The 144179-nt window shown below is 43.8% G+C and overlaps 2 protein-coding genes across 3 annotated transcripts; one reads left to right on the top strand and one right to left on the bottom strand.

Annotated features, from left to right (window-relative positions):
* The first annotated feature begins 24160 nt into the window (after nt 1-24160).
* MXI1 (MAX interactor 1, dimerization protein) lies at nt 24161-121652 on the top strand. Of its 2 annotated transcripts, none has more exons than XM_066622464.1 (6): nt 24161-24398; nt 40310-40442; nt 63866-63895; nt 105382-105496; nt 108422-108593; nt 114122-121652. In XM_066622464.1, the coding sequence occupies exons 1-6, from the start codon at nt 24161-24163 to the stop codon at nt 114283-114285; spliced, it is 852 nt and encodes a 283-aa protein (XP_066478561.1). In that variant the 3' UTR covers nt 114286-121652. The 2 variants fall into 2 exon arrangements, with proteins under 2 accessions (XP_066478561.1, XP_066478562.1); XM_066622465.1 differs by lacking the exon at nt 24161-24398 and adding an exon at nt 39386-39800.
* A 2674-nt stretch (nt 121653-124326) lies between these two features.
* SMNDC1 (survival motor neuron domain containing 1) lies at nt 124327-141230 on the bottom strand. Its single transcript, XM_066622466.1, has 6 exons — nt 141088-141230; nt 136265-136384; nt 131507-131649; nt 128494-128655; nt 126505-126658; nt 124327-124793 (listed from the first exon to the last, which is right to left on the bottom strand). The coding sequence occupies exons 2-6, from the start codon at nt 136382-136384 to the stop codon at nt 124656-124658; spliced, it is 717 nt and encodes a 238-aa protein (XP_066478563.1). The 5' UTR covers nt 141088-141230; the 3' UTR covers nt 124327-124655.
* Nucleotides 141231-144179: the final 2949 nt, after the last annotated feature.

Here is a 144179-nt window from a genome sequence, read left to right as displayed (position 1 = left end):
GTTCTGCCCATCGTTATGGCGGGCAGCAGTAGAGCAACACACTTGGCTGAGTGTGTTGCTCCACCATTTGTCTTCCAAGGGGGTGGAAGAAGGAGGAACAGCCTGCATGAGACTCTCAAGAGTTCTTTGTCATTCTCTCTCTGGTCTGTTGGGTTTCTTGGAGGGACCTTCTGGACATGGAGAATGCTTAGAAACAAGGTCGTGCTCACCCACTCACTCATTTGCCCAAATGGCAACAAACCAGCCAGATAAACAAGGGATGGGATGGAACAGGAGTGGGGTGTGTGGATCACCTGGAAGAATGTTGCTGGGGACGAAGATTCTGGCCGCAGGGGACTGTGCGAATGTGTCTCATGCATGCAAAGAGCCTCCCCCCCACCCCAATACTTCACAACCTGGCATTACCTCTGCTCTTGCTCCTCGCTCCCCTTCTGGCTTTTCAAAGAGCAAAGGACAAGAAATAGAGCAGAAGTCAGTGTGGTCTCCTTCTGATCTGACTGTACCCTCCCACCTTGTGAAAACTCAAGGAGCAGGGGGAACAGTAGTAGCACCTGACGCATAGTCAGGTAAGGAGGGGCATTGGGGTAGAGGTGTGATGAGGCAAGCATGGTGCTCCCCCACTGATCTTCGACCTCTGCCAATCAGTCTCACCACCTCGTTCAAAATCAGTGACTTCCTCAGAACCAAGCAATCTACATGTACATGATAGCCTTCACTAAAGCTCATAGGTATTACCCCTGCTAATTGGGTAAGAGGCACTTTTTCAAGTGGGTGCTCCTTTTTTTAGCAGGGAGAGAGTAACTGGCCCACCTCACCCCAGCACTGTCTGTTCTAGTGGCTGTCTGCTGGTATTCATTTGCCTCTTTTTAGATTGTGAGCCCTTTTGGGACAGGGAGCCATTAGTTTTTTTATTTTTCTCTGTAAACCGCTTTGTGAACTTCTAGTTGAAAAGCGGTATATAAATACTGTTAATAATAATAATAATAATAATAATAGGTATATGCTGGGTTTTTTGGTCATAACAAAATAAAAACACGTAACGCCACTTTTTGCACTTCTCATTTTTGTAAAAAAAAAATCAGCAAAATCTGCAAAAAAAGAAGAAAAAAAAGCATTCTCAAACTCCTCTACATATTCTCTACATACGCATGTGCCTGCATCTCTTGACACTATACAACAGGGGAGTCAAACATAAGGCCCAGGGGCCGGATGCAGCCAGCGGAAGCTTTTTATCCGGCCCTCAGGCTCTCAGCTGCTGAGCCATGCTGGGGTGTTACTGCTGAAAGGGCAGCCCACTTGAAATTTGAGCTCTCCCAAATCTTGAATATGATCAAGATATGTATGTTTTCTCTTCTGTTATTGGCAACTGATGAGTTCTCGAGTGAGAAAAAATGCTTATTTTTGGTCATGAACTGTTTAATGACATCACTTCCTGCCTAATGACATCATTTTCGGCCCTCAGCAGGGATCATGAATGCTATTCGGCCTTCTGTATGAAATGAGTTTGACGCCCCTGCTATACAACCAATATCACTCACCTAGTACATTTTGAAAGTGATTATAATTTATAAAAATACACCCTTGGAATAAAAAAACACATAACACCACTTTCTGCACTTCTAACTATGGAAAACATCAAAATTAAAAAAAAAAATTCACCCACTTCTACTCATAGGGCAAGTGCGGGGGGGGGAGGAGTCTGGGGTGCTTGAAACCCTGGCCTGAATAAAGCCTGGGTGCCCAGTTAATTGCAGTGTACCCCAATGTTTGAGCAGAGCTATATAGGTCAGGTGGGGGGGTCTGCCAGGTTGAGTGCTCTGCCCCCCGCCAGCATCTATTACTCTGGCACAGAGGTAATTTTGTCACATAATAACTTGGTTCAATGTCTTTCTGCTTGTGCAAGAGCATTTTGGCTACTGGAAGACTCCTCAGGATGCCACCCTATGTTAGAGGCTATGTTGTGAGCTATGTTGTGTTCTGGTAAAAGACTGGCCTGTAGAACAACAGATCATATTCTGCAGACCTATAAATCTCTGGACAGAGTTAATCTTTAAAGCAGTGTTCTCAAAACTGTTTCAGGTCGTGACCCCAATAAATAAATAAATAATGAGACTGGAGACCCACCACTAATCCCGCCCACTCCCAGAACCTGATCTGCCCCATCTCCAACCACCCCTGCCCCCGCCTACCCCATTTCCCCTACCTCTTCACAACAACCCTGTAAGGTAGCAGCCTAAGCACTGCTGGCCTTAGGAGCTGTGGGGAAAGACAGTAAGAAGAGGCTGTGCAGGATTATATCAAGAACTCACTTTTGATAAGGCAGCACCGTGTCTGGATTGGATCCAAACCCACTCTTGCCCCAGCTGCCGGTTCTTCTGCTGGTTCTTCTACACCAGATAGGAGAATGACTTGACTGCCTTAAATCAAGTCGAACCGTATCTCCCATTAGGTGCTAGAGATCAACCTGTATTTTGCCACCCTCAAAAGTGTCATGTGTTTAAATGGTGAAGGAACTTTGTAGGGTAGTGTGCTAGAAAACATGCCAAGCTTTACAATGACCCAATAATGGTAGAAGCTACTGAGACAGGGTGGATCTAGTGTCAGCGTTTGCCCCAGGGCCCACAGCAGCCTGACCTGGTCACCGCTACTGCCTCAAGCAACCCACTCTGAAGTAGACCCAATGACATGAATGCAGTTAAGTAAGGATCTAACCGCCCAATCCTATCCACACTGTGCTGGGAGTAAGCCCCATTGACTCTAATGGGACTTACTTCTGAGTAGACATGCATAGGATTGGACTGTAAGTTATTTGTTTATTAAAAGGACTTCTATCCCTTTTTCCATCCCCAGTGTGGGGTACTCAAGATGTCTCACAAGTATCCTGTGTTTCTCTTGATTCTCTTGTAGCAACAGGTGCTAACATCTTTGAATGTTTCTCTTAAGACTGGATGTCCTGGCTAATCTGGTAGGTTTGGTTTAAAAAATACAGTCTAGGAGAGGAAGCTATCCTGGACATACCAGCAAACAACACCCATAGTTCAGGACAGTGGTCTAATCACAGTTCTCCATCTTCTGTGGTTTGTTAAACTTTATTCTACTCTCCATTGTTTGCACTGACACTTGCTGAAGTATAAAAAGAAAATCCTCTTTGTAGCTTTTGTAGCTTTCTATCTTGGTAAGCCTCAATTTCCTGTATTTCTAACAAAGAGGGAAGCAAGGACACTGCCCCCCCCCTCTCACTCTCTTTGTTTTTTGTTGCGTTTTCCCTCCCTCCTCTGTTAATCTAGGCCTTGTTCACAAATTCTGATTCATGCAATGTGCAGCATTTCCTCTTGATAGTTGATTGGGAATATGGGACACTCATAAATTAAGAAATGAATGACCGCTGATCATGCTCTGTAATGGAGCCCAAAGGAAAAAGAGAAACCTCTCACCCTAAAGGTGGGATTTTTCATAACTAGGTATATCACAAATCTATAAAACAGTCTTTTAGCACCTTAAAGACTAACCAATTTTATTTCAGCATAAACTTTTGTAAACTATGGTCCACTTCAACAAATGCATGAAGTGAAATCCTCAGTGTATAGGTATATGTACACATGTGGGGTTGGAAAAAATCTTGCAAAAGTGGAATCATAGGGTTATGGGATGGAGGAACTCCATGAAGTGAACTCCAGCACTAACCTCCTACTTCTTAACATGTGCTTTAAAATCAGCCACCTGTGACTTGAAATTTCTTGACCAAGAACTAAATTGGGACACGGTGAGTAAAGATTACTGGGATTTTGTATAACATAGGCTCTTTAGGAATCGTAGTAGAAATATTTTAGTACAGCTTTATACTGAGTAAACACCCCAGCATCTAGGATCACACTTAATTCTGAATGTTTAAAATATACCTCAGTAGCCTTCAAGTACCCAACCATTGTGTGCAGAGTGATTCTGGGGAGACCCACTCAGTACTTTTTCCTGTTGCAAGGGGTTCCTAATTTGGATTGGAAGATTTTTGTCCACATAGGAGTGGTGAAATCATAGCCAGGACCAGCATAGCGACCTGAGGTGGAAGAAGAGAACAGCCATTTCAGATGGCATGATATTTTTGAAAGCGCATGGAGCTCTTTGATCTTTCTAAATATTCCCTTTGTTATACTATACAGTAGTTCCTGAGTGTTTCAAAGGATGGTCCCTTCTCTGTATTCCTCACAGTGTTGCTCTGTCATCACAAAGCAGTGTGGAGCCTAAACACAGTTCAGATAACCAACAGTCCTACAAACATCTGGCGAAAAGGCACTGCTCATGATGTTCCTTATTTCTGAGTGCTAAAGAAGTTGAGTGTAGCCCTGGGGCTTTGTTGTACTGTATCTCCTTCCAGCCATGTTGCTTTAGTTGCTCAAAGGCACATCTGAAATCCCCATGTTTAACAACTAGGAAAATTTTGTTTTAGCTATTGTGTGAACAATGAGCTCCAGTGATGATAGTTTCTTTGACTGTAACACTTTTAATCTTCAGAGACTGCATGTCTACTGTCTTGATCCCTGAGTTATTCCAACTTTTTATTATCTGAACACAGAGACATAAGAAGGGCCCTGGTCAATCAGACTGTGGGTTCCTCTAGCCCAGTATTGCAAAAGAGACCTTCCAAATACCTTCAGGAAGCAGGGGTGACAATACAAGTGGGGCAAAGTTGAGCATATGCCCAAGGAGCCACACTCATGCAAGAGCCTGCCTGGGATGGATCCAACCCTTCAGAGTGGAGAAGTTGCTGCATGACTCATATAAAGAAAATATATTGTTGTAAGGCAACTCTATGTTTTCGTGTCTCAATACGTGAAGTGCATGTAGAGATCGGAACATACAGAGCTGCCACATGAGTCTGTATTTTCTTTGTATTACCCATGCAGCAGCTCCTTGTCCTGTCCTTTCCACCAGGCACCAGCCAATGGCAATAATGCAGGGTTTTCAAATAAAGTAGTGGGTTTGTTGGAAAAGGATGGTGTCCCGTTGCCTGCACACTTGTGGAAGGATCCCAGATCTGGAACAACCTAGTGCCAGCCCAGCTGGAAAGCCTTAAAGTAGGCACTATAGTTCCACTGTCTCCAGCATCTGGTGTCTGATACTCACAGGTCAATCTTATTCCCCACCATCAGCACCAATGCAGCTGTGCCTAAATGGCACACTGCATTCTATGGTGGTGGTGGTGGGGTGACTTGAAGGCAAATGGGAGGTAATATAATTTTTACGTTGCTCCTGATAAGCCCTGAGGCTGCCTATTTGTCTCCTTGGACACACACCACCTGTTTTGATGGCATGTGCTTGAGGAGGGAAAAGGGGTAAGGAGATTTTCGAAATAGGGTATAAGATTTGGCATGTAGCATTGTAACGCGCTCTATGTGGGATTGCCCTTGAAGACGGTTCGGAAACTGCAACTAGTGCAGAATGCGGCAGCCCGTTTGGTTACTGGAGGTAGGCGGTTCGACCCTGTCAGTCTGCTTCTCCAGCCGCTGCATTGGCTGCCCATTCGTTTCCGGGCTCAATTCAAGGTGCTGGTTTTGACCTTTAAAGCCCTATACTGCTCTGGGCCAGGGTATCTTATAGATCGCCTACTCCTGTACAATCCGGCTCGTCCACTTAGGTCATCAGAGAAGGCCTTTTTACAAGTGCCACCACCTAGGGAGGTACGTGGGGCGGCGGCAAGAAATAGGGCCTTCTCAGAGGTGGCACCAACGCTATGGAACTCCCTTCCCCTTGACTTAAGAATGGCTCCCTCTCTTGAGACTTTTCGGCAAGGCCGAAAGGCAAGGCCGAAAGGTTTAAACAAGCCTTCTGAGTTCTCAGCCTTTTTAACATCTTTTATATTTTTTACAGGCCTGATTCTTTTATGATTTGCTGCTGCTATTTTTTATCTGACTATTTTTTATCTGACTGCTGTTTTTATGATATGTGTTAATATGTTTTTATTTGTTTTAAATTATGTTTTTAATGTGTTTTAACCTGTTGTGAGCTGCCTGGAGTCCCTTTGGGGAGAAAGGCGGGGTAAAAATAAAGTTGTTGTTGTTGTTGTTGTTGTTGTTGTTATTGCTGCTAGATCCACCCTCTCCTGCCTTCTCCCTGATCCCAGTTCCTCTGTCTCCCTGCCCAGAAATTCCCCTTTTCCTCCCACCACCTGACCCCAATGCCAACTCACTGGCATGGAGAGAACATGGCATAGAGCGACTGTCAGCCATTGCACTGGCAGCCTTGTTGCACAAACCAGGGAATGTCCCTTCCTCTGACAGAACACATGTTCTACTGACAGAATGGGGGATAGAATTGGGCTGTCAGGGAAGTAATGGTTCTGGACATGCCTAGCAGCTGCTGATAGACCTATTATCCTGCATGAATTTATTTATTCATTTTTTATATCCCAAGGTGACTTACAATCTAACAAAATCAATAAAACAGCAATAAACCATAATGAAAACAAATCCATTAAACAAATTCCATTCAGTTGAATCGAATAGTTAAACAATTAATCAGTTAAACAAATCAAATGATAAAATGTTGAGGAACAGTACAACAAAACCATAGTAAAGAACAGAAAAAGAACTCTGCCACTTCAGAGCAACCACATTCAGGTCCTGCACAACAGAGAACTGGCAGCCCAACCCTGTTTCTTAGGGTCTGGAGGAAAAGTGGAGCTAAAATGGCTACTGCTGTATCCTGCGGACACTGGGAAGCTGACAAAGGTATCCTCGGGGAAGGGGACTTTCACCCCCTTCCCCTGAGGAAAGCCCCTACCTCTGCAATGATCTTCCTCAAGTCTGGACAGCTAATTTGCTGCACAGACCTGAGGAGCAGAGATGTACCAGGGGGCAAATGTACCAGGTGCCAGGCTTGGGGGGTGACATTGCAGCCTGCTCCCCCGCCACCAATTTTTTTGCTGCAAGAGCACATCCACTATTGGCATGGTTCTGTGCCAATCTGAGGGCCACCCTCTTCTCCTCCCCTTACTTTCTTTACGGCATGTTTACGATACCTAGCACCTGCGCTAAGCTACAGTATTGGCACTACAGGGCCATAGAACTGGTCCCTAAATCTTGCAAAGTTATGCTGGAACCAAAGTTTGAATGTGTCTAATTTTTTGCTCTTTTTTATGGTAAACATTTTAGGCTTGTAGCCATCCCTACATCTTGTGGCAATGAATTCCACAAATTAATTATACATTGCATAAGAAAGTATGTTGCAGTATTATCACTGAGAGTATGGTTTTATTTTCCATTTAACCTCAATGCCAGAAGATGGCAACTAGACACAATGCAGGTATAGAGATGAAATGGCATTAGTTATAGTAATTAGCAAAAGTCCCAAACCAGATGACAATAAAATCCATAAATATTGTTTTTCATTACACAGGAATAAGGACGTTCTAAATACCGTACTTCTTCTCCCTGACAAAGTGTTGTGCCATCTACACTGGGTCAATTTTCATTCCCATTGGGGTTCTCATTGGAAAGATGTCCTACAAAACCAGTATAAAATAGAACTATAGTGGAAATGGCCATCGATATCCCTTAATTGAGCTTGCCTCACCCAGATCAACATGGCTGTGTAACAAACATTAGATATTGTGGGTGAAAGGCTGATAGTGCTTGTATACACACTTGTAATTATACAGTGTGGTTTCAATTAGTATTTAGGGATGGCATTTCCATAATAAAAAGCTGGAGAAGTTGGGCTCAGTCTGTGTTGTTAGCTCCCAAGGTGTTTTTTTTGTGACAAAAGTCCTTTCAAAGCACTTTGATGTTGGATGGCACTCTTGATTGTGACACTCATTTTCTCTGGCTATCAGCAGTGAGTCTGAGATCAGCCCACTCCACTGCCTCCTGTTTCGAGAGTGACACTGTTTCCAAGAACTAGATTCTTCCTCTTGTCCTTTCATTTCTGTTTCTAAAGACTGCGCTTGTCAACCAATAAGTGCTTACCTGCTATAGAATTGCAGAGTCTGCAAACAGTTGATGACTTCAATGTCCTCAGCAACTTTTGAAGAAAATAGTTGAAAAATAGATGCCAAGGTCCCCAACCTGGGGGTTCCAACTGCCTATTTCTTGTACGCTCTCAAGGATTTCCTCTACCTCTGGATCAGCTGAAAGCTATGGCTGCAAACTGTGTGCTGTTCTGTAAAGTGCTGCTGACTGACAGCCAATCCTGAGCTCCTAAGGCACAACTGTGACACTCAGCACTGGGTCAGCGCTGGTGCTGGCTCAGCGCCAGTCCACGCTGAGCCCAGCGCCAGCCGGAAGCCTGCCACATGCCACCTGGAGCAAGGGAAAAGTTCCCAGCAGCAGAGAGGCTTGTTGGGGCAGGGGGGAAGCATTCTGGGCAGGGGGAGAGTGGGGCAGGGGAAGGTAGTGGGGAGGGAGGAGGTAAGACCAGCAGAGCTCTGCTCTGTTGGATCCAGAACCCTGTGTCAGGCCTTCCTGCCCAACACAGGGCCTCTCAACTCTGCGCTAGCAAAATAGTTGGCACAGACTTGAGCAGCCCCACTGCAGGGCCTGTGCCCTTCCCCAGGGAAAAGGGACAAATGTCCCTTTCTCCCAGAGGAGACACTGGCAGCTGCCCGGCATGCATAGGATGCGGCAGCAGACATTTTGGCACTACTTCTCCTCTGGACACTGGGCAGCTCAGGACTGGGCTGTAAGAGTGACAGGCAGCCAGTGATCAGATGTCAAGAGCTACATAGGAAAGGGAAGAATCTCAATAAGCTTTGAGAGTCTACTGGAAGCCAATGAGGTGAGGAGGCCCATGCCTGTAGGAAGTAGAAGGCTGGACCACCTTCAGATTTTGAACACATCAGATACACAGTGCTGTTGTAACTGATGCTATTCATCAATATAATATGTGTTATCCATGGGTGGGAAAATTCCTGATGTTCAGGAGACACATGCAAAAGACACCACTGCTGTGCAATTATCTGTATCCCATAATCTGTTGAATCTTCTCCTGTATACACTTTTGGCTGAAGAGAGAAAAATATGCTATGAATATGCCTCCTTCCCTCCCCCTGCCATTGAGAATTCCCAGTGCAGTTATATCCACTGATTAAACTATAAAGTGGAAGTTAGTGTGGTGTGAGAGCCAGTATGGCCTAAGGGCTAAAGTAGTGGACATAAACTGAGAAGACCAAGACTTCATGTAGCCAAGAGCTCATGGATTGACCTTGGGTCAGCCACCATTTCTCAGTCTCATATTATTGTAAGGAGGATAAAATGGGGGGGGGGTGTTTGAGGGGAGAGACCTATCATATACACTGCCCTATGGAAGGAGGACAGGACAGGAATGAAAATAATAACCCATAGCAATTTATTTAAAAGAAGTAGCTGTGGATGCTGCAAAAGAGGTGGTATTTTATTTTGTATTACTCAGCAGTTCAGTGGAAATGCCTGTAAAATCTCACTACGACCTAAAGGAGGAAATGCCAAAAACAGGAATGCTGGCTCATGATGTACCCCCCCCCCCCAAAAAAAAGAACAGTTGCAATTAAGCAAAGAATATATTGCAAGGACTGCCTGGATTGTTAGATTGCAAGAAGGAAAATGCTCTCCATGAATGTCTAATATTTTATGGAATACAAAATCATAACCAAACTGGGATGGGCCCAATAATTCCATTTCCTTCAGTTGGACGGCTGACATGAGCAAAGTGACAGGAAAGGCCAGGTATTTGTTCGATTTCCTTTGGTTTTTTAATAACTATGGCAATGAATGCCCAACATCTCAAGAATCATCTTCACTCTGCGTGCATAAGCATTACATTCTTTGCAATAAGAAGAATCTAAATAGGTTGCCCCTAAAGATGTATATATGTGCATGCCTGTGTGTGTATGTTATATAAACACAATGTTGTCTCCCTACACTGAGAAATGTCGAATGACCTTCTCTCTATCCTCCAACCTAAGCTGCTTTTCCAGACAGTGGATCAATCATTGTATTCCTAGGAGTGGTGTAAAGTTCACATTTTAGCAGATAGACTACTGCAGCCTGGGTTTGGTCTAGTTCACCAGAGACCCAAACCCTGGACACTCAAAACACCATTACATCAACCTAAACAAAGGTCTGGTTCCATCTGCTGTGTAAAGAGACACCAAACCTTTCATTTCCCGTGTGCCTTTAAAAGAAACCCTGGAATTCATGATATAGCTCTTTGTAATCCATAAGCATCTTAAGGGGGAATACTCATCCTTAAAACAGTGTGGTCCAATCAAATATAAATGTCACTAAACTGGTTTAAGTGCAAACAAGCTGACTAGCTACATTGAATTGTCAATCTCAGCTTTAATGTGCAAAACATTTTGCAATCCTGCTGTCATTCAACCTTTCACTGGTCTTTGCAATTTTTTTTTTCAGATGAGAAGCTGTGCCTGAGTGAGAGAAAGCAACCTGCAGAAAACCAGTCCAATGAGTCCACAGCTGAGGTGCTAATTGGAACCTGCCTCAAGTCCTACTGCAGCCCTCTTGTCTACTACATGTTTTGGCTTCCTATTAAATGTTAACCTTTCCTTTGTAACAGAGAACAAAGAATAATCATTATTGTTTTCATAATGTGTGCTTTGGAGCCACTGCAAGGATTGTGGGCTCAGCAGAGGAATTGAATCGATGGCCACAAGAGCTAAGGAAGAAGTTAATATTTGAACTGCATAACTAGGTTCTGGTCAAATCATTGTTGATGAGTTGATTGGCTGTTTTTTCCTTTGGTTTATTTATTTAGGTCCCATTTTTCATCCAAGCAGTATTTATAATTTAAGTAATCAAGAGGGCATGATACGATACGTTAGATGCACTATAATAGGTAGAGTTGTTTATGGGCATCCAGCAACAGGCAGAAGCATAACTAGAAGGTCTGGCACTGGGGCAGTGATGTCACAACATCATGTGACACTGTGTCGTCACTTCTGGGTTTTCCCCAGAGGAGGTGGTGCTGGTGGGTTTGCACCCCTTGTTCTTTCTCCTGTTTTCAATTCAACAAGAGCTCAATAAAGCTAAGGTTAAAACATTTGTTCAGCAGGGAATTAGACACGCAGGGCTCAATCCTAACCCCTTAGTGCTTTCCAGCACTGACATAAGGGCAATGCAGCTCTGAGGTAAGGGAACAAACATTCCCTTACTTTGAGGAGGCCTCCATGAGTGACGCCCAACTGCAGGATGCTGCAGACATCCCATTGGCACTGCTATGCCAGTGCTGGAAAGTACTGACATAAGGGGTTAGGATTACACCCTCAGTCACATTTAAGTGAATAGAATGTAAAACTTCTGGTTAGACTGACCAATTGCTTACTTAAAAATGTTGTGTCTCGTCCCTCCCGTACCTTTCCGTCAAATGATATCAAAGGTGGTGCACAGTAAACAAAATTAAAATCTAAAAACAATTTAAAAACAATCTAAAGGCAGCAACGTACAGAAATACAGAATGAAAAGCCACATATATGGCTTATATAGATACAAATCAAATGGTGTCTGGAATTATCTCTCTCCTTAAAATTAGTTAAACGAAACAGCTTCTACCCTAAAATGTGTGGTAAAAATCCCAAAGGGTAAATTTATAAGAAATCACCCATTTCCCATTTTGACAGCGGTTTGACCTCCGCCTGCAGTGTTCAGGCTCCACAAAGTGTATTTCCACATTCTCAAGGGTGGGGTGCACTTCTTGTTCTTCGTGTATTTGGGAATGAGTCATCGTGACAGAGGATGAACTACCCATCACTCCCTGAAAAGAATTTTCCTTCATACAAAGGACTGAGGTCAGTCTGTGATGGAGAGGGAAACCAGGAGATTGGAAGATAGGACATGAAAGTAAACTTTGGTTTCCACAGCTGCCTACTGGCAGCTTGGTCCTGCAAATGCACTTTATGGAGCAAACAGTGGCTGACACCCCCCTCCCCCCCACAGCAATTAAAGCAGAGTCTTCAGCTTACTGCAAGAGGCATTCAGCATTCAGCCCTTGCAAAGCTCTTAGGCCAAGAATGGCTTAAACAAATATTCATAAGTGTGCCCAATTTAGCTTATGAGTCCAGGTCCATCTAATTTTGTTGATTTGTATAGCCCTGAATTCACATGCAATATCCATTTTAATCCTTATATTACACAGAGCTGGGACACCTGTGAAGTGAAGGTGGTTGCCTCAGGAAGTGCACTGGTGGAGGGGGGCCACCTGGCTCTATATGTTTACCTGACTTTGTGACTCCTCCTCTGCCCATCCCTAGATTTGGAAAGGAAGAGGAGTGGGAAAGAAAGTGTGGACAAAAGGACTATGGTGGGCTCTAGCTCACCACGCTCCTCCACACTTTCCCTTCCACTGTTCTTTGCCTCCTTTCTGAATTTAGCAATGAGTTTGAGGAGCAGCTGACTGGCACATCTCCAGAGAAGGGGCACATCCTCCTATCAGTAGATGTTGTCTGACCATCTGTTAGGCTGTACCACATATTGTTCCTCAAGCTCTTGCTGTACTCCTGTTCTTGCATCTACTTCCTCTCCTTTGTACCTTTTCATGTTCTGGTCCTCTGTTTCTCCCCCCCCCCCCCCCAGCCTTGCCTGAACTCTCTGGAATTTAACCTCACTCAGACCTTTGCTTTCCTTTGCAAGAGGTTGGAGGGATGAAGTTGCTAGAATTATCTGGTATACCTTTCTGATTACAGCATATGTAACTGAGGTTCTCCTGAGACTGCTGGAGTTGATTTTACTGGCTGCTGTGACTTTAAGCTTGAGTGATGGATTAAGGCCAGTGATGACAGATTTCATGTTTTTCCAGAACTCCAAGCTCAGTGACAAAAAAAAAATGGGAAGAAATTGCTTCTGGAACTCCTTCATAGTTTAGCAGTTCTCAGATTTTGTCAACTTTTAGCATTTGACCCTGGTTAAACTTGACTTCTCTTTTTTCTTTTGTTTCTCCTCCATCCCATTTTCTTTTTGTATGGTTCTTTCTTTGTCTAGTTTAGACTGTAGCAGGATTCTTTTTCCTTTAAGCATGTAAGAGTGTTGACTCCCAAATACTAAACAAATAAAAACAAAAGGAATAATTAGGGCAACTTGCTTCTAAAATATGTGCAAAAATTAAATCATCTAATGACAATTTTTAATAACCACATTTAAAAAAAACCAAATGCAGTTGTGAACCACATGATGTTATCATTTTAATATGACTTGTGCTGTACAGACTAAAGTGCATGCCTTTAATGGAGTACCAATCTACTTACCACCTTCTTAAATTTAGGTAGCTCTTTCATAAGGGGCAGCTAAGAACTTTGCAAGACAGGTGAAATTTGAAAAAGGATTTAACTGGATTGCTTCTCCAAAGAAAAAAGGTCCTTCAAAGTTGGCAAGAAAGCACACTGTTGTTTTTTTATGACAGGTTTGGAAATAGCCTGCATTTGTCATTTGTGATTTGGGTAAATCTACATACTTCACTGAATGAAAATACAAAACTTTTCCAAAAGAACATAGGAAGAGTGCTGCAGGATCAGATCCATGAGCTACTGTATTGACAGCCCAATTCTAACTCATTTTCCAGTGCCAGTGCAGCTCCCGGGTAAGGAAAGAAATGTTCCCTTACCTTGAGGAGGCCTCCATGACTGCTCCCCCATCACAGAATACAGCACATGCCCTGTTGGCATGGCTGTATTGGCACTGGAAATTGGTTAGGATTGGACTGTTAGGGCGCAATCCTAACCCTTTATGTCAGTGCTTTCCAGCAGTGCATCCTGCAGTTGGGTGTCACTCACGGAGCCTCCTCAAAGTAAGAGAATGTTTGTTCTGTTACCTCAGAGCTGCATTGCCCTTATGTCAGTGCTGGAAAGTGGGTTAGGAATGCGCCCTTAGTCTTGCATCCTGTTTCCAGTCAATGGTGGCCTGGCAGATCCTTTCAGGAGGCCTACATGGAGGGCATGAAGGAAATCAACCTCTTCTATTACACATCTACAGCATCTTGTATTCAGAAGTACAGGTGGAACCTTGGTATCCACAGGGGATCCGTTCTTGGACTCCCACAGATACCGAAAATTGCGGATAAGCGAATTCATGATTTTCTGCCCTTTATACCCTCTGAAGGGGAACGGAGCTATGCTCTAGTCCCCATTACAGGGTTTTCTGAAGCCTGCAGAGGCAGCGCACATCTAGCCACAGCCTCTGCAGGCTTCAGAATGCCCAGAGAGGTGAAAAACACAACTGCCATTTTCCCAAGGGAACAGGAATTGACATATTTATGCATTTTAAGGCATTCTGAAGCCCAGGGAAGCCTCTGGGGGCTTTTTTCGCCTCTATGGACCATTCTGAAGCCTGCAGAGGGTCCAGGTGGGTCCCGAGGTGGGTCTCTCCAGGTGGGTCCCAAGGTTATAGGTGGAGACCAGGTGGGTCTTGAGGTTCCAGTTGAGTTCAGATGGGGCCCAAGTCTGGCTCAACACGGGTCCAAGGGATCCGTGCTGGCCTAGATCTGTGGATACAGGATCCATGGATATGGCGGCCCCACTTATACACTATTTCTGATCTCTGAACGTCTATTTAGCTTTAGTGACTAAGGGTGCAATCCTAACCCACTTTCCAGCACTGACATAAGAGTAATGCAACTTCAAGGTAAGGGAACAAACATTGCCTTACCTTGAAGAGGCCCCCATGACTTCCCCCCAACTGAAGGATACTCCACACGTCCCATTGGCACAGCTATGCCAGTGCTGGAAAGTTGGTTAGGATTGCGCCCTAAGTATTATTGATAATGTATACAGTAATACTTTGGCTTTCATCTACTTGACTTTCATCCCTTTGCTGTTTCAGCCATTTGTAATTATAACCACATTTCAAATTTTGTCCACATGCTTTCCTCTTTTGTCTGGCTTCACCCAACCTTCCATAATGTTTGTTGATCTTTTGTTTTCTTCTATTTTTCTTCTATTTTTTATTTAGGTTTCACATGCATTCTCATGTGTTATATAGTTATTTACTGACAACTTTTTCTGGCCAAATAAATTTGCAAGTGAAATAAGACAATGCTCTGACATTCATCCATTTTTACTTTCATCCATTTTCTGGTTCATTTCTAACCAGATGAAAGTACAAGGTGTTGCTGTACTGAGCAAATTTGTTTCACTCTTTTTAAAAACCAACTAATCTAGTCAGACCACTCAGGTTTGAGGAGGCTTTCAGCAAAGTGGCATCGTGGACCCCATACATGGGTACCATTCCACAAGGTTCAGGGGGAGCATATCTTACAGTTGTCCGAGGGGGGTGGTAGTGTGTTTTTTAATTTGGATGCAACACTGCCTGCAGGGCTCTGGAGGGCGGTGTACAGTCCAGTCACCTGAGACCATCTACCTGGCCTCAGTGGCTCTTGCAGGTGGTGTGGTCTTTAACACTAACTAGTTCCTTCCTCCCCTCCTTCTCACACACCTGTCTTCAGAGAAGGAGGATGTTCTCTGCCAGGGTTCCTGCCCTGCCAGGCCATCCTCACCAGACTTCCACATTATCTGTTCCAAAGTTGTGGGGCCTCTGATCACAATCAGAAGTGTATACAACTATGAACTGTGAGTAAAATATTTCTTAGGACACTTTAATCAAGCCTCTGCTCCTGTGTATGTTTTATCGATATCAACTAGCCCAGGTGGTGGGATATCTTACCATAGGAAGGGGGTGATTGCTTCCCTTCTCCCAATATTTTTTTTTCTTTTGCCATAGTTAGTGAAAGCTATGAAGCTCCTCAGCCAAGCCCCCTTTCTCTCTCACCTATCTCCTCACTTCAGGAGGAGCATTTCTCTCCCATCTGTCCTGTTTGCAAATGGGAATTATAGAATCACAGAGTTGGAAGGACTCATAAATTCATCTAGTTTTAGTCCTAGGAAGGAAGAGAAGGCACTGATGGATGCATCAGGGTCCTGCCTTCCAGAAAGGCATGCTGTCATTCCCCAACTAGCCTTCATGCAGTAGTGGCAACAGAACAACTCTTGCAATCAGGATGTGGTGAAGCCCATGGCCATCACCACATGCTTTGGCAATGAATGCCACTATTTGACTATGCATTGTATGAAATGCATTAAGGACCCAATCCCAAGGGCATGCTCCATCAGTGGAACATCCTCTCCATTGATGCTGTAGATACAGAAACAATGCACACAGTGGGACTGCCAGCACGAATGGTTGCCATTCATGCCATGCATGCACACCGCTGGAGCATCTACCCACCACTAGAGAAGGGATATTGGTTCCAGTGGTGGGTAGTGCAGTGAGAGAGAGAGAGAGTGAGAGAGTAATGAGCATTTTGGGGGAAGGAGGTGGATCCAGCGGCAGTCACGTGCATTGGATTCTATCCCCCATCTTTGGCCTGCCCGGCTGTATCTCTGGCATAGGCCCAAAGCCATCAAGGGGCCTACATAGAGGTAAAGGAAAAACATTTCCCTTACAGGTTCTCTCACACGGTTCCTGATTGGCCCTCTGCCTGACCATAGCATGCAGTGTGTACCTCCATGCTACAGTGTAACTGGAGATAGGATTGGGCTGTGAGTTCCCTACTTAAGGGCAGGTGAGATTGCAGGTGTCTATACTTAAGTCAAAAATTATTCAAGTTGAAACATGCAGTTCTTGCCAGCCTGGCACTATTGTGCCTGTGTGAAAGCACTGAAGGATGTGCTGTGCCCACATGAAACTGCCAACTTAGGGCCCAATCCTATCCAATATTCCAGTGCCGGTGTAGCCGTACCAATGGGGTGTGCATTGCATCCTGTGGTGGAGAGGCAGTCACAGAGTCCTCCTCAAGATATGGGAACATTTGTTCCCTTACCTAGGGGCTGCATTGTGGCTATTCCGATGCTGGAAAGTTGGATAGGATTGGGTCCTTAGATATCTGTGACTTGAGGAGCCAATGTAATCCATTCAATTTTTTGGAACCTACGTCCAGCCTGTTTCATTGGGTGACCCCCAAGTTGTAGTATTATGAGAGAGGGGAAAAAATCACTGTCCACTCTCTGCATATCATAATTTTATCTGCTCTGTCTCCCCTTTAATTACCCCTGATGACTTTCATCACAGTGAAGGTGCTCCAGCCCTCAATCATCCTGGCTGTTCTTTTCTGGCCCTTTTGGACTGCTTTTGGATATGGGGCAATTGGAACTGTACACTGTGTTCCAAGGTCATCTATTGCACCCTAGATTTATACAAAGCCATTAAGTGGCTGGCAGTTTTATTTTCAGTCCCCTCCCTAATAACAGGCTAGCTGGGTGTAAAGATGAATAAGCAAGATAAAATATAAGTGAATGGTTACCTCGCAGTTTCTGGACTATAATGAGGTTACTTCAGCTTTCACTCCTGTTCACTTCTCACACTCCATCTAGCAAGACGCATGGTGTATTCGCGTGCATGATGTAATTGCTTGCAGCCAAATGATATGAGAACTGCCCAGGCCTTTAGACATGTGCTTATCTGTATAATGAATTAGTATCTTTAACAAATAGCACTTGGTTCTTCATGACTTTCCTTGGGAATTCAGTCTGGGATGTTTTTGTTGTTTCATTTAGAATGGCCGCAGAAAGTCAGGAGGGGCACATTTGAGTCTGGTGACTGACTGTTCCAGGATCTGAAAGGCCCAGTTGGAGATTATGGAGCAGTAACAGGTAGGTTCTGTCTTCTTGTACCTGGTGTATGTTTCCTCTCATAATACATGTGCACGCATGAACACACACTCACTACAGCATGACCCTGAAATGAAGCTTATCAATAGAAGCGCATGGCAAGATTTGAAGGTGTGATTCTCACAATACTGGCTAGTTTTGCTGTTTCGAACACTTCGTTCTGTACTATTAATCCATCAAAACTGTCTGGGGTTAGAACAAAGACTGCACTTTCTATATTACAGCACTCCCCTAGAAACATACTCCCGTGCAGCCCGGGCTGAGTCCACTGATCTTGATGGGCCACCTTCTTTAATCTGATGGAAAACCAGGTGCAGTGATATTTCCATTAGTTAGGAACTGAAGTGAGCCTGTAAAACATGGAGAACTTTGCAGCCGAATGCATAGAACGTTACTGTAATAGATCCACTGCCCCAGGCCTCTTACTTGGCTTGTGACAAAGGCCCGATGCTTGTGTAATAGCGCAAATTGAATTGTTTTTGTGGAATTTGTTCATCATAATCAAGAAAAGATATATAATAATATATATAATATACAGTATTTATATACCGCCTTTCTTGGTCTTTATTCAAGACTTTATTCAAGGCGGTTTACATAGGCAGGCTTATTAAATCCACGCAGGGATTTTTACAAATTGAAAGAAGGTTCTTTCTTTCAAGAACCACTACATTCAAGGTGTTACACTCCGATCTGGTTTAACATTCTGGCCTCCATCCTCCCACGCTCCGAGCAGATGGAATAGCTCAGCTGCAGCTTGCCAGCTGCTTCAAGGTCGCACGGTGCCGGTGGCCTCGAACTGGCGACCTTGTGGATGTTAATCTTCAGGCAAATGGAGGCTCTACCCTCTAGACCAGACCTCCTGCCCACTGGTTGAGCTAAAGATACATTCATGTAATCTTCAGATCACCTCTTTCTCTGTGTACTTGTATGTACATGAACAAATATACATGTACAAGCAGCCACATGCATATATTTTTCAACTGTACCAAAACATGTGTTTTTAACTTCATTTTCACTTGTCAAAAATACCCCATTGTTTCAGGTTATGCTAGCTGACCCTTCCGAAATATTTGTGTCAGTTGTATCACTCACTAAGCAGTAATTTAGTGCCTGTAGACATGCTCTGTAGCGTATGGTATCTTGTTGGCTATGTTGTTCCATGTAGTTTGGCACAGAGACACAAAGGCTTTGTACAACATCAGCCCATTTGTTCTGAGGTGTCTAATTGGCTCTGTAGGTTGACACAGGCTCTGTAGGTTCCCCTGAGGGCTGGGGATAAGAACAGGCCCTCAGTTTGGCTGTACTTGTAGTAAGAGGTGACTGAACAGCCACCAGGTAGATGGGACTCGTTAGCCTGGGAAGGCAGCTCATCTGAGAGAAGGAAAACTCTGATCCCAAACCTCCACTGCCTTGTGGCTACATCCAGTTATGGAAAAGGCTTCAGGAGTCAACCTCGAGGCAAAATCCAGAGCCGGAGTCCCTGAGGCAGTTCATGGCTGAACACAGTCACATTCTGGCAACTCCTGCGACATCGCTGAAACCAACCGTATTGGCTTCTGCCTTTCCATTGGACCATTTCAGTGATGTGGAGAGGGGGGATTTGCTGCATGGATAACAGTCTATCCTCCATATCTACTTTACCCAGGCTTCGCACACTGGAGAGGACACTCTGTTCCAGAACACTATTCAGAGTGCGATACCATAGTCTTCCGAGACTGAAGGATGCCAACAAGAAGGTTGACACAGTGTTTCTTACAAAAGTCATGATGAGAGATGGGCAGATATAGTAGATCTCCCATCCCTTCACCAAAACCTGAGCCATTCTTTGTACCCTCAATTGTACCGATGTTGAGTATAAAAAGGATGTAGAACTATTTGGAAATTTCATGTAGTTTCAGGACACTCTGAGGTATTATCAGGAGATCCTGGTATGCGCCCAAATCTCCTGTAATCTAGGCATTATGGATGTGGAATCAATACAATTACCTGACAGGGAAATCTAACATATTTGTAATCTAAATATGATGGGCCATGATTACATTCCTGTCCTGGGATGCCAGATGGGAAAGAGAAGTTACCTCAGGAGAAAACACCAAAGACAAGCATCCCACTGACAGATAGTTGCATATACCTGTGACTAGAGAAAGTGCTACCACTAGTTGCTAAGATGACAGTGATATATTATGTCACATAATTTATGGGGTATTATACATTTGCACCTGCAGTGGAAAATATGGAACCATCCCTGCATGCCTAGAAAAACCCAAGGGATTTCCACATAAAGGATGGTAAAGGAAGGAGTATTTGCCATGAGCATATGCCATGCATATTCAGCAATTTCTGTGGACAGCAACACTGAAGCAGCCATGCCAGCAGGGCGTGCGCTGCATCCTGCAGTGGGGGGGGGGGTGCAGTCACAGAGGCCTTCTCAAGGTAAGGGAACATTTATTCCCTTAACTCAGGACTGCATTGCAGCTGCATCTCTGCTGGAAGGTTGGTTAGGATTGGGCCCTCAAAGGACGGAGAGATCACCAGTCCCCTTAAGGACTTTTTCAAGCAAGCTGGATTGGTCCAGAGCTAAGTTCAGGATGTGAGTCTGGCAGCAACAAGGCCCTTTGCAAGTAATAACAAGTGCTGATGTTGGAAAGACAGACAGTGACAGAGGTCCCTGCCAGGGAGCAAGGATGAACAGAGCGCCTAGGCAGCAAAATAGGATTGAGTCCTCCCCATTTGTCTACTTGGCCTTCTGATGAAAACCCAGAAGAAACAAGTAAACTGCAGGCTCCCACTATAGCTCAGTTCACTTCTGTGCACTTTGCAGTCATTCCGCCACATGAAAGGCAGTTTTGCCACATGCTCTTGATATGGAAAGCAGGAAAATCAAAGTGTGTTTATGTTAATCACTTTCTACAAAAATGAAGTCACCAATGGTAACACCAAAAATCTGGCCGATGGGTGGCATCTCTCCAAAATTCTCTCTTTTAAGTGGCAATTAAAAGGCTGTGGTCTCTATGATTGGCATTTTAATGTAAGCGTTGTACTGGGCATGCTCGTTTTCAAGAAAAGATAACAAAACAGTGAGCTTTACGTGTATACTTCTAGAAACAAGAAATGTAAATCTAAACATGATCTTAGCTGGACTGTGTGTGTTCCATGCTTGGAGAACTACTTTTTCTGCCACACATTTCACAACAGCTGCTTTGAAACCAAGAATGTGCTATTCACTGTGGTATACCCCAAAGTGACATATTCTTCAGAGGCTGATTCAAGTTTGCATAAAAATCTCCTGAACTCCATCTTTTAATTTTACAAACTGCAGGTTGTGGGGAGGGGGGGGAACTGTCAACATATCCCCAGTATTTCCTGTGCCCTTCTTTTGCTTACCAGCTAGCTTGATGGAAACTCCAAAATAATTCAGAAGCTTATTTACATTCCAACCATACTGAACCACTTTACCACCAGAACACACATTCCAGCAGCATAGTGTGCTTTATGGCAGTCGAAAAACACAACCTGCCATTCTGCACAGCTGGGCCACTACCACAGTGAGTGGTGGCCAGGCAACAGTGGCCTCCCTAGAACCTCCAGCACTCATAAGGTGGGGGGGGGGGCAGGCTGTGGGAGGGGAGGGGGAGTGAGTGGGAAAAGTTGGGCACCCTCTGGGGAGGGATAGATCCGGCAACAATGGCACACCCCAGATCTTATCCCCCTTTTGAAACTTCCCTCCCCTTTTCTTTCCTATGACATACCCCACCAAAATAGGGGGTGTGTGACCAAGAAGACCCATTGGCGATTGGACAGCCTACTAGGAGGTAAGTGCAAAATATTTTCACTTACCTCCCACAGGCTGTCCAGTCACCCCACACACACACTGGTGGTAGAGGATACGATTGGGATGTTAATTATATCATGTCTATACCATTTGGTCATTTGATCCCTTGTTACTGTTTGGTTGGTCCCATAAAGGCATTACCCTACTTTGAACTGAGGCTTTATAAGTAGGGCTCCCAATAGTCATATAAAGAGGCTTTGGATTGGGAAGAGTCCTACTGGGAAAGACACTTTCATACTCTGCTGAACTCCTTGTCTCTTTCCTTCATCCCTAGTTACCACATTCATGTTTCTCCCCATAACTCCTAATGCTTGTTCCAGGGCCAGTCCATTTGTGAGGCTGAGTGAGGCAGCTGCATCAGGTGGTGAACTGGCAGTCACCTGTCATTGTCCATCTCTGCTGCTGCTTCTGCTGTCCACAGCCATTTTGTGAACTTTTCTTTTGAGCCTGTACTGTGCCTGAGGCTCATCAACTGAAATTCATACTTACTCTCTTTAATTTTGAATAATAAGTGGTGCCCTGCAGCAGAACCCTCTTCTCCTGCCTAGTGGATGAAGGCAATAACTCTAACACCAAAAGAAAGCACCACAGTATTACTCCATTGTGTGAAAAGGTCCCTAATCCCAGCCCTCATTCCAGAAAGCAGTAGCATGATATCCAGTCCATGTGTCATGGCTGAGACAAGAATGATGTTAGTGTTCCTTCTTTCTGCACCGAGAACTTGCAGTCTGTCACATGAGAGAGAAGATCATGGTCTGCAAGGTGCAGGGACTTTGTGAGAATTTATGGTAAACTGACTAGTATCAAGGCAACATTCATAGAACTTCATCAACTCAACTGGAGCCCTAAGTGTAAACATGATAAAACAGACATGACTATCCCATAAACTTGTGTTAAATGCTGCCTGTGAAGCCGTTGAAACACTATTGAAACTGAGTAATTATAAAGATTTATATGAATAATGTATTACTAAATGTTCTGGTTACATGTATGAATATATCTATGGAGAACAGATAGAATCCACTTTTTATGTATGATGGTGTAAAGCCACAAGATCTTGAATGTCTCCACAGGCTCGATGATTCGTTTGTACTAAAAATTATGTAATGTTACATGCTAGTGTATGGATGTGGGGCTAGGCCTTCTGATGCCTCAGATGGATGGAGCAGCCCTATATCTATGTTTGGCCTGTTATATTCATCAGAGCCCTTGCACCCACAGCAAATAGCTGGACTTGGACAGCTGTCTGCAATAAATAAATGTAAATAAATCCCTCCCCAAAAGCTTGTGCCAGATCCACGAATATAGATGTCAGGTTGTAGCTTTAATCAGAAGGACGTTTTCTCACATTTTGTGTGTGCATCATAAATTGCTACTTCTTAAGCTAAACTAGACCCAGTGATGTAGAAGGCTTAAATAGCCTCATGCTCTTAGTTCAGTCTTTAGGGAATGTTTGTCCAGATGGCCTAATCAAGGAAGGAGGAGGAAGGAAAGGTAATCTCTAAGCCCCAAGTCAAAGTCCAGAATATCAGGTATGTTACTAGTCACTGTGTGACAGATCTGGTTTTCTCCCTCCCCAAAGTGTAAGCTCTGTTGTCCACAGCTTTGGCCTTGTAGACTTCAGAAATGGACTCCTATGTCCCCTGTCATGATACAGCTTTTGGTGATACTTTCCACACAACATGCCCATATGGCTGATAGAAATGGCATAGTTGGAGGTTGATTGCAGTTGTGGTCCTTGCTTACACAGGTAGCCCACTGACTAAACTGACTAAACTGAATGGCATTGTCAGGGAACAGTTTAAGACCACCTTGGGCTGCATCACACATTAATGCCTTTCCTACACAGAACACCCTTCTTTGTTGGAAAAAAAAGTGTGAAACCTGCATGTGAAACAGAACATGAAATGTATTTTTGCTATGTCTACTCTAGCTGGGAAGCTACAGCCAATGTCATGTGTACATTGGGTTTCTGGCTTTTCCTACCATAGGATCCGCTTGCCACTTTTTGGAATTTGAGAGGAAAATATATGATGATACCAGCTTAGCCAATACCGTACAAAGGCACTGAGGAACTGTTCCCCCCCCCCAAATAATTGATTTTCTTTTGTCCTGTTTTGACTTCACACCTGACTGTTCATTTAAAAAACAAACTAAAAATAAAATGTTAGCATCTAGCCTGCCATTTCCATGCATCATTTGGTTTATCCCCTTAATCCTGATTCCCAATTAGAAAAAAAAACAAACACTTTAAGTAGGTGCATTTGTCCACATTCTCACATGTATTTTTCCTTTTCTCCACAGGGACCTGTCTATTTTGCCTGTGGATCCCCTGCAAATTACAATATTTTCTGATGGCATAAAAATAATAATTATGATCATTAGTAATAGATAGAATAGGCGTTGATGTAGGTGGGGAGGGCCCTTCTTGTAAACAAAGAGCTCTGACAACTGAGAAAGAAAGAAGTCCCCATTTTCTATTCCCCATTTGTTTTTGTGTGTTTTGCAAAGAAACCTGACGAGCGCTAGGACCTGCCCGGAGTCTTTGAATCAAGAGGTCCCTTGATTCATTCAATCTCTCCGAGACATACACACACACGCACACACACACAAACTGCAACAAGAGGAGAGAAACAGAAAGTCGGCCAAAAGGGCTTTTAAAAATTTCAAAGTTTCCATCTGCAGCAGCGATGGGGAAACGTGGCAGGCCGAGGAAGGAACTGAGATGCGAAGAGGATGCTGTGGAGCCTGCTGGAGGGCAGCAGCCAGTCCTGCCCGTGGCAGATAATATGTCCAGGTGCCCGTTCAGTGACATTTTCAACACCAGCAGCGAGGACTCCATGGAGAAGATCAACACTTTCCTGCAGAACGTGCAGATCTTGCTGGAGGCAGCCAGCTACCTGGAGCAAATCGAGAAGGAGAACAAAAGTAAGTGGAGTTTGGGTTTTGTTGGGCTCCTTCTTCTCCTGCTCCTTCCAACAAGCAAGCAAACAAACAAATCAAGCACATACACACACACAAAATAATGCACAGCCAGGCGTGTGCCATGACAACCGAAAAGGAAGAGAGTGTTGGGTGAAGATGCAACAAGACTGAAAGGGGAAACTGAGGCGGCCTGATCAGACTAAACTGGGGGTCAGTTTCAGCCTGGCCACCACATCCTGGGTTCAGAGAGGAGATGTGTGTGTGTGTGTCTCCGTCTCCCCCCCCCCACCTTTTTTGTTGTTTGTTTTGAATACAGCAAGAGATCTCGGTAGGAAAACGATCCAATCAGGAAATCGTTGGGGTTTTTTTTTGTTCTGTTTTGTTTTGTTTGGTATGCTTTAAAAAAAAAATCGCCTTGGATAAAGTGACCCAGCACAATGTCGTCATGTTAGAGCTGCATTTTGATGACATGCTTTTGGAGAAACCCCATGTTCTCCCCCCCCCCCATTAAAAAAAAAGCTTTAAAAAATAATAAAAATAAACCTGGATCAAACTAAAATAAAGGATCGGTTTTGGGATGGAGGAGGAAGAGGGGGCCATGGAAACTTTGGGAAAGCGAAAAGACTTCCAAGCTTGGGGAAATATAGCTTGTTTATATTTTTTCCAACTCTTCCTGCCCTCCCCCCCATAAGCCCCAGTGAGAGTCCCTCCTCCCTAAAGCAAGCCGAGGAATGAGTGAAAGGAACAAAAAGGGGGGGGGATAAAAAAAATCTGTATCAATCTGTAGGGAGATTTCCCCTCGGTGGGAAAAGGATTTACCCCACACCCTTCCCCCTCCCTGCTGATGTTGCGAAAATAAAAATCCGGAGAGACTCGCTGGGTTGCAACGTCTTGGAGGAGCAGCTCCTGGAACAATAACAGGCGGCAGGGCAGAATTTTTTTGCAACCAGGCGAGCTGGTGTTGTTGCGTGGAAGCTGAAGCACAATGAAGGTCAGCAGGAAGAGGAGGAAGGGAATAAATAGGGAGATGCATCCCTGCAGTGGGGAAACCCTGAACTGGGTTTAAGTTAATGATGTGTCTGTCTCAGGCTCTCCTTGGGTGTGATGTTTTGGCTGGTGGGGGGAAGTAGGCCTTCCAGTGACAGGGCTCCCCCACCCCCCCTTGCCAGTGTAAATTTCCACTGCGGTCCAACTGGCTGAGTCTTTGTTGATCTCTCCTTGTCTTGCTCTCTCTCGCTCTCTTTAATAAATAAGTGGATCTATGTGTGTATTGTTTGTTTCCGGGAGGCTAGTGTAGGAAGGAGCCTGCACAAAGCCTGCCCTCCCATCACACATGTCAGTGTTGGGCCTGTCATCAATGAAACTGTTTCCTTGTGAAGCCAGTTCCTCCTTGAGTTGCCCAACCGGACTTGGAAGGTTGAGATGCAGCAGCAGCAGGGCCCAGATCGCTGAGCACCACCAGTGGTGGGAGATGAGCTCAGCGCATGGACTGAGCATGGGAGGGAGAGGGAGAGAGGGAGCGGTGCGTGCGTGTCTGTGTTATCCTCTCCCCCTTCCTTTTCTCGCTCTTTCCCCGGGAAGTCACGTAGGCAAAAGAGCCAACTAAGTAGCCGGGTAGCCCGCTTGGTGTTGGGAGGGGCGTCTCTAGCTCTCAGCAACTTAGCCAGAGAGTGGGACAGGACAGCTTAGAGCCATCCCCTCTTCATTAGTGCAGGTGATCTGTGTACACAAGTGGGTGAACCCGGGGTCAGCTGAGCTTGGTTGCTCCCCACCCAAAAAAAAAACAGGTGTGCACCCAAGTACCTATTTCCTGCAAGATAATTTTAAAGCGGATCCCTTCGATCCTTGGGTTGTTTGGGGATATATTTTTTGCCCCACCTCCTGCAGGCTCCTTTTTCTTACTTACTGCTGCATAGGAAAAAAAAAAGATGTAGCCCAATGCAAGAAGGGGGGAAGGCGGTTACGTATGGCCGTCGTGATGGGCTGCTGGAGCGCCTGCTGTCAAACCAAACAAAACCCACTGGCCTACGCAGTGCCTGATTATTAAGTCTTTGGGGGGTATTACTCCGAGCCATAGTGCGTGCAGGGATTGTAGGTGCTGCTGCTGCTGCTGACCATGGATGAACTATGGCCCCAAGTGAAGCTTTCAGGGCGACCATCAATTTGTTGTTAAACAATGCTGTCAGTGACCGGTATCTTTTTATACTTGGGCATCATCAGAAAGGAATCTGGGCACCCCACCGCCCTCCCCATTCACTTATAGAATCCTTATTTTTCCAAATGGGCAAGGGGACTCCCAACAGAAAGGCCTGTAGAAACCTGTAACTCGATACAAACAGGGTCATTAATCTTCAGTTTGATCATTAAGGGCCTGATCCCTATCCAACTTTGTGGCTCTGATGCAGCCATGCTAAAGGGGTATATGCTGCATCCTGTGATGGGGGAGGGGGGGAACAGCCACAAGGAATGCTTGTTCCTTTACTTTGGGGCTGCATTACGTGCTGGAAAGTTGGACCGGATCGAACCCCAAGTATCATTAGCTGCTACCTGAGGGCCCAAGCCTATCCAACTTTCCAGTGCTGGTGCAATGCAGCCCTGAAAGGGAACACACATTCCCTGACCTGGAGGAGGCCTGCTCAGCTGCCCCCCACCACAGGATGCAGTGCATACCTCATTGGCAGGGCTGCACCAGCGCTGGAAAGCTGGATATGATTGGGCCATTTGCATAAGGAGGCCAGAGTTGGATGGGCTTTAGAAAGCAAGGTAGGGACTATTCCTGGCTCCTGGATGGAGCAACTCTGCAGCCTGGCCTGGCGTTGCAATGGCTAATCGTGGAGGGAGGGGTGGGGACGTGAGTTCCTCCTTCTGGTGGAGCAGGAAGCCCTCCCGGTTTCTTGGCGGTTTCTTGGCGACCTGGCCCCTCCACCTTGCAAGGATGGGGAGTTGCTGCAGCATCCCACTGGGAAGGCGAGACGCTGAAACCTTTCCTCCGACTCTCCCGGTGAGTCGGGACCCACCCGTGCAGTGCAGGCTTGTGCAGCGCTGCGTCCACGCACAGCCCCCTGCAAAGTTCCCTTCAGGCCACCGCGTCCACGAGCGCTGCCTCGCGCGCACTCCGAGCAGCCCGGCTGGCGGAGACGGTGGAATCCGCTTCAGCTCCTCCCCGCCGGAGAGCCACATGGTTTCCACATGGAGACAAACTCCTCTCCGCGCATTGGCCCTGCTCTCCTTCGGAGGGCGCGGCTCCGGACCGCTCTCCGCCAATCGGGCGGCCCTCGGTCCCCATGATGTCACGCGTTGCTGAGCCTGGGGATCAGTGGGAGGGGCCTGCGAGCCCGGCGAGTGTCCTTCTTGGGAGTTGTGGTGGGATGATGTCATGGTCTCCGCTTAAAGCCGCAGGGCTCCGGCTCGCTCTCCCCGGTTCAGGGATTGCCAGGACGAGACTAGTGCAGGCGCAGGGACTCAGCCCTAGCAGTCCTTCCCTGTTTGTGCATGGCAGCAATCCTGGCCAGATTAAGAGCCCAAGCCTAGGCTTATCTATTCAGAAGTAAATCCCATTGTAGTCAATGGCGCTCACTCCCAGGAAAGTGTGCAAGCCTATGCTTGTGCTACTCAGAAGTAAATCCCATTGTAGTCAGTGGAGCTTACTCCCAGGAAAGTGTGCATAGGATTGTGCTCATAGGCTGCAATCTTATGCACACTTTCCTGGAAGTAAGCTCCCTGGAGTGAGCTTATCTACTCAGAAGTAAGTCCCATTGTAATCAATGGGGCTTGTTTCCAGGAAAGTGCATAGGATTGCAGCCTGGGAGCACAATCCTATGCTTGTCTACCCAGAAGTAAATCCCATTGTAGTCAGTGGAGCTTGTTCCCAGGAAAGTGTGGCTAAGATTGAAGCCTAAGTGCCCAATGCTACGCATGTCTACTCTGAAGTAAATCCCATTGTAGTCAATGGGGCTTACTCCCAGGATAGTGTGCATAGGATTGCAGCCTAAATCACTTGCAAAGCATTCCCTCTTCTGAGCAGGTTTGGAGAGCCTCGGACCGTCCAGAAGAGATTCAGTTCTGGGGTCAGTGTTGATGCAGAGCAAGGGAGAGATCCAGAGGCTGATCCTGCGCTCAGCAGCTGTAGAAGTTCCTGATGTTGGAAAGAGGGATCTTCTCTGCTCTGTATTGACTTTCCCCCAAGGAGGATTTGCGTCCTTCGAGATCTCAAAGCGAATCCTGCTCGAAGAAAGGAGAGGCTGAAGTTTTCCAGGATGTTTGCAGCACTTTAGCTGCTTCCCATTTGGTGGCATCGCAAAGACTTGCGAATGCAGCCCTGCCAGCACATTACCGTAAACCTTCGTGGGGAGGGGCGGCCTGATTCGCAGCCTCCTCTTGTTTACTAGCCGCAGAGTTGCAGTTTGCCCTTTTCCCATCCGTATGGATCGGGAAAGACAACCATGCAAGACCAATGGTTGTTTAAACGAGAGTGACTCTGCTCCTGTTTGCAAAATCGGATTATGTTGCAACTAATCGTTTCTTTGTAACATATCCAGGGAGAAAACAAAGCTTGCAAGTCTGCTAGAAAGTCAAAAGGGTGGTGGGGGAAACGTGCACTATGGACTTCGCAAAATAAACAGCTGGATAAATAAAGAAAAGGAGAAATGAATGAGAAAGAAATCCTTACTTGTAAAATAGACTGATGATTACCATTAGTGTGGCTATCCTGCTGCTGTTTGTTTTTTAAGTCCACATAGCTTGAAAAGAGTGGCATTACCTTAAAAATGGAACTTTTAGGACAATGTACCTAGGAACAGTTTTTTTTAAATCGATTAAATGCTTATCATTCTTGCTCTTCTGGTGTCTGTTTATCACTCAGCCCAGTGGCATGTGTATTTTCTGGTTCCCATACACCATATGTCATTGTCTTTACACTGCAGGCAACTGCTTGAGTGCAATCTTGGCATTAATTTTACAAAGCCTACCTACACCCTTGGTATAATGAACAATAACAGCCACCAGCATAGTGGCATACATGCAATTTGCAGATATTTTAATATTAAAAATGTGTGCACATTAAGCACTAGACCTCAGTTGCACCACAGCTCCATTCATGTTGATTCCAAACATGTGCAAGTGGGTTGTGTTCTGTAGATCAAAATGGGAGCATGGCAACCTAGTTGGCGGCAGGAGGGGATATTTTGCAAACAAAGAAAATGGCATTGTTGAAAGAGGCCTGAGCATTAGTGGCTACAGAAGACGTGTATGAAAGTATATTCTTGGGCTCGTTATGGGACAACTGCTCAAAAAGACTAAAGACTATTATTTATCAGTGCCTGCCCCTTACATTCTTTGCTAGTCAGGTCACCAACATATCAGTGCAGTACTGTCTTTTCACCCTCTTAGAAATGTATGGAAGTAATAAATACATCTATACTCTGAATAATAGTTATTTCTTAAAAAATATATTATTGGAGACACTGCAATGGTAGTGATGATGTACTACAACCATTGTTTGAGCTGTGGGATCTGCATAGTTGATTAAAAGTGGGACCACATTAGGATGTCATGCCTCATGCTTATTTTATCCTCCCCAAAGTCCATTTGAATTTTGCAGCAGGAGTATTATGCTTCAAAGTAATGACACTGACACCTCTGTAATATCAAGTGTATGGGCAGAAATTTAAAGGATCCCGGAAGTGAAGCATCTGCTGTTGCCCTAGATGCAAGCCACCAGACCTTTAGGTTATGTATTATGTCATACAAAATTTCTTTCATGTGCATCCTTACTAACAGTGGAATAGCTGTGGAAGGTAAATAGCCCACCATAACCCTCTAGGAATATGTGCATAGAATAAACTTGTTAAGCTATGCACATAAACCCCATAAGGAACACAGAGAAATCAAACAAATGAATTCAAATCACAATATTCTTTAGGAAATTGATCTCCAACAGCTTAAAAAGAGAGCTTTTTTTTTTTTTTGCTTTTTTTTTGCTACTTTCCAGATGTCATCAGATCAAGGCTTATTTAGCCCATTTGATATATTATGGTCTCACATAGTGGCAGTCCTCACTGCAGATTCAAAATCTGCTTTCCACATGGTTTTGCCTACTTGACTGGAAACTCTCCAGAGTGGTGGCAACTGGAATGCACACTATTAGATTTATCCATAGGTAGTGTGGCTTGATGGGGAGCTCAGCCATTGACAGTAATTCTCAGCAACCTTTACTTGAAGGTCATAACATATTAACTGGCTCTGAGTAAGGGTTCCAAAGAGTGGGATCCTCTGGAGATAGCTCAGTCACTTACACTTTGAAGATGACATCTTAAAGCAATCTTTGGCCATTTTTCCTCTCCAGGAAAGCACACTGTATGGATCCCAACCACCTAGTCAGGATTCATTTGGCTACAGTAGAGGCAGAATATGACATTAAAGAAAAACATAGTGTTGCATGCAAAGGTTTCCTTCCTTCGGAGAAAGACTTCTTCTATCAGAGGAAGAAAACCTTTTGATGTCATCCACAGGGAATAAAGCTGAGTTTCCATGGCTGTTAACAATGTTAATGCAGCTTATATGTTATTTAGAGCAGGGATGGGCAAAAAATAAATTGGAACCTATTGGTAGAACCCCTGAATATTTTTCTGTATATTAGCCAAGATTTCTGACACATAATAGTTCAACAATGCCTAGTAAAACTGCAAGTTAAAAAACAAAATCTCTGCCATTGCTGGTTTGTACTGTTTACCTCTCAGCCTCAGTATTCCTCACCTTTAAAATAGGAGAATTAATTGATTGCCTTTGACTAGGACTTTGTGCTGTCCTGCTGATCAGTTTTAGAGTTTTGCATTAAACTTTCTCATTTTGTACCTTCATATTCAGGTTCAGTGTGTGGTTCAGATGATTACTGGGCTGGGGCACCTTCCTTATGAGGAAAGGCTACGGCGTTTGGGCCTCTTCAGCCTAGAAAAGAGACGCCTGAGGGGGGACATGATTGAGACATACAAAATTATGCAGGGGATGGACAGAGTGGATAGAGAGATGCTCTTTACACTCTCACATAACACCAGAACCAGGGGACATCCACTCATATTGAGTGTTGGGAGAGTTAGAACAGACAAAAGAAAGTATTTCTTTACTCAGTGTGTGGTTGGTCTGTGGATCTCCTTGCCACAGGATGTAGTGATGGCATCTGGCCAGGATGCCTTTAAAAGGGGATTGGACAAGTTTCTGGAGGAAAAATCCATTACGGGTTACAAGCCATGATGTGTATGTGCAACCTCCTGATTTTAGAAATGGGCTATGTCAGAATGCCAGATGCAAGGGAGGGCACCAGGATGAGGTCTCTTGTTATCTGGTGTGCTCCCTGGGTCATTTGGTGGGCCGCTGTGAGATACAGGAATCTGGACTAGATGGACCTATGGCCTGATCCACTAAGGCTGTTCTTATGTTCTTACGTTCTTATGGTTCGTAAGGTGCAGCAAGTAACTGGCTCCACCTCTTCAGTCACCTCATGACAACTACTGTGCAATTGGCTATGGATGATACACATATGTAAATACAGATTGTGCAAAAAAAAAAACTGCAAAAGATTTGTGGGTGAGAGATCACAAACCTGGTAAGCAAGGTTGACATCACTGGTCCCTCCTATATGTGAGCACATATTCACATAAGAAGCTGCTCAGTACTGAGTTGGTTCATCTAACTCAGTAAGCATTGACACTGATTTAGCTTGACTGTCTAGTGTTGCAGGTTCCTTTCCAGCCCTACTTGGAGATGCAGACAACTGCACCTGGGGCCTTCTACCTGCAAAGCAGGTGTTCTACCACTGAGCTATGGCCCCTAATCTGGCAGCAATCAAATAACAGATAAGATGGTGTATCTGTTTCTTTGCCAAGCATTTGAACATTTAATATATATAGAGAGAAAAATACTAATTCTTTTAGGCTTGTTTGTACTTAGTCTTGTGCATAGACTGATTGAATGCTAGTATCTACATGATGTGGAAGGAAAGTCAGCAGTATCATTAAAGTATTCATTTTTGCACACACACTTCCATGGTTGGATAAGTCTAAAACATAATTAAAAATGTTGCTTGAGTCTTCAAGCCACAGATTAAAACACGTTGTAGGATCTAGTCCCATTCACCCATTCTATTCACTTTTAGTTGTTGGTCCCTGGTTGCATATATAGGATCTGGCAAGAGACACAGGGCGCAATTGTAACCCACTTTCCAGCATCGACATAAAGGCAATGCACCTCTGAGGTAAGGAAACAAACATTCCCCTACCTTGAAGAGGCCTCTGTGAGTGTCCCCACAAACTGCAGAATGCAGTACATGTCCCATTGACACAGCTATGCCAGTACTGGAAATTGGGTTAGGATTTGGGCAACAGTCTCACAGTGTTCAAATAAGGTAGCACAAAAGACTGCAGTTTTAGTTCATTTGCATGAGTGATTTTCAATCTTTTTCACCTCAAGGCACACTGACAAGGTACTGAAATTGTCAAGGCACACCATCAGCTTTTTGACAATTGAGAAGGCACATAATGCTGTTGGTGGTAAGCACACATCCCTCAATGGTCCTACTGATAAATGACTCTCCCCCCCCCCCCGTACTCTTGCAGCGCACCTGCAGACAGTGGTTGAAAATGGCTGCACATGATGTTCTTATTTTAATATATCATTGCTACAATATTGAAAACCTCACCTGTTATTCCACCTTCTTTCCTTTCATTACACAGATTTGTAGTGAAAGAAAAACAACAACAACCTGACCTCTGCATAGCCAAAAGGCTCAGAAAGAAACCAGATGGCAAATAAAAGCAATCTCAAATGTATTATTTTAAATCTCATGGTATATAAGCTTCTCTTGCAATTCAGATGAGAATGAGATTTGACTTGCTTTTCTGAACATCAGGAGTTGGCAAACCTTATTAAGAAGCCAGATAAGTGAAGGGCTTTGAGTGAGACCACAGGAATGCGTCTGACATAGAGGAAGAAGGGCAGACAGAAAAGGAGGGACAACATGATTCTGCCACCAGAATCCAGATGTTATGTTTCGCTTGTATCATTGCAACAAACACAAAATAAACTTAGGGCCCAGTCCTGAGCTGGGCCAGCACCAGCGCTGACCTCCAGCTCTGCTCTGCTCTTCTGGATTCTGAACTCCATGTTGACAGCCTAATCCTATCCCCACTTTCCTGGGAGTAAGCCCCATTGACTCTAATGGGACTTACTTCTGAGTAGACATGCAGAGGATTGGGCTGTGAACCTTCTGGCAAATTGGCCGGTGCAGACTTGAGAAGCCCCATTGTAGGGTGTGGGGCTTTCATCAGGGGAAGGGGATGAAAGTCCCCTTCTCCTGAGACCTTTGGTGGCTGCCACAGCACCACAGAATACAGCCGCAGCTGCTTTGGCACCACTGCACCAGATTGTGGTGCCACCTTTAAGGTTGAGCTGTTAATGCCTGAAAAGATGCTAACTATTCTTCTTTCACCACTTTGCTTTTCAATGTGCCCCCAGAAAAATTCTGTTTTGTTCATGTTTCTTTTACTCATGGGAAATGCTAGCAAATACATCTGAAAGGTTTTTCAAATTTTTAATACACTTTCAACATAATTTCCATTTCTGCTTCCCCATACAGATGTGGAAATTGACAGGTTCAAAAAGTGTAGTTGCTCTTCTTCCTTTATTTATAGTCTCAGTAGATTGTCAAATACATTCCTGGATCATTGAGGAACAAATGTATGGGTGAAGCATCCCAATGAAAACCCACTGTAACTTAACTCCCATGCTAAAATAATGTCTGAACAGTTGGTTTAACATGACTTGCAATAAGCAGAGACTACTATTGTCTCATTAGGAAAGCACATGATTTTTGGCATGATTTTCTCTAAAGACTTCCATAGAAATACACATTAAAAAGAATGTTAAATTGGCAGTACAGGTCCAGCCTATTTATACACAGATTTTTTTATACACGGATTTGACTCAACACGAATGGCCCCTGCAAATGAGAAGGAATGTGCTGATCCCAGAAGAAGGGGAAAATGCACCCCTTTAAAATCAGTTTCAAAATCTGAACAGTCCTTTAACAACAGAGAGAGGGGGGGAGCTGGCTGACAATCCATCAGTCCTTCTCTCTCCAGGCGACCTCTCCCTTCCCCCTGAGCAGTGAAAGAAAGGTGATTGCTTTGCATTGGTGAAGGGAGGAGCTGAGTGAAGCTTTTAAGCTCTTGGAGGAGGACAATTGATGGCTTGTCTTCTTAATGACTCTTATCTTAGAGTCAAAAGGCCAGCAAGGCTGTTTTTAAATCACTGGAGCAAAGAAACTTTGTTTTTTAAATTGATTTGCTATAGTGCATTTTTTGCCATCCATGTGAGTGCTTGGAAAGGAACCCATGCGAATAATTAGTCTCAACCTGTACTTATCCACATGGATTGTTACAAAGAATCTGCAAGCAAGATACTGAGTTCTTACCATCTTCAGTTCATGGATTGCCCCAGAAAAATCCTTGTGCACAGCCAATTACAGCATATCATTTTTCTTACGTTTACCATTATTAGCAAAGCCATAATAAAATGTAAGCAGACATTCTTTTGAATAGTGAAAAGGGAGGACACAACCCACTGGTATCAAAGGTGCCAAAGGGCAGCCCAATCCTCAGCTTCCCAGTGCTCACTGGAACAGTGGCACCAAAGCGGCTACTGCTGTATCCGGTAGTGCTGGGAAGCAGCCAGAGGTCTCCTCATGGAAAGGAGACTTTCGTCCCCTTCCCCCAGGGCATGCCCCAAGCCCTGCAGTGAATGGGGCTTCTCAAGTCTGCTGCACCAGCTATTTTGCCAGTACAGGCTTGAGAGACTCAGTGTTGGGTCTTTCAGCCAGACAAGGAGTTCAGGATCCGCTGGAGCTCCACTCCACAGGTCCCACCCCCATCCTGCCCGTGTTCCTCTCCCCACCCTTGTCCCACCCTCCCCCTGCCCCCAGAGGCAGCACTGCTGCCTGGCATGGGCTTAGCGCTGGTGCTCCTTACTTGCTGGGTGTCATAAATAAAACCCAGCACCAGCACTAGGGTTGAGCACCAGCACTGGTTAAATTCAGGATTGGGCCCTGAGAGAGGACTGTGGTTCAGTAGTAGAGCATGTACCGAAGATCCCTTGTTTATTCTGCAGATTCTTCAGGTAGAGTTGGGAATTATTCCTTTCTGAAATCCTGGGGAGTCATTGCCAGAGGGTGTAGAAAATACTGAGCCAGATGAGCCAATGGCCTGACTCAGTATAAGGAGCTCAGGCAGGAGTACTATGCAGACACATGCACAATGTACGTAGGCTCTTATGATCTGTATACAGGAAAAGGGAGCATAGAGATAATGCAGTTGGAGGCCACTATACTGTACTGACAAATGAAAGATTCCTTTAACATGCCTTCCAACATATGGAGGTCAGGAATGCGGAGGGGGCAGGGTCAGCTGACCTGACCTGACCCCCCCCCCCCCCACAATAGATAATATCATCTGTACAGAGCTAGGGTGGCTCACATAAAGCTCTCAGATTAGTTGGTCTCTAGCTAGTCAGTGCTCTGGACCAAGTCCTCTTAGTCTCAGCATTAGAACTCTCTGGATTAAATATGGCCTGATCCCCCCACAATAGATAATATCATCTGCACAGAGCTAGGATGGCTCACATAAAGCTCTCAGATTAGGTGATCTCTAGCTAGTCAGTGCTCTGGACCAGGTCCTCTTAGTCTCAGCATTAAAACTCTCTGGACTAAAAGAAAATCCAAAATAGAGATATATTTGGCACATAACTTAGATCTTGCTGCCTTCAATTCCTGCTGGAATAAAGCCAATAAAATGGGGTCAGGTTGTTTTAGTTGATCCAAGTAACATTTCTATAGGTAAGTTAAAAGCAAAATAAATAAATAAAATAAATCATATATTTCATAAAGAGCTTTATGAAATACAAAATAATAAATATTTATATTATTATTTATTGTTCTATGTGTGTGTGCTTTTTGGCAACAACAAAAATGTTCACAAAGTGAACAAATAAATGAAATGAAAAACAGCAAAATAAATGAAAAACTAGAACCTATTCCAGAGGGTTTCATAACCTTCAAGATAGGTACAAAAGAGACACCAGCAAACAACCACCAGGAAAGGGGATGCTCTCCCTCTGCCTAATAAGGGAACCACAACCCTCAATTCACAAAATTATCCAGTTTGACTTATATTTACCTTCTAGCTCATTTCCTACCTCAAATTAATAGCTGGATTTGTTGAACACTATTATGTGATTTTTTTTTAAACTTCTGCTTTCTGATTACAAGGGATATAGGCATTTTAATAGTGCTAGGGGTAAAAACTGCTGGCTTTTTTAATTTCAAAAGAGAACAGGCTTACTTCTCTGTCCCTATAGTTTTGGTACAAAACCTGAGCTCTTCCTGTATCAAGTCTGACCCAATGTAATGCGCCTTCTCTTAAGCTATGAAAAACATCAGAGTTTGGTTTTTCATCATGTCTGGCAACATCTAACCAAGCTTGCTTCTGTTTTGGCTTAATATCTAGATGGATTAAGAGTTCTGTTGAACTCAAAAGTTTGCTCATTTCTTTTTCGGCATTGGTTCTAATAAATGCAATTGTTTTTTTGGACAATATTTCATACACCTTATGTTAAAACTACAAAGTTCTGCTTGATTTGTAACCTCTAAGGTTGTTTTTCCAAAGCTTAGTTAACTTGAGGTTTATCAACTGTTGGAAAGATTTGTTCAATTAGGTAAGTTCTTGCAAAATTGATGTGGTTTAGTGTTGCAAATTGCCAGTGATCTTCTGCACTACTTAAAAACTTAATAATGCTTTTAGATGATACTGATCAGCAGGAAGAAACACTAAGGGAATACATATGGAAAAACTGGCAGGAAGATACATTAGCCCTTATGGAGCTTTCCACACAAACAGGTATTGTTAGGTAGAGTCTAGGCAGGGGGGATGTGGCCCCAGAAGTTCTTTATCCAGCCCTTGGGTTTTCCCAGCACCACCATCAGTTGCTCTCAGCTGCTGAGCTGTGCTAAGGTGCTACACAAATAGGGCAGCATTATATTTAGACTCCCCCATATCTTGAAAATATTATCAAGGTTTGCATATTTTCTCTTCTGTCATTTGCAGTTCCTAAGGGAGAAAAAAGTGCTTATTTCTGGTCATTAAGCTTATTTCTGGCTCAATGACATCACTTCCGGTCCTCAACAGGCATCATGAATGCTATTTGGCCCTCTATATGAAATGAGTTTGACACCCCTGGTCTAGGCTGAGATATTCCTAGTCTGAAGGAAGTCCTAACCCCTTTTGTCAGTGTTTTCCAGCACTGAAGGGCAATGCAGCTCTGAGTTACGGAAACAAACATTCCCTTACTTTGAGGCCTCTGTGAGTACCACCGAACTGCAGGATGCAGCACATGTCCCATTGGAACCACTATGGCAGTGCTGGAAAGCACTGACATAAGGGGTTAGGATTGCACCCTAAAACAGTTATTTTCAACCAGTGTGCTGTGGCACGTTCGTGTGCCGTGAGTGGTCTGCAGGTGTGCCACAGGAGTTTGGGGTGGGTCATTTGTTAGCAGGTCTATTGGGGGATGTGAACCCATCTACCAGCAGAGTGGTGTGCCTTGTCAGTTGACGAAAAAACTGATGGCGTGCCTTGACAATTTTAGCACCTTGTCAGTGTGCCATGAGGTGAAAAAGGCTGAAAACCACTGGTCTAGAAGGTGAAACTTGACTGTGTTAATGTATTGTGTATACTGTACATCTAACCACATGCTTTAAACAAACCTAGGTTAGATTAACAACAGGGATCCCATTCAGACAAATTTCTAGAACTTGTGTACTGTTACATAGAAAACTTTTTCTTTTTCAGCCTAGTTCTAATGTTTGGGGGGGGGGGAGTCTCATTGTTCCCAACATTTCAAGTTTTCTGAAATAAATGCTGAATAAAATGTTTTTTAGTATAGTAATAAAAGCAGGCAGGATATTTATTGCTCCCCCAGCTCATCTGAACTGCAATTCTGTGCACACTTAGACAATCCTAGACACGTCTTCTCAGAAGTTCCATTCTAGTCAATGTGGCTTACACCCAGGAAAGTGCGGATAGGATTGCAGCCTGAGAGCCCAATCCTATGCATGTGTACTCAGAAGTCAGTCCCATTCTAGTCAATGGGGCTTACTCCCAGGAAGGTGTGGATAGGACTGCAGCCTTCCATGGAAACAGTCCCTCTGAAATCATTGGAACTTTCTACTGAGAAGGCGAGATAGGATGTGGCTGTCAGTTGTGTTGATACTTGTAAGGAAGGGCAGGGGAAGCCCAAGTCAGGACCCAGGAAAGCAGCCTGCTGCAGCACAGGAGCATCCACCTGACACGCTGCAACCTGCATGAGGATGCCTGACACGCAGGCAAGCTATGCTATTCACTCCCCCAGAGGCACCCACTAGAATGAAAGGAACGCAGCTACCCCCTCCTGCGTCCAGTCACAGAACGGCACGCGCTATGCTAGCCCCAGACTTCCCACAATGCACCTGTACGGCCCCTTCTCACGTGCACGCGCGTGGCACTCAACAAAGCAGGGCAGCCAGCGGCGAACTACGCTTCCCAGGAGGCATCGGGGCAGAGTCTCACGTGTGTGCCTGTGTCCCCTCCCCCCTCCCATGATTTCTAAGCAGAGGTAAACAAACTGAAAGGCAGTAGAGACCTACAGGATCTGCTGCAGGAGGCGGAGAGAGCGGCTGGAGCCCAGGGAGAGGGCTTGGACCATGGATGCTGGGGCAGCCTGGAGGTGGAGAGGGGAGGTGTAGGTCCCCCAGGGAGGGGGCAGGATGCAGGACTAGGGGGCGAGAGTGAGGAGAGGCTGGATGCCGGGGCTCAGTACCTAGGGGTCGGGTGTGGAGTGAGACCAGTGGCTGTGCTCCAGGTTGGGGGGGGGGGAAGAGAACCAGGGCTGGGGGGCTTGGAGCAGGATCAGTGCTCAAGGCTACCAAGAGGATGAGGGGCAGGGAGCAGGTCAGTGGCAGGCTCTAGGGGGAGGATTCAGGGGCAGGAGCTGCAGGGGCTGGCAAGATTTCCCCACATTTTTCTGCCTCCTTGGTTAACTTTCTGGAGGCAGCAGAAAGAAACCCCCCCCCCAAATTTTTCCTACTTTGTTTCCACTTGCCCTGAGAGAAAGTGGACACACACGCATCTGGGGGGCTGTCACTTTTGGGGGCACAGAAGGAAGGCCAACTGCAAGGGAGGGGGGACACGTGTTCAGGAGAAGTGCCTCTGGGTGCTCAGAGGGCAGCAGGAGGCCTCGCCTACCCAGGGGCTATGGAACGGGTGGAGATGATCAACATCCAGCGCCTTCTGGAGGCAGCTGAATACCTGGAGCGCAGAGAGAGAGGTAACTGGGTTGAGGAAAGGAAAGGGTGGGCATTGTAGTGACACCTCCCCACAGAAAGATGGGAACAAGTGGCTTTTGGGGAAGGGACGTGATGTTTGGGTGAAGCGAGGGGAGTGGGGTGAGGAGCTTTGCATGCCATCAAGAAGCATAAGGGGATGGAGAGATATGGGATGGAGAGATTCACTTATGGAATGGTGGATTCACACTGAGTGGCCAAGGCACTCTCTGGTGTTCTGGGCTGTGGTCTGGGATCCTTTGGTGCAGAATTGCATGCAGAATTTGCCTTCTTTCCTAAGTTGGGGTCACCCTCTGACAGGTGGCTTGTTTTGAGTCTATGTGTCCTACCTGAGTTCATGTCTCTGCTCTTTTTGTTCTTTGAAGTCATGATTTGAAGTCAAGAGCACTCCCAAAGGGTTATTTTGGAGCTTCCTTCTGAAGCCTACATGTCCTTGGAACCTACAGTTTTATTTCCTATTGACTGAGGCTTCTTTTCCCTTTTGCTGGTGCAGAGTGTGAACATGGTTATGCCTCGACCTTCCCCTCCATGCCGAGCCTTGGACTGCAAGACCCAAAGCCACCGCAGAGGCTCAGCCGGGCTAGGAAGCATAGCAGTGGAGGTAGCAGTACAGGCACTGCTAACAGGTATGCTCTGTTGGGGGGGGGGTGCAAAGGAGCTTGCCAGCTTGACTGGAAGAGAGTGATCCAAGAACTTCCTGCACCAGTCTGGCACACTGTATTTTACTTGGAACGCCTGCTGGAAATTCAGTTTCCCTTCCCTTACAGTCGCACTTCCTCTCAGTCCTTGTGCCTTTTAATAGAAGATTTTCCCAAGATGCTGTTGTGGTTGCTGTCTCTTTAAATCTCAGAAAACTAGCTTGCTAGTTGGATGTGCAATGCCTTGTTTTCTGTAGGTTGTACTAGGGTCCTTTATGTAACTTTCATTCCCACTAAAGGCTTTTTCCTAGAAAGAGCATTTCCTAGGGTGAAATTAGTTTTGAGTAGTGGCTGCTCCTACCACAGGTTTATTCTGTGGTGCATACTCTGAAATAAGCATGCTTGGGATTTGATCCTAAGCATTTTCAGTTGGAGAGCAATACAGATCCAGGATACTGGAGCAAACCATCTTAGCTCAAATGCCACTCCAAAAATTAGGTGCATGCTTCTTGCTGTATCTTACTGTGTGTAGCTTCTGTGTGGCACTTTTAATGAATGTATTGTTTTAGCAAGGGATGGCTTAGATGCCGTTTCCCTAGGAAAGCTAGCTACTACTGTGTGGATCGACTTCTTCATAGATCGATATTTGTGTAATGCAAAACCCTGCTTTATTTTCTTCTGGTGGTTTGTTAATTAATTAATAAATATTAAGCATTAATTGGCAAGTTATGCAGTTTTGTTGCAATATTAAGTTTGTTGCCATCCCCAAAAACCCTTGATCCTATTTCTATAGACAATATTTTGTTGTCTCTCACCGTGCCTTATGTGAAAAGTGAAACTTTTAATTTGATTTTAGCTGTAATAACATCTTATCATTTCATAACATTTGGAACATCTTATCCAACGGTATTGTAGAGAAAAGGGCAGTGGATTATTTTGTGATTTATTTTTTTTGCTGAGTTTCACAGATACCTTCAGAGTTGGCCAAATCTAATATAATACTGCAGTCAGTGTTCCTGTTTAGATGGCATTTTAATAGATAGCATGTCAGACTAAAGAACTGAACATACAGATTTGCCTAAAAATAGTTCTGCCTTTGTGTTAAAAAAAAAAAGAGTCATAGGAATTTAATCAGCTTTTGACATTAAAAAAAAAAAAGACAACTGGTAAGACTGGATGGGGCAGGAGCTAGGCCTGAACCTGAATATTATGGACCAGGAGTATACAAAGAAACACACAGAAGGAATGGGGGTGTTGGTGGGTAGAAGGAATAGAAATTTTTAAAAGAAATGTATGCTATAAACCAGGAGTAAAGGGATGGATGAGCTGAGGTGATTGATGGGGGGCATAGGATTTTCTCTACGTCAGCCTTCACTTAGAGTCTAGGAGCCAGAAGAGGCATGGAAGTGCTGTATTTCCAGTGTTATTTTATTTTATTTTCTGTGGCATTTCTTCTGCTGCCTTGGGGATGTGTGCATCTCTTCCTGGTGCTGGCTTTACTGGCAAAACCCTATCCAGTTCTATTTGGAAGAGCACCTAAATGACCCTGAGCATGTTGTACATTAAGAGGTGAGCAAGGCTGCACTTAAAATAAACATTTTTGGTGGATTTTTTTGTGACCTGCACTTGTATTTTCTGAGTGATAGTATAAAACACATTAGGAATGTTTTGTTGGAGCAAGTGGGCTTTTTGACCTGGTTTAGTTATTGCACTCCTTCCCCTGCTTGGGAGCAAGTCTGACCACTGACACCAGTTAGATACTTATTCCACTGTACCATCTTTTCTATAGAATTCACTGCTTTTTCGTTCATTTTCTCTTTTCTGCCTCTTTGCTGATCATTGCCTACAATCTAGTGGCAACACATTTTGTGACTTCCAACCCTTTGAACTTCACCTATGAACCTCTTAAGTGGAAGAACTGTAGGTGGGACAGCAAAAAATTGGGTGTGATCTTGTTGTTGGCACTAGCCTCTTCTTTGACTTGCTGCTAGTACACCTGCCCAGGTCAGGAGATGAAGTGCCATATTTTCAGAATCCCTTGGTATTGCATACTTGTGATATGCACATAGATAAGGGGATGAACTCTCCCCTGCCTTGCCATCCTATTCTTCAGATCCTTTTCTCCCCAGCATGCTTCTGATATGAGAAGTGTACCAGGCTGGGACAAACATGCCTGAAGGAAACGGAGAGCAAAGGCAGGGTTCAGCTCCTCTCCTCCATGCTCTCATTTTGTTGTAGAACTTAGATTCTCCAGTCCTTGATCAGATTCTGTTTGGCCCTCAGTCTTCCCTTTATAGCTTCATGCAGAACTGTGTTCATGTGATGTGTACTTCACCATTCTTATGCCAAGCTAATGTACTAGTTGGCAGGACGCAGAGCAAGTTTGTTGCAATAAAAAAGCTGCAGGATTCCATTGGATAGAGATGATATTTGTAATCTCACAGAGTGCCTTCGGCACAAGGCTGAAGTTGTTGTTAAGTCACTAAGCTCTGCGTAAAGCTCCCAGAGAAACATTTTTGTCTGGTCTTTTTTTTTTATCATTTTGGGATATCTGTCTTGGGGAGGGGGGAATCTTGTTGTCTTCTGTCCAATTGAGGGACACATGCCATCCATCAAACCTCATTATTTACAGCAGCAGCATTCAGAATTGGGCACACATTTATGTATTTTAATGTCATTTCCTCTATTGGAGATCATTTGACTGGAGTTTTGCTGTAATTGTGGTTTTTCGTTTTTGGTTTCCTTTTCCCTTGATTTTAACTCATTTTTATTGACTTTTACTCAGTTGACTGCGTACTTGCTTTTAATTTGTCTTGTAGTGACCTATGTTTTTAAGCAAATACATTTGAAATTAATTCTATGGGGATGCTTAAATTGCATGCTGTTGCCCCTGTAGTGGAAGCAGATTATGAGGATTCTTTGTATAGCCTGACCAGCAACTTGGAGAAGAGAACCTGATTCCTTCTGCATCAGGTATGCTGATATCTCTGATGGCTGCATCTACAGCTAGATGCCAAAGGGCTTCCAGATGTTGTGGGCTACATCTGGAAATATATTTAATATATTATTGTCTTATTCCAGACATTGTCTCTATTTTCACACCTATTCATTAGCGACAGGAATATTGGGGTTGGATTTTCTCCTTCCAAATAGATGCCATTTTGTCTCAAAAGGATTGGTTTACATCACCTGCTTGCTTAGCAGTTGCTTGTTTAGTCTTATGGACTGATGGTTTGCTCCACCAAGTACTCCTAATTGTTCCAGTAGAACCTGTGTGGGAGTTTGGTGGATTGTACCCTCAGTGGGACATCAGTAGCCAAAGCAATACTGCATGAGCAGGAAATCAAGAACACCACATGGGTGCGAGCTGATACTTTTCCAGAGTATAATCAGGTTAATGAAGTTAAAATGGACAGTTGTGTAAACCAGCAGTCTAACCAGGTTCATACAAGGATATGGCTAACGGGGTCAGAGCATTGGGGATGTTGGTAGGCAGTTAGTAGTCAGGAGGTTTCACATTCATGGCTGTCTTATGCAGGCAATTGAAATTAAACAATGCAAAGTGAGTTGTGTGCCGCAACGAGCTTCTGTTGCCTTGTGCAGCTCTGCTGGAATGTTTGTTTTGAGCCATTTGTAGGAGTGTAGCCATTTCTCTCTTTATGAGAGAGAGAGAGAGAGTAGAAGGCAACTGTATTTTGACCTATAAGCATGATATTCATGCTCACACAGTACAGTTTTCATTTTTATTGAAGCAAGTTTCTATCTATCACGGTTGCAAGAAAAGTATGTTTGAGGCTTGGAAAGCAAAATGAGACTTGGATAGGATTTAACATTGCCAGGGGATGTAGGTCACATGTTCCACTGTCTCCTATTTTCATGACTCCTTTGTTGCCTCTACTTCCCTGTGAGAGCCATGCATCCAAATGTTTCATGTCTATCAAATTCTTCTGAACTGTACAGAATTTACAAAATTACTGTAAATCGGAGTGAAATGTAGGGGTTTCCTTTTGGCCCCTTTTTCCTTTCCAAAACAGCAACTTTTAAATCAGAAATCGTCATGATTACTTGGCACAGTGCTAGTTTTAAATGACCCATCCTGCAAACCATGAAACCTTTTGTAAATTCTAGACCCAGTCAGAAGTCCATGTTGGTCAAATTGGGTGCTGCCAAATCCAATGGTTTAAATGTGTAGCTTTGCAAACTGCCACAACCTATGGACATTTTCTTAAGTACATACTGTGGACTGAGGGAGGAATGTGCAGTGATAAAGTTATACAAATAAAATGACTTCCTTATGGTTGCTATTGCTATGAGGACATACAAATGCATGTATACAGCCTGATCCTAGGACAGTTTACTTGCAAGTAAATCTAATTGATTTCATAAGAACATAAGAACAGCCCCACTGGATCAGGCCATAGGCCCATCTAGTCCAGCTTCCTGTATCTCACAGCGGCCCACCAAATGCCCCAGGGAGCACACCAGATAACAAGAGACCTCATCCTGGTGCCCTCCCTTGCATCTGGCATTCTGACATAACCCATTTCTAAAATCAGGAGGTTGCGCATATACATCATGGCTTGTACCCCATAATGGATTTTTTCCTCCAGAAACTTGTCCAATCCTCTTTTAAAGGCGTCCAGGCCAGACGCCAGCACCACATCCTGTGGCAAGGAGTTCCACAGACCGACCACACGCTGAGTAAAGAAATATTTTCTTTTGTCTGTCCTAACCCGCCCAACACTCAGTTTGAGTGGATGTCCCCTGGTTCTGGTGTTATGTGAGAGTGTAAAGAGCATCTCCCTATCTGCTCTGTCCATCCCTTGCATAATTTTGTATGTCTCAATCATGTCCCCTCTCAGGCGTCTCTTTTCTAGGCTGAAGAGGCCCAAACGCCGTAGCCTTTCCTCATAAGGAAGGTGCCCCAGCCCCGAAATCATCTTAGTCGCTCTCTTTTGCACCTTTTCCATTTCCACTATGTTTTTTTGAGATGCGGCGACCAGAACTGGACACAATACTCCAGGTGTGGCCTTACCATAGATTTGTACAATGGCATTATAATACTAGCTGTTTTGTTCTCAATACCCTTCCTAATGATCCCAAGCATAGAATTGGCCTTCTTCACTGCCGCCGCACATTGGGTCGACACTTTCATCGACCTGTCCACCACCACCCCAAGATCTCTCTCCTGATCTGTCACAGACAGCTCAGAACCCATCAGCCTAAATGTGAAGTTTTGATTTTTTGCCCCAATGTGCATGACTTTACACTTACTGACATGGAAGCGCATCTGCCATTTTGCTGCCCATTTTGCCAGTCTGGAGAGATACTTCTGGAGCTCCTCACAATCACTTCTGGTCTTCACCACTCGGAAAAGTTTGGTGTCGTCTGCAAACTTAGCCACTTCACTGCTCAACCCTGTCTCCGGATCATTTATGAAGAGGTTGAAAAGCACCGGTCCCAGGACAGATCCTTGGGGCACACCGCTTTTCACCTCTCTCCATTGTGAAAATTGCCCATTGACACCCACTCTCTGCTTCCTGGCCTCCAACCAGTTCTCAATCCACGAGAGGACCTGTCCTCTAATTCCCTGACTGTGAAGTTTTTTCAGTAGCCTTTGGTGAGGCACCGTGTCAAACGCCTTCTGAAAGTCCAGATATATAATGTCCACGGGTTCTCCCACATCCACATGCCTGTTGACCGTTTCAAAGAATTCTATAATGTTCGTGAGGCAAGACTTACCCTTATAGAAGCCATGCTGACTCTCCCTCAGCAAGACCTGTTGTCTGTGTGTTTTGAGATCCTATCTTTGATGAGGCATTCCACCATCTTACCCGGTATGGATGTTAGGCTGACCGGCCTATAGTTTCCCGGGTCCCCCCTCTTTCCCTTTTTAAAAATAGGCGTGACATTTGCTATCCTCCAATCCTCTGGCACCATGGCCGTTCATTCCAGTTCTCTCACCTTTGCTCGTAGACTTCGGGCATTCGCATAAAAGCATTTGTACACAGAATGCCCCAGGATGGGCTGCTTAGGGTTAGGATGCCCCTCAGCTCCTGTCGGCCTTCCCCCAGGGATCAGTTTAAAAGCTGCTCTGCCACCTTTTTAATGTTATGCACCAGCAGTCTGGTTCCATTCTGGTTCAAGTGGAGCCCGTCCCTCTTGTACAGGCCCCGCTTGTCCCAAAACGTTCCCCAGTGCCTAACGAATCTAAACCCCTCCTCCCTACACCACCGTCTCATCCACACATTGAGACCCCTGATCTCCGCCTGCCTAGCTGGCCCTGCACGTGGAACAGGTAGCACTTCAGAGAACGCTACCTTTGAGGTACTGGCTTCAGCTTCCTGCCTAAAAGGCTAAATTTGGCCTCCAGGACCTCCCAGCTACACTTGCCCACGTCGTTGGTGCCGACATGCACCACAACCGCTACCTCTCCCCCAGCACTGTCTACCAGCCTGTCTAGACGAGAAGTGATGTCTGCCACCTTCGCACCAGGCAGGCAAGTCGCCATGCGGTCCTCACATCTGTCGCAAACCCCCCTCTCTATGTTTCTAATAATCGAATCCCCCACTACAAGAAGCCCCTGACCCCCCTCCCGCCGAGGAGTATCCTGAGTGCGTTCGGAGTATCCCGAGTGCGTTTCAGTGGGCTTTCTCCTGCATAAGTGTGTAGGATCAAAAATTGTGTTGGTTGATTCTGTTTGTGTTTATTTTGGGCATTTATATCTCTTATTTGGTCCAAAGGATTTACAAGGCGGCTTACAAAATCAATCAAAAGACAATAAAAATGCCATAAAACCAGTAATGTCAACAGAGCCAGCAACGAACTCCAGCAAATAAAATGGTGGCAACAGCACATTTTATCATTCTTTTAAAAATCTAGATTTTGGCTTGCTGTTGAAAACTTGCAAAGTGTGGGCACCAGGCAGGCCTTAGACCTGACTCACAAACAAGGTCCTCAGTCTGCAGTTGTTCCTAAGAATCAGCCACTGAAGCTTCTTGTGTAAAGGTTTGCACTGTTTCTCTGATAAGATATTTTTGTCTGTACAGTGGATTGAGGGCCCAATCCTATCCAACTTTTGAGTACTAGTGCAACTGCAATGCAGCCCTGAGGGAAGGGAACAAAACTGACTAGAAGGGGTCAATTATAGAAAATAATACTTTTTGACTCTAAGAATTTTTACAATAGGAGAAAAAAATATTTGTAGCTATGGGACTGTTTTCTGTTAAGCTCTCAAAGAGAGGCAGCACTGCACAGCACTCACTTCATCTAAAGGTGGAATGTAGTGGATGGGTGTGGGCATGGGGGAGTAGAGGGAAGACCATATACAGTTGTGATGCCAGTGGGCTCAGCAAGTCAGTTATAATGGGTTGGTGGACTGGATGTGGCTCATGGGCCGTAATTTGGGGACCCCTGCTCAAATTGTTCCAAAGTGAATTCATGACAGGTTTTTAATCATGGAAAGCTCCTTCCAGAATGTTTAGGTTTGTTTGTTGTCATGGATTTGTTTGCCCAAAAGCAACTACATTTTCAGTATAACAGCCAATCTTAAGTATTTTTCTCTTCTGTCACTTTTCTTTCTTCTTACACATACCTCTTCATATATTCAGATATTTCAGTTCAGGCATGAACTGTGTTATAACTTCTGATCTTTTATTTGTCTTCTGCTTCCCAATTATGGTGGTGGAGCTAACACTGAAGTTATTGCCAAGTGCCCCCCTTCTTCCCCCCCTCCATGATCTTATTTAGATGCCTTTTAGAACATTTCAGAGCAACCAGTGTTCTGATCTGAACCTCCTGGCATAACTGCTCTACCTCTACTTTGAGCTATCTGGACTTGCTAGGCAGTATTAGTTACCTGAGCGTGATTCATTTCTGCCAAAAAGGATTCCTTCCTCCAGTTAGCTCAGGGTGGCACACATGGTTGTACCTCCCTTCACGTTTGTCTTCACCACAAACCTTTTATCCTTGTGACAAACTTCAGGTTAGACAGAGATGGTGACTGTACCAAGGTCCCCCAATGAGCTTTGTAGCTGAGTGGGAATTTGAACCTGATCCTTCCCCAGCCCTGTTCCAATGTTTTAACTACTACACCATGCTGTCTCTTCAACAAAGTAAGCATATGATATGATTGCACTCTCTCTATTGTTGTAACTTTTCCAGGGTACAGGGAGCAGGAGAAAGGGTCATGAGACATCCTATACATATCCAATTGGGCACAGGATGATTATTTCCTATCCTCACTCCCCTGGCAGGTCATTTTTCTGACTTCTTACGGACACACCATGTAGACATCACACTAGCAATTGTATTGGTCCTCTCTCTGGCTCTCATAACTTGGTTTTTCATTTGCACACAATGCTGTCCAGTTCAATCTATCCATAATCTATCACACACTGCTCTGTAGCCCAGGATCAGGAAGCCTTATGAAGCTTGATAACTGAGTGGGTCAAAAGCCAAAGACATTCAGTTGACTGATTTGCTACCACATTTAGAAGCCTAACAATGGTCTACCAGATGGTGCAAGACTAGTATACTAACCAAAACAGTCCAGAGATATGGTTAGAAGATTGCTTTGAGATGACAGTTGGTACAGTGGAAAGGGTCAGAGAGGAATAATAGGGCAACTGAGCTAGAGATAAGCTATGAAAAACAAGGCAGCAAAATGAATCATAGAGGGGGCTTTCAAGGGTATCTAGTCCAATCCTCTGCTTGAAATAGGAAAACCCGGTTTAGTGCATCTCCCACAGGTGTCTGTCAAGCTCCTATTTGACGAGGTCCAGTGAGGGAGAACCTATCACTTCCCTCAATCTGTTGCTGAACCACTCTAACCATTAAGGTATTCCTTCTGATATTCAGCCAAAATCTTTCCTCCTGCTGCTTAAGCCCATTAGACATAGTCTCAAATTCTTGCCCTCTTCCATGTGTCAGGTTTGTATGTGCAACCTCCTGATTTTAGAAATGGGCTATGTCAGATGCAAGGGAGGGCACCAGAATGAGGTCTCTTGTTATCTGGTATGCTCCCTGGGGCATTTGGTGGGCCGCTGTGAGATACAGGAAGCTGGACTAGATGGACCTATGGCCTGATCCAGTGGGGCTGTTCTTATGTATTAGAAGAGGGCTATCATGTTTCACCTCAGCTTTCTCTTCTCCAGGCTACAATACTGAGTTCTTTTAACCTTTCCTAACAGGATTTTTTTTCTATACTCTGATCATCTTTGTTACTCTTCTCTGAACCTGTTTAAATTTAGTGGCATCCTTCTTAAAGTGTGGTGCCTAGAACTGGGTGCAGTATTCTAGATGAGGTCTGACCAGTACCGTGTAAAGCAAAACCACAACATCTTGTGAATTGGAAACTATGGCTCTGTTAATGCAACCTATAGTTGTGTTGGCCACCTTTGCAACTGCATCACACTACTGGCTTGCATTCCATTCCGTTACTTTCCATTTATGATTCACTGCAATACCCAGATTTTGCTGTATTTCTGCTGTACCCAGAAATACCCACTGCAATACCCAGTACTTTCACAAGTACTACTGCTCAGCCAAGTATCTCCCATTCTATACCTTTGACTTTGTTTTGTTTTGACTAAGTTTGGAACTGTGATCGCCTTATGTCTTCCCTTTTGTTTTTTGCCCTTTTTCTGTGTTTGTGAGCACTTTTAACTCCCCAGAAACTTTAGCAGCTTTAAACATCTTGCAAGCAGTCTTTGTCCTTTACTTGGAAAATCCATTATTCCTCAAACATGTACTGTCTGTGGATTTGGCTTATCTTCTGGTCTGGAATGGCTACCCCCCCTCTAGGACTGGCATATGCTTCGCGATTGGATAGCCACACCTGTCCATTTATGTCAGGAGGATGATGGAGTGACCAGGTGGGTGCCACTCGTCCAGTCAAGTGACTTGATGCCATTAACAAAAGCAAAGTTATATTTCCCAGCCCACCGGAGGTGTTGGTTTTTCTCTGCCAGTTGTGTAAGTGACCCATTTGTTGAGAGCTCAGAAAGGGCAATGATTGGGGACTCCTTGAGCAATGTTAGTACTTAAGTTAGGGACCGTCTTGCTAGATTGCAATTGGGGATCTTTCATTGCTTTGTCTGTTAAGTGTCTCCAGCCACCATGCAAAGTTCCTGAAACTCTACTTTGTGCTTTCCAGCCAAGCTCAGGCATTTTCCATCCCCTCCCCCCATTTGTGCTTTTACTGCCCACCTTTTCCCATTCCCTTTCTTTTTGGACTTCTAACTAGTTACACTTTGACTCTTAGTCTGCCTAGTCCATGTTCACCAATAATTTAATGGGTTGGCATCTCTCTTCGTTCTGCAGAAACTAATGTGGGTTTGATTTTAATAAGAACCCATGGGATTCAGTGCTGTCCTGGGAGGAGTTTTCTCCTCTGGTCCTCCTCTGCCTGGTCTTTGTTCCACTGCTGGTTTAGTCAAGGGAGGGTGGGGAGTAGGAAGGCGTTCATGAATGCTAAACACTGGAAATTAGGACCCTTAGTCAGCTGGACTTCTCCTAGGCACCCCCTTTCCTGACAGGAACCTTTCATTAAAAAAAAAAAAATCACAGGTATCAAATGACAGATATTTGGCTTGGCACTACTATTTATGAAAGTGATTTTGGTGTTGCAGTGGATCACATGAGATGGTTAGAATAGAGCTTTGGGATGACAAAATAAATGGAGGTATGGAAAGGGTCAGGGAGGGGCAATAGGTCAAGCAAGCTGGAGACAGGCTTGTGAAAAGCAAGTACAATAGATGTTCTGCAGCAATTGACTGACAGCTTTCAGGTTGTTAGATGATTTATGGACACTCTGCATGTATCCATAAGCATGTGTTTGAAGAGGACACAGGACACATGGTAATCCAGGGTCATCTGGTTAGATTAGGGGTGTCAAACATAAGGCTGTGAATATGGCCCCTGGAAGCTGTATTTTTTTTTTTTTTTGGCCCTTGTTATGATTGGGCTCTCCTGGCACCACTGTCAGCTTCTGAGCTGTGAAGTGATGTCTTGGCAAAAGCAGCGCTGCTGAAAGGGTGGCCTGTGCAATAATTGGGCCATATCTTGAAAATATTATCAAGGTTTGCATATTTTCTCTTCTGTCATTTGCAGTTAATGAATTCCTCAGAGAGACCAGGTGCTTATTTCTGGTCATCATCTGCTTAATGATGTCACTTCCTGCTTAATTGCATCTCTTCAGTGAAAGCTATTCAAGTTTGGCACGCCTGGGGTAGATAGTTTTCTGGTGTACTGCGTCAAGTATGCAACATCAAGTCCTCCCATTATTTGGTGGAGTAGCTTGATCTGTTGAGTACAGGTTTTGCCTGAGAGCATTCAGTTTTGACCTTCTTTGTCACACACCCTTTGAGAAAGGAGAAGTCTAAACTTTAGTCATTAAAAAGAAAAAAAAATGTTAGGTGGGAATGACCCATAAGATTATATACCATCAGTTCTCTTTATATATGAATCAGTTATTTGCGAATTCACTTATCTATGAGGGGCAAAATTGCCACCTATCCCTCGTTATCTGCGAATACTGTGCTGGTGCACTTGAAGCAGGGGGGCTCAAGCAGGCAGGCGGTGTGAGAGGTTGCGGGAAGAGGAGGAGAAGAGACAGTGGCCTCATGAGCAGAAGGCAACGCTGGTGCTGTGGAGGGGGAGAGGAAGGGAGGCCTATACAGTATATGGGGAGGCTTGGTGGTAATCGCATCCAGCCAATTATACTCATTTTTTTTAAAGTTATCTGGATTGCGTCAATTTTCCATATCAAACCAGCATTGGTATTGGCCAGTGGAAAATCATCAGACACATTTATGTCTGCTTCTAGACTTGTCCCACCGTCTTGGGGACTCCAGCTGAATCTGGTGATGTTGAAAGGTCTCTGGAAGGCTACCAGAGGGCTACTCTGGGACTGGGGGCAATCCAGGGAAGGAGCCAAGAGACAGGTGGAGGTGAAGCAATACCCTCCCCACTGCTGAATTCCGAGGCCTCATTGTTGGGCAAGCAACCATAAGCAAGTCGAAGGATAGCCACCATGGAGAAATCGTCATTGCTGCAGCCTTCAATGCATTGAGTGATATCCTGCATGGAGAAGGAAGCATCAGATGTTGGAGGTGCTGATGAGCCTTCGCTATCACCCAGCCCCATAGACTTCAAGTTAAAATTCAGGTTCATGAAGTTCATAGAGTTCCCTGGAGTCCCCTGGAACCTAACCTCATTTTCCCCATAGGCTCAATAATTCAGTATCTGCTAATTTGATATCCAGTGGGTTTTTCTAGGAATCTAACCGTAGAGCAGCGGTCTCCAACCCTGGCCCAGGGGCCACATGTGGCCCTCCAGAGCAGTGGTTCTCACACATTTAGCACCAGGACCCACTTTTTATCTGTCAGAATCTGTCAGGACCCACCAGAAGTGATGTCATGACTGGAAGTGACATCATTAAGCAGGAAAATTTTTAACAATCCTAGGATGCAATCTTTCCCACACTTACCCATGAGTAAGTCCCATCATTGTTAAAATAAAATTTATAGTAGCTTGTTAAAAGTACAGGTCTGTCACATTTCCCCAAATGCAGTCACATACCATGCTAGCATCAAGTCTAATATAATAAAAATACAATATTGAAATGAATGGGGACCCACCTGAAATTGTCCCACAACCCACCTAGTGGGTCCCAACCCACAGTTTGAGAAACACTGCTCCAGAGGATTTGATCTGGCCAGTGGCACGTGGTGGGGAAGCTTAGCCGCTCTGGCCCACTTCATCCTGCTGATAGCTGGGTACATAGAGCCTTGCACAGAGAGATGCTTTCACTGAAGAGACTTCTGTGAAGATCGCCCCAGAAGGCTCTGTGCCTGTGAGGAAAGAGCTGGTGGGTGTAAGGAGAGAGGCGAACAGCAAGAGTAATGTCTGCCTGATTCTTAGCTCCCCAAATTATAACACACTCTTTGGAAATGTGAGAAGAGTTCCAGATACATTAAATACCTTGATCAGACTGAGGGCCAATCAGTTCCATATATCCAACATTTACAAAAAGCATGTTCTCTTTATAAATATATTAATTTCTCCCAATTTATTATTCAGTTGTTTCCCAACTCTCTATCCCTGCAACACATTAATTATCTCCCCAATACCTCCAAATAATTTCTCCTTCAAAAAATGTTTTATTTTCTGCCATCTTCCTCCTTTCACAAATTTATTCTCTCAAAATTAACTTCCCTTTTCAAAATCCACTTCCCCCCTCTTCCTGTGCGACTCAATTTTGCCTCTGCTCGTCCCAATACCTTTTTCAAAATCCATTCCTTGCCCCCTCGCTCATGATATTACACTGAAGGCTTTTTCTTTTATTCTAACAAAATCCACCCTGTTGTGTTGTCTACTGTCATGTTTGTTTTTCTTTTGTCCTCATTGTTTTGCTGGGTTGATTGTTTCTGTCTCTCTTTTGCTTAAGTGTTTAGTTTGATATTATTTAGATGTTTTTAATTTTTGTTTTGAATTGCTTTGGAGCCAGTGTGAGGAGAGGCAGGATACAAGTCTTCTAAATAAATAATCTGATCTACTGTGTTGGGCCAGGATCTTCTCCACTTAAACATCCATAGATTAATTCCGGATCACCCATACAGCAGTATGCTACAGGTGAACTTAAAGATAGCTGTGGAAGAAAGGAAGCTTAAGTAAAGTTCAGGTGGAGTGGCCCTTCAGGGCTTCTAAGCTTGCATTCTTCTCCTTCAGTCATTGATGAAGCAAACTGTCATGCCTTGCTAACTGTGCATCTTTATAAATCTCTTGTATATGGTACCCTTCCCCTGTTTGTTTTCTAGCCTTCTCATTTAGGAACTGCCCCCTCCGCCCTAGTTCAGTGCCTGCCTTTCCCCTGCCATCATTGTGTCCTCACCCTTAGCCACGCAGTAGCTAATGCCTCCCTCCTTCCCTCACTTTTGGACCTTCGTTATAGATGAGATGGCGGTGGAATTGGCAGGCACATATGTGGAAGGAATCTCACATGCTTTGGGTGGTTGGAGTAATGTGCCGAGGGATTGCAAGGTAAAGTAAGGTGATGTGATGTTGGTAGCCACAAGCAAATTTATAACTGCTGTGGGTTTAAAGGAAAGTTGGCATAACTGAACATTGAGTGCAAGTCTAAAGAAACAGCGTTGCTGTATTTTCTAAGCTAGCAAATGAATATAGCCAGGTCTAATTTAGTTACTGCACCTTGCTTTGTATGTTGATCAAACTGCCACATTTCATAAGAATTTTCTTCCATTCTTGTGGACCAAATTCACCTGCAGTATACTTGTTTTTCTTGTTGAAACCAACATTTATTGATTACATTTTTATCTAGTCCTTCCTCCAGTGAGCGCAGAGAAGCATTCATAGTCATCCTGCCTCCCTTTTTCTAATCTACAACAACCCTGTGAAGTAGGTTAGGCTGACAATGTGTAATAGACCAAAGATTACATGGAAACACCATGTCTGTGGCAAGGACTTGATCTTAGGAAGAAGAGGTTTTTTTGTGGTGTGTGTTGATTTAAATTTAAAAATATATGTGCGGCAGCACCAATTCTGGATGGTTTATACACATTTAAATGTCTGGGTTTCCCTGCAGCCAACACAGAATTCAGACTCAACATTGACCCAATCCTTTTTCCAGTCACCATAATTGTTTCTGGTCTGGTCTAGAGGGTAGAGCCTCCATTTGCCTGAAGATAACATCTGAAGCTCGACCTTGAAGCAGCTGACAAGCTGAGCCAAGTTATTCCATCTGTTCTGAGCGTGGGAGGATGGAGGCCAGAATGCGAAACCAGATCAAGAAAGTAACACCTGAATGTTGTGTTTCTTGTAAGATAGAACATTCTTTCAAATTGTAAAAATCCCTACGGGGATTTAATAAGCCTGCCTATGTAAACCGCCTTGAATAAAGTCTTGAAAAAGACCAAGAAAGGCAGTATAAAAATACCTGTGTTGTTGTTGTTGTTGTTGTTGTTGTTGTTATATAATGCAGGAAAACCTCTCCATTTTAAGTGGGCAAGTACCAGTTTCAGTTGAGGACTTTGCCATTTAAACCTAGGTGTCCTTGATACTCGCATGTAAATTGATTCTTAGTGTGCAGCTGCATTTGTGTGTCTGTGGATTATGTTTGCTGCACACAAATGTGCAACCATTCTTTGCAATTTGTTCTGGTTCATTGCATGTTGGTTGGATGCTTCTAGGTAACAGAGGCTCAGTATCTGTACTACAGAGCAATGCAGTCATTGGCATGATTGCTGTTCCACCATCTGTATGAGAAACACTGCAGGGCCAGCAAGAGACTGTACTGGTGCCCTGTTCCTGCTTTCAGAAATTAAAAATGCGCCTTCTGACCTGCCCTTTCTATTGCATCAGAGCTGAGACAACTGAACCCATTTCTGCCCAGCCTAGAGGTATACACATTTGATCCCTGTTGGGCAACGTTATGCAATGTTGGGCAGAAATGGCTTAAGAGGAATGTAGGCCTCTTTAACACTTTGGCAGACCTGATGATCTTCTGTGTACAGAATACAGCCCACAGATATATGGATGGTATCCAGCAACAAGCAAGTGCAAATAGGTGGAGACTGAGAGTGTTTAATTATGAATGCCAGATGTGTAGAATACAGAATACCTGTTCTGCTCAAACTCTTATTCCAGATCCCTGTGGCGAAGGAGAGACTTGTAGTAAGCAATGGTTTCTGACAGAACTGGGCTGCTCATTTCTGCATGTATGTAGTTCCTCCTGTTGGCCAAGAAAATAGGAGTGGTGTGTATACTGTGGAAATATATCTTGGCTCCTTTTGCTGGTTTCTAATCCAAATGAAAGCCAGCTTGAAAGCACTCAGATTTCAGCTGCTGCTTAGTTTAGCCAGATGAATATTAGGGTTGTGCAGTGAGGTTACTTGTAGCTTTAGAATAACAGAGAGATCAAATTTAGGGGCTACTTCTAAACCAGAGGCCTCTGGCAAGCTGTTGAAATTGTGTGTTGGTTGGAATCCACCTTTCGGAGAAGTCACTGGTTCAACCTGTATGGTGTAGTGGCTGGGGAGTGAAGCTTAGGCTAAAGAGACCCTGGGTACAAATTCTCGCTCGACCTCAAAGCTTACTGGGTGACTTTGGGCCAATCATACTCTTTCAGCCTCCATGGGTATTCAGGAAATTGCTTTATAAGCTGCCTCGGAAAGCATAGTTTCTCTCTATGCTGTTCCTGTAAGCTTATACTGAAGTTAGGCCAATGATCCATCCAACTCAATACTGTAAACATTCTGTCAACAACAGTGGCTCTCCAGGTTTTTAGGCAGGAGGATCTTTCTTAGCCCTACATGAAAGTGCCAGGGGTTGAATCTGGGCCTACATGACTGGGAGGCATTTGTTCTTCTCCTGGGCCATGACCCTTCCTCAAGCCTGCTTTCCCTCTCGGTGGTGTTGTGAGGGTAAGGAAGGGTGACACCATGCTCTCACTTCTTGGAGGAAGGATGGAATCACCATTATGACTGTTTTAAAATAGGGTCAGCCCAGCACCTCTTGATGCATGAGTTGGCATGCCAAACGGTGCCCCCATTACCTGATGATGTCCCAGCCTCTGCTCCTCCCACTCTCCAGTGTTCTAGCTCAGCACTCCCTTCTTTTCCACATTTCTCTTTTCTTTTTCCAGTCCAGGGAGTGGAAGGAGGAGCAGTGGAGGCAAGTAGGTGGTGGTTACCCTCCACCAGACTGGTGCTTGAAGTGCCTGCTTCAGTTGTCCTCATAGATGGGCTGGCTCTGCCTTAAAATGACCTCCTTTGAAAGACTTGTAGTTGTAAACAGTACAGCTCTCCATGATGTCTGCAGACAATCTGATATTCCCATTGGGCAAAATTGCTCTTGCTGATCATAGAAAGCCAGCTGGGGTGACGCCTATGGTTATCATCTACCAGAGGTGAACTTCATGTTCTACTTAGTAAGTGATAACTGCTGTTGCTAGGTTTCTAGGAAAGGGTTAGCAGTATGATTTGGCCTTGAACTTCCTGCCACCCATACTGCAAGCAAAGTTTCTGTTTCTGCAAACTTATATCATTTATTGCTTCTGTGTGTGCTCAAAATATGATCATGCAACATGACCTAAGCCTATATTTTTTCTAACCTTGCCCAGGTTTCAACCTACCTCACTGCTTACTCTTCTACGCTCGCTTTCATTTTAACAGCAGGCTTCCCACAGTGTCGGCTGACAACACAACAATTTTGCTAAAGCTGACTGATCTAGATCTGATCAGTGTCTGGATAGAGAACTGCCCGGGAAATGCTGTATGTGCCATCTTGAGTTCCATTAATGAAAAGCAAAATAGGAATGTAATATGTTAAAATTAGGCTTGGACAAAGAGTAGTATATGAATGTAGATTTTTAAATCGAATAACTGCACAACGATGAAGTTTCTTGTATCTTCCAATGGAAAACGAGATCATAAAAAGCAAGTTATCTAAGCAAAATGTCACTAAGGCATTGACCACTGTCGCCAAACTGAATCGGATATGGCCTAAGCCAAAGCTGGGCAGAGGCCCCCCAGGCCACAGTTGCCACCTGAGCATCGAGGGACAGCTGTGGATCTAGGAGGACTCCCAGGCTGCGAACATTCTCTTTCAGAGGGAGTGCTATCCCATCCAGAGCAAGTTGTGGATTCTAGTACTTGCATAGCAGCCTTCCAGATCAGGAGGACCTCTGTCTTGCCTGGAATTAATCAGTTTTCAATCCAGTTCCATCATTTGAGTATTTGTGCAATGGGCTGACATCTTTATTTACTCCCAGTAAGCTGGATCTGTATTAATACTAAAGCATTATTCTATATTATATTAACAACAGTTTGAGCATTTTCACCAGGCACCGTTAAGAGAACCACAGCTGTCCATGCCAGTGTTCCTCCTTTGAGGGGGCTACTCCAGTGAATATTAAATACTTGTAAAGAGATCCCTTTGATTTATAACAAATTGCCAGTATCGCTTTCTGCTCCACCATACATGACTTTTTGTGCCTCTATTGGGGTTAACTTTGGAAATTCAAGAGTTGGTATTTCTAAAGATTGTTTTTTTTCATTCCTAGAAACAATATATTTTATTTAAACAAAGAAACTGAGTTAAGCAGATTTATTATTTACATTGCCTTGCTTTTGCTGAGAACTTGAGGCAGCTTAATAGTTCAATGATGTGTTCTTAGCAAAGGTCTGGGCTGAAAGAATCCAGAGAGCGGTTTCACAAACCAGGTGACGTATTGGCTCTCGGACTCTGGTGATGTATTACAGCCATTGTGTTGCCTCCTTGCTATGCAGCAGGTGATATTGGCCTGCGTATCTGTCTGTTCGATGTTCTGGGGTGGAATGCACCAGGCACTGGGTTTCCTGAATTCAGGGAGACTGGTTCAGCAGCTGCACTTTGTGCCTTATGCCCCTTTCTTGGCACTTTTTGAGTTTAGGGCTGGGAGTGTGCCTTGTAGACGGTTTCTGTTGTTCTCTTGGTTGGGTTTTATGGTTTATGAAAAGCACATGGGAGCGGGAGCTAGGAGGAAAAGCTTCCTAAGCATTCAGATTTGTTGCCTGTAGTTTTCTGCACGCTATTTTGTATGCAGAGGTTTAAAACTTCCTCTCTTTTCTGTATGAATTGTTTATAAACCAAGGAAGAAGCCTCCATCTTTTAATATCCAAATCTTAAAAAGTGTGCTTCTTTGTCCAAGCTGTGCATACAGGAGAAAAGCCACAGAGGGCTTGGTGTGACCTTTTTTTGTCTCTTCCTCTACCTGACCATTCTATGACTGTGATGGGATGGATCATGCCCCTAATTTTTACAAATATTTGTAAATAAGACCTGTGGGTTTTATCCTAAGTTTGTTATGACTTTGTCCTAATCTTCTCCAACTTTCCAGTGCTGATGCAGCTGTGTCAGTGGGGTATGAGCTGAATCCTGCATTAGGGGGGCAGGCATGGTTTGTTCCCTTACCTTGGGGCTGCATTGCAGCTGCATTGGCACTGGAAAGTTGGATAGAACTGAGTCCTTAGCCTGCAATCCTATGTATGCTTACCTGGAATTAAGCCCTACTGAACATAATAGGACTTATATTTGAGTAAACATAGGATTGTGCTTAGTCATGACTAGCTAGTCAACTAAACATACTGGCATTGTATATTTAGTTATACAATGCTATATCCTTAACTTGTAAACAAATTATTTATGGTATTATCAGTGGGATTCCTACTGATCTCCCATCTGCGAGATCTGATGGAGATCTACGATGGGATGGGATGAGATCTACGAGATCACATCTCGTATGTTACTGATCAGTCCCTCACCTGTTTAGTTCAACAGCTCTGCAGCAAACATACTCCCATGTAATTTCTTGGGCCCCTATCTTTAACCATAAACACTTTCAAGATGCGCCCCAAGATTAAGATCAGTTTCAAACTCATAGGGAGTGGTTTCCAGATAGGGCGGTCTGTTCATGGTGCAGGGCTGTTCCCTACTTTCTTAATGGAGCAAAGCATTATACTTATGAATTTGCAGCTGCCTAGTACAAAATGGTGAGAAACTGCAAATGCTGTAGGAGTCGACACTGAAGATTATCCTGACCTTGTTGAACAGAAAAAGCCACTGGGTAAAACAATATGATGTAATTCAGCTGAGACAAAATGTGAAATATTAATATGTTGAAGAAAAAAAATTAAGGCATTCTGATGTCCTTTTAATTGCATTTATGATCTTTTGGTTTTCTTGAAACTTAACTACATGTGCAGAATTGCAACCCAGATATTATCAACACAAAATGGCAGGGCAGAGCCACCTTTGCTGTAGTGCTAATCATTATGGTGAACGTTGCCCAGGGCTGGTGCGCTTGGGCCTCTGTCCACATGCACCCATACAACTTGCCCTTCTTCTGACTTGTTTTGCTCTCTCTTGTTTACTGGGCACTGGGGTTCAGCAGGTGCAGTTCCTTCCCATCTTGGTTTACTTCTAGGTGGTGATTCTGCTATGCAGACATTTTTCCTGCCCACCTTCAGTGGCCAATAGGAGTTTCTTCTGTGGACCCTAGAGAACTTCTGGGACAAGCCTATTGGCTGACATGTGATGATGGTAGATTTTCAAAGTTAACTTCTAGGCTGCCACATGTTCTGCAATACCCAGTACTTAGGCAGATTGGTGGGGGTTCCTCAGGGACCACTGGCTCCTGGCTAGGGTCCCTCTGGTGCCGCCGCCGCTGCTGATCATGACTAAGCATCAGGGAGAATAGGGTGATTCTGCAAAAATCAAGCAGCTTGTGCTGCTCATTCCTGATCCCTTTTTTCCTTTTTCCTTTTGGAGGGTGCAGGTAGAAAGTTCATCTAATGATCATGTTGATTTTTCTGAGGTGTAAACATATGCTTAGTTGAAAGAAAAGAAAACAGATTCTGAGGAAGCCAGATTCTGTCCAGGATTCCGTACTGAGCTCTGGTTATGCAACCACACAGCTGAGTCGCTGTCCTGGGTAACACATTGGATACACTCTGTGTTGTCCCCACTGCTCATGAGAGTTGGTATTTCTCTCCATTGAATGATTATAACTACTGACAACCCTGCGGGGGGGGGGGGGGAGAGAAGAGTTTTAATTTCACTTTTTACTAGAAATTGCTATGAATATAAAATAAGGTTGTTCTGCAGAAGAAACTGCAAGATTTCTAAGTGGAGGAGTCTGCGTATCCCTGGAGTTACCAAGGAGAACACTGCATTATTTCAAAATGGTTTCTATTTTGAGGAACGGTCCTTGTAATAGCCTGACAGGTTTTATTTAGCAGCTATAGTGGTTTTTTGTTTTTTTTTCCTGTGTGTGTGTTTTGTCTGGAAAAGTTAATTTTATTTTATTTTATGCCAATATGCTTATAAATCACAGGCTAAATTTGCCAGCTTTGTGGAGAGATGGTGGCCATTCTCAATTGTGGTGTTTGATGGAAGGCAGATAAGTAATAAAGAGTCTCCTGTGTGAGAGAAATAGGGAGGGCCTGCTGTTTTAATTTTGTTCCCAGCGGTGGGCTGAACTTTGTTCTTTTAGCGCCAACCTTGATGACTGACTTGATTATAATGTAGGAATTCAATCCCTTGCATATCTTTGGGTTTGTAGCTGTTAATGGAGTTGCCAGGCAGAGGGAGTCATCTCCTGCAGAAACATACAGTAAATAAAACTAATAATACCCTGGTAAAGTTTACATACAGATAACTCCAAACTCATAAGTTTGCAACAGTTCAAGATTTTCTGGCTAGTCTTTAAATACTGCTACATGATCTGCTGTCTAAGGAATTCCATTCAGGTTTCTTGAGGACACAGGCAGTATAAGTTCTTAATCTCTAATTTTTTAAAAATAATCCAGTATTTCACTGCTTAAGACAACATAAAGTGGCATGCGACATTTAAAAAGGTATCTTATTTATCTGTTTTGTGAACAGTTGTTCCCAAATGTGGAATAAAAGGGTGTTTATCATATTGCACTGTCCAAACTGTGCCATGGGGCTTGTCCAAGAAGTGGATAAGGATACAGCTATGAAATGCCTGCAGGCTCGGGCAGACATCTTAGATATCATTCAACAATTTCTCAAAATGGTGGGAATGAACCAGTTCTCTGCATTGTTTTAAATTTTGGAAAGATGGGAGAGGTCCATTCCCTTCTGCTTCAATTCCCAAAATGTTATATAGTGGGTGCCACGTGTTTGAATTTGATTTACCTTTTCCAAAATGGTCATAGATCTATACTTTTTTTTAAAGGTATGTTATTGCTCGCTTTATACTTGCATACTCTGCTTAGGGTTTTGTAATAATTTGCACAGTGGGGAGCAGCCAGACGTCTCGTGTCCAAACACAGGAGGCTGAGAGAATCTGTTAACAAATTTCTAACTGAAAATACACTTATACCTGCTTATGCACCTGGCCAGCTGTGCACTCCAGGATGGAGGAATGAGGAGTTCAGATGAGTCTTTAGGAGGTTTCCTTGTGCATTCTGTTTCTCTAGTAGTGCAATTAGGGAGGTTCTGAGCACCAACCCACTATTTTCTCCACTGGTCCTTTGGAGCTTGGCACTACCATAGACTTGTTTTCATTTCCACAAACATTATGGCTGGATGACTCTTTCAGATTGGTGATAAAATACTGTTTTGGTTCTTGAGAAAGTCTGATGTCATTTTGCTAATAATAATTTTTTAAAAGTATGCTTATTCTCCTAAGGGAATCTTTCTCTTAAGGTGAAAGAATCACGCTAGACAGTCTCCTCTATGCTAATTTTGTTTCTAAGTGATAATATGGTTTTTTTTAGTGTTTGTTATTTTAGGTTTTAAAATTTGAAAGGAACTATACTTTCAATTTTTCACTCACTCACTCACTCACTCACTCACTCACTCACTCACTCACTCACTCACTCACTCACTCACAAAAATCTGATGTAGATCAGTTTACAAAAAAGGTACAATCTCATTAATGCAAATAGTCTTGGAATCCTGCAAATTGCTCAAAATAATTAAAAGTTCAGTGAATTAGCTTGTTCAGGATCAGTTAGCCTGAATTTAAAACCTCTTAAATTGTTTCAGCATCTGATTTGTTTACATGATCAAGATGCAAATGTGAGTTTAATGGTAGTTAAATACGAGATAAGGAGCCCCTGGATAATCAGGGGCTTTCTCCCTTGTCTCTGTTTGTCACCTTGGGATAACCGAGCCATGTAAGCAGCAGCATAGCTACAAAATTAATTGGGCAGAGTTAGTTCACATCAGGTACCAGCTGAGTAGGGCCCATGAGAAAGGGGTACAGGGGGTAATTTGTACTCAGGGTCATAATGGGGGCCCACGAGCCGAAGGATGGGTCCCAGAAATTTCCTGGGATCTTGCGTTTTCCAGTTCTACCCAGATTCACTGCCTGTGCAGGAAGTTGGGGTTGCCAGTGCCAGTGCCAGTGCCAGTGCAGATAGAGCTGGGCTCTGCATTGGGAGGCCAGCAGACTGGAGTCCAAAGATTATTCTGGCTGTCACCACCCTTCCCCTGCCCTGTTTTTCTCCCAGTCTGCTCACCTCTGTTGCCACCCTCCCCCATTCTGTTTTGCCCCCTCCCCTTTGAGAAGGGGCCCAAAAGAAACTTTGTACCCCCTGATAAAAGTCTTCTCAGAGGCCCTGAATGGGGGTGTAGGTAGAGGAAAATCCCAGTGCATATGGACTTTGAATACTCTACCATTTTAAATATTTCAGAAGGTAACAAAGACCTGTTAACAGAGGGGCCAGTACATCATTCTTTACCTGAACAGTCAAATGTGTTGCTATGATCAACTGTAGTATAATTAGGGGAGAAATGGTCTCATTGTTTTGTGGAAATTGATTCATGAATTATAAGACTAGAGGTAACTAATTCGATTCTTTTCCTGGTTTGTATTTCAGGTCTACGCACAATGAACTAGAAAAGAACCGGTAAGTCACTAATGAATTTCATTTCAAGAAATGTAAGTTTTATCAGTGTAATAATAATAATACAATGTAGCAGTTCTAAGCTGCAAGAGCATGCTGAAGGACAACTTAAAGAGTGTTAACATTTAATACTCTTTAAGTTGTCCTTCAGCATGCTCTAGCAGCATAGAACTGCTTACAACCAGGTGAGTAGGTTGTGTGTGCGTGTGTTTTTTGTGGGTAGTTTTTAAAAAAAAAAATCTCCTACGAACTCCATGCAAAGATTTGAAAGGAAGAGAAAAGAGAAGGGCTTCTCCCACCCTCCCTGAAATGCAAAGAAGTGACCCTTTTTTTTTTTGGGCTAATCTGTATGCAGAGGAAATAGTGTTTCTCTTCTCCTTGCAAACTGAAATCTGATTGGGTCACTGTCCATACATGAGGTTGCTAGGGTATCGGGTTTCTCCAGCACTGGTACATGTTAGCTAAAGAGCTGATTGCATGTGTGTGTTGTCTTCTCCCTCTTTTCTCTATTTATCGGGCCTGTTGTAATCCCTGTGTATTATAGGGAAACAGTATTATCCAATGGCTCTGGATCCCTTGCTACCCATATGCCCCTGTGAAGTGGGGCGCTTGGAACCTGCTTTAGAACACAGCCTGTTTATTCTTCAGCCCAAGTTTTAGCAAGCTGTGCAGTTTTGTTCCTTGCCTAATTTTGCTGTGTGACTCATCTCCTTTGTAACAGGAGTTAGAGTAATATAAATATGACTGAGACAACAGAGTTATTTCACACGCAGATCAGGTTATAGCATTGCTTTCAGGATGCTATTGTTGAACCTGGATTTCCTATTTTTAAACTTATCTTCAGGACAGGGGTTGAGGAGGAGGAGATTGGTTGAATCTACATTCCCAGGGTCACTGCAGTGGAAGGAAAAAACATCTTGCCGAAGGAAAGGGAAGACTTATTTTGAACAAACCAATAGTGGAAACACTGCAGAGTCAACCTGGCCAAGTGTCCAAACTGGCTGCTGCACCAACTGCACCTCCTGCTCGAGAAGAGGTGCTTTCCTTGAGAAAGCAATTCTAGCCACTGCAGGTCATGGCTTGGTTATGTCATGCTTGGACTATTGTAATGTACTTTTACATGGGTTGAATTCCCTTGAAAAGGAATCGGAAGCTGCAGCTGGTGGAAAATGCTGCAGCCTGGCTACTGTCAGGTGCTTCCTGAAGTGATCTTATCTGCGCAATTTTGACAGAGCTGCGTTGGCTCCCAGTTGCTTCAGAGTGCAAGTCAACTAAGACCTTCAGAGCCCTAAGCAGGTCCTGATTCTACCCAGCAAGCAAGATCTTCTGAGGGGGCTCTGCTCCGCATAGAGATGCCCACTGAATCTTGGTTGCCATGAACACAGGACAGGGCTTTTTTTGGTGACTGCCCCCAGGTTGTGGAATTGTAGCTGCTGTCCTGTTTGTTGGATGAGGGGTGTTTGCTGTGGCCTTTTGTTGTTGGCCTTGAGTTGTTCTACTGTTGACCTAGTCTTTCTTCAGTGGTCTAGTTCAGTGGTTTACTTGGCCTAGTCTTTCTTCAGTTCTTTCTTTTTATAAGCTGTAAATATTAATTTTTTTGTAAACTGCCTTGAGCGCTAAGGATGAAAAGTGGTCTATAATTTTTTCAGCTGACCAATAAATAAAATGTCTACCCCCTGGTTGAGATTGTAGAAGTTGTGTATCCCCACACAACTGAAAGGTTTATGTGCACTAGCGTCCCTTTATTGCAATGTTTGACCACCTGGTTTGTCCTTGGGCATCTCCAGTTTATTCTTTTGTCTATTCCCTGTCTTATGTTTGTGTCCTTTGGTCAGGATTGAGGCCTGGGCTGCTCTGTTGAGTTGGGCTTATGATTGTGATGAACATAACAGTAAATGTGCACATAGTTAGCTGTGTATTTTTAAGGCACAGATAATTTTGTGAGAAGGGGTGCTTTTGGGGAAGAAAAGGGGGCATATCACGTGCCTGGGGAAATCCTAAGGAGGTAAGGTTCTGTAAGTTTAGAAAGAAACAAGCAAAAAGAGATGGATTTGGGTGATGTGTGCAAATGCTCAGAACTGGATTTAGAAGACGTTGAAGGGAAAAAAAATACTCTGATAACAAAAACGTCAGTGTGGGCCACTGTCACAGAGGATGTTATAAACATTTGCCCTCTGCAACGCACAAATGAAGGGATGAATGGACAAACAAATTGTTCTGCAAAGGACTAATGAATATTCATGCTGAAACTCAGAAGTGCCCCAGGCCTGCTCCAGTTTTATGAGATTTGGACTGTACAAAGTACTGTACTTCTAATAGTTGCTGGGAAAGTTTATCATAACTGTTCGCTCTAGCAGTTATACCCAAAGGATGCCACAGCAAGGTTGTTCTGTGCCTACCTTGCTGCCAGGGACATTGAGGAGTCTTGATGGCTACGATATCATCAAACAGTGTAGAATTTAGTTTCAGGATGAGGACATGGTAGCATTGTTGAAAATCAGGCCTTTGCTTTCTGTGCGGAGAGAAAGTAGGCTATTCTTTTTTTTCCTGCCAAAATGTATCTCCAAACCCTTTTTAGACAAAATATTAATACCATTTATAACTTATGACTATGAACCCAGTTATTGTGTCCTTTGTTTCAGTTTCTTACCAATTCAGAATGAGGGACAGCCAGAAGTGCATATGGTGGGGAGAGAGGTGTGTAATGTAGTGTGTGGTGGAGCCACTGTGTTGTGGTGTCAAAACAGTGGAGCCTTCACATCTACCAAAGCACAGCCTGTGGTTTGGAGCCTCTGCAGCATTAGCAGAGCCAGAAAGTGACACCGGTCAGCATGTTGCCATTCACAAACTACTATGTTTTATCTGATCCTTTTTTGTTTTGTTTTCCTTCACTACAAATATCAAAATCCCCAGGGTGTGCTCTTTTTGTTTAATTATTATTCAGTGCTGTGTTCTTTTTCAGCAGCACTGAAATTTGGAAACACCTTTGGTTGGGGTTTTTAGTGTTTTTTCTCTCTAGCCTGCTGTCCCCTTCTCTTCTTACACCCCCCCCCCCCAATGCACTAAAGAACAGTGTGGAAGCAACATCCCCCAATGTGACTATTGTCTGGGAGTTTGTGTGAATATTGCAGCCATACAGGCAAGGGCAATCTCATGAGTCTTTCCTACTTCTTCAGTTCCTTCCCATGTTGCGTTTTACGCATGCTCAGATGTGTATATGCCTATGGATGTGTTTGTGCATATGACTGTATGTGTGCTAATTTTTAAAGTCAATACAAGGAGCAAACCCTTCAAGTGTAAAGTACAGGTAGCATGTAATGCTATACATGCACAGTAATTCACTCTTTTATGTTCAATGCTCTGTAGCAAAATCATGTGTTTATTCTATGTGCATTGAACATAACATGAATGTGGTTCTAGTGAGGCTCTGCCCATGTGGCCTTGGTATTCAGGCACCCTATCTTTCTAGTGGCATGGGGGTCAAACCATATGCGAGCGATTCCCATGCAAAGTTTATTCTTTGATGAAACACCCACCTCACCATCTGCCTCACCCTTAATGTATTTGGTCCTTTGAGGCTGCTGGGTAGTTTCACTATTGGCTTCACATTTGTAACAGTGAGACAAAGTTGAGGCTAGAGCTCTTCTGTGCAATTCTTGGTTTGGAGTTTTTTTTTGGGGGGGGGGGAATAACTTTGCATTGGCTTGAAAGAGTTGTCTGTTAAATGCTTACTAAGGATTAGGAGCTGGTAGCAGAATGGCAACTGGTTCAGAGCCTACACTGAATTTTGTACTAATGGCCTGGTGGAAAATGGACAGTTGGACAGTGAAGAACTATATCCATGCAAGAGTAGTAGGGACTGTAGGCTCTGTGAGTTGTGTGTGTTTTGTTTCTCAGGCTGTTCTCTGCACATTTCTGCCAACATTTCATGGACTCCCTGCTGGTACAGTGAAAAGTGGAAGTAGCTGAAACAGTCTCCTGAGAACCACCAGACTGTACATTTTCCGTACACTGAAGGAATCTACTTCTGGGCTCCAAAGCAAACAAAAGGATTGCTTTACCTTCTGATTTTCATTGTTCTGATGTGTAGCATCTTTAAGTCTGCAGCTGTCTCCAGACTTAAACCAAGGCAAAGATGAAAGCCCTGAATCTAATAGTCCCAGGCAGGTCCTTCTTTTTTCTCTCTTTGGAGTTAATTTCCTTTTGAGTCCCACTGTTATCTCCATTATTGACACACCCTGTAATTTTTGAAATTGTCCACTATTAGGTCCCTGACTCAGTTTCTTCCCCCTTTGTCTGCAGGCAGTTGATGGTCTTATTTAGAGTTAAATTTGATTTTAACCCATTCAGTTCAGACTAGCATATCTTTTCAATGCCTGGGCACAGAGATTGAGTAAAAAAGAGACTTTTTCATTTTAGGCCGAGTGCAATCATCACGTTTCCAATATCCTATCTGTGGTTAGGGGATTAGGAGTAAGTTGTAGGTTGCTCATATCATCTTCCTTCATGTGCTTCACCCACAGAGTAGTATTATATCTGCATTCAGATTAATGTCAACCATGGTTAAGATCAGAGGATCTTCAACCTCTCCAGACTGAGAGCAAAGTCCAAAGTCCAGCTGAAATGTCTGTGTGACTTCCTCTTTGCTGACGATGCAGCTGTCACTACCCACTCTGCCAAAGATCTCAAGCAGCTCATGGATCGTTTTAGCAAGGCCTGCCAAGATTTTGGACTGACAATCAGCCTGAAGAAAACACAGGTCATGGTTCAGGATGTGGACTCACCTCCCTGCATTACAATCTCTGCACATGAACTGGAGGTTGTCCATGACTTTGTGTACCTTGGCTCAACGATCTCTGACACTCTTTCTCTCGATACCGAGCTAAACAAACGCATCGGTAAAGCAGCTACCGCGTTTTCCAGACTCACAAAGAGAGTCTGGTCCAACAAGAAGCTGACGGAACATACCAAGATCCAGGTCTACAGAGCTTGCGTCCTGAGTACACTTCTGTACTGCAGCGAGTCATGGACTCTTCACTCACAACAGGAGAGGAAACTGAACGCTTTCCACATGCGCTGCCTCCGACACATTCTCGGCATCACCTGGCAGGACAAAGTTCCAAACAACACAGTCCTGGAATGTGCTGGAATCCCTAGCATATATGCACTGCTGAAACAGAGACGCGTGCGTTGGCTTGGTCATGTTGTGAGAATGGATGATGGCCGGATCCCAAAGGAGCTCCTCTATGGAGAACTTGTGCAAGGAAAGCGCCCTACAGTTAGACCACAGCTGCGATCAGGACATCTGCAAGAGGGATCTGAAGGCCTTAGGAATGGACCTGGCCTCTGAGCGTCCCGCTTGGAGGCAGGCAGTGCAGTGCCTTTCCCAGTTTGAAGAGACACTTGGCCAACAGTCTGAGGCTAAGAGGCAAAGAAAGAAGGCCCATAGCCAGGGAGACAGACCAGGGACAGACTGCACTTGCTCCCAGTGTGGAAGGGATTGCCACTCCCGAATTGGCCTTTTCAGCCACACTAGACGCTGTTCCAGAACCACCTTTCAGAGCGCGATACCATAGTCTCTCGAGACTGAAGTTTGCCAACAATGTGTGGTTAAGTTTTAATCAGGGTTTGCAGGTCTGCTTTAGATCCTGGCTTCTTGTTATGCCTACTTCCAGCTCTTTCCAGTAGTTTGACACCAGGTGTGCATTTGGTATCGGGCTGCATGGAGCATGCACGTAGTTCCCTTGCGCTAACTAGTGTTTGTCACTGAACGTCAGCTGTGAGGCAATGGATACTTGCTTACTACTACTGTTCTAAGTTTCTTGCCAACTGCCTTCCTCACCTTGGAACTCGGCAAACATGCTTCAAGGGAGCACGCTTAGGAGTCACACATTGTTGTTTCTCTAAACTGCTACCCAAACTATCCATGACTGACCCTTAAATACCAGTCCTTGTCTTAAATTCTGCAGACAAGATTTAACCCTGTAGTTTTGATATGCTTGGCTGTTTTGGCTTCTTTACACTTTCGTTAAGTGTGTACTTTCACTTCAATCCCGACCCAAGTCTGTGAGACCTCTGTAAGTGTGTTGATTGGCATACAACTTGGTACATTTGTAAATAGGTTAGGTGTATTTTTCAGCTACCTAAAGGAGAGCAGTTGCTTCCTCTGCCGTGCTAGCTGTCTTGAAGGACATAAAAATGATGCACAGTATTATTGGGGCACAAGACATTGTTTGTCATGGAGAACAAAAGACGTGCCTATCAAAAGGGAAAACATTCTTAAATTGGAGCATCAGTATAAGACAGGCGTGTCCAAACTTTTTGGCAGGAGGGCCACATCATCTCTCTGACACTGTGTCGGGGGCTGAGGAAAAAAAGAATTTACATTTCAAATTTGAATGAATTTACATAAATGAATATATTAGAGATGGAACTTGTATGAATGAATGGTCTTGCAGTAGCTCAAGGCCTATAAAAGGCTTTGCACAAAGCAAGACCAACCTTTCCTTTGCTGCTGCAGCTGCATCACAGATGCGAAACAGCAAGCAGTGGAAAGAGCCCTCGTCCCACATCTCATGTGAGAGGTTGGCCATCACGCTGAGAGCAGTTGCATCAGGCCAGCACAGGCTCCAGCAAGTCTCCGGAGGGCCAGAGGCTCATTGGAGACTAGGGGCTCCCTGACGACTGGATTGGGAGTCCTTGAGGACCACAAGTGGCCCCAGGGCCGGGGTTTGGGTACCCTTGATATAAGATATATAGTCTTATGCAGGCTGTCAGTTTCATTGTATCCTTTCTCACATATGGTGTGACCAGGCACATTGTGTTTCATGCCCTTGGCTACAGAAAATTATGCAAGAAGGTGGCACAGTCTTTGCTGCATTGTTTGTTTGCTACTTCCTCTGGGTTATTTTTTTTTAAGGGCTTACATTGAATGTGAGAGGCAAGCTTTTGCATGATAGGTTTCATGCATTAAAAATTGGTCGCTGTGTTGAATAAAGTAGCACAAGTTAAACCCAATTGCAATCTGGTGTCTTTGCTGTGTGGTGTGAGTGTAAATAGAATGCTAGATGCAGGGAAGTGGCAGCGTGATGCAAGTATCTTGTGGTCTTGTGTGTGCTCCCTGGGACATCCGGTGGGCTGCTGTGAGATACAGGAAGCTGGACTGGATGGGCCCTGGGCCTGATCCAGCAGGGCTTTTCTTATGTTCTTATCGGTCTTGTCAAGAATCTCTTGTTGCCTTTTTACTGGATGTTGTCTTACCAATTCCTCAGTCATAATTTAGAAATGTTTGTTATAGTGAACTTGTTCCTTTGTAGTCATACACTTCTTTATGGACACCTTGCAGATGTTCTCCTTGAATTTTGTTCAGCAAAAACTCAACCTGTCTATTTTGCCACCCAAAAACCAGGCTCCATTCTCATCTCTTGCCAACTCGCCCCTTTTTCAGTACAGCACATCAGATGTATTGAGGACATATGGTTTCATGGGCATATTTCTGAAAAATTAGCATTTGTTGAAAAGAGAAATCCAGTCCCACAATTCCTAGTGAAGAAAGGGCATATATGGGAAACACAAAAAGATTTTGTACAGAGACAGTCGGGAACAAAACTTGGTTGGTTTTGACTCAGTGTTCCTGCCTCTTTGCTGCTGATCCTGCCAATGCTGATGTGCATGACATGGACACTCAACAGAAAGATCCTCCTTTGACCTTAACCTCCCTGACTCATCCTGAAAACAAAACCAGGAAATCTAGGCCAAGTATTTTGCACTCATTTTCACTGCATTCCTAAGTGTGTAGTAAAATCAGCTCTGTTTTAGACACTTTTTCATGTATCCTATGTTGTAAAATGAAACACCAGACTCAAATCTATTCCTCCCCCCACTACATTCAAATCTTAATTGATTTCTTGTTTTTTTCACAGTCTGCAATTTTTCAAAAAGGTTCTTCAAGGATTTTGAATTTAAGCAAGCAACATGGACCTTCAATATGATTGCTTAATAGGAGGGAGGGGGCTGATTTTTCAAGAGTTCAAGAATTTGAATGTATGGGTGGAACTACGGTCCTGCCCTATTTGGAATTTTAAAAAAATCAGAAGAGTGTTGTGGTACCTTTAAGAGTAATAAAGTTGTAAGAACCAAAGCTTAGGCCACAACAGATTGGTCTTTAGGGTGGCACATGGTTCTTAAGGCACAATCCTATGCTTTTCTCCATCATAGCATGCAGCTGTTCCAAAACAGACTGCATGGCATGCTGTGGTGGTGATGGGGGACTGATCAGGAGGGGAAAGGGAAAGTATTTTCCCTTACCATCTCCTTACCATTAAGTCCCTTAATGGGTCTCCTCAAACCTGCTCCAGATTCTTAGCTTGCACAAGCCTGATGAGACAAAGGGGGTGTGTTGACAGGCTCTGGAGGGGATAGCATCAGGTGCATGGCACCCCTGGCAGCTGCCACCCCCTCCGGACACGGAACATGTCCCCGGCCCACCCCCTTTCCACCCCGATCTGCTCACACCTGTGACCAGCTTGCTGACTTACTGAGGTTGGCAGGCCTTCTCCTCCCTGCCACCATGCTCGGGGCTTCCTCAGCTTCAGCAGTGGTAGTCCGGAAGCACACAGCTATGCGTGATTCTGGATCTGTGTTTGCAATACTGTAAAGTGCATTCCAGTCTTGGAACGTCACATTGGATTGGGAAGTAAATCTTTTAGTAGCAGTTAAGGAGCATGGTTACCCTCTCCAAAAAGAATCTGTTAATATTTTGAAACACTTCCATTGAACTTCTCTAGGTTGTGAAGAAAAACTTGAAAATTTTGAGACTGTTTAGGCAAAGAAAGTAAGGGTGATTTTGCTAAAATTTTTAAGCACTCTCCAAAGGCCACCCCACCCCAGTACTTCCCTTGTTCCTGCACACTTGTTGTCTGTCAATGAAACACACGTTTGTTTCTTTTCCTATCTGCTACTCCATATTCTAAAAAAAAATAAAAAGTTCAAATTCTGTCATGAAACAAAATGACAGCCCAATCTTGAGCTTCCTGGTACCCACTGGAGCAGTGGTGCCAAACTGGCTACTGCAGTATCCAGCAGGTGCTGGGAAGCAGCCAGAGGTGGTCTCAGGGAAAGACCCCAAGCTCCACAATAGGGCTTCTCAAGACTGCTCTGGTTATTTTGCTGGTGCAGACTTGAGAGACTTAGGGCACAAGTCTAACCAGGTCTACTCAGAAGTAAGTCCTATTGTGTTCAATGGGACTTACTCCCAGGAAAGTGAGGTTAGGATTGCAGCCTCAGGCTCAGTGTTAGGCCTTTCAGCCCAACATGGAGTTCAGTATGTGGCAGGGCAGAGCTCTGCTGCTCCCACCCTCCTCCTCCTGCCCCGTTCCTGCCCCAACCTTGTTTCACTCCCCCTCCCCCCCCAGAGGCAGCACTGCCACCTGACTGTTGCACTTACCCCCTTCTCCTGCTGGCACTGGGCCTGGTGCCTGACTGACGCAAGCCCAGCATCAGCGATCCCTGCTCACCAGGTGCCGTAAGCATGTTGCATGGCATTATTTACAGCACCTAGCACCAGTGCTAGGGCTCAACTCCAGCATTGGGCCCTGAATTCACTAAGTAAATGTCTGTGTGCTAACATCAGAACAAAGTGTAAGCTTTCCTTAACCATTGAAGTTACACGGTTTCTCTTCAGATTTTAGGATTCGCTTTGAGTTTTGTTTAACACTGCTGTTCTTTTTTTGTCTGTGTATATTTACCTCGGAGGGGATGTGGTTCTGCGGTGAAAAATGCATGCAAATAGTGGGGGCAATGAATTCCTTGCTTCTGTGTCAAGTGGCAGTGTTGGTAGATCTGTGTGGGGTGATGTGTTGGAAGAGCTGCACCCACCAAATGCTAAGAAAAGCCTCGTTGCCTTTAGACAGTTGTTGATTTAGGTCTGAGTCATCACCCATCCTGTTGCTAGGGAGGTCAAGCACATTTAGATGCAGCTTGCCATATTTATATCCCACCCTTCCTCTGAGAAGCTCATGATAGTATGTATGGTTCATGCTCCTTCCCTGTAGCCTCACAACAATCCTGTGAGGTAGTCCTCATGTATAAAAAGGGAATAGTAGTGACCTTGTTAATAGGTTTATTGAACTGAGCACCAAATACTAATTGTAAAACACTTTGCAGATGAACTACTGCTATATAAGTTGCTGAGAACACAAAGACAAACTTAATTTTGTAAAGCTCACTAGTTGCCTGTGATGACCCATTTGTTGTAGAGATGAAACTGAATAAGCAAGGCTACTGAATTGTGTTAGATTTGTTGGCTATTATGGTTGTCAAATATGTCACTCTGAGAGTGAGGGTATATACTAATTTCCATTTGCAATCTAAAAATTGCTAATTGTGGTAACAAACAGTTCAAAGAAGTTTCAGAAATGAGAGAAGAAAAAATTCTATGGTAGCTGTTATCTGTCAAGAGCTTCGAAGCTCTACCTGTTTGTGTTTGTTTATGTTGCAGGCAGGAGGCCATGTGTATGTTTTTCATCAAGACTAGTAGTGCTTCTAGGAGAAGTGGTTGGGATTAGGATGCAAAAAGACTAAAAGTTGGGTATATTTCCTCTTGAATAGAGAGGAAATATAATATTTTTCTACACCTACTTAACCACTTGGCCAAAAAGCAAGAAGATGGATTTGGGGATGTTTAACTGTAAATGAGAGATTAAGGAAAGAATCTGTGAACTGATTTCCGTTAGCTTACCCTCACCCCCCTCAAAATCCATTGTAAGACTTGTGTACAGATAAAATACAAAAACATTTTTTTCTCTGCACCAATGTGTGTATTTTCCCCTCCTTGGTATATCCAGGGAACAGCTGGTGCAACGCACACTTGATCTTAGAACTGTCTCTAATGGCAGTTATATTCCATCCATTTGATGTTTGGTGGTTTTTTTTCCCCCAGAAAATGAATACCTTTCCATTGAACTGAATACGTAGTTGTTCTCACACATTTAGCACTGAGACCCACTTTTTAGAATGAGAATCTGTCAGGACCCACAAGTGATGTCATGACCAGAGGTGACATCATCAAGCAGGAAAGTTTTTTACAATCCTAAGCTTCAATCCTACCCACACTTACCCAGTAGTAAGTCCCATTTACTGTCATTGTTAAAAGAATATACATAGTAGCTTGTTAAAAGTACAGGTCTGTAACACTTCCCCAAATGCAGTCACATACCATGGTAGTATCAAGTCTAATATATTAAAAATAAAATATTGAAATGAATGGGGACCCACCTAAAATTGGCTCGCGACCCACCTTCTGGGTCCTGACCCACAATTTTAGAAACACTACATTAAGTACTTGCAATCCTATGCTGTCCTCTGCACCAGCAACTCCATGAATATTAACATGTCAATGGCAGCCCTCCTATTTGATAGCATACCACCTGTATTGATGCTAGCCTTGCTCTCTTTGTTTTTTAGACATAATGAATACATGATAGTAGCAAGAGCCTTCTGTTTCAACATGGATCTGTAGCAATCCTATTCAGTGCAAGAGTGAGATGGCCCTGTTTTGAGAGCAAAAGGGTGGTACACAGTGGAGAGAAATTCTCCCCTTCCCTGTGACTTATGTCCATGTAGTTATTCTGGCATCTGGACTCCTTCCAGATATTGGAGCTTCGTTAAGAGAAAAGAGTTCTGAAATTCTGGACTGAAATTGACTTGACGGGATATGAAGCACTTCTGGATTAGTTAATTTCACTCTGGAGAGCTTAAAAATGGGGTGAAGAAGGGGAATGCATGCTCTTCAAAGCAAAATGTATTTCAAAAATAAGAGTATTTTTGAAATAGTGGAATATTGCTTTGCAGGGTTGGTGATTTTCCATTATTGTTGTTTTTTCAAACAGCTATATGATTAAGCAGTGGGTAGGCACACATCCGTTAGATATAACAAAAATGTTATGAAAAGCTTGAAAACCACTTCAGGCCCCGGGAAGAGATTTAGAGGTGGAGGGAACCATGCCAGCAAGTGAAGGGATTTGCAATAAAATCATAAAAATGTACATTGCTGTAATGGCAGAAATTATTGCAACCCCCTGTCCTACTTATGATGGTATTCACAAGGGGTGTGCATATGTGTAATGGATTTGTGGCATGTTTAATGGGTTTTGGGCAAGAGCTTGGCAGTTACGTGTAGTTCATTAAAGGCTGCACAGTCTTCTACTGCCTAGGTATAAGTGTGCATGCTCTTGCATTCAAATTCAATCTTGAAAATGTTGTCAGAACAGTTTTTCTATTTTTCTTCATAACTTGGGTTTCTGTCATTGCCCATGGCAAGGTAAAGGGGGCAGTGAGCCAACTATTTTGTTACAGGAAACAAATTTTTGATTGATAACTAACTATTCATATGCAAGAGAGTCTCCGTTCCGTGCATTTGTAGTACAGCATCTAAGAGATGAATAACAAATCTGTGACCAAGATCATATTAGACTGTTTCTGAAATTTTGTATTTTAATCTACTTTGCATAATTAGTTCTAAGGATGCTGCGTTACTTCATTGTTGAACTTGAGTTTTGGGTGAATGCTGGGTTGTTGATGGAAAGTGGATTCCTCCTGTTGTTGGGGGATCCATGAGTTAGCCAGACTTCAGGCACACAACCTAGTGCACATGTTTGGTCTAGATCAGGGGTCTCCAAACTTTTTGGCCAGAGGGCTGCATCAAATATCTGGGGTGGTGTGGAGGGCCAGAAAAAAAATTTAAATATAAAATTTAAATAAATAAATTAGAGCTAGAACTTAGATGAGTGAATAAATGAATGAATGGGCTCATTCATTCAACCTTTCTGGCCTTCAGAACACGCTCCAGACACAATTAGAACATACGTATTTCTGGTCATGTTCAGTTGAGTGGGCAAGAGGCTTTCAGGGGACAAGAGGCTGGACACGGGCTGCAAAGAGGCTTGCTGCGGGCCGCATCTGGCCCCTGGGCCGGGGTTTGGGAACCCCTCCCTGGTCTAGATCAGTGTTTCTCAGTGTTTGTCCTCCGCTGTACCACTTGACACGGTCTGCCTATTTGAAGTACCACCAGAAGTAACTGGCAATGACACCATTGCCAGTTACTTCTGGGTTTGACAAATTACGTTATCATTACCTCATCTTTTCTTTCCAAGTACCTTCTAGCTAGTGATTCTCATGGGTCTGAGCAATTCAAGGTGCTTCTGCAGGGCAAATCATTGAATCAGAATCTGAGTCACCGACAGCACTCTGAGCTGCAGATCAATTATCTGCTGTTAAAATACAGGTTGGAAAACTAGACCAATGTTTCTCAACCAGTGGTATGGGTACCACCGGTGGAACTTGAGGTGGTGTCTGGTGTTACTTATGGGACCCCTATCACCAGCAGTGAGACCAGGAACACAACAGATTCTGACTCATGAGTGTTTGAGAAGATGCAGTTAGTTTGAAATATTTGCCTTTCTGAAAGCATACATGATCCTAATTCTGACACATACATGCAAGTGACTTAAACCCAATTTATATACTATGCTGTCAGCATGTCTCCTGCTGTGATGCCATCCCTTCCCATGTGCCTTGTTGTGCATTTTGCATGACTAGATGACCTCAAGGTTTGAATTATATTATGTCCATGCTTTGAGGACCCCTCATTTCAAGTGATTTCCCAGACAGGATGTAGTCTGCCTGATTCATATGGCATCTGTTTGTTCAGGAGAAATAGCAATATTTTTCATTATTGCACTCAGCACAATGTTTGGACTGGACCTGAGCCTGGGGTAGGTCTATCATCTCATTCCCTTGCTCCAGTGCTCCACTGAATTAAAACAGTTGCCCTAGATCAGTGGTTCTCACACATTTAGCACTAGGACCCACTTCTTTGAATGAGAATATGTCGGGACTCACTGGAAGTGTTGTCATGACCAGAAGTGACATAATTAAGCAGGAAAATTTTTTAACCATCATAGGCTGCAATCCTTCCCACACTTATCCAGGAGGGGCAGCCCAATCCTGAGCTGCCTGGAGCTGCAGGACCTGGCGGCTCCACGGAGGGCTCCCGCCGGATCCAGCACCTCCTGCGCTACCACGGGAGGCTCCTCAGGAGAAGGGGACATCTGTCCCCTTCCCCCAAGTAAGGGAAGCAGCCCCGCAATGGGGCTACTCACTGTTTGGTCGCTGCTAAAGTGAAGGTGTTCGTGTAGGGTGAGCAGCCCTGCCCGAGCGCCTTGGATCCTGCGGAGCTCGGCTTCACAGACCTGCCTCTCCTCCACCCCCTGACACGCCTCCCCCATGCCTCTGACCATGCCCCCCTCCCCAGAAACCCTCCCCCACGCCCCCAACCACGCCTTCATCTTCCATTCCAGAGCCCAGTGGTCACAGAGACTGCTGAGCTGCAGAACCCGGGCGCCTGCCGCACGCTGGCTCAGCGCCAGCCAGAGCTGAGCCAGCTACGGCGGGAGTCCAGCAGTAAGCCCCGCAAACATGCCTTACAGTACGTTTGCAACTGTGCTCCGTGCCGCGGACATGCAGTGTGGACCACAGGATCGGGCTCTAAGTCCCATTTACAATCATTGTTAAAAGTGTGTGTGTGTGTGTGTGTATATATATATATATAGTAGCTTGTTAAAAGTACAGGTCTGTAACATTTCCCCATATGCAGTCACATACCATAAAATAAAATATTATATTTATTATAAATATTATATTTATTATATTTATATTATATAATAAAAAAAATAAAATATTGAAATGAATGGGAACCTACCTGAAACTGGCTCTCACAACCCACCTAGTGGGTCTCAACCCACAGTTTGAGAAACATTGCTGTAGATTGTTTAAACAGTCTGAATGAACTACAGTTCCTGAACTACAGTTCCAGTTACTTGTAATGCAGGACTGCTGTTTGTTCAAAATGTTGAATGGAAGCTTTAGTTTTGTCATTGTTTCATAAGCACTTGTCTCTTTATTTCTGAACACTTTCAGGAATCATGGATCTGCGCCACTTTTACAGATTTTAACACCCTGAGCATATTTGCCCCACCCCTGCTGTTCCTGCACCCTGGCTGTTCAGTCTGAACTTAGAAAGCCTGGGTAGTATTGGGATTGGAAGGTCTGGTAAAGGATTCATGCTTTTGAAAAATACTTGGATACCGCAGAAAGCAGGTCAGCGATACTTGTGGAAGATCCATCTGAAAGGTTGTTTGTTCTTGAAAGAGTAGAACTTCTTTGTTGTTGTAGAAACCGACTCAGGGCTTTAGAAAAAGCCTGCCTATGTGAATGGCCTTGGATCAATGTGTCAGAGGAGTAATCCAATGACCAAGAAAGGCGGTATTTTAACACCAGTTGTTGTTATTATATTATTATTATTTCCAAAACTATGTGTGCATAGGGCCAGATGGAGACTCCAGATAGAGAGGGGTGGTGGTGGACAAGTCGTGTCGACCTAATGTGCGGCGGCAGCAAAGAAGGCCGATTCTGTGCTGGGGATCTTTAGAAAAGGTATTGAGAACAAAACAGCTAATATTATAATGCCGTTGTACAAATCGATGGTAAGGCCACACCTGGAGTATTGTGTCCAGTTCTGGTCGCTGCATCTCAAAAAGGATATAGTGAAAATGGAAAAGGTACAAAAGAGAGCGACTAAAATGATTACTGGGCTGGGGCACCTTCCTTATGAGGAAAGGCTACTGCGTTGGGCCTCTTCAGCCTAGAAAAGAGATGCCTGAGGGGGGACATGATTGAGACATTTGAGTGTTGGGAGAGTTAGGACAGAAAAAGAAAATATTTCTTTATTCGGCATGTGGTTGGTCTGTGGAACTCCTTGCCGCAGGATGTGGTGATGGCACCTGGCCTGAATGCCTTTAAAAGGGGATTGGACAAGTTTCTGGAGGAAAAATCCATTACGGGTTACAAGCCATGATGTGTATGTGCAACCTCCTGATTTTAGAAATGGGCTATGTCAGATGCAAGGGAGGGCACCAGGTTTCAGGTGTCTTGTTATCAGGTGTGCTCCCTGGGGCATTTGGTGGGCCGCTGTGAGATACAGGAAGCTGGACTAGATGGGCCTATGTCCTGATCCAGTGGGGCTGTTCTTATGTTCAGTTCTTAAAGCTGCATTCAGTGATAAGTGAGAAGGCTGGTTATCACAGTCCACCTGAAGTTTTGAATCTCCTAAAAAATATTCAAGCTAATCATTGAGTGAGTGTTGGCTTATACTTTTAATTTGTATACAGCATGATGTGAGGAAGAAACTGTGCTCAGCAGAGAGCCAGCTTTACATGATACAGACTAGAGCCAGAATACCGAATCAGAGCTAGTCTTGAGAAATTATTTTCCCTATTTTCAGTGCTTTGCATATGTTCCTATGGCAAACAGTACCATATGCCCAAGTAACATGGTGTTACATAGTGATAACATGGTTCCTTTTTTTTTTTTGCCCCACCTCAAAACCAGCTCTAGTCTCTCTCTCTCTCTTGCAGGAACTCTGAGGCTGATCATGCTTAGGAATAAGTACTTCACCAAAAACTGCTTGATGAAAACAAGTGAATGTCATGTTTGAGAACGGATTCATGTTAACACGCATGAGGGAACAGTGGAATTAATCCACTGTCTCCTATAACCGCACCCAGTGCTCTATTGAAGTTACGTATTCAGGCGCGTACAACAGGAAGAGCATAAATTCCGTAGATGTCCAGGCTCTCTCTGTGATCCTTTTTTTCATCTGTCAGTCCTGCTGCCCCAGTGCAGCTACCTGCAGTTATGATCTGGTCTGTCCACTGTTCCAAGTCTACTAAGATTTTTGCACACACACACTCCCTCTCTCTCTCTTCCCCCCCCCCATTCAAGTTCTGCAGTTATTTGCGTCAAAGGCACCTGATGTTCTATGAGTTGCTATGCTATCAGACAGAAGATGCAACCACCCTTACTAAGAGTATAAAGTTGGTTGTCTGGATGAACCCCAGCTGCTCATCACCCACACTGTTAGGGCTGGTTCAGGCTTTCTGTACATTGCTTAATATCGCATCACTCCATCATTGTCTGCTGAATTGCTCTCATTGAAATAGATTGCTTTGAAGGGATGCTGGCTGCTATGAATGAAATTTTGCTTGTGGTGTGTGGTCTGTTGTGGGTGTTTCCCACATGTAAATTATCACTTGAAGTTGCAGGCACTAAATGATTAATGAGCATGTATGAACTTGTCCTCTGATGCATTTGGCGAGATGGTTTGTGAATCTGAGCTGCGTGAAGGTTAATCTCCATTATGCTTTCTCTCATTGGAGATCCTTCTCTGTACAACTTACACATCTTGCCATCTGCACTGTTCTCCCTGACTCATCCATGAGAACTGATTTTGTAGTGTGCGCGTGTGGTCAGACCACTAAATAATTGCTGTGGGTGTGAACAGACAGTACCATAACTGCTTCATAAAGGGAGAAGCTTTTAACATGAGTTATTTTGAGTCAGCCTGGGGAAGGAAATGGAGGAATCAAAACGGCTTGGGAGAGAGACTGTTTATAAAGGCTTGTTATATCATCTAATCTTTTCCCCTCGTTGATAGTGGATGTGCTCTGACACTATATTCAGTTGGTTTTTTGGTGTCTTTGGGGCAGGGGTACTCCCACAGTCTCAGGGTATTGATAGTTTCTATAATGGTCATTTAGCTGTGGCAGGAGGCCCATCCTGGAATCTGTTTTGTTTCTATGTTAGGTCCAGTGTAAGGAAGACTGGCTTCAGGTAGTATGCAATCTGGTTGTGTTTAATATTAGTTCTGCCACTGAAATTCACAAGTAGCAAAAATATTGTGTGGATTTGGAATCTCCAACAATCTCACAGATTACCTAATATTTCCAGCCTCCTTGTTAAGACCCACAGTTTTTCACTTGCAGTTGTGGCTGGGCTAGTTTTTCCTGACTCATCACCTGTCCTTTTTAACTATAGCCAGGCATACCCAAGGTGAAGCTTTCCCTGCTGCTGGTTTCCATGTGCAATGAAGTGTCATCTGATGCACAAGGATGTGCAATTACTGGCCTGGCTCCTGTGCCTTTGTAAAAGAAAAAAGATGGCAGGCCTACTCCAGACTTCTGTTTGTATTTATTCATTATAAACAAGAAGTGTTGCAACTTCCTTCATGTTGCTTTGAGTGTTTATATTCTGAATGCTTGCAGTACCTGTATTCCCTCAGTGTTTTCTTTTTAAAACCTTAGATGCAAAATGATCTCATCTACTCCCATGGCACCGCCTTCTGCACTGCAGCTCATTTGACCTGTGACGGTTTTAAAGACTACAGATCCAACGCTGTGGTGCAAATGTGCCTGCAAATGTCACTGTGTAATGTGACATTAATGTGTAATGTGCCTGTGTGATGTCACTGAAAAATATTGACTGTATCCAGTGAATTTTCTCACAACCCAAAATCTTTTGATAGAAATCAGTTATTGGGTTTCAAGGAAACAGAATTAGCAATGGCATTTTCTGAAGTTTTCAACCAGCTCTTTGACCATGCACAAACAAAGTTCCAGTTATCTGTCTGAGAGATCCTAAATTCTTATTAACAACTTTTTTAAAAAAAATGTGAGAAATATAGATGCACCATAATGTATGACTAAAAGCTTTTGGGAATTACATTGATTTAACTTAATTACATTGGTACTGAAATGAAAGTAAAATGCAGTTCTTTTTAGAGTACACTTGTCTCTTGTCTTAGGCCTAGTTGACATGCATGAATCAGCAAATTAACTCAAAACAAACAGCATTTTAAACAGAGCAGGTGATTCTGCCTGCCATTCCATTTCCTAATACATGCCTGCTGTTCCCTCTTATCAGTTTCAGTTCATCCCTGTAGCTCATGGTTTTTAAAGAGACAGTACATATTTTCCAGTTGTAAGTGATTTTCAAAACAGTTGTGAATATACACACGGCGTGATTGTATCCAGTCCTGTCCTGTGATAAAATATGTGTGATGTTGCATAGTCTTTGTATATCAAAGGTGCTTAGTCAGTTCATGTGTAATGGGTTATATTTTACTACTTTGGAATTTTGCAACCTGCCACTACACTAACTTTTGAGTAAACATGCCCATGTTTGTGCTGTAAAGCTAGAATATTGCTTGGTGGGGAAGTTAACTGTCTCAAACAGAAACTGGTATCATATGGTATGATATACCAATTCCTCTGATTTTTTACATTTGAGATGGAAAACATTTTTTCCCCTTAATTTGACTGATTAGACTAAGAGGGCAAGCAGTGTGCATTATTTCATGGCATGTGCCTTGACTCACTTGCTGGAGTTACCTGCACTACACCTGCTCTGGTTTTTTTGGCACATTGTAATCGAGACTGCAGAGATGAACTGAGAGGTAAATGGTCCTACTTGGTATCAGTCAACTTAATTACACGATCCTTATTCTTCTATGTCGTCACTGAGTACAACTAAGGTTTAGATGGGCCAAAAGTCTGTGTTTGCAGGTCTGAAACTCTTGGCGAACTAATCACTGCTTAATTAAAACCAGTACTGCTTGTAGGAAGGCTTTCTGAAAAGCGCTTGCAGGCAAGCCTTTGTAATAGTTTTGCTAGAATCTATGATAATGCGATGATATAAACACTTCAGCAAGTGAACAGACACATGCTACTCCTCCCAAAGCAAACAACACTGTTCCTTCGATGCCTGGAGAAGTAGGAAAGCAGATCTGAAGAACAGTTTGTCCCTGTAGGATATTCAAGGTAATATGACCCTCTTAGGAAATGTGCAGCAACTGTGTTCTCCAGCTGACCCTTTCCAAACTTGTTTGCTAGAAAAAATTAACTTATGGTCTTCATGTTTGCTGGATTAAATACATGTGCAGGATGCATTTTGGCATTCAAGAGGACCTCAAAGCCAAGGTTATGATTGGCTGCAACGTGACCAAGCTGCTCACACAACAGAGCTGCGATAAGAGCCTCCAAAATTGTGCACATCAGTAGGAATTGTATGTTGGGGTGTTTTTCAGCAGAATCTGTGTAAATGCTTAAAACTATGGGAGGGGGAGGCAGGATTTAGGCTGAAAATAGCAGTTCACAAGGAGGCAACTATCAGGCAGTATATAGGAGATTTGGGGCATTTCTGTAGGCCTTTCTTGGGAAAGGCATATTGTGTGAATTGCCCAGTCAGTCAATATAAACAAGTCAAACTTTTAAAATAAAGTTTGCTCAGAAGCTACTGTCAGGTCATAGCTGGCCTGCATGAAAAGGGATCACTTGTTTCACATGGCTGCCCTATTATAAGCCATTTGTTCTCCAAATGTAAGAAAAATGTGATATTGGACTACATTAACTGGAGCTCTTGGATAGCCCCAGGATTCTGTTCTTCTGTCAATGGTGGGGTGTATATGTCGTACCCTTTTTTTTTTCTTCCACACTGTTTTATGAAGGCACTCTGCCAGCTGACATTTACAATGTAATAGGGCTATGGTTTTCAAACTCTCTAGGAGTTTGAAAAGTGCAGTAAGCCCTTGTGGGGGCGGGGGGGAAGGCAGCGACGCGATCCCCAGGATCAAACCGCTCAGTGGGTCAGCAGGGACTGGCATGCACTCAGCAGTCCCTGCAGCATTGTCCTAGGGGTACGGGGAGCCCTGTGTGGGCGCCTGCAGGGCTCCCCAACTGGTTCGAAACGGAAGTGGAGTGTGATCGCTCTACTTTTACTGCAGTCCCTGCAGCCCCCCTTAGCGGTTCGATCCTGAGGATCATGTCGTTGCCTCCTCCATGCCCCCGCCCCTTAAGGCGGCAGAGGCCAGGGCCTTCAGGCTGGGGTGTCGTGACACCCCAGTCTGAAAACCTCTGTAATAGGGCAATAGGTGAGGTTCTGTGTTCGCAAGGCACTGTAACTTCTTCCCAGGATACACTGTATTGTTCTTTAATTCTCCTGCCTAATGTTGATTTTTGTTTTGTTTTGTTATTCCTTCCACTTCCCCTTGACTACTCTTTATTCCTTGTAGGCTTGATCCAAACCTTCTAGAGCAAAAAGTTGCAAATTTATTGCCTTAAGCAAATATGAGTGTGAGATACACTTGCTGGTCTGTAACTGACCTCTTGCTTGGCAAACTCAAGACCTATCACTATCAAAGTAAGCTAGCAAGTGCTCTTGATAACCTTTTACCAGCTGTTCAAGGGGTCCAGAAGCCAGGATGTTCTGCTCATTATGAGTTCTTCAGAAGGTTGTGTGTAAAGCTCATGGAATTAAGGCAAAAAACGTCCTTGGACATCTAGTAATATTATTGGATTAAGAAACTGCTTGCAGTGGACTGATATTAGATGCACAGGGGCTGGAGTGGCAGTGGTAACTACTTATATGCAAGAGAAACAAAAGTTGGAGAGTCTTTAAAAATACAATGACTTTCAAATGGAGGTGCAGCTTGAGTTCAACTTGGATTACCAACATCCTGATTTATAATCCGCAGCCACACTGCCCAAGTATAAATATTCCCTGATCATAGGAGTCCATGGTGGCTTTCTTTTTCAACAGAAAATGGTGCTGAATGGCTCCTAAATCTGAGTGCCTATAATGGGATTAACCAGAATGAGGGCACAGGATCTATGGTCAACTATTTACGGAACAGCCCCTTTTTATTTTTAACTTTAAAGACAAAACTTCATTAGGTTAATCTTGGCTTTATAATTAGCCCATTTGCTATCTATATTGAGTGTGCTGCAAAGTGAGAATGAAAACTCAAGAACTAGGGGAAATGGGAGACACCATGACAGCAACAGGCAGGAAGATTAGAGCAAACCAAAATCGGCACATTTTTTTAACACGCCACACAGCTGCCTTGTACTTTTTTAACACACCACACAGGCTGCTGACTGTGGGATGTGTATTCCCTTTTATTTATTATGTTTTGTTGCCACTATTCTGCCAAGGAGCACAGGGCAGCATATATGGATTTCTTCCTTATGACAACCCTGTGAGGTAGGCTAAAGTGGGAGGTAGTGACTGGCATGAAGTCTCCTGTGAATGTTACAGCTGAGTGGAGACTTGAACCCACGTCTCCCTGGTTCCCATGCAACATTTTATATCTATTGCAACACTAGCTTGTCACATGGGTGTCTTATAACACTTTGAATGCAAAGGTTAAAAATTAGAGGGATTTAACAAAGTGTTCATACTGATATGGTATGGGAGTTGCAGTACATTTACAAGATGTACTGACATCATCTGCTGGGGGCACTGTCCTGTGGTGAGACATGTTTATTTGTCCAGGGGTATCCTGCAACAGCTATCTAATAATATGTGTTGTGCTGGTCACATTTTTCACTGTAGAGTTTTATATTCTGCTTTGAAAACCAGTAAGTGTTTTCTTTTTTACCTGCTGTAGCACAACCCTACAACACCTAGCATCTCATATGGTGCTAGACCAATGGAGACAGCTTTACTTCTCTGCCCTACTCACTGTTTCACAGGCCTCAAAGGTCCTGTGGCTTTTTTGGTGCTAGCGGGATGGAGTTGCCCTTGCAAGATGCAATATGTTTGTGGTGTCTGTGGGCCCCCCCAGAGTTGACTTTCAGTGCCAGAGTAAATGCACAAGTTGAACTTCTGCATTGGTGCTGTGGCATTAGATCCATTGCTGCTCTGCAGCATGACATAGTATAGGAGCCCCCTGTTTTTCAGTGGTCTGCTCTTGCAACCCTTTTCAATTATAACCAGAACCCATACATTCATCAGCTCTTTCAACCTATTTTGTCATGTTTCCATGACCTTCCACGTACTTATGCAACCATATGCTGCATGTTAATCTTACTGAACATTTTAATGAAGAGTGTGTTTGGCTTTCACACACATTCGCAAGTGATATATAGTGTATTGTGTATGTTTTTGGGTGGCCAAAATGCATTTCCAAGCTTAAAAAAAAAAGACTGCGTTTCACATTTTGACAATTGCTGATTTTTGACAGTGCTTTAGTCCCTAATATGTCGAATATGTGAGGATCACCTGTGTTGGGCTATAAGTGGTTTCAAGCATTTTAAATGACCTGTTGCCTTGAAGGCTTTCAGTATACAAAGAAAGGTATCTCAATATAGACAGCAAAAGGTATACAAATGTCGGGATCCAGAAAACATAAGTATTTGGGGAGGAAATTCTGTGTGATACAATGAAACAAATGTCATCTAGTTTGCAGGCAGATGGTATATTTTTGGCTGGGGTTTTGACCTGTCATTGAGTGGGGCGCATCAGACCTTGGCTCCTTCCCACAGCCTCTGGGTAAAATCTGTATTAGACCAGCAGCATTGAGTATGACTAGAAGGGCAGCCTTTTTTTCTTTGAAAATCACACCCCATTGAGCAGGGGTGTCAAACCTGTTTTATACAGTGGGCTGGAGTTCATGCTGCCTGCTGAGGGCCAGAAGTGACATCATTAAGCAGAACATGACATCATTAAGCAGATAATGGCCAGAAATAAGCACTTTGTTCTCACACAGAAACTCATTAGCTGCAAATGACAGAAGAGAAAATGTGTAGATCTTGTTCATCTTTTCAAGATATGAGAGAGCCCAATTATCAAGTTGGGAGAGCCAAATTATATTGGGGGACAGGATAAATTGTTTCCAGGAGCCACATTTGGCCCATGGGCCTTATGTTTGACACCCCTGCCTTTGAGAGAGATTTGTTCACAGCCAGAAGTAAGTTTAAATATATTGGGAAAACAGTCTGGTGGTTTATCTCCCCTTTGGCTTCTGGGAGTTTGGTGCAAAAGTGCCTCCTCACTGGAGAGCAGAGTTGCAGGTGGTTGTCAATTTGGGAGCTGTCATGACACAGTTGAGGCAAGAGGAGGTTCCCAGCAAACTGTCAGGTGGCATCTGTTGTCCAGGAGAGTTGGCAGCTGCTTGTGTGTGGGCTGGTGGAGATATTTGGAGGGCGTTAGTGCTGGAAGAGTAGACTTGGTAGACAAAAACATATGTATGTATTTGTGTTGGTTGCATTCACTACCTGTACAAATCTGTGGAAAAGGGAATTGGGGGAGAGTGAACTGTTTACAGCCTGTTTTTTCCAATAGGAGAGAAAGAACAGGTGCTTAACAGCATCTCCATTTTTTTGTGTTTTATGTATTCCAGAATTAAGCTTCATCTCTGGTTAATCCCTGATTATGGTAGCAGCTACATTGGCCCATATGGGACATTTAAATAACTTTAGGAAATGGGGTAAAGGCTCCGGAAACACTTAGACCAGCGTTTTTTAACCTTTTTCATCTCATGGCACACTGACAAGGTACGAAAATTGTCAAGGCACACCATCAGGTTTTTGGCAATTGACAAGGCACACCATGCTGCCAGTGGGGGGCTCACATTCCCCATTGGCCCTACTAATAAATGACCTTCTCCCAAATTCCTGTGGCACACCTGTGGACCACTCGTGGCACACCAGTGTGCCATGGCACAGTGGTTGAAAATGGCTGACTTAGACCCAAATCCTAACCAGTTTTCCTGCACTGCCACAGCTGTGCCAATGGGGCATGTGCTGTATGCTGCGATTGGATGGCAGTCATGGAGGGAATGTTTGTTCCCTTACCTCAAAAGCTGCCTTGCCCTTACCTTGGTGCTGAAAAGTTGGTTAGGATTGCACCCTTAGTGATTTTCTGAACTGCACAAAAACAAAATCCTGTGGCACCTTAATGATGAATGAATGAACATAAGCTTTCACAGGCCACAGTTCATTTCATCACTTGCGTGAAGTGAAATCCTCGGCTGGCAGGCTAATATGGATGTAAACAGCAGAGCAAATTTGCATGAGGAAATGCTGCAGATCTCTCTTGCTTCAAGCTTAAAACTATGAATTTGTGTTGTGCTTATCTTAATTAGTGGCAACGTGATAAGAAGCCTGAATCACAATTCAGACCCCCTCCTGTTGTCTGAATTTTGACTCGGGTTCCATAACAGTACAGAGGTAATTGAGCTAACATTGCTGTGAGGCTGATGTCAGTAATTGTGACTTGTCACTGTGTTTAACCCACACAATTTTCAGTTTGTTACAGATCAGCCTTGTTTCATTTTCTCTTACAAATTCACTGCGGTTTTTCAGTTGGTTTTTCTATGTGTATATTTTGTATGCATACCTTCCTACTGAGTATTTTGCTTCATGCCTCTGAAGACATGGACTGTAGTCTGTGAACGTTTATGCTGAAATACATTTGTTAGTATTTAAGATGTCCTTGAACTCTTAGCCCAAAGTAACAAAAACAACAAATATGGCTACCCCTTGGAACCTGTACACTTTACAACAAATCTTATAATTGGGTCAGATTTTTATAATTGATTGATTGAGTAGGGGAATAAATAATTAAGGAGAGCTCTTGCAGAAAAGGTCATTTTAAGAAAATGGTGCTTTCCTTTTGGCATGAAAAATTTGGCACAAGATGTGTGAAGCACTTCAAGATGTATTTTAAATTGAGGTAGGAATGCTGGATTCCAATATATGTCTTTGTCATCTGTGTGCTGAGAATCGTGTGTTTCAGGGGCTGTTATTCTCTGTGTTTATTTTGGAGAGCATGCACCTATGTGTGGATTTCCTGAAACCTGGCAGAAAGCCACAGCAGTTATACTGTGCATGGCTCAGGCGCTCAGAGCGCTTATGTAACACCGTGGCAAAGGAAATACAGGCTCCTTTAGTCCCCGGCACTTCACTGGCTTTCCATTTCTGGGTTTGTTACTTAGCAAAATCTTGGGTTTCGTCCTTTTCTCTGCTAAAGAACAGCCTATCCAATAGTGGGAAGCATCAAAAACAGCAGCAGCCAATAGGAGAGTGGCAGTAGGGGAGGGAGAGAGAAAGATGTGATTGTCTTTTGGGTTAGAGATGAAGCAAACCCCTCAAGTCATATGATGGCTTTACACGATAAGCATATGACCTGGCAATTGTTTATGAACGGAAACCCTGCTTGCTTTTCCTGTACCCTCTGAACATGCAGAATTTATGCAGATGCTTCTTATTTGGCCTGAGAGGAGTCTCTTGCAATCATTTATTGATACAGGCTTGGCTGCTTGCCGCTGAAAATTATGTTGTTGAAAGACGGCCCCCACCACACACACACTATGTTTTTGTAAAAGAAGTAGTTCGCTCCGTATGTTTAATACAGTTTTGGTTGAATCAACAAGCTTTTTTGTATGTTTTAATGTATCATCATTATATAACTAAACCAAGCGGTCCGTTCTTCCCTCTCTTCCTGATCCCTGATTAACTCTGTAGTCAAGCAAACCATGGATTCTGGTTTATGGGATAAGTTGGGCTTGGCTATGATTAAGAAGAAAAAATAATTGTCTTTTCCAGGGTTGCTCCACTGGGGCTGGGGCGTATGTGTGTTTTCACTTATATGAGCCCATGCCTTTGTTAAGTCAGGGTGCATACATGGCTTTTTTTACCCCAGGGTTAAACCGCATACCCCTCCCCAACAACACATCCTGCTGAATGTCAGAGTAGCAGGATGTGTTGTGGGCGAGGGGCATGCAGTTTAACCGTGGGGTTTAAAAAACAATGTATGGACCCACACACACACCAGCCTCAGTGGCGCAACCCTGGAGAAGACAAAATAACTGGCTGGCCAATAGTATTGCAGGTTCAATAATAAAGTTAATAATAACTTTATTTTTACCCTGCCTTTCTCCCCGAAGGGACTCAAGGCGGCTTACAACAGGTTAAAACAGATTAAAAACATAATTTAAAAACAGATAAAAGCATATTAACACATTAGTCAGATAAAAAGTAGTCAGGTAGAAAGAGCATAGAGCAACAAATCATAAAAGAATCAGGCCTGTAACCAAGTATTTAAAAAATATTAAAAGATGTAGAAAAGATGTTAAAAAGGCAGAGAACTCAGAAGGCTTGTTTAAACAGAAGGGTCTTTAGGCCTCGCCGAAAAATCTCAAGAGAGAGAGCCATTCTTAAGTCAAGGGGAAGGGAATTCCATAGCGTTGGTGCCACTACTGAGAAGGCCCTATTTCTTGCTGCCGCCCCACGTACCTCCCTAGGCGGCGGCACTTGTAAAAAGTGCCTCTAATGACCTAAGAGGATGAGCCGGATTGTAGGGGAGTAGGCAATCTCTAAGATACCCTGGCCCAGAGCAGTATAAGACTTTAAAGGTCAAAACCAGCACCTTGAATTGGGCCCAGAAACGAATGGGCAGCCAATGCAGCCGCTGGAGAAGCAGACTGACAGAGTCAAACCGCCTACCTCCAGTAACCACATGGGCCGCCACATTCTGCATGAGTTGCAGTTTCCAAACCGTCTTCAAGGGCAGCCCCACAAGAGCGCATTACAATATCTAACCTCATTGTCACCGTGGCATGGATCACCGTGGCTCAATGTGGTTGGTCTCTGTTGGGGAGGTCATTCAGAGCCCTGCTAGGCATGCTGCCTTCGTTTTAGTGGTACTCCTGCTTCCTGCACTTGGGGCTTTGTAATAAAACGCTGGGCAGGGAATTTGCCATGCAGAAGATCTTTAGTGTCCAGGAAGTGTACTCTTTTTTTCATGCTACCTTGAGCCTTTGTACAAACTGTATGAAAATGAGAAGCATAACAGTAGTATGTGCAAGTGATTCCTCACTGAAGCCCCATCATTAGGTGGGAGAAAACTGATACACAATATAAATACCTTTAACGCACTTCTCATTTTTGTAAAAAAGTAAAACTCCAAAACTTGTGAAAAAATAAACTGTTTTATTTAGTTTTTATTTATTAATGACGGGGTGTATACATGGATAATGACTGTGGCTGTATCTGCTGCTGCCTATATTGTTACGTGAAAATCCCCTTTTTCCTTTTAAGTTGTGATTTTATATCTGGTTATAGGCCAAACTTCTCACAGGTCCAATTTCCAAAAACCCTGGTAAACGTCACAAGTTTACACAACCTCCACCTCTCCATGCACACAACAACAAAGACTTTAGCAACAAAGTCTAAAGCGTGGGTCTTTAAATTTATTTTTCCACTTTTTTTATTCATCAGTTTTATTAATCCACTAGGGGTTCTGGAACCAAACCCCAATTCCTAATGAGGAATGACCTGTAATTTCTAATTATAATGTATATTTTGAATAAAAACATAACACCGCTTTCTGCACTTCTAACTTTGGAAAACACTGAAATCCAAAAAACAACACAAAAACATTTTCTCCCATCTCCCCCCATCATACATATGGTCATTGTTCAACGTTTATTCCATTAAACTAACATACTAGGGTGTTACAATGGACCCTGTCATGATAGGTCCCAAAGGGAGGCCCCCTGAATGGGGGGCAGTCCCCCTGAATGGGGGGGTCCACCCCATGTATCACTTACATGGTGATAAGCTGGCCTCTCCTGAAGATAGGATTGGACCTTTAGTCTTCAGTCTGAATGAGGCTGAGCCTTTCACAAGAAGGATTCATGTCTGCTGCAATGGACCTGCAAAATGTTACAGTGCAAGGGCTGAGTCTTGCATTGGGGCACTGCAAATGATGGAGGCTTCATGCAGCTATATTAATGTGGCATTAATGTTGCTTTATGGAACCTGTGGAAAAATATTTCAGCTGCCTTTATATGATGGCCATACTATTAGAGGAATTGACCCCAGTGGAGGAGAATTGCTTACTGCACAAATTGTTCTGATGGTCTGTACACCAGCATCTGCTACCACCAGGACTATGCAACATTAATATGGAGATTGCACAGAATTGCTTGAAGGGTTGAATCCCAGTTGTGGTTGGTTCTCCTGTGTGGTAGCTTCTCGTGGAGCTGTCACCAAAATAGTACCTTGCCACCAGCATCTATAATGTCAGAATAAACCATGATTTCTGTCTAAATGAAAAGTTACAAAAACACTGTACATGCTGGTGTCATACCATCAAACCTTTCGGACAAAAGTGGTCCCTGAAATCCATGCCCATCTTGCCCACTTCAACAATTCCAGCCCCACTCTACAGGAAATCTGCAATCATTGTTCATAAACTATGAGCGTTTGGCAGAATTTTTGCCTTTGCTGTGCCTTGGAGGCAGAGGAAGCAGCCTCTGGCTCTGGATATGCCTGATACAGTAGGACTACAGAGCTGTGCAGTAAAAGCTCATAAAAATAGGCTTCTTCCCAGAGCATTATATAATCAGAGCGAGTGATGTCATTTGTAACTGTGGAGAGTAGTGTCTGAAATTGCAGCCCTCCACAGATGGATGGCCGCTTGCCAAGTGTGACGAGGAGGCCAGTTTGACTTGGTGAGAAGCTGCAATGTGGAGTTTTATATTTGGAGTGAAGACGTCCCCCAGTCATTTCATGGCAAGATACATTGCACACACACACACCCAACACTCTTTTCTATACAACCTTTAGAGGTCTAGGGTCACTGCCTCTTTTGCATTTAGACTCCCAGAGTCCTATATCACCTCATTTCAAATAGATCTTGCAGCAATACCTGTTTCTCTTTTTTAAGGTTTATACAGATATCTTTGTTGTTCCAACATGTAAGCTGAGGTTTTGTTATAAAGCACAATCTCTCTATGTCTATCTGTTTCACAGTAGATGAGGGCAGATCCCTGCCCCAGTGAGCAAATAATCTTGGAACAAATGCAAGGGAGTCAGAAGATGGGAGATGGGGTGGGGTATGGTGGCTGGGTAAACAAGGGAAAAATACACAGATTTTTATGTACACATACTTGGACTTAATTGCAGTAGGGACTAGGGGTTTTACCAAATAGGTGAGTTTTGAGGTGGGATTTAAAAGAAGTAAGAGAGGAAGCATTGTATGGGCATTTTGGGAGGAAGTTCCAAGCATAAAGGAGAAAGGGCAGTTCCATTTGAGGGAGCAGGAGATCTTCACTGTCATCTTAGCCTGTTGTGGAATAGAAAACATTTTCCTCCTTGGGGAGGAGGGGCAATATGGAGTGGATGGAGGCCTTGTACTTGAACTCCTACCACACCTTTCTCCTTGGTAATTTATATCTTTCAGCACTACAAAGAATCTCATGTACTGGAACTTCCTGTCTCTGTAAAACTGCACGGAAAGGGCTGTTTTTCTCAAAGAAAGGCCGGGAGTGAGATTGATAAGATGCCAATGAGATGCAGGTGCTTCATGTCTGTCCATACCAGTGGAAAGGGTGTGTTATCTGTCGCCAGACAAATATGGTCTGAAAGCTGGAACCATTGGGGGAATGTAACTGTTTTGATGTTGTCCCAATTTAAGAACAAAAAATGAGCAGTTTCCATGTCAGCTCCCTCCTTGCCTTTCCTATTAGGATAGCTCTATTCCTGTGCGCATGTTTTAAGATGAAACTAGATGTTCCTGATAGCAAGTGGGGCTTTTTGTCTAATTCCTCTCTTTTAGTAGACTTCAACAAACCTGCCCTCCAGGTAGATCTACTTTCATCCTTGTGTTCTCTCACCCTTAGTCACTTTATAGAATAACCTGGATTATCTACTACTCAAAGTATTTGATTCTCTGATCTGGTACTTGGGACAACATTGGTATTTATGTGCAGTAAGAAAATTCCTGTAGCTATGAGAGAGTCCCAGGTAGACTAGGAGATATATTTGAATTGTAAGGGTATAAATGTCTCAGCTGGAGATCAAGACTGATTGAATAGGAACATTTGATGGGCAGGGAAACTAGTCGCTTTGATAAAAATCTTTTGGCCTGACAGGTCATCCATTTATGAAGCATCCTGTTCTGTTTTAAGTTTATTTCTTTGTGATATCGCCACTACACATGGTCAACACCCATCCTGCTTAGCTTCCAGGATGCCCAGAAGTTGCTCAGTATGCTCTGCCCATTTAGGAGTGTTCCAGAAAATACGTAGGTATTGTACAAGTTGTACAGTGTAGATGCCGCAGTTCCCAGGCATTTTACAAAGGGGGATATATAAAGAGCCAAACATTGTCCCATCCAATCAGTTTTTTAGTGACTCGCCTGGATATGAAACTTGTAGTTCTTGGCACTGATTTCAACACCTAGTATTAACCATCTATAGCAGGGGTGCCCAAACCCTGGCCCTGGGGCCACATGCGGCCCTTGAGGCCTCTCAATGCGGCCCTCAGGGAGCCCCCAGTCTCCAATGAGCCTCTGGCCCTCTGGAGATTTGTTGGAGCCCACACTGGCCCAGTGCAACTGCTCTCAGCGTGAGGGCGACTGTCTGACGTCTCGCATGAGCTGTGGGATGAGGGCTTCCTCTACTACTTGCTGTTTCACGTCTGTGATGCAGTAGCGGCAGCAAAGGAAAGGCCAGCCTTGCTTTGTGCAAGGCCTTTTATAGGTCTTGAGCTATTGCAAGACCTTCATTCATTCATATAAGTTCATCTTTAATATATTTGTTTATGTAAACTTATGTAAATTTATTCAAATTTTAAATGTAAATTAATTCTTTTTTCCCCCGGCCCCCGACTCTGTGTCAGAGAGCTGACGTGGCCCTCCTGCCAAAAAGTTTGGACACCCCTGATCTATAGCAACGTTTCTCAATGTTTCCCCCCTGCCATACCACTTTACTACCACTTATTGGAAGTACCACCAAACGAAATTGGTGATGATGTCATCGCTAGTTACTTCCAGTTTGGGAGGCCAGACACAACGTGACAAATGCTGGTAAGAGGCTCAGAGTGGATGGGAGAGCTTTTTCAAGTGCATGTTGAAGCTCTGCCTGCTGAGCTGAGCCTCCTACCACTGCTTGTTGCATTCCTGGTCTTGCTGAGGTCTGTGGGGTCCTGCGTGTATCACCTGGACGCCACCTCAAGTACCACCAGTGGTACCAATACCACTGGTTGAGCAACACTAGGCTATAGCCATTCATCCACAAGCATTCTGCATTCCACGGTGTCTAGATCACTGGTTCCTAACTTGTGGTCCGGAGACCACAGGTGGTCTGTGAGACCCTGAGAAGTGGTCCACGAGGTCTCAGAAAAAAAAACTTGCCTTTGATCACCTCCAGTGTCTTGCTGAGCAGGCAATCTCCAGCAAAGACCACCAAAGAGGGTGGAGCCCACCTGCAGCCACAACCACTTAAGTGTCAGCTGTGGCTGTGGGCAGTCCATTCTTCCTGATAGTCTGTAGGGGAGCGCTTGGGAGACAGACCACCACAAAGGGCGGAGCCCAGACCACCCACAACTACATGTGGTTCATGACAATTCCAATTTTTGCCTCAGTAGTCCTCAGGCTCCTAAAGGTAGGGAACCACTGGTCTAGATCCACCATTTGGACATCGCTACTGAAGGAACAACGGCTGCAGAGGTTATCTTAGATTGCAGAACTGATACAGCTGGGGTGGAGAAATTATCTGTGTGCCCAGAAAGGTTTTCGAAATCTTAATCCTCTGCTGCAGATCTGAGGAAAGACTTTCGTCTCTAATACCTGGGTGGAACTGCATCTCTTGGGAACTTGAATGTTTAGAATTTGTATTCTCGCCTCTTATCACTTTTAAAGAAATTAACTACAAGAGTGAAACTTGTTGAAAGAGTGCTAGTGTGAAGATGATGAGGCCCCTGCAATGATGATTGGGTCTCTGGAGCAAAGTTGGGAATTGAACCACAGAAAATGGAGGGTTGGTGGGTGTTGGGTGTTGGCTGACCATTATTTAATTGTTGCACAAAAGCTGTGGTCACAGGTGTTGAGGATTGGCAGTGGATCCTCTGGGCCCAAAGATGCTGGTCTCTGATGCTATCTGAAATTCAGCCCTGAGTTTTCAAGTGTTTCATTCAGGTGGGGCACTGGCTGAGGGCCCACATTCGTCAGAGGACCTATCTGGACTATCTCTGAAGTTTCAGTACCAGTGGTGGAGTAGGAAGTGGCCACAGGGCCAGGCTTTGCCTTTGAGCCCATGCAACCTGTTATCATCACTGGTTTCATCTGATGCAGGTACTTTGAACTAAAAAAACCCCCACATTTTGTTATTGGAATAAATCGTGGAAATGGGTATGCTTGTTTCTCCATACTTGGTTTTTCTTGCTTGGTTCTTTTGCAAAGTCTAAAATCGTGTTGCAGAATTTAGACTTGTTCATTAGAAGACTGGTAGGGAGGTTGGAGATGGTTGGAGCTCCTGGAACAAAGACTGGAGGCAGAGAGAAGAAACCGGATCTTGCACTCTTTCCATTTATATGCCATTAAGGAGAAAACTGCCCAAGTTTTTGGTTTGTTTTTCTTGACAAGAAATATGCCTTATTAAAAAATGAAAGCTCTGCAGAATCTTAACTATCAGATGCTACTTCAAAAGATGTGTTTTGCAATAAGTGGCGCCTGGACTCCCAGACCTATGCTGGGATCCAAAGTGAGCTAAATTTAGCACTGAGTTTAGGGTTGCCACCAGTTTATCATTTTCCCTGGTTGTCATTCATTTCTAATGAGGCCTGTCCGCAAGACGTAGAAAGCTGCTTACAGGTAGAATTTGTCCACTTAGTCGTTGTGAGCTATTTCTCCATCAAACACTGATGAAATCCTAGTGGATGGCTGTACGTTTTGCATGCACTTCGAATTGCAGGTGACGTATCTGCCACTTTGATTGAGCGAATTAATCTGTGTGTCTGTGTCGTGTCATGTACATCACCATCTGTTTCACATCACTTCAGTGCAGTGGTGTCACACAGGGGACCTTTCCCTCAGGGTTTAATAACTACAATTATATGTAAAAATAACCTACTGTAAATAAAATGAAAATTTCCTTTTCTGCCTGACCTTCCCTTCTCAATTATTTGCTTTGGGGTTTTATGGTTGTATTGCACTTTATTTTTTGTTATTTTGGCATCTTACTGTCTTCTCTTGGTGTTGTATGGTGCTTTTGAGTTCCATTTATTTGGAGGGACAGGTGAGATATAAATCATTTAAACAAAAATGGATAGATAGTTGTGATTATACTGTGGTCTCAGTGCTTTCTGTGATGTCCTCATTTGGTGAATGGCTGTGTAGTAATTGCTATGTTAGCAGCAACTCTTCTGATTGGTGGAGGGTTGTTGGTGGTCAGTCACAAAGTCTTTTGTGAGGCTTTTGCAGTGCACCTGTTGCTAGGGCAGGCACCATTAATTGTATACCTCCTGCACATCGGCAGCTGTCAGTTTAGGTTCCCCCCCTTCTCCTGAACTGTGAAGCCCTCATAAAAAGATGGCAGGACTTCAGTAGGTCATGATTTTTCAGTGTTTAAAGGATTTTTCATTAAAAAATGTAATGCATGTTTTAAAAAAATATATAATGTAGCGAAGACATGTCTGAGCAAAAAGCCCTTGTTTGTCCAGTCAGAGCAAGAAGGCTGCTTTTTCCCTGTGAATTATGGGCCTTTTGTCAAGGGAGGTTTAGAATGCAAACTCTGACAGGCTGTCCTCTCTAGTGGGTGCTGCTCTTCTTCTGACACTTCATCAGCCAAACCCCTGACCCCACCACCCTTAATCATCCTTGCTTGTCAGTGATATAATTGCACAATTACCCACTCCTCCCTCACCTCGGACCCCTTTCAAAATACTAACAATAGCGATTTGAAATACAAAATGTAAATGAAGCACCCAGACTAATTTTTCGGCCTTCATTCAGATGGATCGAGTTCACATTCTCCTTCTTTGTCTATGAACATGACTGATGAAGGCTTTCAGGAACTGGGATGCCTTCAGTAGGAAAAGAGAGGGCTGACATCATTGTGTTATCGATTTGGGGATTTCAGTTTCAGTCCCAGGTTGTGAATGAGCATCAGGGAGATTTGTTCAGGCTAAGGAGGGGAGGGGTCCAAGATCAACTGGGTAAAAACTTCACATGCTTTCTAACCATTGTGGAGAGAGGAACTTTCCAAATTTTAACTCCAGAATGAATCTGGAAAATAGGCCATAAAACTTCTGGAAAATGCATCCCTTCTTACCTTTGCTTTTCCTTGCTATCATTCCTCACCCCAAGTCAAAGTTCAGATTATAAGCTCTTAAAACAGAGACCCAACTCCTTATGCTTATATTACTCTGTAAAGGATCATACTTGTGGATGGCACTGTATTACATACCTTTTTTAGGTAGGGAGAAAATAATTTGTTGAATTTCAACTGAGCTGCAGTTTAATTCTGCCTCATACTTGATGTGTAGTATCTCAGTATCTCATTATCCCTGGGGGCTGGGGGTAAGAATAGGTCCTCAGTTTGGCTGTACTTGTCGTAAGAGGTGACTAAACAGCCACCCGGTAGATGGGACTCATTAGCCTGGGAAGGCAGCTCATCTGAGAGAAGAAAAACTCTGATCCCAAACCTCCACTGCCTTGTGGCTACATCCAGTTATGGAAAAGTCTTCAGGAGTCAACCTTGAGGCAAAATCCGGAGCCAGAGTCCCTGAGGTAGTTCATGGCTGAACACAGTCACAATCTGGCAACTCCTGCAACGTCGCTGGAACCAACCGTATTGGCTTCTGCCTTTCCATTGGACCATTTCAGTGACGTGGAGAGGGGGGATTTGCTGCATGGGTAACAGTCTATCTTCCATATCTACTTTACCTAGGCTTTGTGCACTGGAGAGGACACTCTGTTCCAGAACCACCATTCAGAGCACGATACCATAGTCTTCTGAGACTGAAGGATGCCAACAGTATCTCAGTAAGGTCTGATTGAAGTCTTGAAATGCTTTATTTTAATCAAAGAATGGAGAGGTTTGCTTTCTCTTTCTTGAGACACTGGAGACCACTGCAAGTAAAAACAAAATGAACGTCTCATGGCCTGGAATTGTGTTGTGGAGCAAAGACAACTTTTTCACAGGTAGCCTTTGTGGGTAGATTTTCTAATATATTGTGACCCCAGTCTGGACAACTGGGGCTTGCATTTGGAATAGGAACCAAAAATCCACAAGTCAGCCTTCACTTATTCCTATTCTGTATTGGTACACAGATGGTCACCCATCCAGAATGATCAAGCTTGTCTGTGTGGTCATATGTCCCCAAGACTGACCATGTCCTGGGACTTCTGTGAACAGCCTTGTATTTACTACTCATTGGGGGCATAAAATAACTGCCCATCACCTGAACAGCAAACTGTGTAGCACGTAGTAGCAATAGAGCTGGATGTGATCACTGACAAATCAAATCGATGTCTCTTCTCCCCCCCCCCCCCGTTTTAAGGCTGCTGGGGTCTATCTTAAGGGCAAAGGCAAGAGTCCCCCCACACATACAACTGGGGTGAGGATTTGGGAATTGGTCCCTGTGCTTGGTCTTCAGAGATGTCCAAGAGATGAATTCCTGCAATGAAGACAGGACTAGAAGGGGGCTAAAGAAAGTGGAGAGAAGAAGGGAGTGCTGGATATTTTTGTCATGAACAACTGGGATTATTAGTCCTGTTTAAAGGTAGCAGAGAGGGATAGCCTTCTGTTTAAATGTTTTCGAAATGAGTTTTCAAAGCTAAGCCTATATTTTACCCTCTCTCTAGCCAAGGATGGAAAGTGGCTGTGGGTAAGGAATTATGCTTTGTAGACACTGATAGCAGCATAGGCAGCAGTCACTGGTGGAATTGGGGGGGGGGCCCTTGGACACTGGGGGCCATGCTAGAGGTGACTGGGCATCTGTGATGTGTATCTCATTCCCATGTTTGCTCTGTTTGCATATATAGTGTGGGGCAGGGTGAGTGGCTATTTTTAACAGGAAAAGGCGTGCTGTGAAGGGAGGTGAAACCTCTCCTGGTTCCATGCCTCGCCCTGCTGCATTCCATTGTTTTAAGTAGCTTTTTCCTAGCTGGGTTCAGTCCCAATGTTGAAGTAGGTCTCTGATAGACTGTTGAAAGAGAGAGAGTGCAGTGAGGGGAAGAGGAGATTTTTCTCCCTGTGCACTCCTTTCTTATAGAACGCGCCTCATTGTCCTTCCCCCCCCCCACAAGTTATACTGAGTTTGGTCCTCTGGTCTCTAATTTGGTTGAGATGGTGCTTGTGACGAATGCCCTTGTTTTACCCATATTTTTTGCCTATTTTTGGACACTACTAGAAGTTTCTGTGCAAGTTCAGCAGTCTAAAAGAGGATGGGATGTCATCCTACAGCAGTTTTTGTCCATAGTTGAAACAGTATGATCAATCAGCCTTGGGCATATTTGTGGATTCAAAGCATTTCTTCTCTGTCTGGGGTACCAAAGCAGTATACCTGCCTATCCAGCAAACCCTGTCTATCCAGATAAAGGGGTGAGATGGAGTGGCCAGGTGAGTTACATTCCTCCAATCAGGTAATATGATGAGTACGTGGAACACGTACCCACTTACTTTTCAGTAAGTACTGGGACCAGGATTCTTTGCACAATGTATCTAGTGGTAAGGACTATAATCCTAGCTAGACACATCAGGGAATTGTTTTGTTTTTGCTTCTGTTTTTTTTTCCACTCTCAGCCAGCTTGCTTACTCCACCAGTTTAGCCATGGGGTGGGTGGGTGGGTGGGTGTGTCCGCATGTGCACTTTGTTCTTGAGTAGCATCCCAGCTCCATCTGCTGGACATGACTTGTTTCTGTACTTAATTTGGTGAAGTGTTTCTTTTCCATCTAGCCAAGCTCAAGCATTTTCTATCAGTCTGCTTGTACTCCCTCCCCTTTCCCCTGTTTGGTTTACTTCCTTTTCTTTTGGAATGTATTAAAACTAGTTGATTCATTGCTTGCTTTGTCCATGGTCATGGGTCATTCAACAGGTTATCATATTGGAGTGCTCAGATGCTGCTGTGGTTTTGATTTTTGAGAAGAATCCCTGCATTTCCTCACTTTCCCCTAGGAAGGATTTTTTTTTTCTCAGATAGCCCCCCTTTGCCTGGTCTCCTTAGCCTGGGATGGTGGTAGCTGGGATAGAAACTACCAGTTCCCCCTCCCCTTCAGTTGCTGACCCAGTTAAAAAGGAGAGTGGAGAGCAGGAAGGTGTGTGCATGCGCACACACTAACCACTAAATATACTGCCCCTGGCCAACCTGGCTTTTCCTGGTACCATTCTTCACATAGCTATCACCAATTCTATTTTTAAGAACACAACGGGCCTTAATGTCCAAGGACGATTTGATAACCAGCATTCAGGCCACAGCTTCAACATTGGGTTAGTTTAACGCAGTGCTTTTTTGTGTAAAAAAAAAAAGGTGCAGGAATTCACAACTTGTTAATCTTTTATTATTTTATTTATTTTTATTTCTATTAGAAAAAAAGCCCTGCATATATACATACGTGTACATATATATGTATAGACACACACAAACATACACACATATGTACACACACACATACATGAACATACAAACATACACCTCCAAACACATACAAATAACCCAACCAGCCCCCCAGATGTCCACCAGCCTCCTCCCCCCGAAGGAGACGGCTCATGCCCTGCTGGTCTCCTGGGGCGGCTGGTGCTGAGGGCGGGTCTGCCCCTGCCCCCCGCAGGTAGACTGCTGCTGCCCAAGGAGGCTCCATTCTGGCCTCGGCGGCCAGGCGCTTCCCCTCAGCAGGACGCAGTGCGCCCACCCTGGTCTGAGGCAGCCCACGAGCCACCGCCCTTCTCACCATTGCACCGCGGCTCCTTCGCGGCCCTGAGGCAAGACCCGGGCCTGGAGGCCGCCATGGTCCTCTCCGGGAGCGCTTAGCAACCAACGTGCGCTGCTGATTGGCTCCCTGGTTGCCATGGGCGGGGCTCCCAGCCCGGTCCCGGCTGCCCGACCGCAGAGGTAGGAAGGCGGCTAAACTCACCCCTCCGCTTTGGTCATGGCCTGATCAAGAGCTTTCCCTTCTGACGGGGCTGCAGGTACTGGGATGCACCCTCCACCCTGTGTGCGGGGAGCCCTGTGCAAGCGCCTTGAAAACCACAGCAATAAGGTGTTAGTATGAGTCAGCTCTCATTGCTATGTATCGGAGCTAATAATAGAACTATTATTCAGTTGTGTGACTGTCATCAAGTTGGCCACTGGTTTTTTGTTGGTGATTAGTTGGGTGACCTGTGGTGTTGAATATTAAAACAAATAAAGTTAATGGGTGTTACATCAGCCCTAGTGATGCCACTACATTTAGACTGTGCGTATGATATTGTAATTCTGTATGGTCTGGTACGGGAGAAGGTCCCTCATGGGGGTGAGGCAATGAGCTCTCACACTGGGTGATGCAAACCCTTGTGATGCCTCTGGGCATCAGTGTTTTGTTAATATGAAGCCTTCTGTATAACAATGGCATTAGATAATGTTTGCATGACTCTTACATTGAGTCTCTTGATTAAAGTGCAGTAGGGCTGAATTATCATGTTTTTTCCCCCTGAAGGCCAAAGTGAAATTGACATTCCTCTAATGATCTAATTTCAGTGATGGTCTGATAATGGTAGCCACAGATCTACATATATAAGTGCCCAGTGGCGTCGCTAGGGGGGGTGCGGTCTGCACCGGGTGACGTGCCAGGGGGGGTGACGTGCCGGGGGGTGACACGCCCTGGGGGGATGACGTTATAAAAACGCGATGTTAGGAGCTACCACGTCATGTCATACACCGTTGGATGTGGAATGACCGGAGGAACACAACGCAAAAACCCCGTTGAGATAGCTCCTTTTGTTCAAACGTTATGGCCAAAAGTCCGGAAGGAAAAATGCATGGAGCCCTATGGAAAGTGAAAGTGAGCCGTGTTGCACGTTTACTCACGAGTAGGCGTACTTGCCACAGTCTTTCGGAAAGGGCAGGCTGAGAGGAATCCAGTGACACCAGAATGGTCCAGATCCAGTAAATGCAGCCCCCCAAAAACACCCAAGAAGGAGGTTCCCCCTCCCAGCTGTGAGTGTATTCAGCCCTATGGGATGGGAAGGGAAAGGAGGCCACGTGGCCACGTTTACTCGCAAGTAGGCGACCTTGCCTTGCTCCATCTAAAAGGACAGGCTGAGAGGACTCCAACTCAGAATGGTCCTGATCCAATGAATGCAGCCCCCAAAAACACCCAGGAGGAGGTCCCTCCCCCCCAGCTGCGAGTCTATGGAGCCCTATGGGAAGTGAAGCAGTCTCACGGTAGTGTTTACTTGTGATCAGGCCAGGCAAAGGGAATGTGAGGACACCAGAATGGTCCCGATCCGATGGAATTGGAGCACAACAAAAGCCCCAGAAGGCAGACTCCCACCCCACTAGAAAGGACCAACAAAGAGGCTTGAATTGGTAAAGGGAATGTTTTCTATTTTGCACTTGCAAAGTTTCCCTCACAGCCCAATCCTACCCACACTTTCCTGGGAGTAAGCCCCACTGACTCTAATGGGACTTACTTCTGAGTAGATATGCCTAGAATTGGGCTCTGAGGCTGGACTCCTATCCCCACTTTCCTAGGAGTAAGCCCCATTGACTCTAATGGGACTTATGAGTAGACAGGCATAGGATTGGGCTCTCAGACTTGTAAAGCCAGGTGGGTCTTTGTATTGATGTGCTTGAAATAGAAGGACTTTAAACTGGGCACTGGGGAGGGCTGTAGATCTCACTGATTCTTTGGGGGGGGGGGGTTATTGCAGGCAGGCTACAGAGAAAACTCACTTGGTAGAACAGGACTGACTCCCCCTTATTTAATTATTTCTTTCATTTTAATTTAACGATTTATAATTATTTATTTTAATTTGCTTGATGATGTCCCTTCTGGCTGTGACATCACTTCCAATGGGTTCTGGACAGACTGTCATTCTAAAAAGTGGGTCCCAGTGCTAAAATATGAGAACTGCTGCAATAAGGTGTTAGTAAGTTGACACAGGGGTGGGTGGGTGTGTGTGTGTGTTTGTGTGACTCCACAAGTTTTCAAAATCACTAAAATCAGAGTTTGGAGGAATAATCCCATCATGTTATATATCAATCAATGCGTAATTTCATGCAGAATGCAGTGAAATAAACCACATTGAAATATCTGTGTTCTATCAAAAGGCACTGCCAAAAAACCAGTGGGGGTGGGGCAATGGTACATCACCACGCCCACCACCTGGGGTGTCGCCCCGCCCACTGCATGGGGTGACGCACAGGCCTCCCGTACTGGGTGACGTGAATTCTAGTGACGCCACTGTAAGTGCCAGCCAAAAATATGGGAACATCAGGTTGCTGACCAGCATGGCTCATTGGGCAGCTGGAACTACGGTGAATCCCAGGATGAGGAAAACAAAAGACATGTCATTAGCACTCTTCTAAACGATGGCTGTAGTGAGCAAAGTTGGTTCTGTGCTTGCTGTCTCCCAGAATAAACGAGGGGAGGCCTAGTTACATAAGAGCTTGCTTAGAAATGCATTTGTTAAATGCTCTGCTGATATGACAGAAAGAAGGAAGCACTAGGAAGCCATTGTGCTATATGGTGTGTGTCAGATCTTGTGGCATGGCAAATGGCTGCAGAAAACAAACCCCCTTTTTGCTAAATTTGAGGTTGTTGGCAGTGGGCAGGTTATCATGTCTGTGACTAAAGGAGTGAGCGAGAAATGTCTGAGGTTTCTCATGTAAGGTTAATGCCATTGAGTGTTGGGCCATGGTGAGATAAGATACTGAGGTAGCTGCAAGTATCTGAGAGAACTGGAGCATTCTTACTTGGAGACTGGCTGGGGAAGGTTCATTTCATTTTAGACAACACTTCTAACTCCCATGTCTCTTCCTCATAGACGAGCTCATCTGCGCCTGTGTCTAGAACGTTTAAAAGTTCTGATACCACTAGGACCTGATTGTACCAGACACACAACCCTCGGGCTGCTTAACAAAGCCAAAGCACATATCAAGGTAAGATCCTTTCGTATTTTTGCCAGCATCTTCTCCTATGCTTAGTTTTGTAACCAAGTTTCAATTAACCTACCTTAGCTCAACTATGGCTACTGGATAACGCCCTGCCTTGGAGTAATTGCCATGATATAATTACAATGTGAATGTTTTGCAGCACAATCTTATGCATGTTTATTCAAAAGTTAGTCCCAACAAGTTCAACAGGCTTTAGATAAGCTTGTTTAGGACTGCAGTCTTAGTTTGACCTATAAGGCAGTGGTTCTCAAACTTTTAGCACCGGGACCCACTTTTTAGAATGAGAACCTGTCAGGACCCACTGGAAGCGACATCATAACTGGAAGTGACATCATCAAGCAGAAAATTTTTTTAACTATCCTAGCCTGCAATCCTACCCACACTTACCTGTGAGTAAGTCACATTTACTATTGTTGCTAAAAGTATATACATAGTAGCCTGTGAAAAGTACAGAGCTGTAACATTTCCCTGGATGCAGTCACATACCATGGTAGCATCAAGTGTAATATATTAAAAATAAAATATTGAAATGAATGGGGACTCACCTTAAATTGGCTCGTGTTCCACCAAATGCGTCCCGACCCACAGTTTGAGAAATACTGCTAAGGGACTCTGTTGACTGTAAAGATTATTGACCTAGTACAGTGCTACACTGCTCAAAGAACATCTTCCACTTTAAAGAGTTCTTTTCAAATCCAGAATGCTGTAGCTTCATAGAACTTCAGTGTGAAAATGCACTAAGAATTTCTCCTGCAGAAGTGCCACAGAAATAAATAGAAGCTGTGCAAAAATACAGTTTGGAATCCACTGGGCACAATCCAGCATTTTAATCCTATTATCCCATCATTTCTGAGGTATTGCACACATTGGATTCCTGTAGGTCAGAACACCTGAACTCCATGGATCAAATATGGCCTTTGTATTCATATTTCAAAGCATAGCGAACCATAGCAAATAACAGCATTGTCTTTTCTATGTGCGAGACCATCTTTAGATATAGAAGGGTGTTTTCTTTTTTCTGGTACTATAACATGACCTGAAAAAATAGCAGCTGACAAAGCATCTGAGAAGATTTTGCATGAGTTTGACATTTTTTTTTATTGGTATGATTCTGTATTGTATTAATCATAGATGAAAATGTAGCTTTTTCAGAATTAAATCAGAGTTTTATCACATGAAATAATACTCCATGCGGGTGTTATTGGTTATAAACATTACTTAAATATATTGATTTTGTATATCATTGAGATATTACATTCACAATTAAAAATTAAAATTAATCTATGGAAAGGAGGAGGATGACATATCAGGCTAAGCATACCTCATACTTGTTTGGAAATAAGCTGTGTGAATCACTAGATCTTACTGTTGAATACAGTCAGAGGACTGATTTGGAAGGTATTTTATCACCCAAACTGGCCCTTCCATGCTAGTTGATAAACCTATTTTTTATTAACACGTATAAAGAAGCTGCTTGACTGTGCTTACCAACACTCAAAATAAACCCCTCGCCCATTATCAAAAAAGCCCTGAATTCCCCCCAATGCATGGTCCATATTGTATGCAGTCCGTGAGCATGAACAGTGTTAACGCACGGGGACAGTTTCAGGGATAAAATATTGTTGAAACTCATAGTCTTTATTGTTTAATAGCACTGATCAGAGTGGTGAGGGTTTAGTTGTGGGATGCCAGGGTTCATATCTCTACTCATCCAAAAGATGATTGGTTGTTTTTGGGCATCACTTTTTTCTCTCATCCTAATGTTGACTCACAATGTTGTTGAGAAGACTAATGAGAGAGAACAACATAAAGTTGATAAGTAGCAATGATTAATAAATAACATTGAAACATCATTGTCCAAAGTTGGGCTTATACTCCTTATAGAATTGCCCTTTGGTAGGGATAAAACAAAAACCAAAAACCATCAGCCTCCAGAACAAAGACAAGACCAATTAAAGATCTGCCAGCACAATGCAGATTTCATTGTGCCATTAAGCAGAGCCAGATAACAAAGCAAACAGCTCCAGATGACTTGATAAGTGAGCCAGTCTACATCATGCTACACGGAAAGCACACTAGCGACCAAGGAGGCATTGCATGCATTAAGTCTGTGCAAATTTAAAATGCTTTGCAGTGTATAGTGAAACTGAAATGAAACATATTCACAATCGCTGGTAACAAAACAAAGAGACAGACTATTTTAAACCGGCACAGCAGGTGCCCTTGTCTGCATCTTTCTGACTCTTCTCCTGATGGTTTGCTTTAACAAAGCATAGTGCCAGGCTCCCAGGGATCAGGATGTGCTTAAACAAACTGGAACAGCTCAGGCTTAGCAAGGGAGGGGAACCCTGCTTGCTTAAATGGATGGCATTAGCCTGAGATGACTTTAGAGTTATGCAACATGCTGGCCATCAGGAAACCCTGTGCACTGGCCTGGTAAGATTTCCCAGCTGCGATCAAAGGCGTCTGCAGTAGATTACATAAACCGCTCTTCCAGTGGAAAACTGCTTCGAAGAAATACCTAATAAACCAAATGGACAAGGGTACACCAACCTCACTTACACAGACAAAAATGCATTAAAAGTAACCTGAACAAGGCCTGAATGTTCCTGAGCTAGGAAACTAAGATCTGCTTATGGAGAAAAACTGGCTATGCTTCCTATGTTAAAGTAAGCACTATGCTCAAACTTGCCTTGATTTTTGTTCTTTTCTTCTCTCACCATAGCATGACTGAGGTGTGTGTGGTGTCCTTTTTTGGGGGGGGGGGGAGGATGCCATTGGCAACTTGGTCTGGTACCATTCAAGAGCCTAAATGTATTTCAGATGTTAGCAAATAAATGTTGTGCAGGGAACTGCTGAGCAAATGATGAAGTAGAATAATAACAATGAGGTTGTCTTTTGGCACGGCAGAAACTTGAAGAGGCTGACAGGAGAAGCCAGCATCAGCTTGACAACCTGGAAAGAGAGCAGAGGTTCCTCAAGCGAAGATTGGAGCAGCTGCAAGGCTCGCAGGAGATCGAGCGAATACGAATGGACAGCACTGGATCAACCATTTCTTCAGATCGCTCGGATTCAGAGCGGGGTGAGTATGATGACTGTTATCTTGCCTTTGAGGCCAGCACTACATTTAGACAAGAATACAAAGTTTTCAGATTCTTTCCAAAACTCCCATTTTCTTGTCTCTGCTGTATCCCTTTAGCAGTAGTTGATTCAGTAGGCTTCCCAACATTGCCTAGGCTTTGCTAGTTTCCATTTAAGCCATTTCTGCCCAGCATTGCATATACGCAACAGGGATCAAATGTGCACACCTGTGGGCTGCGCAGAATGGATTAAACAAGATGATGAAGTTGGATGAGTGTAGTTCCAGATTTCTTTTGTATCCCATGTTGTCCTCAGTCACACCTGAAAATTGTTCCTGCATATCCTTGCCATCAATTCATGGATGTGCTTAATATTCTCCCATTGAATCATAAGAGCTGAAAATTAATTTTTTCTAGACATGTACATTTGCACAGGTTTTTGCTGCACATATTGGGTCCATTCAAATGACCTTTTCCCAAATAGAGAGGACTAGCCAATCCTAAAGCTGGCAGCCCTGCCATGTGCAGTGGCACCAAAGCAGCTACTGCTGCATCCTGTTGCACCATGGAGGCCGTCAGAGGTCTTCTTGGGGGGAAAAGGGACTTCTTAAGTCTATACTCACTATTTTGCTGGCACAAACTTGAGGGACTCCATGTCAGGCTTTATGACATGGCCTGACATGGAGTTCAGGATCCAGTGGAACAGAGCTCTGCTGGCCCCACCCCCTTCCCATCCCAGTTATTATTATTAACAGTATTTATATACCGCTTTTCAACTAAAAGTTCACAAAGCGGTTTACAGAGAAAAATCAAATAACTAAATGGCTCCCTGTCCCAAAAGGGCTCACAATCTAAAAAGATGCAAATGAATACCAGCAGACAGCCACTAGAACAGACAGTGCTGGGGTGAGGTGGGCCAGTTACTCTCCCCCTGCTAAAAAAAGGAGCACCCACTTGAAAAAGTGCCTCTTACCCAATTAGCAGGGATTCAGTTCATCCCCTCACCCTGCCCTTCCCTACCCTACTCCTCCCACTCCCCACCTTCCCCCTGCCCTTGTACTACTTGCCATCAGCTGGCATTGCTGGAGCACTGGCTGGCCTTCCGAGCAGCGCTGAGGCTCAGTGCCAACAGCTCCCCTCTCTGGGTGCCGTAGACATGTCTTACAGCATTTTGCCACACCCAGCGCCAGCGCCCCACACCAGCATTGTTACTGTCTATCATTGAGCCCTTTATCTGCTGCAGTGGAAAGAACAAAGAATCAAGTGGCACCTTAAAGATTAACAAATATATTGCTGTATAAATTTAGACGTCAGTACATTGTTATTTTTTAAGCTGCCATTACACTCTTTGTTTCATGTTCCAAAATGTGACTTGCCATGTGTGCACATAACTGCTTGACCAACTGTGTTTGTCCTCACAATTTGATGGCAAAATCTTACTTCTGCACCTGATCAGAAATCAGTTACAGGACATCAGTAACAGTGGTCAGTTTCTCCTTGCCACTTGGCAGGAAAACACAGGTAATGAGCATACTTATGAGATTTGCATACCATGGTAAGTTACTGTTTGGTCAATGGTCATTTGAATTCACTCTCAGTGTTTGATCTCATAGGGCTTTTGCAGAAGTGGAGAGCTGTTCCAAAATGTCTTTCCACTTTCAAGCCACAGAGAGTTGAGAAGTTGAGAGCTGAGAAAACTCTCAAATTCATGTGTTGCTGAACCTCTTCTGGGTGCAGACTGTACCAGTGTTAAGACCATAATGAAAAAAGTTAGAACACTTATGAATAAAGGATGGCATCATAGAAATGCCATAAAATGACTTTCAGCTCCTTAATAAAGAACATAAGAAGAACCCTGCTGGATCAGGCCCAGAGCCCATCTAGTTTAGCTTCCTGTATCTCACAGAGGCCCACCAGATGCCTCAGGGAGCACTCACAAGACCAAGATGCTTGCATCCTGCTGCCACTTTCCTGCATCTAGCATTCTATTTATGCTCAAACCCCCAGCGAAGACACCAGATTGCAACTGGGTTGAACTTGTGCTGCTTTAGTAAATGTAGTGACCAATTTTTAATACATGAAACCTGCTGAATATACCTTCCCTCCCTCACCAGTCTGGGGTAGGCAAAAAAACCGCCATCCACAGCCAATTCAGAAGACAGAAAAAAATTCCTACCCAGCCCTCATGATGAGTGACCACCTAATCTCAGACTGTACATACCCATCATGGCTTGGAACCTGTGATGGAGTTTTCCTCCAGAAATCTGTCCAATCCCCTTTTTAAAGGCATCTAGGGTAGATGCCATCAACACATCCTGTGGCAAGGAGTTCCACAGACTAATTACCCGCTGGGTAAAGAAATATTTCCTTTTGTCTGTTCTAAAGAAGGCTAGCTTGATTGGAAAGTAAAATTTTCCTTCTACAAGTCATTGTGCATAAGCAGCAGTGTGCTTGTGAGGAAACGGGGATGGTGAAATGGTGGATAGATTAGACCCCTGTAATGTTTTCATTTGAAGTTCTAAAAAGTTAAACTGGCACTTCTTGCTAAGAAGACACTTATTAATGCAGATGTTAGAATTCTGAATCTGACATGATGCCTGAACAATGTACAGTTGGCCCTCAGCATCCTCTCGGGTTCTGTTCCTAGAACCCCCATGAATGTCAAAACCCATGGATAACTGAATCTGCAGGTCTGGGCTGTGTTCTGAGACCTGGAGAGGATGTGCGCGTGGCCTCTCTGGGCCTCCAAAGTCCTCCTGCATGTACGTGGTAGGCGCTTCTGATCCTGGTCAGGTGAGGGTTTCCACTGTGGATTTAGAACCCACAGTGTGTCAAAATCTGTGGGTTTTGAACCTGAAAACTAAGAGTCCATCAGTATAAGAATTCTCAGAAAAAGTTCTTGAGATTTTTCACATTTCCAGTTGTTCTTAGAACTTGTGCATACAAAATGCTGCTACAACTGTTTCTTTGGATTCCCTCTTTGGACTCTTCCATTCCAGCTCCTCTCCCTTATACATCAAGAGGACTTGTTCTTTTCAGCAGATAGGTGTCTCCAAAGTGACTCCAGAATCTCTAGAACATTATGTGGGAATCATGTTTTTCCATTAGAGTCTCTCCTTACCTTCTGAAGATCATAAAGTGGTATACTCCAATGTACCAGGACCTTGTATATTTAGTGATGTGGCAATAGTATGTAGTATAGAGATGCAATAGTGTGATAGGTAGATAGATAGTGTGGCAATGTAGTAGGCAACCTTCAGTCTCGAAAGGCTATGGTATCACGCTCTGAATGGTGGTTCTGGAACAGCATCTAGTGTGGCTGAAAAGGCCAATTCGGGAGTGACAATCCCTTCCACTTGTGTCGGGAGTGACACTGGGAGCAAGTGCAGTCTGTCCTTGGTCTGCCTCCCTGGCTATGGGCCTTCCTTCTTTGCCTCAGTGTGGCAATAGTGATGTAGTATGCCATGCAGAATGAGGATTTTGGCAGATTCTGGATTAGATTCTCATCTTCCATTTGCAAAAAATGTCTAGCTTGAGAGAAGCTTATAAATACATGAACAGTGTTGCAGATGAAGTCTCTGAGAAGTTCAGGTATTCAGATAAGAAATATAACCTCTCTTCTGCCTTGAAGGTCTAGCTTTTCATTCCGCAGGGTGGCTTTTATTTTTTATATGTGGAAGCATTCAAACCCAATCTCCTCATCTGCAGTTTGAAGCTTCCAGGCTGTACCACATGCTTCACCTGAGTGTTTGAATCGGCTGTTTGATTCCAAGGGACTCTGTTCCAGGCATCCCATCCCCCAAAAGAGTAGCATATGTGTACTCTACTTAGCTTCATGTCCCTGTTGCACAAATGGTCTCAGGACTTCCTTCCTTCCTCAGCCTTGTTTGCCCTTGCAAGATTAAAATCTGAGGAAGCTGAAATATCAAAATAAATTGCATAAGTTTAGCAAGGTTATTTGTCCAACTAATCTGTGTTACTTATTCAAAGCACAGAATTTGGTGGTGTCTAGTTTAATGAATATACTTTCCTCAATTTGCAACATAGATTTGTAATGTCCATCATGGGCCAAGGCCCTGCCCCTGTGGGTCTACTGGCGAGGAGGGGATTATCCAGACAGCTGGTGAGAGGGTCTGGTGAACAGAGACATGAATGGCTGAGATGGTTAACATGCAGAGCCAATTTAATTTTGTAATGTTCTTACATGGGGCTCTGTTGCCAAACAGGAATTCCTTATAGAGAACGCTGCCGCGTCCGGCCACCAGGCAGTATCACAACCTGGTCCTCCCTTCCATTGACTCTTCCCACTTGGCCCCAGCTTATGCAGGGAGAAGGCAGACCTGAGGCTTTGGTGGGTGGTGGTGCGGGGTTCTTCTCCTTGGCAGGAAGCCAAGCACTCCTCAGGGGCACCCTAGGATAGGATTGGGCCCACCCTGGGTTTGGCAGGGCAGACACCAGGTCAGGTAGGGGTGCTCCATGGAGGGCTGACCCCTTGCCTTGCTGTGGTGGCCAGAGGTCACAAGGATCCTTGGTGGGTCTCTGTCCTGGGGTCTCCCAGGCCTAGTTCCTAGGACCTGGAGCCAGTGTCCCTAGGACCCCTTTCAGGTTGGGTGAAGGCTGGCGAAGTACAGAGCAAGTGTTCCGCATGGCCACCTTCCCAACACTGCAGCTGAAGGGAAAGGAGCCCAACCACTCCTAATGAGCCCAACCACTTGGCCAGCTGACTCTGCCCCTTCCACTCTCAGCTGGCAGACCAGCCAACCGGCATGGTGGCTGCTCTGCAGTGCTGCTCCTGCCACTGGCTTTCCACACAGGGTTCATTCACCTTGTCCAGACCTTGCCTGGGGACCTGATGCCCCGAGCAGTGCCGTGTTCTGTGACTGTCCTCCTGGGGTCATGCCAGCTGCGGACCCCAGGGAGCTTTCCTATGCTGGTAACAAGGCAGTCCACCTTCCTCTGGACAGCAGCTCCCTGGAGGTGAGTTCACCAGTTGCTGCGGTGTGGGTGGCCCTGTAACAAGATCCTTGATGTGGATTGAGAACAGGTTATGCATTTTCAGGAAGGGGTCACTATTTCAAATTTAGGATATTGCACAGGTAATTTAAGAGTTTAATCCAAAATTCAATTAGTATTAGTATCAGTTGGTATATGCCTTTGTTCCATCTTCAACTAGGAACTGCAATTAATATTCTTATTGAGACCTAATTGAAATGACTGAAAATGTACTGAGCAATTAAATAGGTGTGGAGTAATAAACGGTGTTTCTCCTTCCCTTGCTCCATAGCACTTGCCAATAATTAAATGTTAATCCAAAGTCTGCTAAACAAGAAGCCTGGGTCAGTGACACCAAAAAATATTTGATTAGTATTAAGAGGCAGTTTCCTGCTCTCTCCTGTTCTTTGACTTGATGAGATCGTAGCAAATCTTACCAAAGAAAATTTCATGACATGGTGAGGACCATATTGGTTCTCTCACTTTTTGGCACCTTGGTGGACTTGATGCTAACCTGTGTTTTTTTTTTCTTTTGCAGAAGAAATTGAAGTGGATGTGGAAAGCACAGAATTCTCCCATGGAGACGTGGATGATATCAGCACAACCAGTACAAGTGACATTGATGACCACAGCAGCTTGCAGAGTGTTGGGAGTGACGAGGGTTACTCCAGCGCTAGTGTCAAGCTCTCCTTCACTTCCTAGAGCATGGTGCTAGGGCAGAGTAGATTATTTCTTTGGGGCAATTGAAGTTCACGCGGCAGGGCTCTTAGATACAGTGTTTTTCTTCTCCAAACCACACATTAACAGCTAAGCTTGGAAAAATAGCTCCAGTGACCCACAGGAGGGTGGGAACTGAAACAGGGGAGCCAACTGGTCTCCATACTGTCACAGTCCAAAATCCTGACTTAGCGCTGAACCCATAACTATTTTGAAGTCCGAGACAGCACTCCAATAGTCTACAGCTGGACTGAGATTTGGCCATGTAGTGGATGGGTCTGCTCAGAGATTATTTGATTGGACAAGAGATTGTGGCTACTCAGGCCTTGGTTCTTTCGTAATTTGTCATGGCTCATAAGAAATGACAGTTTTTTTTTCTTCCATCTTCCCCATCCAGACTTAACACACCAGTTAAGACCCTTTGTGGTGCTAATAATATAAAAAAGTTTGTCGGATACATTTGGTAATAATCTCGCATACGTGGGATAACCATGCGCTAGTCCTAGATGATGGGATAAAGGAGCCAAGGTATTGAGTTTATTGGATCAGCTTCTCCTGATAAGTTTGCACAATGTTCTGAACTACATAGCTCCTTTTTCAGGTTTTCTACAGATTCCAGCACTCACTTTATGCATCTTTTTTCTGTTTTACCTGAACAAGAGAACTATGAAGTTGGGCGATTATTGTGTACTCTTGTCAGCAGAAGCTAGTCCAATCAATGCCTTCTACCCACTGGGGTTCTCCAGCCAGCTTTGATCATTATTACCTAAGAATAATAACAATAATAGTGAGAAGCTCCGCTCATGCCCTATGAAAGGGAGGTGCTGCAAATCTGGAAGCAATTCCCATTCAGCTTAACTTTCTTGCTGGACATTTGTTTCAAGGCAAAGAGCTTGTGCCACATGATTTAGCACTAGGGTATCAAGCTGTGACAAACCAGCACACAGTGCAACTGCTCTCTTGGTTCAATGACTACAGCAGTAACTCCTTGTATAGAGTGGTGCTCCCAACATAGAGGGATCACAGACAAGCGTGTAAAAGAAATGATGTGCAGGAAAGGCACAGCCTCCTTTCTGAGCCACAATGACCTTTTTTTCTTTTGCAAATTATTTTGATAAATGTTTGTAAAGGTGTTTTGGTGAGAGAACCTACATGTCTTTTTAGAACATAGGCATGATTCTGCAAATGTCTTTTTATAATTGACACCAATGGAAAGTAACCTGTTTTTCAGCTGCCATGCACAAAAGGAACAGGAACTCTCCTCTGGTTTTATGGCTCTTCCTTTTTGGTTTCCATTTTAGAGTCCCATTGCAAACTTTGCCACCTGGATCCCTACCATAGTCATGGATCCATAGTTAACGTAGCATGTGTCTCATTCTAACAGTCTACCAGCACTGTTCTCCAGGGAAAACCTCTAGTTTCACCTGTGCTCGAACTGTTGCTGTTAACAAGATATTATATCCAATGTTTTATCATTTTTTTTCTTTCAAAATGAGCTTTCTAACCTGCACTTTGAGGTCGTCTTTGCTTTTCCTTTAAGCTTTTTAACCACAAGGATTCTTATTGTTCCTTTATCAAGTTTAAAACTTCTACTTTTTTTAAAAAAGAGACCTCACTTATGACACTTGTTTGAGATTTTGTTCACCCTTAAGTAATTTGCCTGCCCCCTTAATTACTAAAGAAAAAAGACAAAAATAAGAAAAAAATGCTTTATAAAACTTATAACTTATTGCTGATTATAATTACCGGGTTGTTAATTTCAGTCCTGTAGATTTAATTTTATTATTTTTAGATAGGGCTGGGCAACAAAAGGAAAAAAGACAAAAGAAAATTAAAAAAAAAACAAGGTAACCTCATTTAGCAGTGCAGTGGAATTGTGTTTAAATGTTAGCATATGGTTCTGCTTAATAGTAGCACTTTAACACCATTAAACATTTCTGTATCCAAAATGCACTGTGTTCTGCCATCTTGGTCACTCATGAGATTTTAGAATACCCATGTTCTTTGTGCCTGGAAGTTCTTTTTTAAATCTCTTGGCCATGTGATTAGATGACTCCAAACAATTTCTCATGTAAATTTTGTCTCAGTACTGATACATTGTGTGTTTTAAACCTACCTATGTTATCCATTTACTCCTGAGCTATTATGTGTCATATAATATAAGACACAATTTTAGCACCTGTGTCATGAAATAGAAGCCTGATCCCACCAGGGGTTATATTGTGTTTATGGCCAGGGACCTCTTGAAACTATGGCCAGTTTTAATCTTTGTTTAAGCTTGGATCCAGTTGTTATCTTTAAATATTGATCTTATTTCCCTGCGTGGCTATATAACACTCTGGTTTACTGCATGTAGTAATCTCTCCCTCTAGTGGCTGGAATAACACCCCATTAGTCGTAGTTAATGGAAGTAAAGCTTTCAGCTGAACCAGCAGGAATTACTTCTGTAGCACTGAGGTCTATTAATTTGGCCCATTAATCTGCACGTGTGAAGCTCTGGCATCTCAACCCAGTTCTTCCATAATAACCAGTAAGAATTCAAATGAACAAATTTGCAGCTGTGTGGTGATTTCATCTCTGGGTAGTGGTTCTATGCATCATAGAATTGGCTAATGTGTGTGTGTATATGGAGGTCAGTAGTTTTACCAGAGTACATGCTCTGTACATCAAAGCACCCAAGTACAAACCCTGCCATCTCTAGTTGTTCAAAAGAATGTCAGGCAGAGAGGCTGAGAAGGGTTTGGCCTAAGTACTGCCACCACAGTAGGAAAGACTGGACAAGATAGCTTACTGGTGTGATCCAACTCCTTTATGGGGGTATCCAGATCATCCACTAAGAGGAGGGTTAAGGACTGACCCCCATACCAAATTCACCACACATCACATTTTTAACATAGGGCATCTTGTGCAGTGCTTATGCAATAATAGTTCTGTGAAGTATTTATACTACATTTCTCAGTGAAATCCTAAGATAATGCAGCAGTCAGGATGAATTTGTCTGTCAGCATGGCTTCCATTCTATCCTGAAAGAAAAGAGGCACATCTGTGCAACTTACACTGAATGAGCTCACTTCCTCAATTATTGCCCATCACTAAAGAAACAAGCAAACTACAATCATAGGTTATTGCCAGAAAGTAGACTAAACACCTAAACAGACATAGTCCTTGATGAAACCATGTATTACTGTCATTAAATTGGGCTTTACATCTTGGAATTTCTTTCTCTTCCTTACAACACTTGAGAGATGCTTCTAATACGTTGTACACTCGCTTCTACTCAGTCCTGGAGTTCTGGTAGGTATACTTGAAACTAAGAGGTATACAGTAAACCAGTGGTTCTCAAACTTTGAGGGAGCTTTACTCCCTCAGTAAGTCTTTGGGAGGAAGGGGATAGGGCAGCAACCCCCAGGATAGCATCCCTCAAGGGGGCAAAAGGGGATTGCTTTCACCTACTTGTTGTCAGTGAAGGTTGCTGGAAACCACAGGAGGTGCAGAGGGGCCCAGTGCAGCCCTCCACAGGGCTCCCCAAGGCTTGGAATCTTGAAATGGAGAAATTACAATGCACCTCCAGCAAACAGTGAAAGCACCCCTCCCTTCGTCCCCCTTAGGGATGCAACCTGGGGTTTGCTGCCCTGCCTTTCCACTTTCCCAGCCCTTAAAGGGACAGGGGAAGTGTTACACAAACTGGTGCGTCTCAACCCACCAGTTTGAGAACCACTGCAGTAACCTACTGCAAGTAAATGCTGCTCATAATATGAAGCTGCTTTGGTTGAACTTTCTGCCACAGATTGGATCTCTTCAAGATCTTTTAAAAAAAGGTTAACTGGCTGTCAGATGTTTTTCCTCTTTCAACAGTCATTTCTTGCTTTATGTACCTTGCCGCTGAGGTAGATTAACCATGTTGGCAACATGTGTAATATGATAGGTAACTTGAAGGTTCTTCTCAGAGTTATAGAGTTCATTAAATACATATGTACTGGTCTCCTCCGTTCTTTACTAAACCTAGGTTTTAGCCTTCCAGGTCTGCACAGGAGTTCCAGTTTTGCCTCTAGGTGTATATAGTCATTATTTGTGGCATCTAGGACTACTTCTGGTTATCCTTGGCGTGCCTATGGGTCTTTGATTCTAGGCAGGAAGTTGGTTAAACAATTCCAAAATTACATCTTTTGGTCTTCTAAAGTGTAGCACATAAATCTAAGTTCTTGCTGGCCCAGCACTATTGCACCTGTGCTGAAGCACCAGCAAAAGGCTTACTGTGCCTGCACAAAAGTGCCTACTGTTGGCCAATCTGCTTTCTATTGAGCTATGGCCCCTTGATAACAGGGATACTAGAAAGAGGAAGTCACTATGCACAATTGGCCCTTTTCTCTATATATGATTATTTGTATGAACAAATAATTATATGATAATCTATATGAACAGAGTACATACAATTCTAGTAAACCAACTCTAGGCTATTATTTATATATCACTTTGTGAACTACTTTGTTGAAAAGTGGTTTACATACCTAAACAATATGATTCCATTGTGTGTTCCTGAAATGGGCTAATAAGCTACACCAATCTGCAATTATTTAAAGTGTACCTCTTCAAATTTGTGCATTTTTCTTTAGATTACTATGTGCTTTTTAGCCATAGAATAATGAAAACAGGGCCTGTTTGCTTAAATGGATGTAAAAGTAATTGTGAAAGGGTTACAGCAAGTTACAACATCAGGAAGGTCAGGATCTGTGCCATGATCCCAGAGAAACAACAAGAGCTAATTATGCACAGCAATAACTGAAGCCCCCCCTCACATGGCATAATCCCATCATTGTGTAATATTCCTTTGTGTCATCTGCTTTAGTAAAACATGCTTACACATTCTCACCACCATACCACTCTCTACTGAAATGTTCCCAAATAATAGAAGCATTTGCACAAGTCCCTTCTCTTGCATCTAGTGAAGGCTGAAAGATTATGAGGTATGGAACACTGAACAGAAATGATCTCATTTGAAGAGTGTTTCACTTTTCTTCTCTGCAGCCATGTTCTCAAGATAAAATTTCCTGATTATAACAGTATTCAAGCTGTATCACTCTGTGCCACTAGTCAAATTAGAAAGCATACGAAGGGGCATTAGAATCCCCTTTTAAAAAGTCTAGGCTTAAGATTCATGAAGTTTTCAAAGAAAGGGGTTAAAGTTATGTACATTTGGTCATAAGCACAAACAGCATGCAAGTATAGTATAAGCAGCTGAGAATGACAGTAAGTACTCAAGCTGTGCCTAAACAGTGTCAATACTGTAGTAGCTGAATACCCCTAACTTACGATCACTACACACTACTTCTTCATACTTTAGATACATCTAGCATCCATGTAGTTTGTACCCCTCTTGCTGCCAACTTGCAGCATAACATAATTCAGATTTTATTCCTCCTACAACCACCATTTATGGTAGATCCTGCTTCCATGAAGGGAACCAAATTAGATAACTCAGGGCCAAATCCCATGATCACTATAAGAACATGGAAGTGGGAAAATGGAACATTCTCAAGCCCCCCCAATCTCTGCATTCTATACATTTACAATAACTATGTAGGTTGAGGCAATTTCCTTCATTAAAAGATGTGGAACTTGCATTTCTATCAGTTAGCTGCAACTGTACAATGCTAAACAGAAATAAAGACCAAAGTCAAACACAAGAGTTCTGAATTATTTCAGTGGGCTCAAGCATGCCTAATTCTGTACTGGACCATGGCTGGAAGTGCCATTCAATCAAGTAGCAAAATCTATGCTGTGAATGCCATGCAGTAAAATTAAACTTGGCATATACAGAAAATAAAATTATAAAATCTGATTGCTATACTATCATTGCAGATGAGCCAAACAGCAGCAAAAAGTACTGACTGTTGTGGAAGAAATTTAAAAGGATTGTAATGGACAACTTTTGATAGAAATGTAAGATTTAAGCAAATGAATAGGAAAAAACTTTACAGAATTATTGAAACACAACAGGTAACTCAAAAGTGTTCTAACCCACATCAAAATATTTCATGTCAGAAAGCGGCAGAGTAGCTGACCACTTCAGTTGATGCACACGGAAGAGAAAACAATGTACAACATAAAGCACCAATTGTTATTTAGGGAATACATTTCTCACATGATTTTTTGCTTGTTTCAAACTTCTAAAACAGACTTAAGTCCTATTTGACCAAAGTACTTGTTAATGGAAGAGAAGCTAACTTCTTGTATGTATAGAATACCTTACTCATTACACAAAACTGACTTTCAGGCTGATCCCAAGTGAACAGCAAGATAAGGTTATTTCAGAGAAATGAGCTTCACTGAAGATACTTATATTTTGGTTTTTGGCTGGAATAAACCCATGTCCATCTTCAGCACATGCTACTTTTTTTCTTTTTTAAAAGAGCTGGCAGATCTCCCTTCCATTTCTCTCATCACCCAAGCCCTAGTGCTATGCAATTCTTTGATTTTAAAGAAGTCACAGTACTTCTAAATTGCAGTGTGAAATCTTTCTAATGATCGCCAAATTTAGCCATAGCAGAATGCAAAGAAAATTAGAATTCTAGTAGGACTTTTCAATTTGAAAATTCCAACATGTTTTTGTTAAAATTTTCTGAAGCGTCTATCACTTTACTATTTCTTAAACAACAAAATTGAAAGTGTAAATCTTGCATAGGATTTAAGTTTGCAGCTATTATAATTCCATGTAAAATGAATACAAGACATACCTTAAACTCAAGAAGTACATTTCATTTTCTTTTTCCCCCAAACTAGTCAGGGTCTAATTCACAAATTTTTCCCCAAGTGTTAGAGCACTTAAAAGTTTGCTTCAGTCTTTACTGAATGATGGGTTTCTTTTGCAATTTATACGTTAAAAGAATCGTATGTACAGTACTATGTTTCTACTTAGTGATACTGTACTGGTCTGAGAATGCAATTCCAAGTTAAATAGATATGTATCCTTCGACAAATATTTTTCTAATATGTATGTAGCTCAGCGCAGCTTATTTTTACAATTTCTGTTATTGTTACTTTGTCTCATCTAAGCTTTCCTGAACTTTGGTGCAGTTACTAAAATGGTGCTGTATGCCAACTGCTACTTTGAGGAACTGAATGATAAACAGCAAAATACCCAGACCCCAACCAATCCCTGATTGGTGCTCAGATTGACCAGTGCCAGTCTTCAAAACAATATTGAAATGCTGACCACACCTCTGTCTATAATGGTGCAGGGATGGTGCTGATAAAAGATGTTGCATTTTTCATCATTGTAAGGATTATTCTTTTGTTTGTGGGCATCTATATTAACTTGTTTAAAATATACAAATAAATTTTATGAAATTTTATTTCTAGCAAGGTTTTATTACCCTCCTCTCTTTCCACATCATTAATGAGAAAGCATTTAATAGAAGCTTGCCACAATTACAACTATGTGCTGAATACAGCCCTGTTGTTATCTTGGTCAGGTTTTTTAACCTGGTTATCCTAATAGTCCCACAACATGGCACCACCTACTGTAACGAGAGGCTTATGAAGGCTCTACACTTTGGAATGTTGAATGAAAATTCCCATATAGGCACACAGGACTCTTGCAGCAACAGAGGAAGTGTACACTTCTATAAAGCACCAAGAAGGGTTAAGTACACATACAGATTTTGGCCTGGATCCAAAGAGCTGTTTAAAACAAGTTCAAGGACTTGCAATAACCCTGTGAAATCTTCTGAGATTTTTTTTCCTGAATAGTAGCTCTCATGCTGTATCGTAAGCGGCTTCTGAAATTTGCCTCTGTTTCAACAGAAATTCCAATCTTACTTGCTTTCCAAAGGAGATAAACTTTTCCCAATATAAGGAAGCTACCTATCCAGTCATAAAATAATGCAGAATCAACAGAATATGCTCTTGGAACTTTTGCCCATAACGCTCAGCACAGTCAAACTACTTCCATTTTTTTAAAGAGCAGCAACAACTTAAGGTCCTGCTTCTATGTGTTTCACTATTAAGGAAACAGTGACTGAAGATATAAGTAGCAAAACTGCAGATTAAAGTTGCCCATTTTCCAAATAGATCAAAATTTAATACCCCACCCTGCCAAGCAGGATTTGACCAAGAAACACTGGAGGAAGTGGGAGACATGGTTAATACTCTGACCTTCAGCCTTCATAGCCTGTTATTTCCCATTTCCTACAGTTCCCATGATAATCCTGGCACAATTTATCATTCCGTAACAGACATTTAACAGCTTTTAACACTTAACTTTGGGGGAACATAGCCAACAGGTTTTGAATACTTTATTTTAATAAAAGTTAAACGTACAAAACTGAAATCAACACAGTCATAAAAATTACCTCCTTCTGTTGACAGGAAGACTTGTTTTCTACAGATGGATTCTAACCTGCTAGATTTTAGATTTTAGTATAGATTTTAGACTCAGGTAACTAACAGACATTCTTTACCAAGAGGTGCATCAACAAATGCTGATGGTACCTGATCTTATTTTAATTCAGAAAACAAATTACAAAAGGGTACTACAACAACATAATATACATGGGGAACAGAGTTCAGCTTAATGAGCAAGAAATATCCTTGAATTATTTAGGAGAAATAACTAAATTCAATCTTGTCATTAACTTAACCCCATATTTTACAAAAATAATTATCTACACTGTATACAGGGCTATACATTAACTTTTTGTTTCAAACACATTTCAAGATTGAGAGATGGCACTACTACCCCTAAGCAATACATATGGCAGAGGGAAGCAATTGCATCTGCAACTTACAAAAAAGCCAGGACTTTTACACATGGTTTTCCAAATAAAATCAAGGAGGCCCAGAAATACCAATGTACTTAAAATTAAGCGTTCTTATGAAAGACACCTCCTGTTGCATTTACACAGCCGTAAAAGCCATAAAATCGATTCAGCACAATGCTCATGACTTGTTGTATATTCTCTGGTGGAAATAGCTACTTCCAGGTGTATCATTTAACTGTCAACACTTAGTGCTAATCTACTCAGAAAAGTGATTGAATAAATCTAACTCAGCACATGGCTAGACCTTGCAGACTTTCAAATCAAAGTGCACAGCTTAGGAATTCATAAATTTACTTACCAGTTTCCTTCTGGTAAGTACCATTTTTACAGTGGTAAGATTACCTACCCTTCTTTGGAGCCTGGAAAATGCTTGGGGAATCTCCAAGGCCACATGCTGATTCAAAGAGGCTTAAGAAAACAGCAAAAGCGCTTTACTGTTGTCTCAGCCTTTCCAACTTAGCATGAGTGGGGTAGCTTCCATTGCCCTTGGAGAATAAAGTCACCTTAACCAATGGTGAGTGGTAGAGAATATGCAAAACAGCAAGATGGAAGGATTCCTCCTTCCTTGCTGGAAGATTCTTTGCTGGAAAATTCCTCCACCTTTAACCCAAGGGAGGGAGAGGCAAGGTAATATCCCACACTTTGTTCTGATTTGGGACAGACACTGAAAGAAGCAAGACATTTTTGCTTTCCAAATGTCTCTTGAGTACAACAGGGACATACCCATCTGTCCCCGAACATCCAGACTGGAAGCTGGGGGAGGAGAGCAGGATATACCTCCTGCAATCACAATGAGCTGAAGAGTATCACTAAAACTAGGGATGATATCACAACTGAAATTACCCCCAGAGAAGCAGTGAGGCCAATGGAAAGTACACATTTGGGCTGGCTACCAAGACCTATCAAAATGCGTGGATCCCCAGTAAGGAAGAAAGACTTCCTGCCATCCACATTCAAAGTATAATCTTAGAATTCAAAATGCATTGTCCCTGACTCATCATCAATTGGAGTGTTTGTGGGCTAGATTCATTACAATTACACAGGCCAAGGAAGCAGACATAGGCAGTCATAGACCTCACATTCAAACTGGGATGAAATCCAGGTAAACCTCTCATTGCTGAATCAGCTCTAAAGACATAAAGAGCACACAACATTTCTCCCTCCAACAATACTAGACTGTAAGCACATAAGATGGAGCAGCAAGAAAGCTGGTACGACTAGTTTATTACACAATCATTTGATAGTATTTTCATTAAATGGCTGAGTGAAAACATTCTAGAGAACAGCGGCTTCAGTATACTGCAACGGGTATTTCCTCTACCCATGTCCAAATAGTGTACATTTATGCAAAGTAAGTTTTGTAACAGTAAAAGGTCAGCTGAACAGCTACTGTTTTACTTTAGGCTTGTACCAGCATAAGCCAAGTGATGGCAACAACCATTTTCACTATGCGCCAATGGTTTACTTTTAGAAAAATATAACAATAAAAAGGTAAATGTAAAGCCCTGCAGAGGTGATTAGCCATTTCCTGTTCAGTTACTGGGGCATCAAATGTCTGACATTGTACTTGGATGTATCTTGGTACTGTGTCATAGGTTTGTCTGCAATTCCACATGTCCCAACTCCAACCTTCCCTGTTACGCTCTCAGGAGAAGCAAAGATGCTTCGCTTTACCTGTGGATCAAATTAAAAATACAATTTGAAGCCATTTTTAAACTTGAACAAATCATCAAAAGTGCACAATTTAAAAGCAAACCGTGGTTCCTTATTTTCCCACAATGAAACAGAAATTTTAATGCAAAGGTCAAACTGAAAATAAAGCAGTGGCCATTCAACTTAGCAAGTTGCATTTCGTGGTGGAAATTATTGAAAGATCAACTAAAACTTTAGGATGAGGTTCCTTAAAGATCAAAATGCAGTGCTAAAGGAAAAAAAATGGCCGATCAGCAACTATTTCCAGAACAACGCATTATGTTAAAGTTTATCAGCCTCAACAGTTTTTTTCCCCAGTGCATAAAACTTAAATGCTTAATATTAAATTAAGCACTACCAAACTTGGAGACATACTAATAGCTATTTTGTTTTATATACAGGTATGCCCCCATATCCATGGGGAATCCGTTCCAGTGACAACCCCCCCCCCACGTACATAGATACAGAAACTCTAGATATGGGGGACGCTTGTATTAGTAGCAACTTGTCTACATATCCCCACATGCCCATTAACATTCCTTAAAGCAGTGGCTCTCAAACTAGTGGGTCGTGACCCACCAGTTCATGTAAAGGTTCCCCCGTCCCTTTAAGGAGCAGGGGAAGGGGAGAGGCACCCAGGATCATATCCATATTGGGGGGGGGAGCGCTTGTAACTAACATTACATAGGCAGGGCTGCAGCAGGTATGGGGAGCCCTGCGCAGAGCTCCCCGAGGCTTGGAACGTTCAGAAAAAGGGGGCGCAAAGCACTTCCATTTTGCAGGAGGTGCTTTGCTCCTGCGGTTTCCGAACGTCGCAAGCCTCGGGGAAGCGCTGCAGAGGGCTGTGTAGGGCTCCTTGCACCCCGCTGAAGCCCTGCCTATGTAACGTTAGTCACAAGCACCCCCCTTGCCCCCCCTTAGCAACGTGATCCTGGCAATTGCATTGCTGCCCTAGCCCCTCCCCCGCAATAACTTACTGAGGGAGTAAGCTCCCTCAAACTTTGAGAACCACTGCCTTAAAGTGTTACTGGTAAGTGTTCCTTGCTTTAAACTCGGTGCTATAAGCATTCAAATTTATAGTGCAGAGAGAGCAGGCTGCCAGTAGCCTGAATAACTGATGAAAATAGAACTAACACTAAATAGGAAGCAGAAGTTAACTGCTTCCTGTTTAGCACTATCTCTGTTTTCGTCAGTTTTTCAGGCTGCGGGCAGCCTGTTCTCTTTGCGACATAAGCCTGAATGCTTATAGCGCCCTGTTTAACACAAGAAATACTTACAGTAAGACTTTAAAGAATGTTAATGGGCACACAGGTGCCTTCATCTGCGGATCCGTGGATAATTGAAACTGCAGATACCAAATCCATTGGTGCACCTGTACCTTATAAAAGGCAGCATGAAAGCGAAAGTGCAAATCAATATGCCCCGTTTCATAAGCATGAATTTTCAACATTCCTAGTATCTCCACTATTTTATCCCATCTTATTCTCCAAAACTCAAGGAAATAACTAATAACAATGAGTTTAAAATATAGTAAAGAGATATTGATTTTGGAAGATTTGCAGTCTTTTCCTATAATATTCTTTGTTTTTCTTTGGTGACATGGCAGGGCCTCTCCCAGTGGTGCTGTACAGTTTGAACAGTTCCTATATCAACGAAGCTGTATTTGCTAGAAACTAACATAGTGCATACAAACCTGGCCTTTCTTGTTTTTCGAATATGCTCTGTTGTTGAACTGCTGCCATTTGACTTTCTGATCTTCTCTCTCCTGTTCTAGTTCTTTGATTCGCTGGGCTTTTTTCAAAGCTTTCTTCTTTTTATATTCTCGTTGCTGAGCTATCATTTCTTTCCTAAAATAGGAACAGCAATAAAGGTTAGCCTTATACTTCAGTCTCCCCATCACAATATTTAAGGGCTGTAATGTGCCATGGTAAGGAAGTTGCTATAGGCCAGGGGTCTCCAAACCCCAGCCCGGGGGCCAGATGCGGCCCGCAGCAAGCCTCTTTCCGGCCCGCGGCCAACCTCTTGTCCCCTGAAAGCCTCTGGCCCTCTCAACTGAACATGACCAGAACTGTGCTTTGATTGTGTCCGGAGGGTGTTCTGAGGGCCAGAGAAGTTAAATGAATGAGCCCATTCATTCATTTACTGACACATCTAAGTTCCATCTCTAATTTAGTTATTTAAATTTTTTTTGCGGCCCTCCACACCATGCCAGATATTTGATGCGGCCCTCTGGCAAAAAAATTTGGAGACCCCTGCTATAGGCTAACGTGGGCAGATTTTCACATATATGAAATGTGAAGGCGTTAATCTGAGCTAGTTAATTTTGAGTTAGCAACCCTACTGCTCTACATTCATATCCACCTTAACTACCTTGTTTTTACAACACTGGCAGCTCTGCAGCAATGCAAGGTAATGGCTTCTTAAATACAGTGACTTCTACACTGCAGCTGAGCTGGAAGCCCTGAATAATCTCTGTTAAAACTTCACTTTTCTTTGCAGAACATGTAGACAAAAGCAAGGATACACTAATTAAGAGAGTCTCACCTTGGGCTAGGTGAATGTAAAGATAAACTCTCAGTACAATGGGGCTTCAGCTGTCCAGGCCCATTTCATTCTCCAGCTGCAGAAACTGCTGTCATTCCTTCTGTAAAGCAATCTGTGCATTGCAAGTTTCAATAAAGCACAGCAATCCTACTTTCATGCACTACTAAGAATAAAGACTCTCAGGAATCAGTTGAAGCTAGGTTACCACTTCTAAATACAGAGCTTACTTAAAATTTGTTCCAGGGTAAAATACACTACCTAAGAGGCCCAGGCAGTCACTCAAGAAAGATCTTGAGTAACTGTCCCTAGTCAACCTCAGCAAGATGCTGATCAAGCATTAAAGTTAGTAGCACAAAGCATGATATATGCTCCCATATGCTCCCATCATAACCGCAACCCCACTCTTAAGCTGCCCAGTCACTCAACACAAAATCAGTCCTGAGTTGGCCAGCACTGTGCTTGATCAAATTAAATATTTTATTCTAGGCCCACCAATAAAAACTGAGTAGCCAAGTATCCTAAGCCAGTGGTTCTCAAACCTTTTAGCATTGGGACCCACTTTTTAGAATGACAATCTGTCGGGACCCACCAGAAGTGATGTCATTAACCGGGAAGTGGTGTTGTGGTCAGAAGTAACATCATCAAGCAGGGAAATTTTTAACAATCCTAGGCTGCAATCCTGTCCACACTTACCCAGGAGTAAGCCCCACTGACTATCATTGTTAAAAGCATATACATAGTAGCCTGTTAAAAGTTCAGAACTGTAACATGTCCCCAAATGCAGTCACATACCATCAAGTCTAATATATTAAAAATAAAATAGTGAAATGAATGGGACCCACCTTAAATTGGCTGGTGACCCACCTAGTGGGTCCCAACCCACAATTTGTGAAACACTGTCCTAAGCATAATTCTAACACAGAAGGAGGGGAGAAAAGGTAATTTCTAGTACTTCTTTACCAATCTTTGGTAGTTATGCCAAGGATGACCCAATAAAATGCTAAAATACTGTTTATTTTTAAGACTTTCCTTGCTGTAAAGTCATTTTTGGAAAAGTAAGCCCATCAGCAATGGTAGCCTGAATACAGCATTTTCTTACTTACTACATCATACATTGAAAACTATTTCAGCCACTTACTTAGACATGGGTTTGTTCCCACTGTCTTCCTTTGTTTTCCTTCCTTCTTCCACAGGTTTCAGGTTAAGCAGGGGCGTGACTTCAGCATTGCCATATCCCGAAAAGGTGACTGCAGCCGTACCATTCTCTTCATCTATCTCTTCAATTTCAGCTTCATAACACCTGTAAAGATATCATGGCTGTAAGCATGTGAGTAAAGGTTTAGCACTCAACCCTACAAACACATAGTTAATGTTAAGATTCAGGACATTCAGCTTCATTTTGGAACAGAATGACAGCAACAGACTAAAATTCCTTTTGCTCCACTAATCTATACTCAGGGTTTGGTATATTTGCTATACGTTGAACTTGTGGCAATCTCAAAGTACATGACCTCATTAACCAAGAACACTGAAATAAAATTTTGGCTTTATATCACCCAATAAAGGAAGCATTTAAACTTGAATTAGACAGCTGTTCCACTACCTTCATTTAATGTATCTTCTAAAAGAAAATACTGGAAGAAATATTTATCTTTGAAAAGCATTTAAACAAATAACAGTGGCTTAAATGAAGTCAAGATGTCAAGGCAAATATTTGCATTTTTCCATTACCTGAGACTACACCTGTCACCATCCCCATGCAGATTCAAACATATATGTATTTATTTTTAAATTGGGATGTAGGCATTTCAGGGGCCTAAATGGGGGGTGGGTGGGTGAATGGTATCACACTTACAGAGAAAGAGCAAGGGACATTCCTTTGAAACCCTCCCAGGATGAGGGTGGCACATGCATGTTTCTGTTATGCTGCTATGGAATACCTCTGGGAGCAGAAGGCAACACACAAGCCCTGGGCCCATGGGAGAATACATTAGCTAAAGGCGCAATCCTAACCCTCTGTCACCTGGGCCCGGCTCAGGTGGCCTGGAGTTCCATAGACACAAGGGTCTCCTCGGGAGACAAGGTCTACTCAGGAGGAAGCCCCAAGTGTCAGCAGGACTGGAGGCCTGGGCAGGACACCTACAGGGGAGTAGGGACAAGGAACAGCTGGGAGCAGGAAGACATGTGGGAAGGAAGGGTGGGGTCAGGCCAGCCGGAGGTAAGCCTCATAAGGGAGCTGGAGAGGGAGGTCACTCCTCAGCAGAGGGGTGGAAGGCCAGGAGGAAGCCCGAGGGAAAGGGTGACCCCGGCCAAGGGGAAAGGAGAGAGGCCTCCGTAGGGAGGAGACTACGGTCAGCTACAGAGACAGGAGGTTGGGGCCAGAACCTCCAGGACCCAGGGCCTGCCCAGTCCCAAGGGGCATACCCTGGAGAGCCATGGTGGTCGAGAGGGGTACTCGATGCCAACTACAAACCCGGAGTACGAACAGAGAAGGGAGCCAACACCAAGGGGCCGGGGGCCATCCCAGGGCCAGCCAGCCGGATCCCTGCCGGCTGGGGCAGAGGCCTCCAGAACCCGGGCAGAGGGACCCGGACCGGGAAGCCTGGACTCCCAACTCCCAGGAACCCGAAGGAAAGGGGCCAGAACCGCTCCGCCGACGCCGGCATCAGTCAGCGTAGACTGAAGGGGGCCGTGAAACAATGAGCCCCATGAATGTAAAGAGTGACTAAATTAAACCGTCTGTGTAAAGCTGCCCTACCTGTGTCCCGTGCATTACTTCACCGCTGACCACCGTGCCTACACCGGGTAAGCCCCTCACACTCGGTACAGACCCCAGGGCAGGGGCCTCCTCCCGCCATGGACATTACACCCCCTTATGTCAGTGTTTTGCAGCAGTGACATAAGGGCCATGCAGCTCTGAGGGAAGGGAACAAACATTCCCTGACTTTGAGGAGGCCTCCGTGAGTGACACCCACCTGCAGGATGCAGCACATGTCCCATTGGCAGTCCCAGTGCTGGAAAGCACTGATATAAGGGGTTAGGACTGCGCCCTCAGGCATTCTTTCCCCAGTCAGCATAACAAACCAGGTGAAATTACTCTGGTGAGTAATTTCAGGAGCTCCTGAGCTGCAGTGTGTCCTCTTCTACCTGGCAGTCAAGGTGAAGAACTCAGAAACATCATACCATCTTGGTACGCTGCCCCTAAGTCCAGTTCCCTCCTCCCATAATACCAGCTCAGGAAACAAAGCCTTCCCAATATGTCTGAAACAATCACTGGGGAGGAGAACTGGATTTGATTCACAAGCTTTATCTAAGTCAGTGATTATGGGGTATGCAAAATTTCAAGGAGGTAGAAGTGATCAAGGCAGGTGTGCATTCCTCTGATTCCCTCACAACGCTGCAAAGAAATGACTGGCCCATCTTGTCTAGAGAAAAGGAAACTCCAAAACTGCATTTTTTTCTTTCTTCTTTGGATATTTCCTGGTGCATAGTTTTAGGAAGAACTCTGAGATCCCAGTTCTATTTCTCTAATAACAGTGTCAGGATTAGTGCCTGACATAAGAGCTCATAACTGTGAATAAAGATCTCTGCTTTCTCTGAGCCCAGCTTGCCCCCAGCTACACAAAACCAACCAATTTATTGTGGAGAAACAGGAGAGGAATAAGAACAGTTTCTTGCCCTTTCACTTCCTTTCCTTGCTGTCTCCATTCTGTACCAGTTGCCAGTTGGTTCTACTGTAATCAATACTGAGGTTCAGCTTGCGCAGTTAACGACAGCATTTCAAACCTTTTTCACATTAGTGACAAAATGCATATACATTTTAATTCGCCCACTATATGCGAGTGGGCGTATTTAGAAGGTTGCAATTTTAATAGACACCAGAGCTCATACTGTATTCTACAATGCTCCAGCCAAATTGTTAAGACTGAATCAATGGAATTTGCTTCAAAGTAATGTTCTTTGTGTCTAGGATACGTTTGGGCCTGTAAAATCCAAGTACTCTAAAACTATTGTTTTTACTCAACACTCGGCTAACCCAATTCTTGTTGGGGGGGGGGGGGAATGGAAATATATAAACCAAAGGGAAGGACCTTACCATGGAATTGTATAATTTCATGTAACTGTCACAGAAGTTTGTTTTCTACACTTACTGTCCATCTTCGCTCCATATAGCCATACATCTGTCTCCAACCTTCCAAGAGTGACTGGGCAGAGCAGAAGCAGAGCTATCGGAACTTGCAAGAGTTTCTGAAGGTTGTGTTGAAAGGAGGTCTTTGGTTAATTCTATAACTTCCTGGGAAAAGAAAAAGGGGAATCTTCAAATAGTAAGCTAGACAGACCAATGATATGACTCCGTAGAAGGCAGCTTGGAAAGACTATCCACAAGCTGAAGAAATTGTAAAGGAAAAATGAGTGAGAATACAAACTATATGACAAAGGTGCTTACAAACTGTGGTATAAACACCAGAACTGCTGATGGGTTCTCTGAAGTGACTATGGAGTGGGTATCAACTTAAGGAATGGGGTATGCAAAATTAAGTTCTGAGAGCAGAAGAATTAAATTAAATTCTGAGAGCAGCAAAGAACATAAGAACAGCCCCACTGAATCAGGCCATAGGCCCATCAAGTCCAGCTTCCTGTATCTCACAGCGGCCCACCAAATGCCCCAGGGAGCACACCAGACAACAAGAGACCTCATCCTGGTACCCTCCCTTGCACCTGGCATGCTGACATAGCCCATTGCTAAAATCAGGAGGTTGCACTTGCACATCATGGCTTGTAACCCGTAATGGATTTTTTCTCCAGAAACTTGTCCAATCCCCTTTAAAGGCGTCCAGGCCAGAAGCCATCACCACATCCTGTGGCAAGGAGTTCCACAGACCAACCACATGCTGAGTAAAGAAATATTTTCTTTTGTCTGTCTTAACTCTCCCAACACTCAATTTGAGTGGATGTCCCCTGGTTCTGGTGTTATGTGAGAGTGTAAAGAGCATCTCTCTATCCACTCTGTCCATCCCCTGCATAATTTTGTATGTCTCAATCATGTCCCCCCCTCAGGCGCCTCTTTTCTAAGCTGAAGAGGCCCAAATGCCATAGCCTTTCCACATTGCCAAATATGCTCTGACTTTTTTTTATGTATTTCATAAGGGAAACCAATGTAACATTTTACAGTACATGTTTTTTAAAAAATAAAATTCAAATGAGCACAGACACACAAGATCAGAATTAAAGCAATTAAAAGCATATCCAACAAATTTTTACTTTTTCTTTACACAGCCCTAAGCAATTTTACATCTGATTCTATTCTATCTAACCTGAACAGATTACATAAATTGAGCTGCAATGGTCCAATGACATAATATAGATATTACTGTTTTAAAAACGGAATACAAATGTATTTCAACAGAACTAACTAGTAGGATATGGAGGTCCCATTGCATAAAATATTCCCCCTAGGCAAAAGTGGGCATCAAAGCTTCAGAATTCATTCAGATGGCAAGCAAATGGAGTGCTCAATCTTCCCCCCCCCTCTCAGCAAACCACCGCAACCACTCGTCTATAAGTCGATCTCACATATAAGTCAAGCGCAGGTTTTGAGGCAGGAATCATAGAATTTTCTATGACCCTCTGATAAGTCGGGGCCATAAACTTGGGGGTGCGTGTCTGATTATAGTTTTGTCTGATTTTACCCTAGGCCAGATCCTGAAAAATAACCTATCAGTAATTGTTACCTAAGAACTGACAGCTCTAATTTATTAAAAATATAAGAAAAGATCATAAGATTCATTTTTATTCATAAACTTTTAAATTCTAGTCTTCACCATCTTTTTGTAAACACTATCAAAAAGTAACTGCACTGTAAACAACATACTAACAGAACAGTGGTTCCCAACCTGGCGTTCATGTACCCCCAGGGGCACTCAACAGGACCTTTAGGGGTACTTGAAAGAGAATGGAATAATGGCAGTGCTCCAGAATGCCTTGCAGGGCCAGCAAGGCAGGAAGGGAGATAGCTAGTTGACTGTGAAAGCCCCACCAATAGCTAATTTTTGGTGATCAATTCATGTATGAACCAGTGATTGAAAACCAGCACAGGAAAAAAACTAAAACATAAAAAAAGTGATCTATCACTCAGAATTTCTCAAGACACTTCTGATGCAAAACAGTGCAAAGGCAGAGTCTTCTGCTCTTAAGCCAGAAGCTCTACATATAACATACAACTTAGAACACAACTGGGAGTGTGCAATTCAATTCACAGCAGAGACAAGCAACAGCAAATGGCTGTGACCAAGTGCAGCTGCACATAGCTGAAACCCTATTTACTCAGAAGCAGACCCATTGCTTTCCCTGGGTGTTATTCCTAAGTAATGGTGCTCTGAATTGTATTTTGTGAGATAATTTGATGGAAGTGTTTCCACTTTCAGGGAAGGTGCATCCTGCAGCTGCAACAAGCCCACCCGCACCTGGTCTGAGGGCTATTTCCTCCTCTTGATTTGCAGCAGGATCAAGGCTGTCAGGGGGGTTTCACTCTTAAAGAAGTGGGGTTATTCTGCGGAGCCGGTTCAGCTCTGCTCTCTGTCTTGGGGGCTGTGCGAATGGAAACTGCTGTCTTCTGCTCTAATCAGTTTCCTGGGCAGTTTCCCTGATTGCATGGCTTGTAAATAGGGGGCAGAGAAAGAGGGACAGTGGGGAAGGGAGAAGAGAAGGGGAGCACAGTGGGCAGCTCCGAAGAAGCAGATGCAGAGTTGTAGACTCTGCATGAAGAAGCAGCCCTCCTGTCTCTCCCCCCATCTTCAAGTTACGATCTTTTCCTGGGAGTAAGCCCCACTGACAATAATGGAACTTACTTCTGAGTAGGCATGCACTGGCTTGGGCTCAAAGGCTGCCATCCTATGCACACTTTCCTGGGAGTAAGCCCCATTGATGACACATACGGGACGCGTTCCAGGCTCCTGCTCCCCTTTTCTGTCCTTTCGAAGACTAGCAGGGTCGGAGGAAGTCAGAGCTGAGGAGACCAGGCTCAGGGAGCCGGAGCGGGCAGGATTGCAATGCCCAGCAGCAGCAAGGAGGAGGGAGTGGTAGGCAAGCCAAGCAGCTCTGTCAGGCTCCCCACTCGAGGTGGGAAGGAGAGAGGGGCAGGCGAGCTGAGTAGCTCTGTCAGGCTCCCTGCTCCAGGTGGGAAGTGCGTGGTGGGGGAGCAGGTGGTAGGTCACCCTCCCTAGCAGCGTCACTGCTGCTCCGCAGTGTGCCTGAAACAGCCCTGAGCCCGAGTGGTCCTGCAGATAAGGCGAAGGGTTGATTCAGTAGCTATCTGTTGAGACAAATTTATTGCCCTATAGGCGAGTATCTATGGTAACTTGAGGGCCAGGGATCAAGTTGTGCACTGCATTCTTTACAACAGCAAAGAATCTTCAAATTTTTATTTTAAAGAAAATGATCTCAAGAGCAATCTCCCGCCTTCTCAATTTGCAAGAGCTATGCTTGCTTAGAAAAACTATGAACTATTTGTTAGGATCACCCACCTAAACCCTGCACCCATATCACCTTCTCCCCAAAGGGAAAGATTCAGGCAACTACAGACAGGTCAGCATCAATACCTGGAAGGATCCTGAACAGATTATTAAATGGGATATCTTTGAGCACTTAGAAAACAATGAGGATGTTTCTAGGAGTCAGCATAGGTTTGTCAAGAACAGGTCATGCCACACTAATCTCATCTCCTTCTCTGATATAGTGACTAGCCTACTAGACCATGGGAATATCGTGGACATAGCATGCCTAGATTTCAGTAAAACATTTAACAAAGCCTACTATGACATCCTTATGGATAAAATGGTAACATACAGTTATTACTATTAGGTGGGTTCAAAGAGTTAAATAACCATCCCCAATGAGTGTTATTAAATGGTTCCACATAACCTAGAGGGAGGTACTGAGTGGAGTACCACAGGTCCTGGGCCCTGTGCTCTTCAATATTTTTATAAATTACCTAAATTATGGGGTAAAGGGAATGCTTATCAAATTTGAAGACGGCAAAAAGTTGGGGAGTAGACTGCTAGCACCCTGGAAGTCTAAATCAGAATTTAAAATCACTTTGAGAGGCTCAATCTTTGGGACCATACCAACAAGATTATGAAGTTCTGCATGCAGGGACAAAACATCAGAGGCAGAAATACAGGATCTGGGGATCCTGACATGGTATGAGCATGTATAAAAATGATGTAGTATCTTAATGGACCAAAAAAGTAAAAAACTAAAAAAAAAAGTTTTTGGTGTTTTTTTTTTTAATTATATAGCTACAAGAAATGTTTAAGGCATTGCTGGATTGCATTGGCAGAGACAGAAACCAGATCATGAGAAATAATAATTCCACTTTACTACTAGACCTTACTTTGAATACTGCATCTAGTTTTGATCTTCATGCTCTCAGGAGGAATTTAATAAGCTGAAACAGGCTCAAGGGAGAGTGACTAAGAAGGTGAGGGGTCTGGAGACCAAGTTCTACAAGGTACTATAAAGGAGCTTTGTATGTTTAGCCTGGAGAAGAGAACACTATAAGGAGATCAGTCACACAGAAGAAGATATACAATCTGTGGTTTTTGAGGGCAGGATGAGAACCAATTGATTGAATCTTCAGGCAAGTAAATTTAGGTTAGATATGATGAAAATTTCCTAACTGCAAGAGCTATCTGGCACTGAAACAGTCTGCTTTGTGCAATTGTAGGCCCTTGCTCATTGGAGCTTTTCAAGTGGAGACTAGATAGTCATGTCAAGGGATGCTGCTGTCACTTGCACTGTGCAGGAGAGTTCAACTAAACGACTTTCAAGGTTCCTTCCAACTTGATGATTAATAAAACATGCACATATTTTACTAGTAATTCACCAAGGTCTCTTTTCCCAATTCTCACCTGTAAGTCTTTCTTTAGTTTCAATAAATCTTCATTCTCTCCATTTCCTGTCAAAGCAGCTTCAACTTGCTGGAGCTGAGCTTTATAGCTAGCTAGCTGTTTTGCAAGATCTTCTGACATCTGCAAGGAAAACAAACACTACAGTATATGAAATAATGCATCCTGTTTGGAAAACTATCTTGTGGACTTATAATAAAATGACACAAAATGTCAAAGTGACTATCTGTGCATTCAGCTAGTGGGTTTCAAAAGATGACACTAGAAAAGCAATCTTGAAAAAGGGGTAATTAAACATTAAACACGAGTATTATTGTTAAATCTGCTGTATGACAACCACTCTGGCGTTCAAATAGTAGTGCTCTGTCAAGATTATTATTATTATCTATATACAGCTTTTCAACAAAAAGTTCACAAAGCAGTTTACAGAGAAAAAACAAATAACTAATGAATATTAGATAATGGCTATTAGTTAGATAACTCTGAAGAGATATTAATTTTTTTTCCTTGTCCCATATACACACCTCACCTTATGGAAAACGCTATCTCTGCCTCCATTTTCAAAAATATCAATTAAAAATTACTTATGTTTTCCACAAGTCACATGACTATATTGGTTGGATGCATTTATTTGCAATTACTTTCTGTCTCTTGGGCAATCCAAGCCACTCACAAAATTGTAACTGCTTGATGGAATTTCAAACATAATTCAGCAACAAAAGAATAATCCAGCAGCAGCAAATTCTATTACACAGGCCTACAAAACTGAGGGTCAGAAAAGTTTTTCCCAAACTTTATGGTGGTTTGATATGAATTTGGGGTGCCTATTCCAAAAACGGCATCCGTTTTGCCCTATCACCTCTAGTTTTGGAGATATCTTTTAGCCTCTTTAGTGAATGGTTCAAGCAGCTTCCTCATGAGGAAGCCATGGTGTAGGCTTCCTCATGAGGAAGTTGCTTGAACCATTCACTAAAGAGACTATGCCGTGTCTCCAAAACTAGACGTGATAGGGCAAAACGGATGCCGTTTTTGGTATCAGCACCCCAAATATACCCAGGAATTGGTATAACATTTAAGGAAGCAAAATGTGTGTTGGCCTGTGTTATCAATTCAAAGTTTTGCAAAACAGAAATACATGGACTAGTTTCCTAAACTTCAGGAGGGCCCAGTCATGGGAAGGGGGAGGGTCTCAAGGAGCAAGTTCAAGATAGTTTTCGTAAGCAATCACCAAGAGTCAGGCAAGAGGGAAGGTGTAGCAATTCCATGGCTGGAAGCCACTTGGCCAGACTGAATTGTGTAGGTGGTAGCGGCACCTGAACTGTCAGTCTCTTGCACCTTGCTTTGCCCAACAGCATACCAGAGATCAGCAATTACACTGTTGCCAATCAGTCTAGATAAGTGTTTCTCAAACTGTGGGTCAGGACCCACTAGGTGGATTATGAGCCTATTTCAGGTGGGTCCCCATTCATTTCAATATTTTATTTTTAATTGATGCTACTTGACGCTACTATGACCTGTACTTTTAACAAGCTACTACGTATATTCTTTTAACAATGATAGTAAATGGGACTTACTGCTGGGTAAATGTGGGTAGGATTGCAGCCTAGGATTCCTGAAAATGTTTCTGATTGATGATGTCACTTCCAGTCATGACATTACTTCCAGTGGGTCCTAACAGATTCTCATTCTAAAAAGTGGGTCCCGGTGCTAAATGTGTGAGAACCACTGGTCTAGATTAATAGAGGTACCTGCTGTGGGGCTCTGTGTAGTAGAAAAATTAGAGAGAACATTGTTCACCAAGAGTTCTCTTATGTGTTCTCAATCCTTCTGGGTTCAATCCTATAGAAACATACTGCTTTCACTACCTTAGTAACTAAGAGCTGGGAGTACAGTGAGGTGCCTGCTCAATAGATACTTGAGCATGTAGCTGGAAGGAGTATACGTACCATCTGCCTAACTTGCTGATATTCACTAGATTAGCTAATAGGGACTCCTTGTGTTAAAATATTAAATAGACAGCACTTTGCAGACCACCAAAGCTGGAGCAGGGAACTACTCCTGCGTGGATAGAATTAGGAATTTTATATTCTTCCTCCATGTCAGACTTCCTAGTAAGTGATCAAGATATCATCTTTGAGGGATCCAAGCCTGAACACTCCCAAGTATCCTTGGGTTTGATGTTAATAGTTTACCACATGGAAAGGATCTACCTTCTGATTTGGACAGGTGGGGTTGGATGCTCAATAAGCTGGTGAATGCCATGGCCAGGAGGTGCTCTGGCTAAGGCTATTGTCTTGATTTGACCCAGATATGGATGACAGAGAATCAACAAAATGACCTGTTTGCTTGCTTTTGTGGTCCTTCTGCAATGGCACTGACTTCAAAGTGTGTCAAAGAAATCTCTTTGCCATCTAACTTTATGCTGAGCTTACTTTAAGGGTAATAGGCAGGGGAAACTCAATCACTACAATAACTTTGACTAAGTAGAACAACATAGTGCCTCCACCTAACGAAGACTAATATCTAAACAGTAAAATGTACAGAAAACATATTCATCCAAAATAAATGTTACTGGTAGTGCAAGGAATTTAGCCATGGGGAAAAAATAACCACACTGGTTGGGTAACATATGAATTGGGCCATGCTCCTAAGTAACCCTGGTCAGATATAGTTTGGTCATTGCGGGTTGCCGCAGTGATAGCGCATGCAATGAGGCTGCCAGCGCACATGGCTGCTGGCCATGTGCATGCACCAAAAAAGGACCCACCCACTGCCAGAACCTATAAGTTGGGGGTGGGAGAGATGGGATAATATCTGGGCAGGAAGGGGAACAATGGTAGGTACCAGTAGCAACATGCTGGTATCCTAGCCCATTCCTTCCCATTTCCCCCTCTGCCAGCAAAATGGCTGGTGTAGATCTGAAAAGAGCCATTGGTGGAACAGAGACTTTCCCACCATAAAGGAACTCCCTTACCTCAAGTAGACCACTGCAACTGCCCCCCCCCAGGATGCAGCACATACTCCATTGTCCATGGGTGGTGGTGGTGATTAGTTAGGAGTGGACAGTAAAACATACTACAGTGTTAAAGATACAGGAACGCTACTATATTTGCTATTTATTACTAACATGTATTTGGATATAATTTCTAGGGAATGCAAATAGTACCTATTCATAAATAAAAATGCACAAGATTAGAGCATAAAGACACAGCACCACACAGGCAAGTCTATCAGTAAATCCAACTGTTCTTGCTACAGGCACACTTAACAGAATTTAAATTTTACAACTCTTGGAAAAAGTTCTTTAATTGAAATTTTCACAGGTTTGGCAAGGGCTATTTATCTTGAAACTTCCCTATACAGTACCTCTATCTCTATATATTCCCTATTTGGTTTCAAAAAACTACGATAATATCAACTGGCTAATATTTGACACATTTATTACAGTAGTTTAATACAACAGTCTGCCAAACATAAAAAAGCAAATGGCATTATTTTCTACCATAAAAAAGAAATGCCTCCCAAAATCATTCACAACAACCACAACAATGTGACTGGAGCAGAGGTTCCAAAACAGTGGGTCAGCACCCAGTGGCGCGTCACAATCTGATTTTTGGGGGGTCACCAAAGGGTGATGGAAAGATCAGATAATTGCCTCAGACTACAATCCTACCCACACTTTCCTGGGAATAAGCCCCATTTACTACAATGGGATTTGCTTCTGAGTAGATATGGATAGGATTGTGTTCTCAAGCCCTGAAGCTATTCACAAAACAGATACTGTAGCTCAGTGGTTCTCACACATTCAGTAATGGGGTCCACTTTTTAGAATGAGAATTTGTCAGGACCGCGCAGAAGTGAGGTCATGACTGGAAGTGACATCATCAAGCAGGAAAATTTTTAACAATCCTACCCACACTTACCCAGGACTTAGTCCCATTTACTATCATTGTTAAAGGAATACACAGAGCAGCTTGTTCAAAATACAGGTCTGTAACACTTCCCCACAGTCACATACCACTGTAGCATAAAACTTAATATATTCAAAATAAAATACTGAAATGAACAGGGACCCACCTGAAATTGGCTCGCCACCCACAGTTTGAGAATAATTACCCAGATTTCAGCTCCTGCAGTTTGCAAGATGACTGCAACTACCTTACATGGAGCTGAGCTCCTGCAGTGCAAGCAAGTGTAAATACAGAGCAAGTCTGAGGATCTTTTTTTTCCAGTTATTACTACTTATAAACAAATCAAATCTGGTTCCTTCCTAGATCTCATTTTTCAAACCCAGGTGGGTCCCCACAGAGCGCTGTGGGTCGTGACGCTAGAAGTTTGGGAGCCTGGACTGGAGAATTCCTGCGTGCTCATAAAGGTCAGAGTGAAGCCCACAGAGTTCAGGGCGCTCAAGGGGAAGGAGGATAGAGGCGACCAGCGCTGCGGCCCTCCCCTCACTGCCGCGTGAGGAAGGAGACTCTGGGGGGGGGGCCCTGGAGGAGCCAGGCCGACAGGGAGGACCAGGATGCGTCCCGGGGAAAGACTCCTCCGAGACAAGGCGAACCGCGAGGAGCCCCGGTGAGACTGGAGCCCAGCCAGGTGAGGTAGGAAGCGGGCGAGGGGCGGCGGGCCGCGCTGCGCACAGGCACCGCGGAGGCCTCCAGGGGGAGAGCGAGGCTGGAGGCGGTCAGGCCCGCACAGGGCTGGAGTAGGCCCGGAGCCAAGCCGAGGAGGGCAGGGGTTGCCCTAGGGCCCTGAGGAAGCCGGCCCTTCCCGCCAGGCTGCGAGGGGACTAAAGAGCCGCCGCCGCCGCCGCCGCCGCCTCTCACCTTGGCCGGGCGCGCGGGGGCGGCCTCTGTCGCTCCCGTCAGGCCTCACGAAGGGTCTTTGCGCGCGCGCACGATCTTCCGCCTCCCTACTGCCCGAGACGCCGCGCAGGAGCCCGGTGGGCGCACACGAACGCTCGCGAGAAAGGGTCACGCAACGGGAACGGGATCTGGGGCGGAGGGCCTGGGTCACGTGACGATGCAGGGCAAACCCAAAGAGGTTTGATTTTGAGAGATTTGATTGCAGAGATACTTCCGGTCCCCAATCGCATCCTCCCTGAGTGTGCGTTGCGGGGGCAAGAAGAGGGGCGAGAGGACCAAGGGAAACCGTGTGGGTGGTGCAGACACAGAGGCGTGTAAAAGCTCAATTGAAAGGCTGCCTCCATCCTAGAGGGCTTGCTGGAGCGGAAAAAGTGTTAGACAAGGGAGCTGGGGTGGGTAGTAGTGGTTGGAGAGTTGGACCCAGGCTGCAGTCCTAGCTGCTCCTACTTACCTGGGAGTAGGCCTTACTGATTACAGTGGGACTTACTTTTCTGAGTAGGCATGCATAGGATTGGGCTCTTAGGCCTGGAAGATCCCAGGTTTAAATCCCCACTTAGGCATGAAGCTTCCTGGGTGAGCTTAGGCTAGTCATAGGCTCTGTCAGCCTCATAGGGTTATTGTGAGGGCAAAGGGAGGGAAGGAAGCTTGTGCGCCACCCTGAACTCCTTGCAGGGTTGTGCAGTGGGTGGGGAGGCAGGTGAGGCAGAGCCTCCCCACTGGAGTCCTTCGAAAAGCGCCGCCACGTGAGGCACCCAAGCACCCACAACCCATGCGCATCCGCATCCTCGTATGGGTTGTGGGTGCTTGGGTGCCTCGCAGCAGTGCTTTTTGAAGGACTCCAGTGGAGAGGCTCTGCCTCACCTGCCTCCCCCCCCCCCCACTGCACAACGCTGACTCCATGAAGGAAAGTAACAAATGATAATTCCTCTGCAATGAGGCAGGGGACCTCAGTGGCCAGCCTGAAGCTGAGCAGGTGAAGGCCAGAATTCCTGCATGTGATCACTCAGGGCCCTATCCTATCTAGTTTTCCAGTACTGGTGCAACCACAGTGCAGCCACCGTGTAAGGGAACAAATGTTCCCATACCTGAAGGGGCTTCTGTGCCTGCCTCCCCACCACAGGATCCGGTTCACGCCCCACGGGCACAGCTGCACCAGCACTGGAAAACGGGATAGGATGGGGCCCTCAGTGGCTTTCTCACTTATGCACACAGCCTTCCTTTCCAGGGACTCAAAAGGCTCTAAAGCAAAGAACAGCGCAAAGAAGGGGGGAAATCCACCACCCGCTTTGGCTCCTCCTACGAGGACGTCCACTGAACCAGATGCTCCAGTGCCACTCGGGCACCGGAAGTTCAGCTTGCGCTGAACGCCTTTACCTCTTGGGGAAAAAAACTTCCATGCTAAGGGGGACGGCGGGAGCGTCACGTGAAGGGGCTGGTCCTAGGCAGAAGCGCGTGCATGACTAGCATCCGGGTACTGTGTGTAGCGAGTTGATAGAAGCCAGAGCGCGCCTCAGTCTGTAAACCAGACAGAGGAGGGAGGGAGTTGTGGGCGGTCCCTACTGAGGTCTTGCAGGAGGAGAGTCTCACAGCCCAGCCCAGCGCATGTCTACTCAGAAGTCCCACCAGAGTCAGTGGTGCTTACTCCCAGGAAAGTGTGGAGAGGATTGGGCTGTAAGGCTGCAGTCCTAGGACCCTTTCCTGGGAGAAAGCCCCATGGAGCCCAATGGGACTTACTTCTGAGTAGATGTGCATGGGAATTGGCCTTTAAATAACTAACTTATTAGTTAAAAAGAAATCAATAAGAAGACTATTTTTCTTGATGCTTGTACTGGTGGGTAGGGAATTCATAGTGAATTTTTGATACTCTCCATACTTGCAAGGCATTTATAGGTTTGCACATGCACACACACGTGTGTGTGTGTGTGTGTGTGTGTGTGTGTGTGTGTGTGTGTGTGTGTGTGTGTGTACACACACATGTTTATATGTATATATGTGTCTGTGTGTATGTATGTATGTGTATACTTGTATACAGTGCTTTTTTGTAAAAAAAGTGCAGGAACTCACAACTTGTTAATCATTTATTTATTTATTTATTTTTAAACTGAACTTTGAGGAGTTTTGCAGCCTCAACTGGCCCCCCTTTTGGCAACTGGCAACCAACCTTTATATTTTGCAGCCATGGAGCACCTCCCCTCCTAAAAAAAAAAAAGTTTCTTCCTCATAAGGATTATAGGGATTTGAACCCCTAGCCTCTGGCTCCACAGACCAGCACTTTAACAATTGAACCATAGGAACTCTTGGACTCAGTGTTTTGAACTAATACTTGAGGTGCTGATGGCCACCAGCTGGGCTCAAGACCTTATATATTAGTTCTGAGCACTTTGACTACAGGCTTTCCTATAGCCCAATGGAGAGAGTGCTGGGCTGTGGAGCATGAGGTCAGAGGTTCAAATCCCTCCCTAGCCTGCAGTTTACAAAAAAAAGTGGAGCATGAGGTCAGAGGTTCAAATCCCTCCCTCAGTGAAAGGGGGAAAAAAGGTGCCAGAACACCGTTCCAGTGTGTTCTATTACAAAAAAGCCCTGCTTGTATGTATATGTATGTATGTATAGCTATATATAGGTGTGTGTGTGTATATATAGGTATACCTATACCTGTAGAGATATGTTTATCTGCTAGTAGATTTGGTTGTGTCTCTTAGTTGTGCTCTCAGTTGTTCTTTGCTTTTATTGATATTGTTTATTTGTTATAAATAAATATATCCCCCCAATTGCTCTCTTTAAAATAACATGCTGCGTACCTGTTAAATGTGTTGGGAGTACTTAGCAATGTGCAGGTTTTTATCTCCTTGCACTTAAGTTCTCTATGGCTTTGTCCTTTGTACCTTTTAGCTCTCATAATCTGTGGCATTCTTGTCTGTGAGCTTTTGCTTCTCCAGCTCTCCCAGCCAGGAGTCTCCTGCTCTTTCTTCTGCTGCCTCCCTGTGCTTGGAAATGTTTCCTAGGTCACCTGTGAAGTGCCTTCTTCAGATCACTCTTCAAATTCCTTCCTTTCC

The sequence above is a fragment of the Tiliqua scincoides genome, chromosome 3 (assembly GCF_035046505.1).
Source record: "Tiliqua scincoides isolate rTilSci1 chromosome 3, rTilSci1.hap2, whole genome shotgun sequence".
Taxonomy (NCBI): domain Eukaryota; kingdom Metazoa; phylum Chordata; class Lepidosauria; order Squamata; family Scincidae; genus Tiliqua; species Tiliqua scincoides.
The sequence above is the reverse complement of the archived record's forward strand: the minus strand, read 5'-3'. Positions and strand labels throughout refer to the sequence as shown.

What these genes read in the sequence shown, in the direction of transcription:
- MXI1 (XM_066622464.1), top strand. Translation starts at nt 24,161, where the DNA reads ATGGGGAAACGTGGCAGGCCGAGGAAGGAACTGAGATGCGAAGAGGAT. An exon ending in AAGCCAAAGCACATATCAAG is followed by an intron (nt 105,497 to 108,421) that starts GTAAGATCCTTT and finishes TTGGCACGGCAG; the next exon opens with AAACTTGAAGAGGCTGACAG. An exon ending in TCGCTCGGATTCAGAGCGGG is followed by an intron (nt 108,594 to 114,121) that starts GTGAGTATGATG and finishes TTTCTTTTGCAG; the next exon opens with AAGAAATTGAAGTGGATGTG.
- SMNDC1 (XM_066622466.1), bottom strand. Translation starts at nt 136,384, where the DNA reads ATGTCAGAAGATCTTGCAAAACAGCTAGCTAGCTATAAAGCTCAGCTC. An exon ending in GGGAACAAACCCATGTCTAA is followed by an intron (nt 126,659 to 128,493) that starts GTAAGTGGCTGA and finishes TTCCTATTTTAG; the next exon opens with GAAAGAAATGATAGCTCAGC. An exon ending in CGAAAAACAAGAAAGGCCAG is followed by an intron (nt 124,794 to 126,504) that starts GTTTGTATGCAC and finishes TTTGATCCACAG; the next exon opens with GTAAAGCGAAGCATCTTTGC.